This window comes from Pinus tabuliformis, chromosome 7, assembly GCF_031772625.1.
Source record: "Pinus tabuliformis cultivar Carrire ecotype Pingquan chromosome 7, CPIR1, whole genome shotgun sequence".
NCBI classification, from domain to species: domain Eukaryota; kingdom Viridiplantae; phylum Streptophyta; class Pinopsida; order Pinales; family Pinaceae; genus Pinus; species Pinus tabuliformis.
The window spans coordinates 32861781-33003992 of record NC_142293.1 but is presented as its reverse complement, the minus strand read 5'-3'; the positions used below and the strand labels follow the sequence as shown (position 1 = coordinate 33003992).

The 142212-nt window shown below is 45.5% G+C and overlaps 1 non-coding gene and 57 pseudogenes across 1 annotated transcript; all 58 read left to right on the top strand.

Moving 5' to 3' along the window:
* Positions 1-21865: 21865 nt before the first annotated feature.
* Positions 21866-21984, top strand: LOC149245051 (5S ribosomal RNA; annotated as a pseudogene).
* Positions 21985-22196: 212 nt separating this feature from the next.
* On the top strand, positions 22197-22314 carry LOC149245050 (5S ribosomal RNA; annotated as a pseudogene).
* A 209-nt stretch (positions 22315-22523) lies between these two features.
* LOC149245049 (5S ribosomal RNA) lies at positions 22524-22643 on the top strand (annotated as a pseudogene).
* A 584-nt stretch (positions 22644-23227) lies between these two features.
* Positions 23228-23345, top strand: LOC149245048 (5S ribosomal RNA; annotated as a pseudogene).
* Positions 23346-23555: 210 nt separating this feature from the next.
* Positions 23556-23674, top strand: LOC149245047 (5S ribosomal RNA; annotated as a pseudogene).
* A 209-nt stretch (positions 23675-23883) lies between these two features.
* On the top strand, positions 23884-24002 carry LOC149245046 (5S ribosomal RNA; annotated as a pseudogene).
* Positions 24003-24915: 913 nt separating this feature from the next.
* On the top strand, positions 24916-25034 carry LOC149245045 (5S ribosomal RNA; annotated as a pseudogene).
* Positions 25035-25243: 209 nt separating this feature from the next.
* LOC149245044 (5S ribosomal RNA) lies at positions 25244-25362 on the top strand (annotated as a pseudogene).
* Positions 25363-25946: 584 nt separating this feature from the next.
* Positions 25947-26065, top strand: LOC149245043 (5S ribosomal RNA; annotated as a pseudogene).
* A 539-nt stretch (positions 26066-26604) lies between these two features.
* On the top strand, positions 26605-26723 carry LOC149245042 (5S ribosomal RNA; annotated as a pseudogene).
* A 913-nt stretch (positions 26724-27636) lies between these two features.
* LOC149245041 (5S ribosomal RNA) lies at positions 27637-27755 on the top strand (annotated as a pseudogene).
* Positions 27756-27965: 210 nt separating this feature from the next.
* LOC149245040 (5S ribosomal RNA) lies at positions 27966-28084 on the top strand (annotated as a pseudogene).
* Positions 28085-28668: 584 nt separating this feature from the next.
* Positions 28669-28786, top strand: LOC149245039 (5S ribosomal RNA; annotated as a pseudogene).
* A 43140-nt stretch (positions 28787-71926) lies between these two features.
* On the top strand, positions 71927-72045 carry LOC149245038 (5S ribosomal RNA; annotated as a pseudogene).
* Positions 72046-72255: 210 nt separating this feature from the next.
* On the top strand, positions 72256-72374 carry LOC149245037 (5S ribosomal RNA; annotated as a pseudogene).
* Positions 72375-72958: 584 nt separating this feature from the next.
* Positions 72959-73077, top strand: LOC149245036 (5S ribosomal RNA; annotated as a pseudogene).
* A 222-nt stretch (positions 73078-73299) lies between these two features.
* LOC149245035 (5S ribosomal RNA) lies at positions 73300-73418 on the top strand (annotated as a pseudogene).
* Positions 73419-73628: 210 nt separating this feature from the next.
* LOC149245034 (5S ribosomal RNA) lies at positions 73629-73747 on the top strand (annotated as a pseudogene).
* Positions 73748-74328: 581 nt separating this feature from the next.
* Positions 74329-74447, top strand: LOC149245033 (5S ribosomal RNA; annotated as a pseudogene).
* Positions 74448-74970: 523 nt separating this feature from the next.
* LOC149245032 (5S ribosomal RNA) lies at positions 74971-75089 on the top strand (annotated as a pseudogene).
* A 385-nt stretch (positions 75090-75474) lies between these two features.
* On the top strand, positions 75475-75593 carry LOC149245031 (5S ribosomal RNA; annotated as a pseudogene).
* A 158-nt stretch (positions 75594-75751) lies between these two features.
* LOC149245030 (5S ribosomal RNA) lies at positions 75752-75870 on the top strand (annotated as a pseudogene).
* A 1192-nt stretch (positions 75871-77062) lies between these two features.
* LOC149245029 (5S ribosomal RNA) lies at positions 77063-77181 on the top strand (annotated as a pseudogene).
* Positions 77182-77391: 210 nt separating this feature from the next.
* LOC149245028 (5S ribosomal RNA) lies at positions 77392-77510 on the top strand (annotated as a pseudogene).
* Positions 77511-78094: 584 nt separating this feature from the next.
* LOC149245027 (5S ribosomal RNA) lies at positions 78095-78213 on the top strand (annotated as a pseudogene).
* A 212-nt stretch (positions 78214-78425) lies between these two features.
* LOC149245026 (5S ribosomal RNA) lies at positions 78426-78544 on the top strand (annotated as a pseudogene).
* Positions 78545-78754: 210 nt separating this feature from the next.
* On the top strand, positions 78755-78873 carry LOC149245025 (5S ribosomal RNA; annotated as a pseudogene).
* Positions 78874-79436: 563 nt separating this feature from the next.
* Positions 79437-79555, top strand: LOC149245024 (5S ribosomal RNA; annotated as a pseudogene).
* Positions 79556-79767: 212 nt separating this feature from the next.
* LOC149245023 (5S ribosomal RNA) lies at positions 79768-79886 on the top strand (annotated as a pseudogene).
* Positions 79887-80096: 210 nt separating this feature from the next.
* LOC149245022 (5S ribosomal RNA) lies at positions 80097-80215 on the top strand (annotated as a pseudogene).
* Positions 80216-80800: 585 nt separating this feature from the next.
* On the top strand, positions 80801-80919 carry LOC149245021 (5S ribosomal RNA; annotated as a pseudogene).
* A 211-nt stretch (positions 80920-81130) lies between these two features.
* Positions 81131-81249, top strand: LOC149245020 (5S ribosomal RNA; annotated as a pseudogene).
* A 1492-nt stretch (positions 81250-82741) lies between these two features.
* LOC149245019 (5S ribosomal RNA) lies at positions 82742-82860 on the top strand (annotated as a pseudogene).
* Positions 82861-83070: 210 nt separating this feature from the next.
* On the top strand, positions 83071-83189 carry LOC149245018 (5S ribosomal RNA; annotated as a pseudogene).
* A 582-nt stretch (positions 83190-83771) lies between these two features.
* Positions 83772-83890, top strand: LOC149245017 (5S ribosomal RNA; annotated as a pseudogene).
* A 213-nt stretch (positions 83891-84103) lies between these two features.
* Positions 84104-84222, top strand: LOC149245016 (5S ribosomal RNA; annotated as a pseudogene).
* Positions 84223-84432: 210 nt separating this feature from the next.
* LOC149245015 (5S ribosomal RNA) lies at positions 84433-84551 on the top strand (annotated as a pseudogene).
* A 585-nt stretch (positions 84552-85136) lies between these two features.
* LOC149245014 (5S ribosomal RNA) lies at positions 85137-85255 on the top strand (annotated as a pseudogene).
* A 212-nt stretch (positions 85256-85467) lies between these two features.
* Positions 85468-85586, top strand: LOC149245013 (5S ribosomal RNA; annotated as a pseudogene).
* Positions 85587-85779: 193 nt separating this feature from the next.
* Positions 85780-85898, top strand: LOC149245012 (5S ribosomal RNA; annotated as a pseudogene).
* A 492-nt stretch (positions 85899-86390) lies between these two features.
* LOC149245011 (5S ribosomal RNA) lies at positions 86391-86509 on the top strand. Its single transcript, XR_016267523.1, has one exon. It is a non-coding gene; the product is annotated as a 5S ribosomal RNA (ribosomal RNA).
* Positions 86510-86721: 212 nt separating this feature from the next.
* Positions 86722-86840, top strand: LOC149245010 (5S ribosomal RNA; annotated as a pseudogene).
* A 913-nt stretch (positions 86841-87753) lies between these two features.
* LOC149245009 (5S ribosomal RNA) lies at positions 87754-87872 on the top strand (annotated as a pseudogene).
* A 212-nt stretch (positions 87873-88084) lies between these two features.
* LOC149245008 (5S ribosomal RNA) lies at positions 88085-88203 on the top strand (annotated as a pseudogene).
* Positions 88204-89109: 906 nt separating this feature from the next.
* On the top strand, positions 89110-89228 carry LOC149245007 (5S ribosomal RNA; annotated as a pseudogene).
* A 212-nt stretch (positions 89229-89440) lies between these two features.
* LOC149245006 (5S ribosomal RNA) lies at positions 89441-89559 on the top strand (annotated as a pseudogene).
* An 822-nt stretch (positions 89560-90381) lies between these two features.
* LOC149245005 (5S ribosomal RNA) lies at positions 90382-90500 on the top strand (annotated as a pseudogene).
* A 212-nt stretch (positions 90501-90712) lies between these two features.
* On the top strand, positions 90713-90831 carry LOC149245004 (5S ribosomal RNA; annotated as a pseudogene).
* A 160-nt stretch (positions 90832-90991) lies between these two features.
* LOC149245003 (5S ribosomal RNA) lies at positions 90992-91110 on the top strand (annotated as a pseudogene).
* Positions 91111-91694: 584 nt separating this feature from the next.
* On the top strand, positions 91695-91813 carry LOC149245002 (5S ribosomal RNA; annotated as a pseudogene).
* Positions 91814-92354: 541 nt separating this feature from the next.
* On the top strand, positions 92355-92473 carry LOC149245001 (5S ribosomal RNA; annotated as a pseudogene).
* A 2953-nt stretch (positions 92474-95426) lies between these two features.
* LOC149245000 (5S ribosomal RNA) lies at positions 95427-95540 on the top strand (annotated as a pseudogene).
* Positions 95541-96440: 900 nt separating this feature from the next.
* On the top strand, positions 96441-96559 carry LOC149244999 (5S ribosomal RNA; annotated as a pseudogene).
* A 539-nt stretch (positions 96560-97098) lies between these two features.
* LOC149244998 (5S ribosomal RNA) lies at positions 97099-97217 on the top strand (annotated as a pseudogene).
* Positions 97218-97774: 557 nt separating this feature from the next.
* On the top strand, positions 97775-97893 carry LOC149244997 (5S ribosomal RNA; annotated as a pseudogene).
* A 212-nt stretch (positions 97894-98105) lies between these two features.
* Positions 98106-98224, top strand: LOC149244996 (5S ribosomal RNA; annotated as a pseudogene).
* A 210-nt stretch (positions 98225-98434) lies between these two features.
* LOC149244995 (5S ribosomal RNA) lies at positions 98435-98553 on the top strand (annotated as a pseudogene).
* Positions 98554-99137: 584 nt separating this feature from the next.
* LOC149244994 (5S ribosomal RNA) lies at positions 99138-99256 on the top strand (annotated as a pseudogene).
* The last annotated feature ends 42956 nt before the right edge of the window (positions 99257-142212 follow it).

The window sequence follows — 142212 nt, the reverse complement described above, 5'->3', positions numbered from 1 at the left end:
TTCACATGCTTGAACTTGTACTCTATTCAGGTCGATATGGAGCGCAAGACCCTGGATTTTGTCTATTGGAATCCAGGCTGCGATTTGTGGCTTATTATGATCATTAGATGACTCATTCACTGGATGGATGCAACCATGCCTGAGTCTATTTATTGATCCTCACTGGATGGCTGCGCCCATACCTTGGATCTAGATTATTATGTGCTCTGTTATGGATGGCTGCGTCCATACCACATATATCATGTACTTGAGATATCAGTTGTACTCCTTTACGCAGGTTCTCCGGCGGTAGTGTTTTCAGTTACGCATGGTCTTGTAAAGCATTTCACCCCTCTCTCTCTCGGGCCTCATGCTTTAGGGGGCATCTGTTACACAGCAATTTGTCACCATTTGTCACCGTCCTTGTTACCCCTCTCTCGCACACTGGAGGACTCATTTCGGGACCTGTGAGAAGTGACATGACCTGAAACCACTTGCATCATATTCCTCTAAGTATGAGCTTCATATGCCCTGAAGACATCTCCTGTAGAATATCCATGAAAACAGCTCTTTTTGCATTAGCGCGGGTCCACAGTGTACTGCCCATGCCAATGAGGGAAATCCTCTAAAGAGGGCGCGCCATTGGCGCTCTGTCTCAGAGTCGCACTCGCGCCAACCGAATTGAGTAAAGTTTTTAACCAACAAGCTTCCGAAGGTTCTCCTTAAACCATTCACTAACTGAATCTATGTTGAGCTAGGATGGTTTGGCTTCGAATCTCCATAGAAGGGAAGTGGTTTGCCACCTTTCATGGAAGTTTCTAAGTGATAAAGCCAATCCCATGAATAATGTGGTTGATCCTATCTCTTTCCTCTCTATCTATAAAAGCTTGTCTCTATGCCTTGAGCAAGCTAGTTCCAGTTCTAGCATAGTGATAGAGAATACTAGGAGTTCAAGAGTTTGAAGCTGCAAGAGCCTTCTTTGCACCCATAAGGCCAAATCTAAGTAAGGAGATTCTTGTCACCCAAAGAGAGAGAGGCTTGTTTCCTATTCCAACAAGCTTTGCAAGACTTGTGTAGCTGACTACCCAGCCAAAGGAGGATTTGACGTCAGAACAATGGTTGTATTCTTCTTTGTTATTTATTAATAATAGATGACTGTCATCATGGTTCCACTCTCATTGTTCTATGATTGATGTTGAGTTATATCTTTTCTGACTGATATATAATTGCATCTACTAGATTTTATGCTTGTATTCGTGTGGTTCTTTGCATGTGCAGGTGTCCAATCACGGAGATCGTGGGGATCGTGACCGGCCGAGGCAAAGGAACGAGAGTGACGTCTCTTCCATGAACATTAGCGTTGGAATCCAAGTAGGTTCTCACCATCCAATTTTTATTTGCAATTAGGAACTTGCGTGATAGCATTGTGTGATTGTTGCTAGACCTGGTCTGGGCTAGTAGGGATCGTCTCTGTCCGCATAGAGGATTTACCTCCACAACAGACCTTTCCAGATATTTTCAAACTTACCGTGCTTTCCCTTTTCCTCATTCCTTGCATCCCACTTCAGCACCACATCATCAACTGAAATTTGTCTGCCTTTGCTTTCCTGTCATAAATCTTCTTAATTATCTCCTGCAACTTGAACGTGTTTTGAAAAACATCTTCCCGTGTCTGCTGCAAATGGATCATTTGATTTAGTCTTCTCTGCATTGGATCATATTCACTACTAACCTCCTGAAGAAGTTTGACTACCAGAGCTACGAGAGAGGTAGGAAACACTGTATCAACTCCATAAACTAGCTCAAAGGGGGACATACCAATGGATTTCTTTTGACTCACGCGATCTGCCCAAAGTGCATGGACCAACTTCTTATGCCAACTTTTCTTATTTATTTCTAGCAATTTCTTAATGATATTAACCAAAGATTTGTTGGAAGACTCTGCCAATCCATTGCCTTGTGGATGATAGGTGGTTGAGTGCCCTAAAGTAATGTGATATTTACTACAAAACTCAACCATCCTTTTTGACTTGAAAGCTGCTACGTTATCAGTGATTAGCTTATTCGGGCAACCAAAACGAGACAAAATATTATTCTCAAGGAATGAAATTATTACCGCATGCATAGCTTGCCTAGTGGGAATTGCTTCGATCCACTTTGTGAAATAATATGTTGCCGTGAGGATCCATCTATGCTGACCTGAAGAAGTGGGATGAATTTCACCAATGAAATTCAACCCCCACTACTGAAAAGGAGCACTCACCTCAATGGGCTTAAGCGGCAAAGGCTGTAATTTCTGCTTTCCTTCAAAAATTTGACAGTTATGACAGCTCTTGACAGTCTTGAACACATCAACAAACAATTTCGGCCAATAGTATCTGGCCCTCAGAATTTTATTAGTCGTTGTTTTCCAAAAAAGGTGACCGCCACAATCTCCTTTATGGAAATCCTCCATGACCTTCTTCGCTTCTTCTTCCACCAAACAATTTAACAAAACACCACCGGGATCTTTTCAATAAAGTGTAGAATTCAAAATACAAAACTTAGCAGCCTTTAACTTAAGAGTTATAGCTTTGTTTTTAGCCATACCGGGGGGCGAGGACAAATTCTGAAGTACATGTATGATATCTGAATACCATGGAGAAAGAACAAAGATTTCAGCTACTTGAATTGATAGACCTTGCTCATTTTCATCGGACATAGCAGCGATCAGATTTATGTCCAGGACGTGCAGATTTGATTCAGCCATTAACTTTTCCAATCCCTGTTCTTTAACAAGCTTTGTGGGTCTTATCTCCACATCATACTCCAGCAAAGCTGCAATCCAATTGCCTCGTCTACCTTCTGGATCTGTTTGGACCAAAATATCTTTGACAGCAGCGTTAGGAACATAAGCTAAAATATGGGAATGCAGAATGTACACACGGAAATCTTTCAGTGCTTTTACAAGTGCAAGGGCTTGCTTCTCAATAATGTTGTATTTCAAAGCAGCATCTCTTATAGTCCGGCTGAAGAAAGCAATGGGTCTTTCATGCTCATCTTTTTTTTTCTGAATTAATACAACTGCCATAGTATGCTCCGAAGCAAATGAAAACAATATAAAATCCTGAGTATAATCCGGGCTGATTAGAACCGGGGCTGAAGAAAGAGCCAATTTTACTAGATTGAAAGATTTTATAGCCTCTTTGGTCCATTTCACTTGGCTGTCCTTCTTAAGCATTTTTGTAATTTCTCTTAAATGTTCAGCAAGATTAGGCACAAAGCAGCGTAAAAAATTCATCTTACCATTAAAGGACTGAATCTCCTTCTTGTTCCAGGGAAGATCAATTCATTGAATTGCTTCTACACGTGCTGGATCAATATGAATGCCATCTTTTGATATATGATGTGTCCAAGTAATTTGCCTTCATCCATGGTGAACAAACTCTTCTTTGGATTCAAAGACACACCATATTTTCTGCACTTTTGAAAAATAGTTTTCAAATGATACATGTGTTCTTCATCTGAATTAGAAAACACCGTCAGATCATCAAGGTACACCACCAAGAAGACATCCTTCTCATTTGCGAAAGCCATATCCATTGCCCGCTGAAATGTGGCACCTGCGTTCTTCAAACTGAAAGGCATTTTAGCGTAATGAAAAGTCCGCCACGGAGTGGTGAACGCTGTTTTGTCTCAATCATCTTCATGGACTAAAATTTGGTTATATCCAGAATAACCATCGAGTAGTGACATACAAGATGCTCCAACTACTCACTGAAGTATGTGATCCATCTTTGGCAGCGGATAATTATCCTTCAGTGAAACTTTGTTGAGATTCCGAAAATCAATAGACAAACGAATCTCACCTATCTTCTTTCGTACGGGCACCAAATTAGATATCCAATCAGAAAATCAGATGGGAACAATGATTCCTGATTTGTACAACCTATTTACCTCCTTCTCAATTGATGGCAAAAATTTTGGATTAAGCCTTCTTAACTTTTGTCTGAAAGGTTTCTGATTTGGCTTAATAGGAATTGTGTGCTGAATTATATTGGTATCATATGTCTTCAAGTCGGAATAGTCCCAAGCAAACACATCGGCAAAAGATGACAACAAACTGATATATTTGGCTTTTACCTTTGGTGACAATATTTTGGACAGCTTTACCATCTTCGGATGTTCGGCTGTTCCAATATTCACCTCTTCGACTCCCTTCTCTGTTGGCTGCAATGTTGGTTTGCGGGCTACGTCATCATGATCAAAGAGTTCTTCTAAAGGTATCAAGCATTTAGGAATCACATTATCCTTGAGCTGAAACAATTCCATTTGATTGATTTGCACATCATCTTTACCATCATCATGTTCTACATCAATTGAGGTATCTTTGAACTTACCTTTGTTTTGCAGAAAATCATCAATCTCCTCATCATCTTGAAAAGCTTGCCAATATCTCTGATTGTCTGGGACAGTGGGACGGGGTTTCACATGGATTTCAAATTTATTACTTGAGTTCATAGGAATCTTCAAATTACTCGCTACCTTAGCAAGTGCATCAGCAATACTATTTTGAATACGAGGCACACACGTCAAAGTATAATAAGAAAACAACTTCAAAATGTCTAGAATAGCATTCCGGTATGCCCGCATCCGAGGATGCTTTGTTTGATATTCACCTTTAACTTGCTTAATCACCAATTCAGAGTCACCATATACAAAAATCCTCTTAGCATTTAGCTTTCTTAGGATTTTTAGGCCAGCAATCAAAGCCTCATACTCAGCCTCATTGTTTGAGCAATCAAAAGCAAGTTTGTAAGAACATACCCGCACATTACTAGGTACTTTGTTGGGAGCAGAAAAAGGATTGCATACCCAAATACCAATTCCAGCACCATCATTTCCCACTACTCCATCAAAATCCATGGTCCACAGGCCATCTTCCTCTTCTTCTAAGTGCGGAAACTCTGTTTGCTATATTTTTTTTGCTTGTTGTCCATTATCCTTTTCTGATCGCTGAATGGTATTGTCTTGTTCTTGACTTTCTTTATTCAAAACTTCTCTGAAATTATCTGCTGTTTCTAGAATATCATCTGCTGCAACTAACTGACTATCAATCTCATTGAAACTATCTGAATACAAAACAAAAGACTCTAAATCTGTATGTACATAATTAATCGGATGATTAATTGGTTTCTCCTTGCTTGTAATCATGTATTTCATTTTCTGCTCCCGATAAAGTTTTCTCATTTGGCCAAACACATGAATCATTGCATAGGAGAAATTAAGCTACATAGTTCCTTTAATCTTTTCTCCCCAAGATCTGGAAAGAAGCATTCCAAATCTAGGAGGTATATCTGCCACCACCACATCCATCAAAACATTTTTGGCCGGAATCTGATCCAAACTGACCACCAAGTCTTTAATGAGCCCAATACATCTCACCCTACTAGAATCAAATGAATAAAGATCATGGTATTTCCTGGTAATGTCCAAACCCAACTTTTCCATGATAGCCTTCAGCATAAGATTGTGGGAGGCGCCGGAATCAAACATAGCATTATGCAACACAAACTCATGCACTCTCAAACTGATATAAAAAGGAGGTACATCACTATCTGGAGACTCACCATTCAATGCTGGTCCAAAAATTAGCTCAGGTTGATCATCTTCCACACTCACTATATCAAACATTGGATCAAAATTCAAAATTTTGGAAACCTGACCTCTATAACTGCTGTTCCTCATCAGTTCAGTCAAGGGAATGGATACCTTCAATTTAGAAATTTCATTTTCTAAAATAAAATCAGAAGTCTTTTCTACCTCTTTGGTTGGAACCTCCTTCTTCTTAGCTTTATCTTTTGATACAATTGGCTGATTGACTCATTCATTTGCTGATGGAGATTTGCTAGGAGTGGGATCAGCAACTTCTTTTCCTTTATTTGGTGCAACAGGTGGCTCATTCTTTGATGCTGGAACTTCTTTTCTCTTCTGGATTGGATTGATGGGGACATTTCTGTTTCTTAGTGAATACTGACGCTGCTGGGCGGACAAAGCATGCATATAACCTCTTTGATACTCATCCGACTCCTCTTCAAGAGTTGTGTCATTCGCTAAGATAAAATCTGCATCCTGCTGTACAACTGAACTTTCTGCATACTCATCATCTTCAGTGACAAAGGTGGGCATATCATCAGGAGTAAAGAAGTGATTTTCTCCCCCTATTACATGGTCTTCATCATCAGATTCAGGACCAACAAAATTCTGCTGAAGAGGTGTCTTTACTTGCTGTTGTTGTGATGTCGTTTCTTGTGCTCGCTGCTCACATTGTTTGATCCTGAAATTGAGGTTGCTGTTGTCCACGAAAATTAGGATTCCGGATCCGCGGTTCAGGCTTATCAAGTGTTAACCTTTCAATCATCTTTTCTACCTTGCGGAGCACCTGATATGAGGTAGAAGCTTCTTCCTTTATTAAAACTCTCTTCACGGTTTTCAATCTAGCTCTCTTGTCATTTAGATTTGCCTCAACACTAACGGCAATTTTCTGCATTTCTTCTAAGGTAGCTGGATCTCTCTCTCTTAATTGATAAGCCATGTCTGGATCAAAACCATCCGTGAACTTAAGCAAAGCTGACTTTCTATTTGGCCTTAAATAATCAGGAATTGCATTATAAACTGCATTAATCTAATACAATAGTCTTGCACGGACTCACCATCATTCCGCTTGATATTGGTATATTCAGAAGTGATCTGAAGAGGATCTTTCTTGACTTCCCAGCGATCCAAGAATTGTCTTTGAAGCTCTTCTAATGTGGGAATACTTCTAGTCGTCAAAGCTCTGAACCATTTTCTCACCTCACCTGCGAAAGTCTGCACGAATAATCTCATAGTCACGTTTTCTGCATCAATCTCATGAAGTTTGAAGAAATCTGTCATTTTTTCTACATGTTGCTGAGCCGTGGTACTTTGAGGAGTGCCGTCAAACAAAGGAATTTTACTCTGATAATCTGTGGGCATGTCACCCAAAACTTGAGGCAACACGAGAGGTGCAAACCGAGCAACCATTGCTCTTGGTGGATTTGCAATCGGCCTTGGATATGTTGGGGGAGAAGGTGCAGCTGATGTGTGAGGTGTGTGAGGAGGTGTATGCAGAGGTGAAGAAATTTTGGATGTAGAAGGAGTAGATGGAGGTGAATTTACAGTAGACTTTTGATCAGAAATAATAGGCTATGGGGGAGGGGTGCGAATGAAGGGAGGTTTGGTAGGAATTTTGGAAGTGGATGCTGTTATGGAAGATCCAAGGGATGCAGATGAAGCTTCTAGGAAATCAACGATATTTGAAGCGTGAATTTCACTTTGGAGGTGCTTCAAGATAAAATTCTCAATTGATTTATTGTTTCTTTCAACTTCAAAGCTACAGCAAAGTCAGGATTTGGAACTATAGAACCAAGAGCACTTTCGGATTTGGTTTCAAACAATGACAATTCAAACTTTTCATCAAAATCAAGCTCTTCAAGATACTTACAAATTGCAGGACATGAAAGAGATTTAAATGCAGGAGTCACAAAGCTCTCTTGACGAACAATTCTTGAAATCAGATTGGGATTTTCATAGAAAGAGGGAGGATTTGGATCTGGATTAGCTCTGGTATATCTCTTTGAAGCCAATGTGTTATTTTCAAGAAATCAAAGGGACATAAACAACTTGTTCAGCCTTTCAAATTCTAAACTTATCATCCAAAAGCTTATAATTCTCAAATGCACTGGGGCGATTTACAGGTCAAGTGTCACGATTACAAGCTAGACCGGAGATTGACTGAAGCAGTGTTTATCTACTTGCGCTAATGCAAAGAAAAAGCGTTTTGAAGGCTACCTGGCATATCTTCAGGCTCCGTCTGTAGCTTATAAAACAAATGACATCAACAAGCCAACCATTTTCTTCCCCAGTACGGTCGCCACTATGTTAGAGCTTAGATTTGCCTTAGGTTAAAAAGACAAGGTTCTAGGTCCACATCAAACCACGCTCAGCCTCGTAGCTAGCCCTACGAGGACAGGAGAGGGCTCTCTCCGGGTCAATCTCGGCAAAAGATAATCGATGGGGCTCGAGATAACTGTAATAAAATATAATCTTAGGCTAGGTATTAAGTACAATGATTTGTTTTGAGCTTTCGGGGGTTTTGTTAGAAAAATGGGACAGGCAAATTTTGGGTCCGGGGATGAGGGCTAGTTCTTGCAGAGTTCAAGTTGGGGCGAGAAAAGCAATGGTTAGGATGCCTTAAATTGAATGAATGGATAGAAAATATTGTTGAGAAGCTGAAGAGGGCAAGATTATATCAAGGATCCTCTACAAACTGAAGAAAACATATAAAACTAAACAAAAGTCAAAGGCAGAGCATAGCAATTTATGAATTCCACCTTAAGTACTCATCAGTTTATTTTCAGAAGAAAGAGAAGGGAAATGGCATACATAAACATTCATGAACTTACAAATACATGGAGAAAAAAACCATCCAAACACAAAGCCACAAGTATCCCAACAAGTGCTGCAAAACCCTAGTCTTTCCTTTGCTAAAATTGCAGAAATGAAATGTACAATAGAGTGCCAAGCAATTCCAAGTGTCCAATCCTGAAAATGACTTAGAAATTACATAATATAGACAAGAAAAACCTTTTCCCTTGCCTCTAGGGGTCGAGCTCATCATTCTATGAGCTGTTTGAACTAATTCTAAACAAGGAACTGAAATCTAGATAGTCAAACAACTTACCCCTATATGCTAGAAAACTAATTCATTCACTCACATTTCACCTTTTGGTGAATGAATCTTCTAGAAAAAGTAAAAATGTGCCAATATTACATCATGGTTGTCAAATTACATCATAAAAAGTCAAGAATAACTTCAAGAATCAAAACTGGTCAAAACTGGGCGAATTTCTGAGTTGAACAGTGAAAAACAGGCCAAAATTCTCTATGCACCACGCCAAAATCTGTATGCTTTGCGCCACTTTGGAGCTGATTTTTAGGCACTTCATGAAGTCCAAATTGAGCTCAAGTGTTCTTGTTGGAAAGACCTACTTGTATACGTTCCAACCCAAGTGGAATTTCTGAATTTGGTTTCCATTTGCCCCTCCAAAACTTCAATCTCCCAAGACTGCTTCATGTGTGTCAAAATAGGGGTAGTGAGGTCATTTTTTTAGTGTTTTTGACCTCCCGGGGACTCAAAACTTGCCCAAATTTCTTGGCCATGCACCAAAAACCATGATTTTTCATGAAAAATCCAAAAATTTAAACTTTTTTCAATTTGGAGCTCCCTAGCAAAAGCGCGCGCCACGTGGCGCGACACATAGGGAGAAAACCCTGTTTTTTGTGTCAAAATGCCAAAAATGCCCCAAATTTCTTGAAATTTGGGTTGGAGCTTCTTCATTAAGTGTCATGCTAGGATAAAGAGGCTTTGGCCAATATCTGAAGATGATCAAACTCCCTTTGCCTCTTTTTCTTCCTTATTGCCTTTTTTAATTTTGCCTTTAAATTCTTGATTCGTGCCTTGCAGACCTTGTTCCGTGCCATGTAGTGGAAAGCCATGTGTCTCAGCAATGCATGGTCCTTGTCGGCCTTGTCAAAAAGTCTCTCTAAGTAGATGTTGACTCTCTCAGTATTAGACTCCCGATCATCATTAATCTCTTGCTCCAATGAAGTGAGCTCAACCCTTCTCCTTTGTGCAGCTTGGCGATTCTCGCAGATGTTTTGTAACTCCATAATTGCTTGCTGATCTTCAAGCTGTTTGTTCCTCTGCTCCAAGTATTTCATAGTCCAATTAGCTCTCTCCAAGTCAAGGGATAAGGCTTGGATCTCTTTTTGCTGCTCCTGGATGATCTCCCTAAGTTTGGCACTTTGTGGGCCTGTGTCTGTATCATCATCATGAAGGAGAATAAAGTCGGTCTCTTGTTCACCTGAAGGCCCCTCATCTTGCATTGGCCTCTTGCCTTTGTCCTGTACCTGTGGTGCTGATGTCGGAAGTGAGGCCCCTTCCAAACCGGGTGGAGATAACACTCGCTTTGCTGCTGCAAACAAATTTCTAGTGCCCCTCTAATATGTGATGAATACCGGCACACTAGTGGTCTCATGGCACTCATACTGATGAGAAGGTCCACCTGTCTCATGCTTAACCTATGATAATCCCTGTGAAGCTCTGAAGAAGTCACGCGAGATGAAATCATCCCAAGTGATGCCCTGTAATCCAAGCTAGTGAACCACCAAAATCTTAATAAGAGCAAAATGATAAACACTGTTAAGTTGTTGCTGAGGGGTTTTGTGCTGCACAAGGGTGGTCATCCTCTCTATGTTCTGGCAAATGAAATACGGAATGTTCATCATCCGTACCCTGGTGAAATGCATGAGCAACCTGATGTGATAAGCATATAAACGAGAGAACCGTCCCTCACAGCTGAAATACTTCATGATCAATTTCATTAGTGGAGCATATTAAACTTTCAGATATCAGAATGGAAACACTCTCTTGAGTTGCCTCAAGAAACCGGTTTTAATGTATGGCTCATAATGCTGCCGGTCAATATTTTTCCTCTTGGTCCATGGTTCCCCAATGTTTGGTATACTGGTTGCTAGTGAGACAGATTCTGGTGTAAGTGTGAAGGTGACACTGGCTAAGGTAGCTTGATCTCCATGTAAATGTAGCACAAATAGATGAGCCAACTCATGATGAAATTGAACATTAGCCACCTTTTGACAAAACTCATAGCATGACTGATGCTGGAAACAAAACATGGCAAGAGGGCAGGCCTGTAATTCAGTGTGGGTGACTGGTTCTTCTTTGATATGTCTACCTCCTCTATGAGGCCTGAGGAATTCAACAACTGAAAAACTTTTGAAAATTATTACAAAAACGAAATGTTGAATTTTCTTCAAAACAAAGTTTTGAAGAAAAGTCATAATCCATCCATATGATGATGAAAATCTTTGAAATAACAACTTATTAAGAACCTCCCTCATGATTCTGCTGGCATTATTAGACATTGTTGAAGACCACATTGACTAACCCTAGACCTAATGACTGAAATGACTCTTGTGATCTAGAAACTGAAACAGGGCTGTAAGTGACTTTAAAACTTGATTTTGATGAACAGACCTGAGCTAGCATGGATAACGCATGAGAGGTAATGAATGACAAGACCCTTCCGTTAGATTTATGGCATGCTCCTAGCAGAATGCAACTGAGTGAATCAAGCGAGACACCTAAAAGTGAAATACAAAAGGAGAAATGATTTCTTACGGAGGGATGTAAAGACTGACTCTAACAGTCACAACCGAGGATGCAATGACGACACCAACAACAGGGGCTCAAGAAGCCACACAAACAGTTGGAATATTCAGGACTGAGGTGACAGACACATTGTGAATTTGAGGGATAAAAGACTCCGAAGTCGGAGTGACAGTACGAGACAACATGGAACTCGTAAGGGAAGTCCTAGAACCCATAACATCCCTCAAAGCCTTATAGCGTAAAGGTAGCGTGACACCGAGAGGGGTGACATGGAAGGGTGAAGTTTCCATTGGGATAGGAATTTCACCGCTCGTCACAACGGATTCTTCACTTGTGATGAGGGATGTATCATCCATGTCAGAAGAAGACATTGGGACCGAAACACTAGGAGGAGTACTGGGAATATCTACTTCGGAAGGCTCCCAAACGAGGTTCCAATGAATATCGTAAGACTCGTCTTCTGGAGCGCGAGAGTTAATTGTTTGGATACTCGTAATAACAGGGAGAGTATCACTAACAACCGGTATCTCAGGAGCAACAAAAGAGGGACACCCTTGGTCACTTGGAACGGGAGACGGGATCGGTGATTCCGCCAGGATGATTCGATTCAAAAATCCTAGGAAAACTAATGAGAAAGAACCCTACACAAGCTAAAACGCAAATAGGATCTAACAAGGCAAATGTGATCGCAACCGAATAAATTTTAAGACACAGGAATAGAACTTGACCTTTTCATCTTTAAAGAGTCGAGAAAAGAATGAAAAGATGACTCTAGTCACCTTTGAATATTTAATGAGCCTGAAGTGACAAGTGCTCAGATGGACCTTTTTTCTTAGGGAGTCCGAAAAGGAACAAAAGTGACTACTCTAGAGAACTAGGCAAAAGGTTTACCAAACAACCCGTAAAACTGCATATACACCTTGGCAGTCATATGAAAACCAAGGACTTTCCGTATGACAGTCAATCTTCCTGAATGCTGTGTTTGGTGCGTTATGGTTTGCAAGGCGGTAGACACAGCTTCCTAAGGATAAAGGATGATAACCTAGTGGGGTCTCTCAACATATACTCGACGGTAAATGGGAGCACTATTCCGTACTAGACCGCTATTGAGTCACAGAAGGAGGAATCACCCAACCTTGAGTGAAAACAATAGTGACTAGGTTTAACGACGCCGGAGCACGTCTCTAGCCTAGACCTCTAAATAGTGTGCGTTATGTTCCAATGCATTGTTAGGTTTATTCAGTTCATTTTAGAGTTGATCTTGAATTATGTTTCAGTTTTCAGGCCTTACCGTATGTATACAACAAATCCTAGGATGCAGCTAGAATGAGAAAAATATCCTTTTACTTCAATGAACACCTACCTATGAGAGGGTAGAGAGATCATTCCCAAACCAAGAAAACCAAGATAAACAAATACAGTCACTCAATGCATACAGACATCAATTCCTAAAGTGCACATATACTACTAATGAGAGACTTTATCATTTGCTTTCCAATATGCAAACTTGAAATGCAAATTCACTTTCACTTTCGTATGCTAAACGAATGCAATCCTTTTGATTTTGATGTCTTTAAATCTAGAAGAAACAAATAAGCAAATAAACAAGTGTGGAAAAAAACCGGTTGATCCAAACAATCGTGATCTGTGTTCAGTAGTGAAAATAGATCGAATCAATACCAAAGATTGGTTCAATAACAATCACTAAACAATCAACCAAAAACGGGCAATGGGGAAGGCTCAATCAAACCAACAAGAAAGTTGCAAACAAACCTTGAGCAAACCAGCAACCAAGCCAACTGATTCAAGAGACTTGAAATAATGAACTAGGTCACATAGACAAAAAAGCAAGATTCATTCAACGAAGCCAACGAGAGAGTGCCTTAACCATAAATAGTGAAAAACAAGCTACTAAGCAAGCGAGAAAAGCAAGGGACCAGCAGGACTGATGGACTTCGGAGGCAGAATTGAGAAAATCAATTCTACAGGAATCAACGTGGGTAATACACAAGCAACTAGCGCCGATAAAGAACTAACTGCAGCAACAGAGCGATGTCAACGTGGAAGGACATGACTTTTCCGCGATGGACAGATTTACAGGGCCGTCATGACTGTGAGACGTTATTAAGCGATGCACAGGATCTTACAAAAGGGTGAGCGCGATGACAACGCGACTGTTAAACTTTTATCCACGATGATGTTCAAAACAATGACAAGCGAACAAAAACTCCGAAACCAAAACCAATCAATCCTTCAATCAAATAGAGGTATTTCCCAGATTAACCCAGGAAACTCAAAATACTGATAACCAATCCCCAAACTTCAAGAGAGACCAAATCAAAATCAAAACAAGAGCAAACAGGAGAAAAACATAGGCCAAACTCCCCAGCGGAGTCGCCAATTTGTGATGCAAGAAAGTGTTCCCTCTGCGGACAGAGGCAACCCCTCTAGCCCTAGAGTGGGTTTAGTCACAAACAAGGACAGATCAACAATAGCTTTCCTTAAACAGTCATAGTTGGAGGCCTACCTCAACCGGTGGTCGATGGAGTTCCGTTGTGTTGCTCCAGCTTTTGCTTCCTTCTCCTAATGAGTGATCAACCTGAAACAATGCAAAGGAAATACAACAAAGCATGTAACCGGAAAACAACAATGATCTATTTACTCACAAAGTCAAGAAGTCATGAGCTATCAAGTAAATTACATACAAGACATAGGAAAACATCATTGATTTTATTAATAATGAAATAAGAGTAAGCTTACAACCAAAGTCTTGACATCGCAAGCCGTCTCAGAGGAATCCAGCCAACATGTTCCTCAAGCATTCACTCTTTGAAGATGGATCTCCCAACATACAAAGTTCTCTCTCACTCATAAGTTTTACACAAAGTTAAGGGCACTTCACAACCTTCCACAAACTATCAACAATCCCACACTTGTCACACTCACACCAGCTATCTAGCAAACTCACAAACACTAACAACACTGCTCAATCCAAGAATTTACCAACTAGCCAACTATTCAACTATCCAAACTAGCAGTGCATAGCAATGGTGAGAGTTTAAATAGGAGAAGGAGTCTCCATGAAAGGTGGAAGAGTGAGCTTATCCCCAAGGAAGGTAGCACAAATGACAGAACAACCATACCAGAGGAGGGAAGGTGACACAAACTATACCAACAAGCAGGTCTGGAGTCATCCAAAAGGCCGACTGTTGGAAAAAATTCACCCAATCTGGATCATTGCGGGTGCATAACTGAGCTTTAGTGCTGACATCACTAGTGAGCAATGTAGCCAGTCAAATCATCGCTAAAGATAATAAGTAACCTCGCGCTGGAGCATGAAATCAGACCATCGCGGGAATCATATGTACTTCTGCGTTGAAAGCATTGCTGGACTGTTTATGAGCACCGTTCAACACGTGTATTAAAACCATAGTCGCGATGAGGCAGATAGCTTAGGAAAAGTGGGTCATTTGGCAGCTCAAGAGAGCATTTATTCAATATGAGCATGTTTGACTTGGACACGTGACACAGTAGAAGGACTAGAGTGAAGGCAGTGACAAATTACTGTGTAACAGATATTTTTTTCAATGTTGGACAGATTTCGCTCGGAATCTACTATATTTACAGAATTTAATAAAAAATCAACAATTGAAGGGTGATTGAGGTCGTTTGAATAATCTTAATTGTCATCTCGAAGGTGGGAACGATGATTATAGTCTTCCCACGTCATCTCTCCTATCATCATTGATTGGATGATTCCTTCGTCTGTAGAATGTATATGAGACCAAGGATCAGAAGAGGTACCATATTCTAAAGACCTATCTACCCAAACACTTGTTGAGTGCGGACTCGGGTTTGCCGCACAAGCCCAAAAAATTGATTGCTACAAAGATTCGATGGGGCTTGGTGGCAACGCCTCGCGATGATCCTCACTATCAAAATAGTCAAAACTCTTCTTAAACTCAGATGATGTAGAAGAGATCATGTGGTAGGTTTCCACTGTGGCCACTTCCGTGAAACTAGATGGAGATGGGAGGACAAAAGTACCCATTAAGGAAGGGTCTTTTAGGAGACCTACTCCAACATTTTGAAGCGATTTTGAACTTCCATGGATCAATGGAATGCTCCTAGTAGCTTGTGAACTGTTAGCAAAAAAGGCTAGTTGGTCAATGATTGTGATTCCTCCTTGGAAGGGAAATGCAATCTTTCAAAAATATGTAGATTCAATGACAGCCATAACATAACCCCAGGGACTTCCCAGTAAAATATTGTAAGCAATGAGTCCATCAACGACCTCGACTTCAATATCTACTATTTTTCCCCCCAGTTCAACTTGCAATCTACTTAAAATCCCATATGGAGTGTACATTCTTCCATTGAACGCTTTTAGTGTTGTTGGTGATCATGACAAGGGTGGTGAACCAAGAGTTTTCCAGCAATTCATTGACATAATACAGGTAGATACCCCCTCATCAATGATGGTTCGATGAACATTTTTATTGAGGGCTTTTACCTATATAAGGAAAGCGAGTTGGCCCGGTAACTATGGTGTATATCCAAAATGATTAAAGACCACAAGATTGGAATCTGTTGGATTGATCCCACCTATTGCTGATAACAAAGCCTACTTTTGGGAGGGACAATTTTGCAATACCTCAAGTGTTGACATAGCGGATGGCGATTGAGCTAGATCCCGCACTATATTATAATTCTGAGTAGCTCGAGCACGAGGATTAAATGTTGATTTCTGTATGACTCCCTTTGGCGGCTTAATGGTTAATTCAGGAATAATGGGTGGAACAACTTCTAGTGAAGTCGTTGTCGAAGCACTAGGTTGATCAGTACCCCGGTTGTTCGACGACGATGGATTCCCATAATCTTTATCGTCAATAGGAAAACATCATTTTGTTTGTTTGCGATGGATAGTGTAAGCACTTGGGATGTGGAAGCATTATCGGTAGCAACCATATGAGTTTCTGGGTTCAGAAACGGATCAGTCAACACCGTTGAGGTATTCGAAGCTTTCAAAAGTTTTGAAACCTCAGCTCGATGTGGACAATCTCTTGCAAAATGCTCCTCGTTACAGATCAAACATGGATAATGAGGAGGTTTCCTTACCGCAGTAGGGTTTTCAGATGATTTTTCAGGGGTGGAATTCTCCTGTTTCTTCTTGTTATTTTTCCCTTTCTTCTTGCCCCCTGGTTGCTTTAGGTTTTTGCCTTTATCAGATGACACAACATTAATCTCCGAGACAAGAGAATTGTCATTTGCATTTTGACTAGAAACAACAAGAGCTTGAACAGATGGACCTCTTGTGGTTTGCGTGCTCGAGGAACCGATCACACCGTCACCGGCATGAGAGTCCCAACTCGATTTAGGAGGAAGTGAAATGGAAAAAGCTAGTTTAGGAGCGTCAGGAATTTTGTCGTAGAGTGTGCTAGATTGTGTATAGATCAAATCTAAATATTGGGCATGAGCAATGAATTGCTCTTCAGTGACAACTCCTCCTTTCGCCATGTCCTCAGTGATAGATGACAATAAGAACTTAATAAACCACTTAGCTAAAAGTTGATCAGGAACATACGTCTTTACCATTCGACGATGACGCTGCCACTCATGAATATGATCAGATATGTGAGTGGACGTGGTCTATTTAAAATTGGTAAGGAGTTCTGTTCCAGTTTCGTACCTGATGGGTAACTGAAAGTGGGTTAGAAAAGTAGTGGCAAGGATGGTGAAGTTATCAAACGAAGCTCTAGGCAATTCAATATACCATTTCGCTGCTGGACCAGTAAGCGTTCTCTGAAAAAGGTGAAGTCTAATTGAATCATCATTCAGAGTGTTAGATGAGCACCACAAATGAAAAGTCATTACGTGATTCGATGGATCTTCACCTGGATTTCCATTGAACTTAGGAATATCAGAGGGGAGTTTATGAGGAATCGTCGGCTACCAAAAGGCGTATGCAGTTGGATCATTCGTTCGCCAGTTCAAATCTGGTAACTCTAGAGTTGCTACAAAAGACAACTGCTGATTCAGGTTGGGTGGAGCATACCTAGGATAATATGGAATCACCTGAACAGTAGGTATTTGCATACCAGCATAAGGCATCTGTTGCTAGTAACCTTGATAAGGTTGTTGGACATAACTAGTATAGTGTGGTTGTTGATAACCGTTTGAAAATGCGGTTGTCCATAACCTACAAAGCCTTGTTGCCCAGGTCCTCGGTAGGCTTGATATTGACCAAATCCAGTCTGAGCTTGTAAACCAAGTCCAAACTGAGGTTGGGTTTGCTGGAATTGCGGTTGTTGGTATTGTGCCAGCCACGGTTGTTGGACCATTTTCTGTTGCCCAATACCGGAAGATTGACCAAGTTGCAGATTGACAATACCCGTTGGTGCCTGAGTCATTCCAGATAAAGAAGCACTAACTTGAGGTTGCGGTTGAGCCGTAGAGACAAGTGGCTGTTGTATCACAACCTAAGAGACTTGAGTCTTCTACCTCAAAACTTGAGGTTGCGAGGAAGAAGGAGCAGGTTGAGGTTGAAATACAATAGGCTGTGTTTGTGTTTGCGACACAGCCGTAATAGCAGGTGTAGTGGGAATATTCGACATAGGTTGGATCGGTTGTGTTGGATATACAACCCTTGGTTGTTCTGGCAGTATTGGTATCCAACCACTAGATGTAATTCCAGTTTGACCTGAATATTGTTGGAAACTCTCATATGGTTGTTCCCTAAGAGGAAACAGTGAAAAGGCATACTGCTCTCCATATGGCGGCAGTCCAGTGTTTAAAGGATATATCGCTCTTTGAAAACTGGTTTTCCCAAATTGATACTGGTATGCAGGATCAAATTGCTAAGTTTCAACATAAGAAAGACCAAATGGGACTTTGGATGAATAAATAGGAGCAGACCATGGTGCTGAAGCATTCCCTGAGTGGACTCCAGCTAGTGATTGATAACCAGCTGGAACAGATGGTGTGCCGTATAAATATGACTTAGGTGTACCAAAAAACATTGTAGGAGTAGCAGCAGGAGGTTCCGCCACAACTGCATCAGATGAAACATTCCTAGATGTTGATGGTTGCTCAGACATTTTTAGTCTATATAAAAGCTCTCCAAGTGATTCAACAGGAACTTGCGATGAAGGAGGATTAAAAGAACCAAACTCAAGAGTAGAAAGATACAAATGAATCCCAGTTCCAAAATGAAACAGGGTATTATATGAGGGATCCTCTTCTATCTCCTCTATAGCAATTAGACCAGGTGGAAGAGGTAGACTGTCAGGTCCATAAAATATTTCTGGAGCCGAAGAAGGCATAGCTTCTGCAGTGATAGATACTGGAGGGGTGACACCTTCTGAACACTGAAACTCAACGTCCAGATGTTCAGGTAAATGAACTTCAATTTCAGAGTGAGGTTCTTAAAAAAATACTGGTTCAAATGTAGCCTCGATTTGAACTAAGATGGGTTATGGATTAACTATATATGGAGTTGTTTCAGGTACAAAAGTGTCTACCATTACACTAGGATCAGTTCTAATGTCCTCTTGTAACTGCGGAACTTCTTCTCTGAAGGCAGATGTTCTAGAAATAATCGTAGTAACTGGAGTCTCTGACGATGTTGAAACAAAAGTTTCAAATAAACGAGATGAATTGGACTCAGTTAAACGAGATCGCTTTGTCCGGATTAGCTTCGCTTCCGCAGGCAAAGACAATTGACTCGCTCGTCTCTGCGAACGACGGGGTTTTGATTGATTTTCTTGCATGATTGCCGATTATTTGATCAACTCAAAATTAAGGGGAAAATGATGTTATTCCGAATTCAATTAATTTTAATGACGCTTGGACACAACTTTGATTTTTCAGTTTTTAAGAGTCGAGAAAAAGCTAAAGATGACTCTAGTCTCCTTCGATTTTTAATTAGCCTGAAAGGACAAGTGCTTAGATGGACCTTTTTTTTTAAAGAATCGAAAAGGAAGAAAAGTGACTACTGTGGAAAATATAGACAAAGGGATTACCAAACCAATTGCAAAACTGTAATATACACCTTGGTGATAAACTAAAAAGAAATTACCAAGAACTTATGTATGGTAGCCAATTTTCCCAAATGATGTGTTTAGTGCATTGCGATCAATAAGGCGACAGACTCAGTTTCCTATGGATAAAGGATTTAAGCCTATTGTGGTCTCCCAATATATACACGACAATACAGGGAGCACAGTCCGTGCTAGTACTTGTCGTATCAAAGAGGAGGAATCACCCAACCTTCAATGAAAACGGTAGCCACTAGTTTTAACGATGCCGGAATATGTCACTAGCCTAGACCTCTAGATATGTTGCATTAAGTTCTTGTTAGATTTATTGAAATTCATTTTAAAGTTGATCTTGTTTAGAGATTGCCTTTCAATGGTTTACCACGTGATGATGATCTGAAATTTTTAAGATGCAATCTACAATGATAAACAATCTTTGTTTATTTGAGCAATGAAAATCCTAGCTACTAGGGAAAGAAGATAACAATGCTTTTAAGCAAAGAGAAAAGAGCACACACTAGTGCATTTCCCTAAATCATCTTTTCACACGCAAATCAAAAAATGCAAAATGCAAAATGCATGTATTTGTTTTCACTCTCCTTAATGTGAAAGATGCCAAAAGGAAAACTAAATGCAACAAAGATCTGAAATATTTCACTGAAAATGAGATTTTTGACAATTTCTTCTTCAAAAAAGAAAGGAAGACTCAAAAAATGACACTTTCAATTTTGAACAAAAATGCCTTTGACACTTTGAATGTAAAAAAATAAAATCAAATGCATCAAGAAAAGTTCAATCAATTATTAAGGGAAGGAAATTTATGACACTTCTCTTTTCGATAAAAACGACAATTACAACACTTTTTGTACCAAAGCGACAAATCGACTAAAACAAATTTTTGACAAAGGATTGTAAATGAGGAACAAATACATAAAAACATTCGCTAATCCTAATGTAATTGAGGCTGATCTAAGTGATGCAAGTAAGCTTCAGTAAAGAGGCATTGTTCATTTGCAGCAAAAACAACCAAACAAAACTGAAAACAGGTGAAAAACCCTCAATTTCTAGATGGAAAAAGTGTTCAATCAATCATCTCACCTAGGCTTCACAGAAATTGATATGCATCACACTTACTGCATTCGAGAGGTGCTATGCATACTGAGTCACAGTGGAAGACAGTGCAATGGTCTAAGGAGCACAACTGAAATGGGTTTTGGCTCAAATGTGGAGTTGTTTTTAATGAATTAAGCTGGGTTTTGATGAACAATGATGAGCAAAGTATGATGGAATGTCTTGAGAGGTTACTGAGCTACCAAAAGGGCATCTAGATGTGCTTGCAAGTCAAATTTTTAATTCATAAACTAAACCAGAGATTGACTAAAGCAACATTCATCTACTATGCAATTGCAGAGCAAGAGCTGTTTGAAGGCTACTTGGCTGACTTCAGACTCTGTCTATAGTTTATCAAATTGAACATAGAATAAAAAATAACAACAAACAAACATCTATTCATTCCCCAGTGGGTTCTCCAATTTGTTTATGGAAAAACTAGTATTCCTAAAGAATGCTAGCCCTGTAGGTTTGGCAGGTACCCTAGAAAAAATAGTTTAAAGCAATTCAATGATTTTTCCTATGTGTAACAGATAAGAGAAAGATAATGGAACCAACCTGGAACTTCCGCTTAGTCCCTTGCTTGATCTCTCTCTCCTTTGATAGATTCTGCAACTCCTCCTCGTACTTAACACACTTGGAGAGTACCTGTACAAGTATAGCAACAAAGAACCGTCAAAGCATCATGATCTATTACAACATAAACATTACAGAATCAGATATATAATGAACAAATGATAACATTCACAATTGCACAATCATATGGGAGAAAACTTGAAGAGCTTTATTAATAGAAAGGAAAATTACAACCCAGTTGTCTGATCCAGTATCATCCTCCCAGCTTCAATCCTTCTTCACCTCATGAAATAGCAAGATCACACCAACAAGAATACAATGCTCTCTCCTCAATTACAAACTATCAACACTTCCTTGCAATTCACAATATTCCAGCCTTCTGATCTCTTGGATTGGAGATCCATTTATAGATGTTTGCAAGGGTGTGAGTCATCCATGGGGTTTGATTAGTGTCATTCCACTTGTTACAATTGGTTCCACAAGGGAAGGGATTGGAGATGATTTCCTAGATCCCTTATTCATCCTTGGGCAAATTCAGAGAGGCAAGTGGCACAAGAGAAGTTTCTAGAAGATTCCATGAGCAACCCACTGACAAATGTCCCAGACATTTATCCATCCTCGCCCATCACACCTTATAGAAGACCTAAATAGTATGCATCGAACCCTGACAGTGTACCACTTAGTATGCATCGCACTTTGCCAGTGGAGCAGTGAATATGGTTCAATTTAGGCAATTTCTAGATGGTTTCTCATATGGAACTTTTGGGGAATGATGTATTCATTAGACTATGTTCCTTTAGGGTATGAAACAACTATTTTAGGGGTTGATGAGCCCTAATACATCAACATATAACTTTTGGGGTTGATGTGTCCAAATATGTCTATAACAGGGAGGGGGTGAGATCCTTGCAGGTGCGACCATACTAGCATTAATACACTGGATCCCATCAAAACTCCGCAGTTAAGCGCGCTTGGGCTAGAGTAGTACTGGGATGGGTGACCTCCCAGGAAGTCCAAGTTTTGCACCCTCTCCCCCCTTTTCTCGTGCGGTGCCCATTGAACCTCAGGGGGAGGGGGCGCGATCATACCAACATTAAATGCACCGGATCCGATCAGTAGTTAAGCGCTCTCGGGCTAGGGTAGCACTGGGATGGGTGACCTCCCGGGAAGTCCTGGTTCTGCACCCTCCCCCTTTCTCGGCGCGGTGCTCATCGAAGAGAGGGAGGGCGCGAGGTCCTTGTGGGTGCGATCATACTAGCGTTAATGCATCGGACCCCATCAGAACTCCACAGTTAAGCGCACTTGGGCTAGAGTAGTATTGGGATGGGTGGCCTCTAGGAAGTCCTAGTGTTGCACCCTCCCCCCTTTTCTCGTGCGGTGCTCGTTGAACCTCAGGGGAAGGGGGCACGATCATACCAACGTTAAACGCACCAGATCCCATCGGCAGTTAAGCACGCTTGGGCTAGGGTAGCACCGGGATGGGTGAACTCCTGGGAAGTCTTAGTGCTGCACCTTGCCCCTTTTCCTGCGGGTGCTCGTTGAAGAGGGGGAGGGCACGAGATCCTTGTGGGTGCGATCATACCAGCGTGAACGCACCGGATCCCATCAGAACTCGCGCAGTTAAGCGCGCTTGGGCTAGAGTAGCACTAGGATGGGTGACCTCCCGGGAAGTCCCTGTGTTGCACCCTCTCCCCCTTTTCTTCGCGTGGCAAGGCGGTCCACGCGGATTCATCGAAACGTTGATGCCAAAGAGATCGTGTGCGATTAACCCGGAAGTGCCTCTTCTCTGGCCGTGATGAATCACGGAGGTTCAAGTTCATAAACGAGATGCCAATTTATCATCCTAGTTGGGAGTCACAGCGGGGATTCTAAGGGCAACATAGGTGACGTATTGTGAGAGTGGAAGACGAACTAGGGACTATTCATTTCATTGCAGTGAACACGTCATGAGGAAAGTAGGTTAGAGGTTCAAGTCATACGCTCTGTCATTTTATGAATTTGGATTTTGTAAAAGTGCATGGATCAACAACGGAAAGACCGACGAGCTCTACGCAGCATCGTCGGTAATCGAAGAACTTATGCCTTCTTCTTCGCCGTCCAGGTGGTCCTGCAGGGGCCGAGGGCGGTGCCAGGTCGGGGAATGCACTGCGCCGAGGGAAGGGGAGCAAACACTGTGTCGAGCCGCTTCGGATCGAGGGCTGTGGATGGACCGCAAGCACTCCCTGTCGCTTGTGGGTCTCCGTTGAAGAGGGGGAGGGGGGGAGATCCTTGCGGGTGCGATCATATCAATGTTAATGCACCCGATCCCATCAAAACTTCGCAATTAAGCACGCTTGGGCTAGAGTAGTACTGGGATGGGTGACCTCCCGGAAGTCCTAGTGTTGCACCCTCCCCCCTTTTCTCATGCAGTGCCCATTGAACCTCAGGGGGAGGGGGCGCGATCATACCAATGTTAAATGCACTGGATCCCATTAGCGGTTAAGCGCGCTCGGGATAGGGTAGCACTGCGATGGGTGAGCTCGCAGGAAGTCCTAGTTCTGCACCCTCCCCCTTTACCGGTGTGGTGCCCGTTGAGGAGGGGGAGGGCGTGAGGTTCTTGCGGGTGTGATCATACCAGCGTTAATGCACTGGACCCTATCAGAACTCTGTAGTTAAGCGTGCTTGGGCCAGAGTAGTACTGGGATGGGTGACCTCCTTGGAAGTCCTAGTGTTGCACCCTCCCTCCTTTTCTCGTGTGATACCCGTTGAACCTCAGGGGGAGGGGCATGATCATACCAGTGTTAAACGCATCAGATCCCATCGGCAGTTAGGCGCGCTTGGGCTAGGGTAGCACCGGGATGGGTGACCTCCCGAGAAGTCCCAATGCTGCACCCTCTCCCTTTTCCTACGCGGTGCCCGTTGAAGAGGGGGAGGGCGCAAGATCTTTGTTGGTGCGATCATATCAGTGTTAACGCACTGGATCCCATCAGAACTCTACAGTTAAGCGCACTTGGGCTAGAGTAGTACTAGGATGGGTGACCTCCAGGGAAGTCCCATTGTTTCACCCTCCCCCCTTTTCTTTGCGCGGCAAGGCGGTCCACGCAGATTCATTGAAATGTTGACGCCAAAGAGATCGTGTGCGATTAACTCGGAAGAGCCTCTTCTTTGGCTGTGATGAATCACGTAGGTTCGAGTTCAGAAATGAGACACCAGTTTATCATCCTAGTTGGGAGTCACTGCAGGGATTCTAGGGGCAAGAGAGGTGACGTATTGTGAGAGTTGAAGACGAACCGGGGACTATTCATGTCATTGCAACGAACACGTCATGAGGAAAGTATGTTAGAGGTTCAAGTCATACGCTCTCTCTTTTTATGAATTCGGATTTTGGAAAAGTGCATGGATCAACAACGAAAAGCCCGGTGAGCTATACGCATCGTCGTCGGTGCCACGGAACTTATGCCTTCTTCTTCACCGTTCGGGTGACCCTGCAGGGGTTGAGGGCGTTGTCGGGTCGAGGAATGCGCTGTGCTGGGGGAAGGGGAGCAAACACCGTGTCGAGCCGCTTCGGGTCGAGGGCCGTGGATGGGCCACGAGCACTCCCCGTGGCTCGCGGGTTTCTGTTGAAGAGGGGGAGGGGGCGAGATCCTTGTGGGTGCGATCATACCAGAGTTAATGCACTTGACCACATCAGAACTCCGCAGTTAAGCATGCTTGGGATAGAGTATTACTAGGATGGGTGACTTCTCGGGTAGTCCTAGCGTTGCACCCTCCCCCCCCTTTTCTCGTGTGGTGCCCATTGAACCTCAGGGGGAGGGGGCGTGATCCTACCAACATTAAATGTACCAGATCCCATCAGTGGTTAAGCGCACTCGGGCTAGGGTAGCACTGGGATGGGTGACCTCCCAGGAAGTCCTAGTTCTGCACCCTCCCCTTTTCCTGGTGTGGTGCCCATTGAAGAGGGGGAGGGCGCGAGGTCCTTGCGGGTGCGATCATACCAGCGTTAATGCACCAAACCCCATCAGAACTCCGCAGTTTAGCACACTTGGGCTAGAGTAGTAATGGGATGGGTGACCTCCCAAGAAGTCCTAGTGTTGCACCCTCCCCCATTTTCTCGTGCGATGCCTGTTGAACCTCAGGGGGAGGGGGCACGATCATATCAACATTAAATGCACCGGATCCCATCAGCAGTTATGCGTGCTTGGGCTAGGGTAGCCCCCGGATGGGTTACCTCCCGGGAAGTCCTAGTGCTACACCCTCCCCCTTTTCCTGCACGTGCCTGTTGAAGAGGGTGAGAGCACGAGATCCTTGCAGGTGCAATCATACCAGCGTTAACGCACCGGATCCCATTAGAACTCTACAGTTAAGCGCGCTTGGGCTAGAGTAGTACTAGGATGCGTGACCTCCCAGGAAGTCCCAGTGTTGCACCCTACCTCCCTTTTCTTCGCGTAGTGAGGCGGTCCACGTGGATTCATCGAAACGTTGATGCCAAAGATATCGTGTACGATTAACCCAAAAGAGCCTCTTCTTTGGCCGTGATGAATCACGGAGGTTCGAGTTTAGAAATGAGATGCCAATTTATCATCCTAGTTGGGAGTCACTGCGGGGATTCTAGGGGCAACAGAGGTGACGTATTGTGAGAGTGGAAGACGAACCGGGGACTATCCACGTCATTGCAGCGAACACGTCATGAGGAAAGTAGGTTAGAGGTTCAAGTCATACGCTCTATCTTTTTATGAATTTGGATTTTGGAAAAGTGCATGGATCATCAACAGAAAGCTCGACGAGCTCTATGTAGCATCGTTGGTGGCCATAGAACTTATGCCTTCTTCTTCGCCATTCGGGTGGCCCTGCGGGGGCTGAGGGCAATGCCATGTCGGGGAATGCTCTACACCGAGGGAAGGGGAGCAAACACCGTGTCGAGCCGCTTCGGATGGAGGGCTGTGGATGGGCCGCAAGCACTCCCCGTCGCTCGTGGGTCTCCGTTGAAGAGGGGTAAGGGGCGAGATCCTTGCGGGTGAGATCATACCTGCGTTAATGCACCGGATCCCATCAGAACTCTGCAGTTAAGTGCGCTTGGGCTAGAGTAGTACTGGGATGGGTGACCTCCCAGGAAGTCCTAGTGTTGCACCATCTCCCCCCTTTTATCGTGCGGTGCCCGTTGAACCTTAGGTGGAGAGGCGCAATCATACCAGCGTTAAATGCACCAGATCCCTTCAGCGGTTAACCGCGCTCGGGCTAGGGTAGCACTGGGATGGGTGAACTCCCAGGAAGTCCTAGTTCTGCACTATCCCCCTTTCCCGGCGAGGTGCCCATTGAAGAGGGGGAGTGCGCGAGGTCCTTGTGGGTGTGATGATACCAACGTTAATGCAAAAGACCCCATAAGAACTACGCATTTAAACGCTCTTGGCCTAGAGTAGTATTGGGATGGGTGACCTCCCGGGAAGTCCTAGTGCTGCACCCTCCCACCTTTTCTCGTACGGTGCCCATTGAACCTCAGGGGAAAGGGGTGCGATCATACCAGCGTTAAACACACGCGATCCCATTGGCAATTAAGTGTGCTTGGGCTAGGGTGGCACCGAGATGGGTGACCTCCCGGGAAGTCCTAGTGTTGTATCCTCCCCCTTTTCCGTGCAGTGCCCGTTGAAGAGGGGGAGGGCGCGAGATCCTTGCGGGTGCAATCATACTAGCGTTAACACAACGGAGCCCATCAAAAATCCGCAGCTAAGCGCGCTTGGGCTATAGTAGTACTGGGATGGGTGACCTCTCGGGAAGTCCTAGTGTTGCACCGTCCCCCCCTTTTCTTCACGCGGTGAGGCGATCCACGCGGATTCATCGAAACGTTTTTGCCAAAGAGATCGTGTGCGGTTAACCCAGAAGAGCCTCTTCTTTGGCTGTGATGAACCCCAGAGGTTCGAGTTCAGAAACGAGACACTAGTTTATCATCCTAGTTGGAAGTCACAGCGGGGATTCTAGGGGCAACATAGGTGATGTATTGTGAGAGTAGAAGACGAACCAGGGACTATTCACGTCATTGCAGCAAACATGTCATGAGGAAAGTAGGTTAGAGGTTCAATTCATACGCTCTCTCTTTTTATGAATTCGGATTTTGGAAAAGTGCATCGATTATCAACGGAAAGCCCGACGAGCTCTACGTAGCGTCCTCAGTGGTTGCAAAACTTACGCCTTCTTCTCCTCTATCCGGGTGGTCCTGGCGGGGCTTAGGGCGGTGCTGGGTCAGGGAATGCACTGCGCCAGGGGAAGGGGAGCAAACACCATGTCGAGCCGCTTCGGATCGAGGGCTGTGGACAGGCCGCGAGCACTCCTCGTGGCTCGCGAGTCTCCGTTGAAAAGGGGGAGGGGGCAAGATCCTTGCGGGCGTGATCATACTAGCATTAATGCATCAGATCCCATCAGAACTTCGCAATTAAGCTCGCTTGAGCTAGAGTAGTACTGGGATGGGTGACCTCCCGAAAAGTCCTAGTGTTGCACCCTCTCCCCCCTTTTCTCGTGGGGTGCCCGTTGAACCTCAGGGGGAGGGGGCACATTCATACCAGTGTTAAATGCACCGGATCCCATCAGCGGTTAAGTGCGCTCTTGCTTGGGTAGCATTAGGATGGGTGATCTCCTGAGAAGTCCTAGTTCTGCACCCTCCCCCTTTCCCGGCGCGGTGCCTGTTGAAGAGGGGGAGGGTGAGGATCTTGCGGGTGCGATCATACCAGCGTTAATGCACTAGACCCCATCTGAACTGCGCAGTTAAGCGCGCTTGGGCTAGAGTATTATTGGGATGGTTGACCTCCCAGTAATTCCTAGTGTTGCACCCTCCCACCTTTTCTCGTGCAGTACCCGTTGAACCTCAGGGGTAGGGGGCATGATCATACCAGCGTTAAAAGCACCGGATCCCATTGACAGTTAAGCATGCTTGGGCTAGGGTACCACTGGGATGGGTGAACTCCCAAGAAGTCCTAGTGCTGCACCCTCCCCCTTTTCATGCACGGTGCCCGTTGAAGAGGGGGAGGGCGCGAGATCCTTGTGGGTGCGATCGTACCAGCGTTAACGCACTAGATCCCATCAGAACTCCGCAGTTAAGCACACTTGGGCTAGAGTAGTACCGGGATGGGTGACCTCCTGGGAAGTCCCAGTGTTGCACCCTCCCCCCCTTTTCTTCGCTTGGGGAGGCAGTCCACGTGGATTCATCGAAATGTTGACATCAAAGAGATCGTGTGCGATTAACCCGAAAGAACCTCTTCTCTGGCCATGATGAATCACGAAGGTTTGAGTTCAGAAACGAGACACCAGTTTATCATCCTAGTTGGGAGTCATAGCGGGGATTCTAGGGTCAACAGAGGTGACATACTGTGAGAGTTGAAGACGAACCGAGGACTATCCACGTCATTGCAACGAACATGTCATAAGGAAAGTAGGTTAGAGGTTCGAGTCATATGCTCTCTCGTTTTATGAATTCGGATTTTGGAAAAGTGCATGGATCATCAATGGAAAGCCCGACAAGCTCTACGCAGCATCGTCAGTGGCCGTAAAACTTATGCCTTCTTCTCTGCTGTCCGGGTGGCCCTGCGGGGGTCGAGGACAGTGTCGTGTCGAGGAATGCTCTATGCTGGGGGAAGGGGAGCAAACACTGTGTCGAGCCGCTTCGGATCGAGGGTCGTGGATGGGTCGCGAGCACTCCCCGTCGCTCGCGTGTCTCCGTTGAAGAGGGGGAAGGGGCGAGATCCTTGCGGGTGCGATCATACCAGTGTTAATACACCAAATCCCATCATAACTCCTCAATTAAGAGTGCTTGGGCTAGAGTAGTACTGGATGGGTGACCTCCCGGGAAGTCCTAGTGTTGCACCCTCTCCCCCCTTTTCTCATGCGATGCCCGTTGAACATCAGGGGGAGGGGGCGCGATCATACTAGCGTTAAATGCATCAGATCCCTTCAGAGATTAAGCGCACTTGGGCTAGGGTAGCACTGGGATGGGTGACTGTCACACAGAATGAGTTGTTCTTGCGGACAAGATCGACCTCCCTAGTATCTAACGATATCTAGTGACAAGCAAGCCAATCAAACTCTATCTTTCTCTAAATATGCAATTTATAAACAAAGCCAAACAAGTGTTTTAGGCCTACCTTGGGTCCAATGCAAGTTTGTGGAAGCCTCGCTCCTTTGATCCAAATGAGCTCCCTTGTAGCGAATCTGCAAACACAAACAAGCACACAAATTAAATAGCACATGAAAAGCCAATATCATAAAGCATACTTATCATGATGATCAAGGAATTCATGAAACAAATGACATAAGACAATTTGTTGAGAAAAATGAATCTGATTGTATTAATTCAAATCAAAGAAGAACTTTACAACCTATGCCTTGATGCTGTACAAGCTCCTCCCAGGGTCCAACAAGAAGTCTCCTCTACTTTGACAAGTTTCACTCTCTTCCCAATGAAGCCAAAAGGTATGTGATCTCTCCTCTCTAGCTTAACTAGGAAGTCTCAATTCCACAAGCATTTACCCTAAAAAATGTTCAGCTTCTAACCTCTCCAGCAACCAGCCCAATGCCTTAATTTATAGTGCAATGGAGGGAAGTTACTAGGTCCACCTTCAAAGGGATAAAGCCCTCCTTCAAAGGGATAGCTCCTCTCATCAAGGGATTAGCTCCTTTTCTTTTGGGATGCATGAACCACCTAAGAGCGAACCATCCACGTCAAAATTCCTTCTAGAATCATCTAGAATTAACCCAAAGTGAGTGTTTTAGAATAAACTTGCGCCTTTTTGACTTTCACAGGGGTCCGCACCCACTCCTTTAGAGACAGAGCGGGCAGGTCCGCAGGTAATATGAACAGGGGGTGCGGGACCGTAGGCAATAGTGAGAGAAAGTGCAGAACCAGATCTTTAATGATTTTTAAGGTCTTTCTCTCATTTTTAAAGCTTGACATGAAGAGCTGAGGTCTGAGACTTGATTAGGAGGATAGTATGAATGATGATAGACCCATACTGACTGTAAATAGTCATGGTGACAATATTTTGTGTAACAGATTGCCACCTAAAGTGCGAATTCTGTAGTAGATGAGGATTTCATTTATCATCTAGGAAGAGTGAAGTACTTTATCATTTTGAGGATCATCTTGTGGAGAGCCCGGTTGGAACCTATAAAAACATTCAATGCAAAATATATATATGAGATCATATCATCGCTGAGGTAGGCATTCCCATATTCAGATCAAAATTGACTAGAAAACTAACTACTGCTCTGATATAGGAATGATCTTGTAATACATCACAAGTATAGACACATGTAGACACAGTATGGACGCAGCCATCTGTTTATGAATAGTCCACAGTATAATGAATACAAAATTCCTCGCAGCCTGGATGGTGGAAACTAGATCTAGGGTCTTCATTTCTACTTCCCGAAACAGTACAATTCTATCCATGCGAATGAATATGTTGAAGTCGAACATGGTAGAAACCACTTGATTACCAGTCAATGATGTAAACTGTTAACAAGTGTGAGAGAAACCACCAGTAATGTCAATGGATCTCAAAGTACTCAGTACAATCCATGAGATGTGAATGGATGTGTTGATGTCGAACATGTCACGGAATCCTTTGATCGAAGGTCAATGATGCAACCTATCGTCGAAGGCGAGAAACCTGCCATTGAGGCATGCAGATCCCAAGGTACTGACGATTTCTAGATCATCTTTCTAAATAATGAGCTGAAGTATATAGAAAGCGATCCGTCATAGGTAAGCCCACAACACGAAATCATAGATCAAGTTTGAAGAAATTTAGTTGCAAGGACTGACTCAAGGATGGTCAAGATGGATGACAAATATTTTGCAGATGAATGGCTTATTTGCACTGACCTCTTGAACACATAACGACACAACAGATGGTTTGGTGACAATTGACCCAAAGTTAATACCCAGAAACTGGCTGAAGACTTTCAATATGGTTTGATCAACTGTTAGGCAAAGGATTTCCCAACCTAGGTGAATAAAAGTGCCGTGTTCAAGAGTGGTTACAAAGTATGACAAACAAGCTCATTTTTCTCTCTTTTCCCCCACCATTTCTGGCAAGTACCTCTTTATTTTTGACAAGCTTGAGGAGGATAACATTTTCTTGATTATAAGCTCATCCTTCGGATGAGTCCAACTTAGTTTAAATTGGAACCCTAAGAAGGAGTGGCCCGTTCCTGTTTGTAATTGAACAGGTCCTTTACTGTTAAATTTTAACGAGTCCAGTATAGGAGAAACTCGACGTTTTTCAATTTTAGAGAGTCTGAAAAAACTTAAGAAGATTCCATGGTTGACCTTTTTCGTAAATTTGTGTCTCCCAAGCCCGAAAAAGTATAAAATAATACTTGAGAGAACCATTTGATCATTACGACCAAGGAGTACTTTTCGTAATTAGTGCCTCTGATTTGAAAAAGTAAAAAAGCGATCAATGACACGTCGTTTTATAACCAATATCGAATTTGAAACGACAAAAATCTGGCAATCTTTTCATGTTTTTACGGTTAGAAAAAGAGTTGTAAGTGGACCGTCTTTTTAGTTCTGCTTTAACGAGTTTAAAAAGAAAACTCGGCGATCTTTTCATGTTTTAGGAGTCAGAAAAGAGCTTAAAGGTGACTCTAATGTTTTTTCATCGAAAATGATCAATTTCGCCTGAAAAATCCGTTATCCTGAACAAAAACTCAAACATTACTCATACCTGTTTAAAATGGATAAAAATGCTGCAAAAGTTACCTTTCTAAAGTGAAACATAAACAAATTAACAACTCATTTATTCAAAAAACTTATAAAAAGGGCTTTTGTAAATTCATTTTTACCGTTTGAGTGCTGGTGAGAAAATAGAGCTTTTGGTCAGAAACTTTCTGTGAAGATTGTGGAAAATCCATCCGTTGGAATCGAATGCCGTCTCCTCCAGGTAATCCACATCATCCTACTCTTTCAATTCATCCGTTTCAAAGTTCTTTTTAGGTTTTAATTTCATTTTTTAGGAGCTTTTAGGTCAAAAACCCGCGCGCAGGGGACCGCAGGTATAACATAGGGGACCGGCGGACCCTGACTTTTTCGCACAAGGAAAAAAGTCGGGGGTCCGCACCTGCCCTTAAGGCAACGTACAGACCCACGCACTGTCTCTAACAGAGAGGGTGCGTACCCCGCGCAAAGGTTTTTTAAACATAACAAACTCAAATTTCACCCAAAAATTTCAATTTTACATATTCTAATTCGCCTTTTTGTTGAATGTAGAGTATACATCATGCTTGATTGACGAGAACAGGAGCATGAGGATGTAGATCTTGCTGCGATAAATCATCAACCTTCGATTGATGCATTGAAGGCATGCGTCTTATACAGATTCTGGCCCATACCTGGCATGAGGGCCCAAGTGGACTTTCTGCAGTGGCTGGTAGACAGGTGGAGCATACAGGACCAGTGGTTCTTCATTGGTGGTCATCAGCTCGAAATGGAGCTGGAAGACATATACTTTTTGATTGGTTTGCCTAAGAGAGGTGAACACTTGACTCTATTCGGGACTAGGCTAGGTGGCCAGTCTGTCGATAGCCTCCGGCTAGAGTTCTGTAACAACCAGACTAGAGACAAAGGGATAGATATCAAAACCATATCCCTTCCTGAACTCAAGGTAATTGCGTTTACTGTTACCAGGCTCTGCGGGAGCGTAGCACTACATGTAGCCACTGGATCCTAGATGTGGATGGCAGTTGACTGCTTTCGAGGCACTATCTTCAACTGGTGTGATGCTGTGTTGGCTAATATAAAAGGCCAACTGACTAGAGCCAAGAACGGACAACTAAAGACCTTTGGATATGGGGCTTTAGTCATGAGCTTTGGTCTGGAGAGGGTCCCAATGTTGGTCCCACAGCACCTCACTGTTGGAGCTGGACTTCCTTGAGAGCCCAAACTGATGCGATGGGTTGTAGTTATGGCCCGTCATCCCGAGGAGGGGACAGAGGTCGTTCGATTCACTCCTGAGTATTTCCATTGGTTGGAAAACCAGGTTTTTGTTATTCAGGACTTTCCTTAAGCTGGGGTAGATTTTCGTGGTGACCCAGACATGGCTCTTCCACCGGGAGAGCAATGGGATGACTCGGGGAAAATCATTTTCAGCATTGTTCTAATTTTTTTTTTGTTTTTATCTCGTCCCAAAATTGATAGTAAAAGTTTCAAATGTAGATGTGGGTCCACGGCGACCAACTGCTCTTCGTCCCTACGAGAGGAAACAACTAGCTGCAGCGGCACCAGCCCCACAGGACGAATCAACAGAGACCTTGGCCGAATTGGAGAGCCATCTAGAGCGTTTGACAGGAGACATTCCAGATATTGGCATAGATGACATTCCTCTTTGACTACAACGCTATGTGATTGGGGTCCCAGGACCTTTCAGGAGGTTCCTTTGTAAGGTGGCCCATACAGTGGTTTCTTATTGAGATCATCACCAATGATAGGATGATCGTCTATTGTAGACACATATGACATTTTGCTTTTTGTACTATCATTTTTGCCGATCATAAGGTGTTTTTCAACCTATGATTGAGGACGATGTATATTTTGACACACTCCTGTATTATACTATATCACTATTACCGGCTTATATTGTAAAACATGTTATGGAATGTTTTTAAATTTACTTGTATGATTATTGCAAATGTCTACTTAACATTCGAGAAGCAATTGCGTCTGCTAATGTATTTAAATATCTTGGAATATGCTGATATTCAATATAATCAAATTCACGTTCCAAGAGATGAACTCTCAAAAATAATCTCAATAACACTAGATTTCTAATGGCATATACTCTATTAAGCTGTGATACAATGACTTTAGAATCTAACCTCACTATCAAACTCCGAATCCCAAATGAAATAGATTCAGATAATAACTCAATCACTGCACTATACTCTGCAATGTTGTTCATTGTTTGACCGAGGCTTACCCCAGGCATAGATACCAACTCGTCAGAGGGCGAATAAATAACCCAAGCTGCGGAAGAAATGTTCCATGTATTACGACAAGCACCATCAACAAAACCAATGTATGTTTGGAGAGGCGTCGACATGTGCAATATTAGGAGTAGAACCAAGATAAGTAGGAATAATGATGAAAAACACTCTCTAAGCTAAGCACACTTTTAAACTAAAACACACCAGCTAGAAAGAAAACTAACCTAACTAAAAATCTCCACATCCATTTTTTAAGCATAATATCTCTTCAGGTAAAGACCATTTCTGGGTTTACCTAAAGAGACCCCGTCAAAGTCTACCAATTCATAGGCTCCTTTTGCCAGCTTTCGCTTGGCAACATAAGGACCATGCCACATAGGTACGAATTTTCCAGCGCCTAATTTATCATTTGCTTGATCGTACAATAAGACTAGGTCTCCTTCCGAAAGATTTCGAGCGGTAACATTTCAATCATATTGAGCTTTAATACGTTTGGCATGAGTTTCGATCGCCAATGTAGCATCACGTCGATTCTCATCTAGCTGAGCCAAGTATAACAAACTTTTTTCCTCTTCGGAAGTGGTTGGAAGTAACTTGATGGCCATTTGCAATGACGGGGTTTCGCATTCAATGGGTAACACAACTTCCAGACCATAAACTAGTTGGAAAGGAGTGAACCCTGTTGACGTTTTTACTGAGGTTCGATACACCCAAAGCGCTAAAAATAGCATGTTATGCAAATTCAACCTATGAATCCCAATGATTCGTTAGATCATGATGACTAGAACTTTGTTGATGCTTCAACTAGACCATTAGCTTATGGATAATATGGAGTTGAACTATCGTGACGTAAGCCAAGCTGGCTTGTAAGTTCAGTCATCATAATGTTTCGAAAATGACGCCCATGATCAGTGATAATCGCTTGTGGAACACCAAACCTAGCAATTATATGATTGAACAAGAAAATCGGAGCTATTTTGCCGTCTGCCTCAAATGTAGGCATCGCCTCAGCCCACTTGGTAAAATAATCTACCGCAAGGATGATATATGCATGCCCCCCGGCTGAGTGAGGGTTACATGTAATAAAATCGATACCCCATTTCGCAAAAGGACCGACGGAAATTATAGGGTGGAGAGGAGCAGGTGGAGTGCGCATCTTTCGATCAAAAATTTGGCAGTTGTGGCATTTTTGGACCGTGTTAATACAATCTTTAAACAAAGACGGCCAGAAATAGCCAGCGCACAATATCTTTTGGGCTGTGGCAAACCCAGACATATTTCACACGCTCCAGAGTGACAGTCATTAAGAACACTTTCATCTTCCTCATGAGTTAAACAACGTCGAAAAACAGAGTCCACCCCACGACGATAAAGAGTATCTCCAATAATTCTAAATTGTTGGGACTGGAATCGTATTTTTCGACGTTCTGACCTTGAAATTTCTGGCCGAAAGGATTGGGTCTGGAGATAAACGATGATATCCCCATACCATGGATCTAAAGTGCTGATTAGAAACAAGGATTCGTTCGCAATGGGCTCCTCCACCACAGTTTCTGTGTCAGCACACGGGAAGTCACACATTAACTCCGCAAAAACTAAAGATTTCTTCGACTTATACTTTTCAAATTCCAAGTCGAACTCCTGCAAGATCACAATCCATTTGGAGTACTTGCCCCCTAGCAATTGCTTAGTTAAAATATAGGTCATAGGGTTGCAATCAGAAATTACTGTAGTTTTATGTAGTAAAATGTAATGACGAAAACATTGGACAGCTTGAACAGCTGCCAATGCCAATTTCTCCACATGTGATTATTTTAGCTCAGTAGGATTTAAAGTTTGACTAAGGTAATATATCACATTTTCAGTACCGAATTCATCTTCTTGAACTAACACCATTCCAATGGTGGAATGGGAGGCAGCGAGGTACAAGAAGTAGTCCTGGTTGTAGTTGGGAGGATGCAATAACGTTGCATGGGTCAACACGTGTTTTAGTGCATCAAAAGATTTATCAGCTATCTCATCCCAAAAGAATGGAGTATTCTGTTTCAACAACTGGGTAAAACCCTTTGTGATCTCGGCGTAGTTAGGAATGAATTGACGTAAAAAGTTTGCTTTCCCTTGCAAATTTTGGAGTTGGCGAAGACTCGAAGGAGGAGGCAATTTGCAATAGCTTCAACCTTCGAGGGATCGACGCGAATGCCGGCTTTTGAAACAACAAACCCCAGTAACCGACCCATTTCTATACAGAAAACACACTTGTGTGGATTCAACCTAATCCGATAATGCCTACACCTCATAAAGATTGCTCGTAAATGGATGAGATGATCAACTCGATGTAATGAATGAGCAGGTAAATCATCGAGATAGGGTTTCACAATGTGCTTGATGTTATGAAATGCGTAAGACATGGCCCTTTGAAAAGTTGCCCCGACGTTCTTGAGCCCAAAAGGTAATTTTCAGTAAGGAAATGTCCCCCATGGACAAATGAAAGCCGTTTTTGGTTGATCAACAGGTAGAATATTGATTTGATTATATCCGGAAAAACCATCCATGAAGGAAAATATTTCACTGCTAGCACAATCATCAATGATTTGATCGATATAGGGAGTTGGGTAATTTTCTTTTGGACAAGCTCGATTAATATCCCTATAATCGATACATATTCTTATTGTCTCTTGCTTTTTGTTAATAGGAATAATATTCGATACCCAATCCGTTAATGGAATCAGATAAATGAAACCTGCTTTGAGTAATTTTTCAACTTCTGCTTTAATAGCAGCAACTTTTCGCGGGTGGATCTGACGCAAACATTGCCGGACGGGTTTAGCATCCGGGTAAGTTTTGATTTCATGAACAACAATTGCTGGGTCAATTCCTGGCATTTCTTCATATGACCAGGCAAACACGTCGTGAAATTCTTGAAATAGGGCCTTATATGTTTGAATTTCATCTTTCGTACAGGAGGCACCTATATGAATGTTTTCAACAATTCCAGGCTTAACCGAAATATCAATAGGAATAGTTCGAGAAATGTTTCCCAAATTTAACTCTGAATCAGGATTTTTCATTGGATTCTGAGGTGCCTTGTCATATTCAGTCGTAAATATAGATGAAAAATCATTTTCAAAACGATCACTCTCGGGCAAAAATGAAGATCTATGATGAAGATCTTCCCATGGTAAATCATCGACACATAGGATTTCACGAATTTTCTCATCAGTGTGAACAAGTTCGGAGAACGTTGTTGAATCCAAGTTTGATGTTGAAAGTGATTCCTCATGGACCACATTCATTAAGTCAATTTCAGTTGAAGATGGGTCGGAAAACGACTGCACGGTCTGATACGCAATTTCATATGGACTCAAAGGCATAACATCACCAAATGAGTCTATCTCAGATTCGGAAGGTACGATCCAAGGATCATCATAAACAATAGTGTCTGACAAAATCATATGAATGTTTGCAGTAGAAGACGATGCATCGATAGGAGGAAAAGGAAAAGTTCCTAGTAAACCAAAATCTTTAACTAGTCCTACTCCAACATCCTTATACGGGATAGTTGTTTTGCCGACATGCTGAATACTTTCAGAAGAGGATGGGTGGGACGAAAAGTAAGTCAGCTGGTCTATAGTTACGATCTTTCCATTATGAGGGAACTTTATAAGCCGAAAGACCGATGAAACGATAGCTGTCATAGCGTAAGACCAACTATGACCCAAGAGAAGGTTGTAATCTAGAGGGGCATCAACCACCTCCACATCTAGATTAACAGTTTTTCCTTCAACCCCTATAGGTAAATCCTGTAGAATGCCAAAAGGATGAAACCCACGGCCATCAAAGGCCTTTAGAATCGTCAGGGATTGATTTAGTGAACGAGAACCAAGCGATCTCCAACACTGTATCGACATAATACACGTTGAGGCTCCCTCATCAATCACAATCCTATAACAAGGTCTGTTTTTTACTAACTCTGGGATCTGGAAAGCCATTTGATGAGGTAAGCGCGGTGTACTATTTTCTAGATCGAAAATTATAAGGTTCGAGTCCTGAATGTCAACAGCTCCTATAGCCGACAATAGTAATTTACGCTGTGCTGGGCATGATTGCAGCACTTCCAAAGCTGACATTGCTGAAGGTGAAACAACCAAATCTTCAACAATGTTATAGTTATGAGCCACTCTCACATGTGGATTGAAAGCTGACTTTCGAAGTATACCCTTGGCGGGCGGTTTGATTACTAAGTCTGGGTTAGGTTTCTCGATCTGTAGCGGATCGGAACCGGGAGCTGAGGTTGATGGGTTCGAATGAGAAGATTCTGCTTCCTTACCATCAACAGGACTTTTACTTCCATAATCATGTGATCGAGTCACAATCCTAACATGGGACATCATCATTATGGGTTCTTCGGAGGCATTTGAGGAAGAACCTATCATCTTACTGTCTTGACTTGGAAAATGATCTTTCAAAACAGCAGGTGTTTGGGAACCTTTGACAATTTTCGCAACCTCTGCACGATGGGGGTAGTCTCTTGTAAAATTCTCTTCATCGCAAATGAGACAAGGATATCGAGGTTTGCGTTTCTCATCAGTTGATTCCGTTTTTTCTGGTTTCTCTTTCAAATTTTTATCTGTTTTATTTTTCTTCTTCCCTTTCTTCTTACCACCGGATTTTGATTTGGCTATAGATGACTCTACAACATGAACATCGGTGGAAATTTCGGTGGAAGAATCTCCTGTCGGGGAATCTGGTAAAGTTATGATAGGAGAAGAATTCTTGGAAGATTTCTTCTTACTTTTGGTATTAACCGTATCAATCATACCATCAGCGGCATGAGACCCTGAAGGAGTTGCAGCGATTTGATTTTGTTTAGGAAGATCGGGGATATTCTCGTGTAACGTATCTGGCTGCGTATAAACTAAGTCAAGGTACTGAGCTTGAGAAATTACTTACTCCTCAGTAACGACTCCGGCCTTAGCTACATCCTCAGTGATCTTTGGTAACAAAGATTTTACAAACCATTCAGCTAAGATTTGATCCGGAATAAAAACTTTCACTAAACGCCGTCGACGTCTCCATTCATGAATGTGATCTGAAATGTAAGTGGACGTTGACTGATTTAGTGAAGTTAATAATTCCGTGCCATTGTCATATCTGACTGGTAACTGAAAATGAGTTAAAAATGAAGTAGCTAACTGACTAAAGTTATAAAAAGTGGCTCGTGGTAACTCAATGTACTACTTGGCCGCAAGACCAATTAGAGTGTGCTGGAAAAGCCTTAAATGGATTGAATCATCTAAAATGGAATTAGACGCACACCAGAGGTGATAAGTCATCACATGGTTCGACAGGTTCTCTCCTGATTTGCCTTCAAACTTAGGAATATCACTAGGCAACTTATTCGGCATTGGCGGCCAAAACGGAAGATGGTTAATTGGATCATTCGTAAGGCGCGACAAGTCAGGGAAGTCCAAAGTTGCAATAAATGGTAACTGACGATTAGGGTCTATTACACAACAATTTGTCACCAATTGTCACCGTCCCTGTTACCCCTCTCCCGCACACTGGAGGACTCATTCCGGGACCTGTGAGAAGTGACATGACCTGAAACCACTTGCATCATATTCCTCTAAGTATGAGCTTCATATGCCCTGAAGACATCTCCTGCAGAATATCCATGAAAACAACTCTTTTTGCATTAGCGCGGGTCCACAGTGTACTACCCGCGCCAATGAGGGAAATCCTCTAAAGAGGGTGGGCCATTGGCGCTCTGTCTCAGAGTCGCTCTCGCGCCAACCGAATTGAGTAAAGTTTTTAACCAACAAGCTTCCGAAGGTTCTCCTTAACCCATTCACCAACTGAATCTATGTTGAGCTAGGATGGTTTGGCTTCGAATCTCTATAGAAGGGAAGTGGTTTGCCACCTTTCATGGAAGTTTCCAAGTGATAAAGCCAATCCCATGAATAATGTGGTTGATCCTATCTCTTTCCTCTCTATCTATAAAAGCTTGTCTCTATGCCTTGAGCAAGCTAGTTCCAGTTCTAGTATAGTGATAGAGAATTCCAGGAGTTCAAGAGTTTGAAGCTGCAAGAGCCTTCTTTGCACCCATAAGGCCAAATATAAGTGAGGAGATTCTTGTCACCCAAAGAGAGAGAGGCTTGTTTACCATCCGAACAAGCTTTGCAAGACTTGTGTAGCTGACAACCCAGCCAAAGGAGGATTTGACGTCAGAACTATGGTTGTATTCTTCTTTGTTATTTATCAATAATAGATGACTATCATTATGGTTCCACTCTCATTGTTCTATGATTGATGTTGAGTTATATCTTTTCTGACTGATATATAATTGCATCTACTAGATTTTACGCTTGTATTCGTGTTGTTCTTTGCATGTGCAGGTGTCCAATCACGGAGATCGTGGGGATCATGGCCGGCCGAGGCAAAGGAACAAGAGCGACGTCTCTTCTACGAAAATTAGCGTTGGAATCCAAGTAGGTTCTCACCATCCACTTTTTATTTGAAATTAGGAACTTGCGTGATAGCATTGTGTGATTGTTGCTAGACCTGGTCTGGGCTAGTAGGGATCGTCTCTGTCCACAGAGAGGATTTACCTCCACAACAATTTGGCGACTCCGCTGGGGAGTTAACTTGTTGTTTGATTTGTAAACTTTAGACGGAGCCTGAAGTATGGCTAGGTAGCCTTCGAAACGCTATTGCTTTGCATTAGCGAAGTAGATCAATGCCACTTCAGTCAATCTCCGGTTTGGTTTACGAACTAAACAACTTGGAGTTTGTCTTATCTCTTTGGTCTCTCTTGTTTTGATTGCTTAGATAGCTTTGTGGGTTGGATTTCTTGCTGTCTCTTGCTCCCTTGTCTGCCTGGATACTGTTTTCAAGCCCTGGATTGCTTGTTTTTGTTTTTGATTTAGAAAACTTGATTAGCGCGTTTTTTAGCCTAACAGTCGCGCCAGTTTGCGCATGTTGCTCAAAGACAACCCGCGCCAACCCCTTAAAAGTGCGAGCTGCAACCTGACAGTCGCGCCAGGCCTGTCAACTTTTCCAGTTTGCTTGTTTTCAAACCCTCTGAGCTTGGATTTGTATCTTGCCACGTCTTTTTCGATTACTGGAGTGTGTTTGATCCTTGTTTGACTGGTTTTAGACCTCCATCCTTCGGGTGTTTGCCTCTTTCTATCGATTTCACATTTTAGCCCTAGGGCATCTAGTGGCTTTGTGCATCGAGCCTTCCGTAGGAGTCTTGGGTTCTTTGATCGTCCAGTCAACTTTGTGATTACTTTTTGCACTTGCTCAGTAGTTGTCAAAGCCTTTGGTTGATATTCAAGTGATTTGCTTCTTTTCCGCTTGGATTTCGCTTGGCTTCGTTTGAGCTTAGATCACATAGCTCATAGAGGTCTTTGTGTTTTCTTCTTGGTTTGAAGGACTGCCTTGGTGTTTTGGGGATTTGATTGTGTTCTCATTGAGTGAAATTTGTCTTTTTTACTCGGTGTTATTATCTCTCAAAATTTGTTTAGTGCACTTTTCCATTGAAAAGAAAACGAACAATCTCTTTTGCGTTGAATTAGTTAATTGAAATTAGAAGCTTTTCATTGATTAGTGATTTAAAACAAAAAAAAGTTTCATTTATTTCCATTAGCTGCATTAGAGTGGTTCTTGATTGTTTGTGGTCATTTTGTTTGTTTGAAAAATTCTTAACTCTCTCATAGTTAGTATTCATCGAACGAAATGATATTCTTTGGCATATAGCTTGCATTTAGGGAATTGTGAGAGATTACACATGGTAGGACCTGGAAATTGAAACTTAATCAAAGATCAACCATAAAATGAACTGAATGAACTTAAAAACGCATTGGAACATAATGCTCATTGATTAGAGGTCTAGGCTAGAGACGTGCTCCAGCGTCGTTAAACCTAGTCACTGTTGTTTCACATTACGGTTGGGTGATTCCTCCTTTTGTGACTCGATAGTGGTCTAGCACGGACTTGAGCTCCCACGTACCATCGCGTATATAGGGGAGACCCCACTAGGTTATCATCCTTTATCCACAGGAAGCCATGTCTGCCGCCTTACAAGCCGTAACACACCGAACACAGCATTCGGGAAGATTGACTGCCGTACGGGAAGTCCTTGGTTTTCACACGATTGCCAAGGTGTATATGCAGTTTTACGGATTTGTTTGGTAAACCCTTTTGCCTAGTGCTCTAGAGTAGTCACTTTTGATCCTTTTCAGACTCCTTAAAAGAAAAGGCTCACTTGAGCAGTTTGTCACTTCGGGCTCACAAAACATTCGAAGGCGACTAGAGTCACCTTTTTGTCCTTTTCTCGACACTTAAAACATGAAAAGGTCAAGTTGTGTCCTTGCGTCTTAAAATTTATTTGGCCACGATTAACATTGCCTGGTTAGATCTTGTGTGCGTTAGTTTGAGTAGGGTCATTTATCGTTAGATTCCCTTAGGTCTTGTTTGAAGTTTGTCATCCTAGCTAAACCGTCGACTCCTGTTCCAAGTGATCAAGGGTCTTCGTCTTCCGTTGCTCCTGAGGTACCGGTTGTGAGTGATACTCTTCCTGTTATTCCGAGTATCCAACCGATCAACTCTTGTGCCCTGGACGATGAGGATTACGAAATTCATTGGAACCCCATCTGGGAGCCTGAAGAGGACGATATTCCTTTTACCCCCCTGGTGTTTCGTCTCCAATGTCTACCTCTCACATGGATGAGACATCTCCTAGAGTGAGTGAGACACCTGTTTTGTCAAATATCGACACTCCTATCCCGGCTACTTCTCTGGTACCCTCATGCTATAAATCGTTGAGAGATAACATAAGTGCCAGGATCCCTGCTTCGAGTATGTGGGACCCCCATATCACTCCCACTTCGGGATCTTTTGTTTCACGAGTCCACACTACACCTGTCACTTCAGTTCCAATGAATCCAACTGTTTGTGTAGCACATTCAACTCCGGTTGTTAGTGCCATTACAGCGTCTTCAGCTCTGAATACTGGTGCTAGTCCCCCTCACGGTCAAGTGAGTAGCAGCCAGCCAGCACACACACCCAAAGTTATTCACCCTGCACAAAGTGCGCCACCTTCTTCTGGTCCCGTCCCAGGGGGAGGGCCGTATGATGCCTATGGACAAGCTGTTCAGGATCCGAATGCACAGGGTCCATTCTATTATTACGATTCTACTGCTCAATACCTCCAGCCTTCCCGACCCTTGCCTACTCAACCTTTTGTTGAGGTTTTGGTACCATTATCCATTGCTTGGAATGCAACCACTTTCCATGGGGTCCAAGCAAGGCCTGCGCAGCTGCAGGGACCACCTAACCAAGGCCAGCCATCTTATATGCAAACCCCCCAGGGGCAGCAATATTATGGCCAGTCTTACCCAGGACAACCTGGGGGCCTACAAGGACAACCCTATCAGGGACAACCTTCGGCCGCTGGTGGTCCATATTTTACTTATCTGACTCAACCTTTTGGCTATCCAGGGCAACCTGGTACCTAGCAAGGTTACCCGTCTGGACAACCAGTACAACCTTACATCCAACAAGGTCAACCCGGTATCCAGCAAGGTTATCCCTCTGGACAAGCAGGACAAACTTATATTCAACAAGGTCAACCGGCAGTCCAACAGGGGTACCCTTCTGGGCAAGTGGGGCAGCCTTACTGTTGGAGAGGTAAATCCCCTCTACGGATAGAGGCGATCCCTACTAGCCCAGCAAGGGTCTAGCAACAATCAAACAATGCTGCTATGCATGTTCCTAATTACAATTAAACAAGAGGTAAAGAGCACCTACTTGGATTCCAGCGCTGTTGTTTGACGAAGAGATGTTGCCTTCGCTCCTTCGCTTTGGCTGGTCACAATCCTCTGCGATCCCCGCGAATGGATACCTGCACACACGAAGAGGAAACAAACACAAGCGTGAAATCTAGTAAAAGCAACCATACATCGGTCAGAAAAGATGTAATTCACATTTAACCATTGCAAGTACAAATGGGAATGGAACAATAATAGCAGTCATCTATTATTAATCAGAATAGAGAAGAGTACAACCAAATGTTCTGACGTCGGTAACCTTCTCAGGAGGGGCCAGTCAGCATGTATCTCAAGCATTCACCTTTGAGGATGATTCTCCCAAGACAAACAACTCTCTCTCTCACACAAGCAACACAAAACAACCTTCCCTAAGCAATCAATCACTTCCACACCTAGCACACCAAATACCTATAGTAGCAGCAATCTGAGCACTATAAGCTCTATACAATCCAAGCTATGTCTAACTATCCAAAAACTAGCTGCCCATGGTAATGGTGAGAGTTTATATAGGAGAAGGAGTCTCTTATAAGGGTGGGAGGATGAGCTTATCTTCAAGGGACGTTGTTGCAAAGGGTCGAACAGACATGCCATAGAAGGGAGTCGACATTCACAAAGCTAACAACCAAGCCTGGAGTTATCTGGAAGGCTGGTTGTTTGAACAAATTCGCCCAAACTGGATCAGCGCGGATTATGAGGATACTGCCGCGCTGTCGGCGCATCTCAATAACTGGGACAGTCATGTCAGCGCGGAAGCACACGGGAAAGGCGCGCTGTAGGCCATCGCGGAAAAGTGATGTTCTTCCGCGCTAACAGCGCACAGCATACACTACAAGGCGCCTGTCATCGCGGTTATTTTAGGGACAGACGCGCTGATGAACAAAACTTTGGAAAAATGGGTTTTTAACCAGTTCAGGGAGCAAGAACTTAGTGATTGTGGAATCTGGGCACAACAGGGTGACTGACAGGAAGGCAGTGAGAAATTACTGTGTAACAGATGCCCCCTAAAGCATGAAGACCGAGAGAGTGGGAGGGGTGAAATGCTTTACAACACAAGCCGAACTGGAACACCACCAGGAAGGACCGAAATATCTCTGATAATCAAGTACATGCAGTCTAGGCATGGGCGCAGCCATCCATGAAGACATGCGAAAAAGGTCTGTGGAATGGACGCAGCCACCCAGCTAAAAAGACCATAACAATGATAAGGTATGGTCGCAGCCATCCATGAAGACTCAGGTATGGGCGTAGCCATCCATCAATGAGTCACGTAATGATCATCCACAAAATCGCAACCTGGCCCTCAAAGATAGGGATCCAGGGTCTTGCGCTCCGTCCCGATCCGAACAAAGTACAAGTTCAAGCATGTGAATATATGAGTTGAAGTCGAACATGCATGAACATCGCCTGATTACCAGTCAATGATGAAAACTGTTAACAGACGCGAGAGGTACCACCAATAATGACAATGGTCCTCAAGGTACTATAGGTACAATCCGCGGCATGTGAATCAATGAGCTGGTGTCGAACACCCACGGAATCATTCGACCGGAGGCCAATGATGTAAACCTCGCGTCGAACACGAAGAACCTGCCATTGAGGCATGCAGGCTCTAAGGCACCTGAAGGAGTCTCTAAGTCACCTTCCCGGATAATGAGCTGAAGTCGACAGGAAGGGACCTTGATCGATGGTGCGAAGCACTATGTTTCCCACTGTGGGGATTGATACTTTCCCACTTCGCGCTTTCTCAGCCTCCGGACATGCCCGAGCCATCAGATCATCTAGCGTGCCGCCGCTAGGTCGCTGCCCCCCTATGATGGGCCTCGCACCTCGGCGTGACAGCCCGGTCAAAAAGAAGATATCCATGTGGTCAAATTCGATATCCTGGCCCCGGATAGTGAATTTCATATCCACCGGGTTCCATGCCCTGATCAGTAGCTCGAGAAGATCATGCTGAGCTCGTAGGCGAGGTGTGAGGAAAAATTTCATAAACCCGCACGCCCGCATGGCATTGCAGCAATCCACATTTGCCCAAGCGGCAATATCTTCGACATCGTGCACTCTTTCCTGCCATTGGAAAGCCATTATGTCCTGCAGGAACCATGAAAAGAATTTAGAAGTGCTGGAGTTGGATTTTTTACGTTCAAATTAAACTAAAATAATTTTTCCGCGCCAGCGCGGCTGTTTTAAAAACAGACGCGCTGACCATGGCAGCCCTTCGATAATTTTCGAGGTCAGCGCGGAAGAACACGGGTTTTCCGCGCTGACCCGAAGTTGGCCGCGTTGTTTTCCAATTCGGTCAGCGTGGACCTGTGGGGGATATCCGCGCTGACCGAGCGCGCACCCATGCATTAAAAAATCGCCCAATTGGGCAGCATGAACCGTTAAAATCCTACTGAAAACAATCAAAATGCAGGGCAAGGGAACGAGAACCTACCTGGAAGAAGCCGATCGGAAAACGGTGTCTGTACGGGCTGGAAATCGCTCCGTCAATTGTTGGAGAGGTAAATCCCCTCTACGGATAGAGGCGATCCCTACTAGCCCAGCAAGGGTCTAGCAACAATCAAACAATGCTGCTATGCATGTTCCTAATTACAATTAAACAAGAGGTAAAGAGCACCTACTTGGATTCCAGCGCTGTTGTTTGACGAAGAGATGTTGCCTTCGCTCCTTCACTTTGGCTGGTCACAATCCTCCGCGATCCCCACGAATGGATACCTGCACACACGAAGAGGAAACAAACACAAGCGTGAAATCTAGTAAAAGCAACCATACATCGGTCAGAAAAGATGTAATTCACATTTAACCATTGCAAGTACAAATGGGAATGGAACAATAATAGCAGTCATCTATTATTAATCAGAATAGAGAAGAGTACAACCAAATGTTCTGACGTCGGTAACCTTCTCAGGAGGGGCCAATCAGCATGTATCTCAAGCATTCACCTTTGAGGATGATTCTCCCAAGACAAACAACTCTCTCTCTCACACAAGCAACACAAAACAACCTTCCCTAAGCAATCAATCACTTCCACACCTAGCACACCAAATACCTATAGTAGCAGCAATCTGAGCACTATAAGCTCTATACAATCCAAGCTTATGTCTAACTATCCAAAAACTAGCTGCCCATGGTAATGGTGAGAGTTTATATAGGAGAAGGAGTCTCCTATAAGGATGGGAGGATGAGCTTATCTTCAAGGGAAGTTGTTGCAAAGGGTCGAACAGACATGCCATAGAAGGGAGTTGACATTCACAAAGCTAACAACCAAGCCTGGAGTTATCTGGAAGGCTGGTTGTTTGAACAAATTCGCCCAAACTGGATCAGCGCGGATTATGAGGATACTGCCGCGCTGTCGGCGCATCTCAATAATTGGGATAGTCATGTCAGCGCGGAAGCACACGGGAAAGGCGCGCTGTAGGCCATCGCGGAAAAGTGATGTTCTTCCGCGCTGATAGCGCACAACATACACTACAAGGCGCCTGTCATCGCGGTTATTTTAGGGACAGACGCGCTGATGAACAAAACTTTGGAAAAATGGGTTTTTAACCAGTTCAGGGAGCAAGAACTTAGTGATTGTGGAATCTGGGCACAGCAGGGTGACTGACAAGAAGGCAGTGAGAAATTACTGTGTAACACTTACGTACAGCAGGGCCAACCCACTGCCCAGCCTAGTCATCTTTCTAGGCAAGGGGGTCAGCCTTCCGTACAGCAGGTCCAACCCACTGCCCAGCCTAGTCATCCTTCTGGACAAGCTGGCCAACCTCAAGGTCAACCGGCCGTCCAGCCCGCTCAACCATCTGTCCCACAAGGACAACCCTCGGTTGCACAAGGAGAACCTGCTACCCAGCAAGCTCATCCTTCTGGGCAAACGGGTCCGTCCCAAACCCAACCAGGACAACCTTCCAGCCAGATGGTCCAAGCTCAACCTGTTCAAGGACATCCTTCTGGGCCCCAAACTCAAATTGGTTATCCGATGCAAGGTGGGTCACAATCCCAACCTTCTTACCAAGCGCAGCCTTCTTACCAGGCTCAGTATGGAGCCCAGCAACCGTATGGTTACCAGCAACCCCAGGGGCAAACTCAATTTACCCCTTATCAAAATTATCAACAAATGCAGGTCACCCCCTATCAGAATTATCAGCAACAGTATGTTGCACCTGCAAGTCAAGTTGCTAATCCATGGGGTGCTGGGGGGCAGACCCAGGGTCAGCTGTCTGCTTATGGATAGAATCCTTATGGACAGAATCCTTATGGACAGAACCCCTATGGGCAAAATCCCTATGGGCAGAACCCTTAAGGGCCAGGCCCGTCCGGACAAAGTCCATGGGGACAACCACCACCTGGTTGGAACCCTAGTACTACCTCTCTCTCATAGCCACAAATGTCCTTTAATCCTCAGTTGCCTTTCTTAGCGACGTTGGAACTCCCAGATGTGTCCAAGTTGACGAATGATCCCATTCTCCATAATCCATATTGGCCACCAGTTCCGACTAAGATACCCGGTGATTGCCCGAAATTCGATGGCAAAGCTGGTGAGGACCCTCAAGCCCATGTCATGACCTATCACCTTTGGTGCTCATCCAACTCATGGCTTGACTATTCCATCCGGCTCTGCCTCTTCCAAAGGACTCTCACCGGCTCGGCCACTAAGTGGTATATTGAGTTGAATCGCGGAACATTTCAAGATTTTAACTCATTGGCTATGGCATTCCTAACTCATTTTCAGTTACCGATTCGGTATGAGACAGGGACACATCTCCTTACATCTCTCAAACAGGACATGGCCATGCATATATCCGATCATATACATGAATGGAGATGGCGTGGTCACTTGATCAAGTTCTAGATTCCCGATCAGCTCCTAACCGATTGGTTCACAACCTCCTTTGTCCCTGCGATCGCGCGAGACATTGCCATGGGAGCTTGTGTAACTGAAGAGCAAGCTATCGCGCGTGCTCAGTACCTTGACTTAGTGTATTCTCAGTCAGGTACTTTATATGATTACTTGCCAGACGCCCCGAGACCCGGAACATCCAAAGCTCCACCAAAACCATCTGTTGACGGTCTTATTGGCTCTGTAAACGCATCTTCAAAGAAATCATCCGCGAACCCTGGGAAGCAAAAACCGAATGCTTCTAGCGAAAACACTTCTCAGGGTCAATCTAATTCTGGAAACACTTCCGAGGTGAACGTCGTTCAGTCCACCACGGTGGATAAATCCTCGAAAGGGAAAAAGAAAGGGAAAGCCAAGAATAAATCCGAATAGCCCAAACAGGACTCCCCTAAACCTCCACTCGAGGAAGGAGCCAAACGTAAACCTAAGTATCCTTGTCTTATCTGTGATGAGGATCACTACACTAAAGACTGCCCCAGGTTGTCCGAAGTTAGTCGATTGTTGAAAGGTGCTCCTGGGACTCCTGCTATGCTTAAAGAACCTTTCCCTTCATAGCAAACTCAAATGGTGGCAGATCCATCGCAAACCTCTTCTTCATTTGGCTCTCAAGTATTTATGGCTGGGACGATTTCCATCCATGTCACTACTCGAGCAAAAGAATATCCATCTCATGCCGGGAAAGAGCCTGAGGTCTCCCCCAGCGCTCCTTCATCCAGTTCTGGTCCACTCCACATCGAGAGACCTAGCACTGAGACGACCATCCGACCCCCTCCAAAAGGTGTACTTCGGAAGCCTTCTTACAACCCTAATGCTTGTGCTGCCCAGCATTACAACATCGTTGAGGACTTAGCTCAGGCCCCGTCTGCTATGTCCGCTCTAGAAGTGCTCCAGAGCTGCCCCTCCCAGAGGAAGTCCTTGCTATCGGCCATCAGTGGCATAGACCCAGCTGACTCAGATCTGATTTCTTTTGATCTCGAGGGTCATACGCCGAGACTGCCTCACCAAATCACTTTCCTCATACAGGTCATCATCAATAGTAAAACGATTCATCGTATAGTTATTGATGAGGGTGCCTCAACTTGCATCATGTCTGTCGCCTGCTGGAAAGCTATTGGTTCTCCAACGCTGAGCCAGTCTCCTACGACATTGGAAGCCTTTGATGGAAGAGAGTCCCGTCCTTATGGTATCCTCCAACGGTTTCCCATCTCCTTGGAAGGGAAGACAGTAGAAGTAGAGGTCGAAGTTGTCGATGCTAATATTACCTACAACCTCCTCCTCGGACGCAGCTGGACATACGCCATGCAAGTCGTGGCTTCCTCCCTTTTTCGTGTCATCCGTTTCCCTCATCAGGGGAAGATTGTCACGGTGGACCAGCTCTCCTTCTTCGCCTCCTCTTCCGAAGGCAATGTGCCTTTCGTGGAGCATACCTCCAAATCGTTCGAGAGTGTGGGAGCCGGACTCTTTAAGGATCCCACCCTAATGGGTGTCTTTCCCCTTCCACCTCCTAATCTTGCCCCTATTAACATGATTTCCGTGCGCTCTGATCCGTGGGTCCTTCCTCTCGCTAATCAGATAGAATCTTGGGGCGATATGATGCCGTTGAGTCCCGCTGAGCTCAACTACGTCGAAATCATTGCTGCATCGGCTCCCCCTCCCGAACCTGCTCCTTCGAGCAGCATTCCCGACTCGTACGTTCATTCCCCTTGGCTTGGAGATGATGCTACTTCGGATCCATTAAAGGAAATATTTCCTTCCGATGAAGCCATTATAGAGACCATGTCTCTTGAGGAACCCCCTTGGTCCGATCACCACTATCGTTCCTCGTTCCTCCCTGCCCATCAGGAAATGATCGCCTGTCTTGAACAATTTGCTTCGTGTATCCCATCTCCACCCCTTCAAACACCTATTCAAATTTATCAAGTGTCTTCTGAAGGCAATATGGGAAACATTACGTAGACCCAACCCATCGACATCTCTGTGATACCAGGGATTGTCGAGCACATTCATATTGGAGTCACTTGTACTCCAGAGGAAGTTCAACTCTACACCGATCTTTTTTGCGAATTTCGTGATGTCTTCGCTTGGTCCTACGAAGAGATGCCCGGCATCGACCCTAGCATAGTGGTGCATGAGATACCTATGTATCCAGGTGCTAAGCCTGTTCGTCAACACCTACGCCCTGTGCACCCCTGAAAGGCTGCAGCCATTAAAGCGGAAGTCGAAAAGCTTCTCAAGGTTGGTTTCATTTACCCCATTCCACTCACGGATTGGGTTTCTAATATAGTCCCTGTGAACAAAAAGCAAGGTACTATTCGAGTCTGTGTTGATTATCGTGACATTAACCGCACCTGTCCTGAGGATAACTTCCCCACACCTTTCATCGATCAACTTATTGATGAGTGTGCAGGAAGCGAAATCTACTCGTTTATGGATGGTTTTTCTGGGTATAACCAGATCAATATCGCACTCGCTGATCAGCATAAGACGGCCTTTATCTGTCCTTGGGGCACTTTCGCTTATAAGAAGCTCCCTTTCAGTTTAAAGAATGCCGGTGCTACCTTCCAACATGCAATGTCCTATGCTTTTCATGACATCCGTCACATTGTACAGCCATATCTAGATGATCTCCCAGCCCATTCAGTCAAACGTGAGGACCATCCTTCCCATCTTCGTGAAATCTTTCTCCGCTGTCGACACTACTGTATCAGGCTTAATCCTCATAAATGTGTCTTCTGCTTTGAATCAGGCCAACTACTCGGGTTTATCATCTCCCGAGAGGGCATCCGTCTAGATCCCCTCAAAGTCAAGGCTATTCTGAATCTTCCTCCCTCTGCTTCTTTGTAGCAGTTGCAGAGCTTGCAGGGCAAAGCAAATTTCTTAAGACGATTCGTTCCGAACTATGCTGAGGTGGCTAAAGGTTTTACACGGTTATTGAAGCGAGATACACCCTTTCATTGGGATGCTATCGCTTAGGAGTCTTTCGAGCACCTCAAGGGTCTCCTTGTCTCTGCTCCATTATTGAGACCTCCGAATTATCACCGTGATTATACTCTATATCTGGCCGCCGCCGATACCACTATCGGCATGGTTCTTGTGCAAGATGATGATGATGGCAATGAGCACGTCATATATTACCTTAGCTGCAACCTCTTAGATATGGAAACTCGATACGCTTACGTCGAGAAGTTGGCATTGGCCGCTGTTTGTGCCGTCCAACGCTTCCGGCATTATATCTTGTTGCGCACCACGACCGTGATTTTTGATTGCAACCCCATGACATACATTTTGTCACGACAGTTGCTGGGGGGAAAATACTCGAAGTGGATCGTCATCCTCCAAGAGTTTGACTTGGAATTCACTGCTGCCAAGTCTAAGAAGTCATTGGTCTTTGTTGAGTTACTCTGCTCTTTGCCATCTCCTTCTGTACCCTCTCTTTCAGAGGATCATATCCCGGACGAAACTCTTTTTCTGATCAGCACCCTTGATCCCTGGTACGGGGATATTATTGTGTATCTGCAGACGTCCTCTTTCCACCCCGCTGTATCTAAAGATGCTCGACGGCAGATCCGCCATCAGTCTCAACCCTATCGTATCATAGGGGACACCTTGTACCGTCTCGGCGTTGACTCCGTCCTCCGCCGATGTCTAACCCTCGAGGAAGCTGAGAGAGTCCTGAATGACTGCCACTCTGGCGCCTGTGGTGGTCACATGTCCGGATATGCCACAACTCAAAAAATCCTTTGCGCTGGTTATTTCTGGCCCTCCATTTTTAAGGATTGCATTCTTGCCGTCTGCTCATGTCATGCATGCCAGATATACCAGCGGAAGATGCATGTGCCACCAGCTCTGCTGCACCCTGTAGTCACCGTTGGCCCTTTTGCAAAATGGGGCATTGATTATATGACCTATAAGCCTCGCTCGGCCGGGGGGCATGGGCTTATCATCGTTGTCGTCAATTACTTTACAAAATGGGCCGAGGCGATGCCCACATTAACTGAAGACGGTCATACAACGGCACAGTTTTTGTTCAATCATGTTATTATGTGGTTCAGAGTTCCGCAGGCCATCGTCACAGATCACAGAAAGCATTTCCATAATCACATGATGACCGAACTGACAACCCAACTAGGCTTACGACATGATAGTTCAACCTTATACTATCCTCAGTCTAATGGCTAGGTTGAAGCCGTTAACAAGATTTTGGTTACGATGCTTCAACGTACTGTTGACATGCACAAGTCTAATTGGCATCTGATGTTGTTTCCCGCCTTGTGGGCCTACCAAACTTCTGTGAAGGATGCCACCAGTTTCACCCCATTTCAACTCGTTTAGGGACTGGAGGCTACCCTTCCTATAGAATGTGAAATTCCTTCGTTGAAAATAGCCGTCGAGTTGCTTCCTAACACTACTCCGGTAGAGGAACGACTTCTTTACCTAGAACGGTTGGACGAAACCCGTCGCCTAGCCTCTCTAGCTATCGAAGCTCAAAAGAAGAGAGTCAAAACTCATTTTGACCATACCATTCATCCTCGTTCCTTTGTTGAGGGAGATCTAGTCCTGTTATACGACCAAGCAAATGACAAGCTGGGGGCAGGCAAACTCGAGCCCATGTGGCTAGGCCCTTACATTGTAAAGAAAGTGTTGCAAAAAGGGGCATATGAGCTAGTTGACTACGAAGGTAATCCTCTTGATAAGCCCCGCAATGGGCTGTACTTGAAAAAGTACTATGCATGATTCATGCACTTCGATTTATATATGCGTGTGTGTGTGTGTGTGTGTGTGTGTGTGTTTTCATGTTTTCGGCTTGGTGTGAAAGCGTGATTTCCCCTTATTGTGTTTTTGCTCCTTGTGCAGATGTTGGGTGCACCTTATGTTGGTTTCGCTAATGGTGCCTGCCGCAGCACTCACGATTTGTCCTCTGCGGCGTGGGTGATCTACGATCCTCACGGTGAGTTGATAGATCTTCAAGGTGTGTGTTTAGGCTGTACTACAAACAATGTTGCTGAATATAGCGCTGTTATTGAATTATTAGCCGAGGCAATTAATCTCGGTATTCGTACATTGGTTGTTAACCTAGACTCTCAACTTGTTGTCCATCAGCTCAATGGGCGATATTCCGTCAGAGACCGTCACATTTTAAGGCTGTACTTACGTGTTAAATTGTTAGAAAGGAATTTCGACTTTATCACATATCAGCATATTCCACGACGATTAAACACATTATCTGATGCGTTGGCTAATCATGTATTAGATAGACATTTGCGTAATTTATAATCAAAACATCATACAAGCAAGCACATAAAAGCACAATAATAAACCATAGGCATATGTATATATATATGTGTGTCGCAATGTTTGCACCACGTGCATTACATAGTTCAAAAAATAATACATGTTTATCCTGATACATCCTGGGACGACATGTCCCTCAAAATATATGCATGAAAGAAGTGTAGAAGTCTAGTCGCGGTGGTGCTCATGATAGCATGTCACTGCGCGCACCAAGCGTCTCAACAGACGATGGATGTGAGTCGGCACCCCCACTGTGTGCCTCCGGTATGCAAAAGGCACGTCCGCCAATCTAGTGTAACCCAGAATCCCTTGGGTGAGTCCCTCGAGATTCTGCACCAGCTCTTCTCCCACAGCACCCCTTGCCTGGGGGTCAGCTGTGGGTTGGCCCCTCCGCGCTATAGGAGACAAGCCGGCTGGTCGCTTTGGGCCAACATCTGCATATACATACAACTGTCATCAGAACATGCATGTATTAACAAACAAAAAAATGAAAATACATAAAACATTAAAAAACGAAGAGATCATACCTAACTCCTCGTCCCATTCCTCTTCCTCTGGCAGTGGGAGGTCTGGATCCCCCATGAAATTGGTCCCTGCGTATGGCCAATCCTCTACCACGATCAGCTGACGGCGGAGCCATATGAAGAATTCGGGCCGCCAAGACATCTGCTGGCCCCCTCCTCCTCTAGGGGCATCAATGCTGCCCAGCGAGCCATCCTAGGCTCTCGTGGCAATGGATCAGCCACTACAGCTCCCTGAATCTGAAAGAGGGGTAATCGTTCTAAGAAGAACGACACCACAATCGAGCCATACCCGAACTGTTTCACTTCTCCGCGCTTACACTTTGTAAGCTGCCTTTTGATATTGGTAGTCATCGCTGTAGCCCAGTCAAAGATGGTGGGGCTGAGGCATTCTGTCGCTAGTAACAGATGATTTTTGCTTGCCTCATCGGGCGCCTGTACCCTAGCTGCACACGTGATGGTGAACAGTATCACCTTTAGAACCAAGTCCTAGATGGTGGCGATATCCACCTTAGCACTGTTTCTCCCAAATTGTGCCTCCGGACACACTCTGGCCTTCACTTCACCTATCTTCTCTGCGGAAGGTCTGCTTCTGGTAAAAATAGGACTCGCCCCTCTCCGTGACAGTCCAGTAATAAAATACACATCCGATACATCCAGCTCTAAGGTTTGGTCCCGTAAGCGAAATACTTGGTCATCAACATCCCAAGCATCAACTATGAACTGTAATAACTCAGGTTGAGCTCGTAGATAAGATGTGAGGAAGAACTTCTTGAGACCACAGTCTCTTAAAGCATTCATACATCCCTCATCCTCTATGGCCAAGGCATCTACGGCATCATGCTCCCGTTCTTTCCATTCCACCACCATTTTTGCTTGTTTCCTGCACCCACAAGGATAAATGAATCATTATTAGAACACTGGTAAGCTTACAAACCGGATGAATTTCAAAAATAATGAGAAAATTCAAAGGAAAAAATAGGTCACGCGGTTGGCGCGGCACCTTTGGGCAAATCACCCCATTGGCGCGGATTCGTGCCGGATACCCACGCCAATGGGGCGCGGCCCTAAATTTTAAAATCCTCCTTGCAGAGGCTCAATCAGGGAATAAAATGCATAAAAAGGGTATGAAAATGGAGCTAAGGGAAGCGCCTCTTCCTTGGAACTGGCGAAATCTCGAATGGTTGCACAGATTGGCTGTAATCACTGTCCAAAGTTCGCTCCCCAAACGGACCACTGCTACTATGCAAGAGGTAAAAAGTAAAAGTAATTCCATTTTTTACATTTTCACCATATTTATAAGCTTTTTGACTTGTACTTAGGGTTAAAAAGTTGTTTTTTGAATATTTTAATATATTTTTGGTCGAAAATGGATTTTACGCTTATTTCTTGTGCAGCGACAGGTCTTTTACGCTACTTCGATGGTGAAACGAGTTGTATTTTATACTTTTTCGGACTTGGTAAACACACGAAAAAGTCACTGTGGAGTCATCTTTCAACTCTTTTCTGACTCGCTAAACATGAAAAGATTGCCGAGTCATCCCTCTTGACTCGTTAAACGTAAATAAGAGGCGGTTGTCTTTAAACTCTTTTTCGACCGTGTAAAAACGAAAAGGTCGTTGGACCCTTGTTGTTTTAGGTTCGTTAATGGTTACGAAACGACGTGTCATCAATCACTTTTTTACTTTTTCAGGTCGATGTCACTACATATGAAAAGTACTCCTCGATTGTAATGGTCGGGCGGTTCTTTCCAGCATTGTTTTATACTTTTTCGGGCTCGAGAGACACAACTTTACGAAAAAGGATCCCCCTGGAGTTTTCTTTTCTGTTGTCTTTTCAGATTCTCTAAACAGGAAAAGACGCTAAGTTCTTCCTTTGTCAGGCTCGTTAAAACTTAATGACATCAGATTCTGTCATAATGACGCCCTACAAGCATATGCTATCCCTGTCAAGCTTGTTAAAAATAACTGGGGTACTCGCCAGAAATGGCGGGAAAAAAGGACCCATAATTATTGTCGTGTCGGTAGTATGTCGCTCTTGAACATGGCACTTGTCTGCATTCGTGTCTGGGTGGGAACATCTCATCTTGTTTTTACACTAGCCTTCGTGGGTTTGGGTGATCCTATTTGACCTCTCACCTACTCATTGCCTTGTCACCATGACCTCTGCTCCTTTGATGTCAAATACTGCCAAGTCCACTATCGTGCCGCCAATATGTTCAAGAAAAGTTGACCTCTGCAGAATTACAACCTCCCTCTGATACCTCACATAATTCTGGTTCACCACAACATTCTTCCTCTGTCTCGTGTCGATGATGTGGGAAACACTATGGCCCACCTTTGATCAAGGTCACTTCCTGTCGACTCTAGCTCATTATCCAGGAAGCTGATCTAGAGACTCCCTTCCGATGCCTTGGAGCCTGCATGCCTCAATGGCAGGTTCTTCGTGTTCGACGAGAGGTTTTCATCATTGGCCTCCGATCGAATGATTTTACGGGTGTTCGACGCCAGCTCATTGATTCACACGCCGTAGATTGTACCTGTAGTACATTGAGGACCATTGTCATTATTGGTGGTACCTCTCGCGTCTGTTAACAGTTTTCACTCTTGACTGGTAATCAGGCGATGTTCATGCATGTTCGACTTCAACCCATGTATTCACATGCTTGGACTTGTACTCCGTTCGGGTCGAGATGGAGTGCAAGACCTTGGATTTTGTCTATTGGAATCCAGGCTGCGATTTGTGGCTTATTATGATTATTACATGACTCATTCACTGGATGGTTGTGACCATGCCTGAGTCTATTTATCGATCCTCGCTGGATGGTTGTGCCCATACCTTGGATCTAGATTCTTGTGTGCTCTGTTATGGATGGCTGCGCCCATACCACATATATCATGTACTTGAGATATCAGTTGTACTCCTTTACGCAGGTTCTTCGGTGGTAGTGTTTTTAGTTACACATGGTCTTGTAAAGCATTTCACCCCTCTCTCTCTCGGGCCTCATGCTTTAGGGGGCATCTGTTACACAGCAATTTGTCACCATTTGTCACCGTCCCTGTTACCCCTCTCCCGCACACTGGAGGACTCATTCCGGGACCTGTGAGAAGTGACATGACCTGAAACCACTTGCATCATATTCCTCTAAGTATGAGCTTCATATGCCCTGAAGACATCTCCTGCATAATATCCATGAAAACAACTCTTTTTGCATTAGCGCGGGTCCACAGTGTACTGCCTGCGCCAATGAGGGAAATCCTCTAAAGAGGGCGCGCCATTGGCGCTCTGTCTCAGAGTCGCACTCGCGCCAACCGAATTGAGTAAAGTTTTTAACCAACAAGCTTCCGAAGGTTCTCCTTAACCCATTCACCAACTGAATCTATGTTGAGCTAGGATGGTTTGGCTTCGAATCTCTATAGAAGGGAAGTGGTTTGCCACCTTTTATGGAAGTTTTCAAGTGATAAAGCCAATCCCATGAATAATGTGGTTGATCCTATCTCTTTCCTCTCTATCTATAAAAGCTTGTCTCTATGCCTTGAGTAAGCTAGTTCCAGTTCTAGTATAGTGATAGAGAATTCCAGGAGTTCAAGAGTTTGAAGCTACAAGAGCCTTCTTTGCACCCATAAGGCCAAATCTAAGTGAGGAGATTCTTGTCACCCAAAGAGAGAGAGGCTTGTTTCCCATCCCAACAAGCTTTGCAAGACTTGTGTAGCTGACAACCCAGCCAAAGGAGGATTTTACGTCAGAACTATGGTTGTATTCTTCTTTGTTATTTATCAATGATAGATGACTATCATTATGGTTCCACTCTCATTGTTCTATGATTGATGTTGAGTTATATCTTTTCTGACTAATATATAATTGCATCTACTAGATTTTACGCTTGTATTCGTGTTGTTCTTTGCATGTGTAAGTGTCCAATCACGGAGATCGTGGGGATCGTGGCCGGCCGAGGCAAATGAACGAGAGCGATGTCTCTTCTACGAACATTAGCGTTGGAATCCAAGTAGGTTCTCACCATCCACTTTTTATTTGCAATTAGGAACTTGCGTGATAGCATTGTGTGATTGTTGCTAGACCCGGTCTGGGCTAGTAGGGATCGTCTTTGTCCGCAGAGAGGATTTACCTCCACAACAGGGTCCCTACAACTCTGGGTCATGAGACCAGCCCCAGGAGGAGGATATCCAGGATAACTAGGAATTGGAATTGCATTTGGGATATTATATCCTCCCGGAAAACCAGGATTAACGGACCATACTAGGGTTGTTGAGGTTGTTGATATGTATACCCAGGGTATGGTTGATACTGATAGACTGGCTACTGCACAGCAGGACCGAATTGGTACTGTCCCTGGTACGGTTGATAAGTAAATTGAGGTTGACTTGTGACAACCGTACTTGGACCAGGTTGTCCTACAGGCATTTGAACCGAAGTCTGAATTCTGGATCCAGACTGAGGTAAAGATGTCTGAGGAGTTGATACAAGAACAGTAGAAACCGGAGCTGTCGATACTCCAGAAGTAGGTGGGGAAGATTGAACAGATGTTGCAGCAGTCGTTTGAGGCGGAGTACGAGGTGTACTAGGCCCAGGCTGAGAAACTACAGAAGGTGCAGAAGTTTGAATAGTAGACTAGACATGTTGCTGGGGTGAACCAGAAACCAAGGGTTGTCCAGTTTGAGATGACAATTGTACATTCGGTTGCAAGACCTGTTGAGTTTGAGATGGATCCCACACTAAGTTCATTCCGGGGTACGGACCCATAACAGGTTGAGAATATTGAGGACCATAACCGGGTTGAGGGTAGGGTTGATAATTCAAAGGTACATTTCCAGCTCCTTGGACATATGATTGAATGGAAGGTGGTTGGTAACCTTGGGTTGGGTACTGACCTTGAGGTTGATAACCTTGAGGCACGTACTGATACTGGGGTTGACCTTGAGGTACATATTGATACTGGGGTTTACCTTGAGGTACATATTGAGTCTGGGGTTGACCTTGAGGAACGTACTATCCCGTAGGTATGTACTGTCCTTGAGGTTGCCCCCCAGGCGCAAATTGGGTACCTTGAGGTTGCCCCCAAGGCGATAATTGAGGGCTTTGAGGCTGCCCCCGAGGCGGTAACTGGCCACCTTGAGGCTGAGGATTAGGAATAGTACCTGACTTCATGAGAATATATTCTACACTCAACGGCTTAGTTCCATTATTTCCAGTTAATAACCCTTGTTCAATAGGTTGAGGATATGCTCCCGAAAAAGTACTAGTAAGTGACTGATACCCAAAGGGAACAGAAGGACCGTCGTATAAAAAGGTTTCTGGAGATTGAGAAAACATGGACGACTGTCTTGACATATTTAACGGAGGATAGTAACCTCTAGGTGTTGGGTGAAAAGGAATACGAGGTGGTGAAAAACTTAGTCCCAGGTTTTCCAAAAAATTGGTCAATGAAAGATACCAAGCACTACTCCTAGGTGGACTGTAAAAGATTGATTCATGCTCCCTAAGTTCTATAACAGGTTGATTTTCAAGGATAGGGATACCTTCTTCTTCCGGAGTAGCAAGTTCTTCAATAGCTATAAGTCCAAAAGGAAGATTTTGGGTAATTATTCTTTCTACCCTTGGTGAACTAGGACCACTAGAAGTTGGAGAGGTAAATCCCGATGTTGGAGTAGCAACAAATTCAGTTTCAGGTTCAGATATTTCAGGTTCCTCACCTAAATCACTAGTAGATGAAAAACTACCAGTAACTTCAGAAACAGAAACAGATTGTGGATTATAATCTGCTACTAAAGCTTGATAATCAGGATGTACCACTAAAGAAGATTCTCCTTCTTCAAGTGACCCAACTCTACTGTCTCTAGGAGTTACAAGGGCTCGTAACCCTTCAGGCTAGCTTGGTGAAAAATCAGGAGGTTGGCCCCGAAGTTTACAGGACTTCCTCGGTAATTCAGAGACAATTGAATATTTTAACTACTTCACATGCAAACAAAGAAAAATCTCAATGAAAACCACCTAAAGCCTCTAAAGAACCAAACAAATTGAATCACATGCCTAGAGAATCTAGGAGATCAAACCACACACAAACAGTAACTTTCCGTACTGAAAACACTAGTTGGTGATGAAATCCAACGTCGCAGATTTCAATACAGAAATGGCGGTCGGAACAGTTACCCCGGCAACTTGCTTAATGAATAGACTGGCACAAGTTTCTCCACTAAACCGTTTCGAGTGAAGAGAACCACCCAAAAAATCCAAGTGAGTCTAGCCGACGTCTACTCCAGGTACAGTGGGATCTTCCCTCCACCATCACCTTAGGAAAGAATCCTATAGAATATGGTCACTATGATTACCAACGGAAACAGCCATACCTGGGGGAACAGTCTACAATCCGATACGCATGCAAAGGCAGAGTGACAAGCTCAATCCCCTTGAAGGCTCCTTGACATAATCCAAGGTTTACCAACAAGTGACCCCAGGCTCCTCGACAATGGTTAATCCGAGGTTTACCGTTTTTAATACGTGAATATCTGGCGTCGTTCCCAATGAGGAAGGATTGATTCCCACACTGGTTCGGACACGATCTCGTGCTTCTCCTTTAAGAGGAGCTTTCCCAGAGCATAGATGTAACAATTGGATTTTTCTCCTACCGCAAGATATAACCACTTGTTTGTTTTACTATTGTTGGAGAGGTAAATCCCCTCTACGGATAGAGGCGATCCCTACTAGCCCAGCAAGGGTCTAGCAACAATCAAACAATGCTGCTATGCATGTTCCTAATTACAATTAAACAAGAGGTAAAGAGCACCTACTTGGATTCCAGCGCTGTTGTTTGACGAAGAGATGCTGTCTTCGCTCCTTCGCTTTGGCTGGTCACAATCCTCCGCGATCCCCGCGAATAGATACCTGCACACACGAAGAGGGAACAAACACAAGCGTAAAATCTGATAAAAGCAACTATACATCGGTCAGAAAAGATGTAATTCACATTTAACCATTGCATGTACAAATGAGAATGGAACAATAATAGCAGTCATCTATTATTAATCAAACCGAGAAGAGTACAACCAAATGTTCTGACGTCGGTAACCTTCTCAGGAGGGGCCAGTCAGCAAGCGTCTCAAGCATTCACCTTTGGAAATGATTCTCCCAAGACAAGAAACTCTCTCTCACACAAGCAACACAAAGCAACCTTCCCTAAGCTATCAATCACTTCCACACCTAGCACACCAAATACCTATAGTAGCAGCAATCTGAGCATTATAAGCCCTATACAATCCAAGCTATTCCAAACTAGCTGCTCATGGTAATGGTGGAAGTTTATATAGGAGAAGGAGCCTCCTAAAAGGGTGGAAGGATGAGCTTATCTTTGAGGGAAATGGTTACAAAGGGTCGAACAGACATGCCATAGAAGGGAGTCGATACTCACAAAGCCAACAACCACACCTGGAGTTATCTGGAAGGCTGGCTGTTGGAACAAATTCGCCCAAACAGGATTAGCGCGGATTATAAGGAGACTGACGCGCTGACGTCGCGCCTCAATAACTGAGAAAGTCATGTCAGCGCGACCCAATACAAAGGAGAGGTGCGCTGGCTCATAAAATGCGACCAGCGCGGAAAAGTGATGTGCTTCCGCGCTGGCAGCGCACTGAATACACTGAGAGCTGCCAGTCAGCGCGGATATTTTAGAAACATACGCGTTGATGAGGAAAACTTTGGAAAAGTGGGTTTTGGGTCAGTTCAGAAGGCATGAACTTGATTATTGTGAATTCTTGACACAGTAGGGTGACTGACAGGGAGACAGTGACAAATTACTGTGTAACAGATGCCCCCTAAAGCATGAAGACCGAGAGAGTGGGAGGGGTGAAATGCTTTACAACGCTTTGCCGAACTGGAACACCACCAAGAAGGACCGAATATCTCTGATAATCAAGTACATGCAGTCTAGGCATGGGCGCAGCCATCCAAAAGACATGCGAAAAGGTCTGTGGAATGGATGCAGCCATCCAGCTAAAGAGACCAAAATAATGATAAGGTATGGTCGCAGCCATCCATGAAGACTCAGGTATGGGCGCAGCCATCCATCAATGAGTCATGTAATGATCATCCACAAAATCGCAGCCTGGACCATAATAGACAAGGATCCAGGGTCTTGCGCTCCATCCCGATCCGAACAAAGTACAAGTTCAAGCATGTGAATACATGAGTTGAAGTCGAACATGCATGAACATCGTCTGATTACCAGTCAATGATGAGAACTGTTAACAGACGCGAGAGGTACCACCAATAATGACAATGGCCCTCAAGGTACTATAGGTACAATCCGCGGCATGTGAATCAATGAGCTGGTGTCGAACACCCACGGAATCATTCGATCGGAGGCCAATGATGTAAACCTCACGTCGAACACGAAGAACCTGCCATTAGGGCATGCAGGCTCTAAGGCACCTGAAGGGAGTCTCTAAGTCAGCTTCCTGGATAATGAGCTGAAGTCGACAGGAAGGGACCTTGATCGAAGGTGGGCCATAATGATTCCCACATCATCGACACGAGACAGAGGACAAACTGATTTGTGTGAGACAGCAGATGAGGTTGTACTATTGCAGAGGTCAACTTCTCTTGAACATATCGGCGGCACCATAACGGATTTGGCAGTATTTGACATCGAATGAGCAAAGGGTATGGTGATGATGGCAACGAGCAGACGAGAGGCCAAATAGGATAACCCAAACCCACGGAGGCCAGTGAAAAACAAGATGAGATGGGCCCACCCAGACACGAAGCAGAAGAGTGCCATGTTCAAGAGCGACATACTGCCGACGCAACTACGATTACGGTTCCATTTTCCCCACCATTTCTGGCAGGTACCCCGGTTATTTTTGGATGACAAGCTTGACGGGGATAGCATATGCTTGAAGAGTGTCATTTCGACGATGCCCGATGTCATCAAGTGTTTAACGAGCCTGACAAAGGAAAAACTCGGCGTCTTTTCTTGTTTAGAGAGTCTGAAAAGACAGCGGAAAAGGAAACTCCAGGGGGGTCCTTTTTCGTAAAGTTGTGTCTCTCGAGCCCGAAAAAGTATAAAACAATGCTCGAAAGAACCGCCTGACCATTACGATCGAGGAGTAATTTTCATAAGTAGTGACTTCGACCCGAAAAAGTAGAAAAGCAGTCAGAAGTACGTCATTTTGGAGCCAATAACGAGTTTGAAACGACAAAAACCCGGCAATCTTTTTGAGTTTAAACGGTCGAAAAAAGAGCTTTAAAGGCGACCACCTCTCATTTTTTTAACAAGTCGAGAGGGGGACTCGGCAATCTTTTCACATTTTACGAGTCAGAAAAGAGCTTAAAGAAGACTCGTCCTAGAGGAACGAGTGGTATAAAGGGTAGCAACTGGTTCCGGTAATGGTGGAACTGTTCAAAACATGTAATGGTTAAGAGGCTGGCTAATAAAACCACTCATCGCTGCGGTTCCTCAGGAAAGGATAAACAACCAAGTGAGAGCATATGATCGGCCTAAGAGATGGTAGCAATGGAATGAAACAACCAAGGCTCATCTAGCAAAATTCAGCGGATAAAAATGGCAATCACAAGATGTAAATCGGGTATGGGTTCATTTTTACACAAGCTTGAACCGTGGGGAACTTTGCTTGGATTTGGTTTCAGGTTTACTCAAGCTTGAAACGAAAAACCATGCTTGTTATAAGTTCGCATGCCCCCAGCGTAATAATGCAAATCGAGGTACATGCCCCCCAAGCTTCATTGCATTCAACAAAGTGGATGGAATGAAGGTTCACTCTCGAGATCTATGAAAGACTCGACTTGTATTTTACGAGATCTTAATCAAAGACTCGATCTGAAAGGGGAGTTGTTTCATTTTTTAATGAGGTTGACACAGTAAAAGAACTATCCTCATAACCCTTGTTGCGTTTTTTAATGAGGTCGTCATAAGATCAAAACTATCCTCGGACCAAGCCTAGTTTCATGTTTTAAGGAGCTTGACACCGGAAAGGAACTATGCTCCAACCAGACCTAATTTCATTTTTTTAGGGAGCTTGACATAGGAAAGTGAACTATGCTCCACCCGAACTTCATCATAATGAACAGGAAGTCGGGGTTTCCAAGAGTGGCGCTCCCGGTGGGAGGTCAATATCTCAGAAGTCAGGACCCAATGCCCCTAGGACACTATGCACGATGTCGACATTGCTGGATATAGGCACGGGGGAGGTGGCCACGTAGTTGATCTGGGGTGAGACAGATGCAACAGGTGGATGGAAACCAGGAGGGGAGGACAATTGTGCCGGAGGGGCTTGTGGACGAATGAACGATAATTGATCGATCGTCACTATTCTTCCATCGTGTGGAAAGCAAACCACACGGAAAAGTGAAGAAACAAGGGCTCCCATGGCATACACATAGTCACGACCAAGGAGAAGACTGAAGTCTAAAGAACCTTGGGTAACCGAGACGTCTATATAGATGGTCTTGCCTCCCAAAGTAATAGGAAACTGCGGAAGGATCCCTAATGGTTGACTTGTTCCTCCGTCAAAGGTGGTGAGATGCGGTGCGACAGGTACAAGCGATGGGGAACCCAAAGCTCGCCAAGTAGTAACGGGCATGAGACTAACCGATGCTCCTTCGTCTAACACAGTGCCGGGTAGTGCCTTAGTGCAAGCATAGGCGGTGACCTAGAAAGGCACATGGGACGGAAGGGGAGGGGCAGTCAAACGACTCCAATCAAAGGAGATGACCGAACTACTTGGTGGGGGAACCATATGGTTGCCCCCTTGCTCGGAAAGAACCAAATCTAAATTCTCCGGAGAGGTTTCAGGAGAACCTTTATCAAGCTCAGGAGAATCTGAGGAGACGAGAAGAACATGGGAATTTTGTTCGTCCGAAACATAGTGCTTGAGAGGAGGGGAACTCGAATCAACACTCTTTCCAACCAACGGCGGGTCTGGAATAGGCTGGGGACAGCCAGGTTCGGGAAGAGGAGCCTGGACAAGAGAGGAATCTAAAGCAATCTCTTTGTCAACAGGGACACGATCTACAGCTGTAGAAAGACGTTGGTAACCAGCGGGAAATGGATTCGGAGGAGCAGCAAGACTTTCCAACACAGCGGAGGCTTTATCCATGAGCGAACAAAGGTGAAGGGAATGACTACCTTCGCAAAGTCGACAGGGGAATCGAAGCTTCCCTTTCCCCTTACCATTCCCAACTGATGAGGTAGCATCGCCATGAGCATCAGTGGATGATGAAGGGCGGGCCGGATCGTGAGACCAAACTTCTAATACCCTGGGGATGCCAGGACAATCACGAAGCAGATGGTCCTCCTTGCATAATCGACAAGGAAACTTAACCTTCCGCGGAGGAGCAGAAGGTGACCCAACTTCAGGTGTACTGGAGTGGATAGTTGGACTTGAGAGGGGGATTGTGTGTGTAGGCTCTCCCTTAGGGGACTTCTTCTTCTTGGTCTTTCTCTTCTTCTTCTTAGCCACCTGGTTACTTACATCGGGAATTTCACCAGGCGAAGCACAAGAGGAGGATGTAGAAGTAGGCGTCGAAGGGGAGAGGTCCACCTTAGGATCAACATGGTGTTGTTCAGGTGGAGGGACTAATGAACTAACAGCCGATACGGTAGGGACCAAAGAGGTTGAAAACAACCACACAGGCAACCCGACAGTTAACCCTGGGAGGGACAACGTCGCCATATACGGAGCACCAACATTCCCAAGAGGAGGGAATTGTCCTGGATCCCCACCAGAGGGGGAACCTGGGTTAGTGAACCCCGGAAAAGTTGCCATAGGAAACGAAAATGAAACCTACTCAAGCTAACGCACACAAGATCTAACCAGGTGGTGTTATCGTGGCCGAATAAACTTTAAGACACAAGAACCAAACCTGACCTTTTCATGTTTCAAGAGTCGAGAAAAGGACGAAAAGATGACTCCAGTCTCCTTCAAATGTTTAATGAGCACGAAGTGACAAGACGCTCATAGGCACCTTTTCATTTAGGGAGTCCGAAAAGGATCAAAAGTGACTGCTCTGGAGACTCTAGGTATAGGGTTCACCAAGCGACCCGTAAAACTGCTTATACACCTCAGCAATCGTATGAGAGCCAGGGACTTTCCGTACTGCAGTCAATCTTCCCGAATGTTGTGTTCGGTGCGTTACGGTTCACAAGGTGGCAGACTCGGCTTCCTATGGATAAAGGATAAAAGCCTAGTGGGGTCTCCCTATATACGCGACGGTACGTGGGAGCGCAGTCCGTGTTAGACCACTATCGAGTCACAGAAGGAGGAATCACCCAACCTAATGTGAAACAACAGTGACTATGTTTAAAGACGCCGGAACACGTCTCTACCCTAGACCTCTAGATGTTTGCGTTTAGTTCCAATGCGTTTTTAGATTCATTCGGTTCATTTTATAGTTGATCTTGAAATTAAGTTTCGATTTCAGGCTCTGTCGTATGTTCTCTCACAATTACCTAGATGCAAACTAGATGCCAAAGAATTTCATTTTGTTCGATGAACTCTAGCTATGAGAAGGTAAAGAAATTCGATCAAACAAAACGAATACAAGCAAACCAACAACCTAATGCAACTAAAAGCAAGGAAAGGAAACTTTTTCTTTTGAAAATGCAAATCAACGAAATGTTCTTTTCCTTTTCAATTTCCAAAAGCAAAGCTACTAGTTTGATTTTTTTTTAATGACACAAAGCATCTAAATGAATTTGGAGGAACCGGAACACCAAGCAAATCACTTAATGAAAGCACACAAAGTTCCCAAAACATCCAACAAAGATTCCCAAGTCAAAAGGAAAACTAAGTTGTGCACGAGCTATGTGATCTAAGCTCGGCAAGACAAGCAAGGATTGCAATCAAGGAGGAAGCGAAAATCACTCGGAAACACAACCCAAAACACTTCAACAATCACTGAACAAGTGCAAACACAAATCTGAAGTTGGCCGGTCGAACAAGCAAACAAGATCCCTACGGAAGGCTTGACACACACACGGCCACTAGATGCCCTAGGGCTAGAGTGCGAAATCAATGGAGAAAAGCAAACACCCGAAGGATGAGAGTTACAACCAGTCAATTAGAGACTCAACACAATTCAGCAACTGTGAAAGTGATGGCGAAAACACAAACCAAGCAGCGAAAGCAAAGAGGAAGGTATCGAAAAATGAGCAAAATGAAACCCTGTGGAACAAGACTTCGCAAGCAAGCAGCTCAGAGTTCAGATAGTGAAAAACAAGTCACAAACCAAGTGGAGAGAAGAGGGGAAAGCTACAGCAACAGGTTCAGGAGGCTGATCTGGACAAAATCAAGTTTTACAGGATCAGCGCGGGTGACCTTCAGCAACTAGGTGCCGACAGGGGGTGTCCCGTAGCAACTTTGCGACGTCAGCGCGGAAATACACAGATAAAGCGTGCTGTCTCAGAAAAAACGAGGTCAGCGCGACTATTAATCACACAGACGCGATGACAGGGAGGACAAAGAAGCAAGTGTGCGACGTCAGCGCGGAAGCACATGGATAAAGCGCGCTGTCTCTGAAAACGAGGTCAGCGCGACTATTGATGGTACAGGCGCGATGACAAGGACAACACAAAAGAAGGGACGCGACGTCAGCGCGTCTGTTTTGAATTAAAGCGCGCTGAGGGTAAAACAAGTGAAGCCAAAGCAAAAAACTTCCCAAACCAAAGGTAAAGACCTTTTAACAGTACTTCCCAGATGCACCCAGAAAGTTTATAAGCAAAGAAGCAATCCCAAAGTCTCGAAAAGAGAGAACAATCAAATTCAGACACAAAAGTGGACTCAAGAGACAAAAAAGGCTAATCCCCAGTGGAGTCGCCAAATTGTTGGAGAGGTAAATCCCCTCTACGAATAGAGGCGATCCCTACTAGCCCAGCAAGGGTCTAGCAACAATCAAACAATGCTGCTATGCATGTTCCTAATTACAATTAAACAAGAGGTAAAGAGCACCTACTTGGATTCCAGCGCTGTTGTTTGACGAAGAGATGTTGTCTTCACTCCTTCGCTTTGGCTGGTCACAATCCTCCGCGATCCCCGCGAATAGATACCTGCACACACGAAGAGGGAACAAACACAAGCGTAAAATCTGATAAAAGCAACTATACATCGGTCAGAAAAGATGTAATTCACATTTAACCATTGCATGTACAAATGAGAATGGAACAATAATAGCAGTCATCTATTATTAATCAAACCGAGAAGAGTACAACCAAATGTTCTGACGTCGGTAACCTTCTCAGGAGGGGCCAGTCAGCAAGCGTCTCAAGCATTCACCTTTGGAAATGATTCTCCCAAGACAAGAAACTCTCTCTCACACAAGCAACACAAAGCAACCTTCCCTAAGCTATCAATCACTTCCACACCTAGCACACCAAATACCTATAGTAGCAGTAATCTGAGCATTATAAGCCCTATACAATCCAAGCTATTCCAAACTAGCTGCTCATGGTAATGGTGGAAGTTTATATAGGAGAAGGAGCCTCCTAAAAGGGTGGAAGGATGAGCTTATCTTTGAGGGAAATGGTTACAAAGGGTCGAACAGACATGCCATAGAAGGGAGTCGATACTCACAAAGCCAACAACCACACCTGGAGTTATCTGGAAGGCTGGCTGTTGGAACAAATTCGCCCAAACAGGATCAGCGCGGATTATAAGGAGACTGACGCGCTGACGTCGCGCCTCAATAACTGAGAAAGTCATGTCAGCGCGACCCAATACAAAGGAGAGGTGCGCTGGCTCATAAAATGCGACCAGCGCGGAAAAGTGATGTGCTTCCGCGCTGGCAGCGCACTGAATACACTGAGAGCCGCCAGTCAGCGCGGATATTTTAGAAACAGACGCGCTGATGAGGAAAACTTTGGAAAAGTGGGTTTTGGGCCAGTTCAGAAGGCATGAACTTGATTATTGTGAATTCTTGACACAGTAGGGTGACTGACAGGGAGACAGTGACAAATTACTGTGTAACAACTATCTTGGAGAGTTAATTACTCCCTACTCCAAGATACTAGCCTAAGCTATGTTGGTGTAATAGAGCCCTAGAAATAAAAAAAGTTACTAGATAGATTTTACTTTAAGCGTTATTTTTATTGGTTTTTCTTTAAGTCAAGAGGTGCGGAGATGAAACTTATGGTGTGAAGACTCAACTCGAAATCACTAAAAAAAATGCACTTAAGATGATAAGCAATCTTTTCCCTTCAATGAATTTCTAGCTAGGAAAGAGTTGAGAATGCAAATGCGTGTAAAAACAAATCTTTTCCTTAACAAACAAATCAAAAGAAGAGCTTTTTGTGTCTTTTCCAATGCACTCAAAACGAGACAACTAGTTATGTTCACAAAAATTTCCCTTTTCTTTCGAACACTCAAATACTACAAAAACAACTTTTTCCAAAAGAGATTTTTTATTTTATTTTTATAAAACACTTAAAACTATGGAAAAATTTAATCTTGAGATCTATAAATTCTAAGAACTATTTGAAGTAAAAGCTTACAAGATTTATTTTCAAGGATGTTTTACTTAGCTATAAGCAAACTAAGGACTAATTTGTCCAGAATCACAAATCAGTGAAAAAACAACCAATTTTTGTTTTCTTTTCTAAAAATGAAATCAAAACTTTTAAAACAAGTCTTTTCGAAGTTTTGCAAAGAGAAAACACAAGATAGATTCCTCAAGAAAGGTATATTTTGCAAATGGTCAGACTCATAAGAAGGCCAGTAAAAACCAAGGCGATTTGAGGCTTCTAAGGCTTCTAAGCTTTGAGCTACTACAAGACCAAAATGAAAATCAAGCCCGGCAACCAAAACTTCTAGGAATTTCACCTAAAACCCTAACACCAATGGAATTAACCTAAGAAAAGTTCCTGACAAGTCACATGCAGGTCTAGGCAGGGGATAACAACATCTAAACAAAAACTAAGCTGACTAAAAGAGAAAATCTTAAGTTTTCCAAAATTTTGACAAGGTCAGCAAGTCCACAGACCACACAGGTGCGGTACCTCTCTGTGTGTAAAGCAAAAGTGCGGACAGGTCTGCACTGTGTTACAAGCAGAGGGTGCGGTCCTCTCCCAAAAGTATGAAAAACAAAAAATAATCCAAGATCTACTAAATCTACCCAATTCCACACACAACAAGCCAAAAACAGAAACAAAAACACAGTTTCTCAAGTCAAAGTAAAGCAAATCAAGAAATCAAGTCCCCAGTGGAGTCGCCATTTTGTCACACGAAATGAGTCGTTCTTGCGGACAAGATCGACCTCCCTAGTATTTGACGATATCTAGTGACAAGCAAGCCAATCAAACTCTATCTTTCTCTAAATATGCAATTTATAAACAAAGGCAAATAAGTGTTTTAGGCCTACCTTGGGTCCAATGCAAGTTTTTGGAAGCCTCGCTCCTTTGATCCAAATGAGCTCCCTTGTAGCGAATCTGCAAACACAAACAAGCACACAAATTAAATAGCACCTGAAAAGCCAATATCATAAAGCATACTTATCATGATGATCAAGGAATTCATGAAACAAATGACATAAGACAATTTGTTGAGAAAAATGAATCTGATTGTATTAATTCAAATCAAAGAAGAACTTTAAAACCTGTGCCTTGATGCTATACAAGCTCCTCCCAGGGTCCAACAAGAAGTCTCCTCTACTTTGACAAGTTTCACTCTCTTCCCAATGAAGCCAAAAGGTATGTGATCTCTCCTCTCAAGCTTAACTAGGAAGTCTCAATTCCACCAGCATTTACCCTAAAAAATGTTCAGCTTTTAACCTCTCCAGCAACCAGCCCAATGCCTTAATTTATAGTGCAATGGAGGGAAGTTACTAGGTCCACCTTCAAAGGGATAACACCTTCCTTCAAAGGGATAGCTCCTCTCATCAAGAGATTAGCTCCTTCTCTTTTGGGATGCATGAACCACCTAAGAGCGAACCATCCACGTCAAAATTCCTTCTAGAATCATCTAGAATTAACACAAAGTGATTTTTTTAGAATAAACTTGCGCCTTTTTTACTTTCACAGGGGTTCGCACCCACTCCTTTAGAGACAGAGCGGGCAAGTCCGCAGGTAATATGAACAGGGGGTGCGGGACCGCAGGCAATAGTGAGAGAAAGTGCAGAACCAGAGCTTTAATGATTTTTAAGGTCTTTCTCTCATTTTTAAAGCTTGACATGAAGAGCTGAGGTCTGAGACTTGATTAGGAGGACAATATGAATGATGATAGACCCATACTGACTGCAAATAGTCATGGTGACAATATTTTGTGTAATGGTGACCTGCTGGGAAGTCCTAGTTCTGCATCCTCCCCCTTTCCCAGCGTTAAATGCATCGGATCCCTTCAGCGGTTAAGCGTGCTCTAGCTAGGGTAGCACCAGGATGGGTGACCTCTCAAGAAGTCCTAGTTCTGCACCCTCTCCCTTTCCCGGTGAAGTGCCCGTTGAAGAAGGGGAGGGTGCGAGGTCCTTGCGGGTGTGATCATACCAGTGTTAATGCACCGGACACCATCAGAACTCCGCAGTTAAGCACGCTTGGGCTAGAGTAGTAATGGGATGGGTGACCTCCTAGGGAGTCTTAGTGTTGCACCCTCCCCCCTTTTCTCGTGTGGTGCCTGTTGAACCTCAGAGGGAGGGGGCGTGATCATACCAGCGTTAAACGCATCGGATCCCATCGGCAGTTAAGCATGCTTGGGCTAGAGTAGCACTAGGATGGGTGACCTCTCGGGGAGTCCTAGTGCTGCACCCTCCCCATTTTCTTGCGCGATGCCTGTTGAACAGGGCGAGAGCACGAGATCCATGCGGGTGCGATCATACCAGCTTTAACGCACAGAATCCCATCAGAACTCCGCAGTTAAGCACGCTTGGGTTAGAGTAAGACTGGGATGGGTGACCTCCCGAGAAGTCCCAGTGTTGCACCCTCCCCCCCTTTTTTTCACGCAGCGAGGCGGTCCATGCAGATTCATCGAAACGCTAACACTAAAGAGATCGTGTGCGATTAACCCGGAAGAGCCTCTTCTCTAGCTGTGATGAATCACGAAGTTTCAAGTTCAAAAACGAGACGCCAGTTTATCATATTAGTTGGGAGTCACAATGGGGATTCTAGAGGCAACAGAGGTGGCGTATAGTGAGAGTGGAAGACGAACTGGGGACTATTCATGTCATTGCAGTGAACATGTCATGAGGAAAGTACGTTATAGGTTCAAGTCACACGCTCTCTCTTTTAATGAATTCAGATTTTGGAAAAGTGCATGGATCATCAACGGAGAGCTAGACGGGCTCTACACAGCATCGTCGGTGGCCGCAAAACTTACGCCTTTTTCTCCACCGTCCAAGTGGCCCTACGGGAGTTGAGGGCAGTGCTGGTTCAGGGAATGCGTTGCGCCAAGGGAAGGGGAGCAAACACTGTGTCGAGCTGCTTCGGATCGAGGGCCGTGGATGGGCTGCGAGCACTCCCCGTCGCTCGCGGGTTTCCGTTGAAGAGAGGGAGGGGGCGAGATCCTTGCGGGTGCGATCATACCAGTGTTAATGCACCGGATCCCATCATAACTCCGCAATTAAGTGCGATTGGGCTAGAGTAGTACTAGGATTGGTGACCTCCTGGGAAGTTCAAGTGTTGCACCCTCTCCCACCTTCTCTCGTGCGGTGCCTATTGGGGGGGGGGGGGGGGGGGGGGGGGGGGTGTGATCATACCAGCGTTAAATGCACCGGATCCCATCAGCGGTTTTAGAGCGCTTGGGTTAGGGTAGCACTCAAATGGGTGACCTCCTAGGAAGTCCTAGTTTTGCACCCTGCCCCTTTTTCGGCGTGGTGCTCGTTGAAGAAGGGGAGGTTGCGAGGTCCTTGAGGGTGCGATCATGCCTGCATTAATGTACCAGACCCCATCAGAACTGCGTAGTTAAGCATGCTTGGGCTAGAGTAGGACTGGGATGGGTGACCTCCCGGGAAGTCCTAGTGTTGCACCGACCCCCCTTTTCTTGTGCGGTACCTGTTGGACCTCAAGGGGAGGGGGCGCGATCATACTAGCGTTAAACGCACTGGATCCTATCGGCAGTTAAGCACGCTTGGGGTAGGGTAGCACCGGGATGGGTGACCTCCCGGGAAGTCCTAGTGCTGCACCCTCACCGTTTTCCTGCGCATTGCTTGTTGAAGAAGGTGAGGGCGCGAGATGCTTGCGGGTGCGATCATACTAGCGTTAACACACTGGATCCCCTCAAAACTCCGTAGTTAAGCGCACTTAGGCTAGAGTAGTACTAGGATGGGTGACCTCCCAGGAAGTTCGAGTGTTTCACCCTTTCCTCCCTCTTCGCGCAGCGAGGCGGTCCACGCAGATTCATCGAAACGTTAACACCAAAGAGATTGTGTGTGATTAACCTGGAAGAGCCTCTTCTCAGGCCGTGATGAATCACGGAGGTTCGAGTTTAGAAACGAGATGCCAGCTTATCAACCTAGTTGGGAGTCACAACAGGGATTCTAGGGGCAACAGAGGTGACGTATTGTGAGAGTGGAAGAAGAACTAGGGAGTATTCACGTCATTGCAGCGAACACGTCATGAGGAAAGTAGGTTAGAGGTTCAAGTCATACACCCTCTCTTTCTCTGAATTCAAATTTCAGAAAAGTGCATGGATCATCAACAGAAAGCGCTGCGAGCTCTATGCAGCGTCGTCGGTGGTCGCAGAACTTCCGCCTTATTCTCTGCCGTCCGGGTGGCCCTACGGGGGCCAAGGACGGTGTTGGGTTGGGGAATGCGCTGCGTCGGGGGAAGGGGAGCAAACACTGTGTCGAGCACTTTGGATCAAGGGCCGTGGATGGGCCGCGAGCACTCCCCGTGGCTTGCAGGTCTGCGTTGAAGAGGGGGAGGGGGCGAGATCCTTGTAGGTGTGATCATACCAATGTTAATGCACCAGATCCCATCAAAACTCCACAGTGAAATGCGCTTGGGCTAGAGTAGCACTGGGATGGGTGACCACCCGGGAAGTCCTAGTGTTGCACCCTCTCCCCCCTTTTCTCATGTGGTGCACGTTGAACCTCAGTGGGAGGAGGCGTGATCATACCAGCGTTAAATGCATTGGATCCCATCAGCGGTTAACCGTGCTCGGGCTAGGGTAGCACTGGGATGGGTGACCTCCCAGGAAGTCCTAGTTCTACACCCTCCCCCTTTCCCGGTGCGGTACCCATTGAAGAGGGAGAGGGCGCGAGGTCCTTGCTTGTGTGTTCATACTAGCGTTAATGCACCAGACCCCATAAGAACTCCACATTTAACTGTGCTTTGCCTAGAGCAGTACTAGGATGGGTGACCTCCTGGGAAGTCCTAATGTTGCACCCTCCCCCCTTTTCTTGTGCGGTGCTCGTTGAACCTCAGGGGAGGGCACGCCATCATACCAGCATTAAATGCACCGGATCCCATCTGCAGTTAAGCGCGCTTGGGCTAGGGTAGCACCGGGATGGGTGACCTCCCAGGAAGTCCTAGTGCTGCAACCTCACCCTTTTCCTGCGCGATGCTCGTTTAAGAGGGGGAGGGCGTGATCATACCAGCGTTAATACACCAGATCCCATCAAAACTTCGCAGTTAAGCACGCTTGGGCTAGAGCAGCACTGGGATGGGTGACCTCCCGGGAAGTCCCAGTGTTGCACCCTCCCCACTTTTCTTCGCGCGGTGAGGCGGTCCACGCAAATTCATCAAAATGTTGACGCCAAAGAGATCGTGTGCAATTAACACAGAAGAGCCTCTTCTTTGGCCGTGATGAATCACGGAGGTTCGAGTTCAGAAATGAGATACCAGTTTAACATCCTAGTTGCGAGTCACAACGGGGATTCTAGGGGCAACAAAAGGTGACGTATTGTGAGAGAGGAAGATGAACCGGGGACTATTCACGTCATTGCAGCGAACACGTCATGAGGAAAGTAGGTTAGAGGTTCAAGTCATACGCTCTCTCTTTTTATGAATTCGGATTTTGGAAAAGTGCATGGATCATCAACGGAAAGCCTGACGAGCTCTACGTAGCGTCGTCAGTGGCCCTGCGGGTGCGATCATACCAGCGTTAACCCACCGGATCCCATCAGAACTTCGAAGTTAAGCGTGTTTAGGATAGAGCAGTACTGGGATGGGTGACCTCCCGGGAAGTCCTAGTGTTGCACCCTCTCCAACCAACGTTAAATGAACTGGATCGCATCAGCGGTAGCATCCTCGGGCTAGGGTAGCACTGGGATGGGTGACCTCCCAGGAAGTCCTAGTTCTTCACCCTCCACCTTTCCTAGCACGGTGCCCGTTGAAGAGGGGGAGAGTGCGAAGTCCTTGTGGGTGCGATCATACCAGCTTTAATGAACTGGACCCCATTAGAACTCCGCAGTGAAGCACACTTGGGCTAGAGTAGCACTGGGATGGGTGACCTCCCGGGAAGTCTTGGTGTTGCACCCACCCCCCTTTTCTTGTGCGGTCCCTATTGAATCTCAGGGGGAGGGGGCGTGATCATACTACTATTAAACGCACTGGATCCCATTGGCAGTTAAGTGCACTTGGGCTAGGGTAGCACCGGGATGGATGACCTCCTAGGAATTCCTAGTGTTGCACCCTCCACCTTTTCCTGCGCGGTGCCTGTTGAAGAGGGGGAGGGCGCGAGATCCTTGCGGGTGCGATCATACTAGCGTTAATGCTTTGGATCCCATCAAAACTCCACAGTTAAGCGTGCTTGGGCTAGAGTAGCACTGGGATGGGGTGACCTCCCGGGAAGTCCCAATGCTGCATGCTCCCCACCTTTTATTCGCGCAGCGAGGTAGTGCACGTGGATTCATCGAAATATTGACGCCAAAGAGATCCTGTGCGATTAACCTGGAAGAGCCTCTTCTATGGCCGCGATGAATCATGGAGGTTCGAGTTCAGAAATGAGAAGCCATTATATCAACCTAGTTGGGAGTCACAGCGGGGATTTTAAGGGCAACAGAGGTGGTCTATTGTGAGAGTGGAAGATGAACCGGGAACTATTCATGTCATTGTAGTGAACATGTCATGAGGAAAGTAGGTTAGAGGTTCAAGTCATACACTCTCTCTTTTTATGAATTCGGATTTTGGAAAAGTGCATGGATCATCAACAGAAAGCCAGACGAGCTCTATGCAGCATCGTTAGTGTTCACGAAACTTACGCCTTCTTCTCCGTCGTCCGGGTGGCCCTGCGGGAGTTGAGGGCGGTGTCGGATCGGGGAATGCACTGCATCGGGGGAAGGGGAGCAAACACCGTGTCGAGCTGCTTCGGATCGAGGGCCGTGGATTGGCTGCGAGCACTCCCCATGGCTCGCGGGTCTCCGTTGAAGAGGGGGGGGGCGAGATCCTTGTAGGTGCGATCATACCAGCGTTAATGCACTGGATCCCATCAGAACTCCGCAGTCCTAGTGTTGTTCCCTCTCCCCCCTTTTCTCGTGCGGTGCTCGTTGAACCTCAGGGGGAGGGGGTGAGATAATTCCAGTGTTAAATGCACTGGATCCCATCAGCGGTTAAGCACATTCTGGCTAGGGTAGCACTGGGATGGGTGACCTCCCTGGAAGTCCTAGTTCTGCACCCTCCCACTTTCCTGGTGTGGTGCTCGTTGAAGAGGGGGAGGGCGCGAGGTCCTTGCGGGTGTGATCATACCTGCGTTAATGCACCGAACCCCATCAGAACTCTGCAATTAAGCATGTGTGGGCTAGAGTAGTATTGGGATGGGTGATCTCCTGGGGAGTCCTAGTGTTGCACCCTCCCCCCTTTTCTCGTGCAGTGCCTATTGAGCCTCAGGGGGTGGGGGCGCGATCATACTAGCATTAAACGCACCAGATCTCATCGACAGTTAAGCGCGCCTGGGCTAGGGTAGCACCGGGATGGGTGACCTCCACGGAAGTCCTAGTCCTCCTCCCTCCTCCTTTTCCTGCATGGTGCCCGTTGAAGAGGGGGAGGGCGCAAGATCCTTGCGGGTGCGACTGTACTAGCATTAACGCACCGGATCCCATCAGAACTCCATAGTTAAGCATGCTTTGGCTAGAGTAGTACTGGGATGGGTGACCTCCCAAGATGTCCTAGTGTTGCACCCTCACCCACTTTTGTTCGTGCGGCGAGGCGGTCCATGCGGATTCATCGAAACGTTGAAGTCAAAGAGATCATGTGCAATTAACCCGGAAGAGCCTCTTCTCTGGTCATGATGAATCACGGAGGTTCGATGTTAGAAATGAGACGCTAGTTTATCATCCTAGTTGGGAGTCATAGCAAGGATTCTAGGGGCAATAGAGGTGACATATTGTGAGAGTGGAAGATGCACCGGGGACTATTCACGTCATTGCAGCGAACACGTAATGAGGAATGTAGGTTAGAGGTTCAAGTCATACGCTCTCTCTTTTTATGAATTTGGATTTCGGAAAAGTGCATGGATCATCAACGAAAAGCCCGACGAGCTCTACGCAGCGTCGTCGGTGGCTATGGAAGTTATGCCTTCCTCTCCGTCGTTCGGGTGGCCCTGTTGGGGCCAAGGGCGGTGCTGGGTCGGGGAATGTGCTGCGCCAGGGGAAGGGGAGAAAACAACATGTCGAGCCGCTTTGGATCGAGGGCCGTGGATGGGTTGCGAGCACTCCCTGTGGCTTGCGGGTCTCCGTTGAAGAGGGGGAGGGGGTGAGATCCTTGCGGGTGCGATCATACTAGCGTGAATGCACCAGATCCCATCAGAACTTCGCAATTGAGTGCACTTGGGCTAGAGTAGTAGTAGGATGGGTGACCTCCTGGGAAGTCCTAATGTTGCACCCTCTCCCCCCTTTTCTCTTGCGGTGCTTGTTGAACCTCAGGGGGAGCGAGCGTGATCATACCAGCGTTAAATGCATCGGATCCCTTCAACGGTTAAGCGCGCTCGGGATAGGGTAGCACTGGGATGGGTGATCTCCTGGGAAGTCCTAGTTTTGCACCCTCCCTGTTTCCTGGTGCGGTGCTCGTTGAAGAGGGGGAGGGCGCGAGGTCCTTGCGGGTGCCATTATACCAGCGTTAATGCACTTGAACCCATTAGAACTCCATAGTTAAGCGCGCTTGGGCTAGAGTAGTAATGGGATGGGTGACCTCCAGGGAAGTCCTAGTGTTCCACCCTACCCCCTTTTGTCATGCGGTGCCTATTGAACTTCAGGAGGAGGGGGCGCGATCATACCAGTGTTAAACGCACTGGATCCCATCGGCAGTTAAGCACGCTTGGGCTAGGGTAGCACCGGGATGGGTGACCTCTCGGAAAGTCCTAGCTTTGCACCCTCTCCCTTTTCCTACGAGGTGCTTGTTGAAGAGGGGGAGGGCGCAAGATCCTTGCGGATGCGATAATACTAGCGTTAATGCACCGGATCCCATCAGAACTCCACAGTTAAGTGCGCTTGGGCTAGAGTAGTACTAGGATGGGTGACCTCCTAAGAAGTCCCAGCGTTGCACCCTCCCCCCCTTTTCTTGGTGCGGCGAGGTGGTCCATGCGGATTCATCGAAACAATTATGCCGAAGAGATCGTGTGCGATTAACCCAGAAGAGCCTCTTCTCTGACCGTGATGAATCATAGATGTTCGAGTTCAGAAACGAGATGTCAGTTTATAATCCTAGTTGGGAGTCACAGCGGGGATTCTAGGGGCAATAGAGGTGACGTATTGTGAGAGTGGAAGATGAACTGGAGACTATTCACGTCATTGCAGCGAACACGTCATGAGGAAAGTAGGTTAGAGGTTCAAGTCATACGCTCTCTCTTTTTATGAATTCGGATTTCGGAAAAGTACATGGATCATCAACGAAAGCATTGTCGGTGGCTGCAGAACTTATGGCTTCTTCTCCGCCATCCGGTGGCCCTGCGGGGGCTGAGGGCGGCGCTAGGTCGTGGAATACGCTGTTCCAGGGGAAGGGGAGCAAACAGCGTGTCGAGCCGCTTCAAATCGAGGGTCGTGGATGGGCCGCGAGCACTCCCCGTGGCTTGCGGGTCTCCGTTGAATGGGGGGATGGGGCGAGATCCTTGCGGGTGCTATCATACCAATGTTAATGCACCGGATCCCATCAGAACTTCGCAGTTAAGAACGCTTGGGCTAGAGTAGTACTAGGATGGGTGACCTCCCGGGAATTCCTAGAGTTGCACCCTTTCCTCCCTTTTCTCATGCAGTGCTCGTTGAACCTCAGTGGGAGGGAGCGCGATCATACCAACGTTAAATGCACTAGATCCCATTAGCGGTTAAGCGTGCTCGGGCTAGGGTAGCACTGGGATGGGTGACCTCCCGGGAAGTCCTAGTTTTGCACCCTCCCCGTTTCCCCGGGCGGTGCCTGTTGAAGAGGTGGAGGGCGCGAGGTCTTTGCGGGTGCCATAATACCAATGTTAATGCACAGGAACCCATAAGAACTCCGCAGTTAAGTGCGCTTGTGCTAGAGTAGTACTGGGATGGGTGACCTCTCGGGAAGTCCTAGTGTTGCACCTTGCCCCCTTTTGTCGTGCGGTGCTCGTAGAAGCTCAGTGGGAGGGGGTGCGATCATACTAGCGTTAAACGCACTGGATCCCATCGGCAGTTAAGCGCGCTTGGGCTAGGGTACCTCCGAGATGGGTGACCTCTCGGGAATTCTTAGTGTTGCACCCTCCCCCTCTTCCTGCGCGGTGCCCGTTGAAGAGGGGGAGGGCGCGAGATCCTTGCGGGTGCGATCATACCAGCGTTAACGCACCGGATCCCATCAGAACTTGGCAGTTAAGCACGCTTGGGCTAGAGTAGTACTGGGATGGATGACCTCCCTGGAAGTCCCAGTGTTGCACTCTCCCGCCCTTTTCTTCGCGCGGCGAGGCGGTCCACGCCGATTCATCGAAATGTTGACGCCAAAGAGATCGTGTGCAATTAACACGGAAGAGCCTCTTCTCTGGTTGTGATGAATCAAACAGGTTCGAGTTCAGAAACAAGACACTGGTTTATCATCCTCGTTGGGAGTGACATCGGGGATTCTAGGGGCAACAGAGGTGACGTATTATGAGAGTGGAAGATGAACTGGGGACTATTCACGTCATTGCAGCGAACATGTCATGAGGAATGCAGGTTAGAGGTTGAAGTCATATGCTCTCTATTTTTATGAATTTGGATTTTGAAAAAGTGCATGGATCATCAACGGAAAGCTCGACGAGCTCTACGCAACATCGTCAGTGGCAGCGAAACTTATGCCTTCTTCTCCGCCGCCCAAGTGGCCCTGCGGGGGCCGAGGGCGGTGCCGGTTCGGGGAATGCGCTGCACTGGGGGAAGGGGAGCAAACACCGTGTCGAGCCACTTCGGATCGAGTGGCCGTGGATGGGCCGCAGGCAGTACCCGTGCCTCGTGGGTTTTCGTTGAAGAGGGGAAGGGGGCAAGATCCTTGCGGGTGCGATCATACCAACGTTAATGCATCGGATCCTATCAGAACTTAGCAGTTAAATGCGCTTGGGCTAGAGTAGCACTGGGATGGGTGACCTCCCTGGAAGTCTTAGTGTTGCACCCCCTCCCCCCTTTCCTCGTGCAGTGCCCGTTGAACCTTAGGGGAGGGGGTGCGATCATACTAGCGTTAAATGCACTGGATCCCATTAGCGGTTAAGTGCACTCGGGCTAGGGTAGCCCTAGGATGGGTGACCTCCCAGGAAGTCCAAGTTCTCCATCCTCCCCCTTTCTCGGTGCGGTGCTCGTTGAAGAGGGGGAGGACGCGAGGTCCTTGCGGGTGCGTTCATACCAGCATTGATGCACCAGACCCCATCATAACTAAGCAGTTAAGCGCGCTTGGGCTAGAGTAGTACTGAGATGGGTGACCTCCCAAGAAGTCCTAGTGTTGCACCCTACCCCTTTTCTTGCGCAGTGCCTGTTGTAGAGGGGGAGGGGGCAAGATCCTTGCTAGTGTGATTAAACAAGCGTTAATGCACCGATCGCATCAGAGCTTCGTAGTTAAGCGTGCTTGGGCTAGAGTAGCACTGGGAAGTCCCAGTGTTGCACCTTCCCCCCCTTTTCTTCACGCGACAATGCAGTCCACGCAGATTCATCTAAATGTTGACGCCAAAGAGATCATGTGCGATTAACCCGAAAGAGCCTCTTCTCTGGCCGTGATGAATGACGAAGGTTTGAGTTCAGAAACGAGACGCCAGTTTATCATCCTAGTTGGGAGTCACAGCAGGGATTCTAGGGGCAACAGAGGTGACGTATTGTGAGAGTGGAAGATGAACCAGGGACTATTCACGTCATTGCAGTGAACACATCATGAGGAAAGTAGGTTAGAGGTTCAAGTCATACGCTCTCTCTTTTTATGAATTCGGATTTCGGAAAAGTGCATGGATCGTCAATGGAAAGCCCGGCGAGCTCTATGCACTGTCATCGGTGGCCACGGAACTTCCGATCCCAGTCGCCCTGCGGGGGTTGAGGTCGGTGCTCAGTCGGGGAATGTGCTGTGCTGGGGGAAGGGGAGGAAACATTGTGTTGAGCTGCCTTGGATTGAGGGCCATGGATGGGCCGCGAGCACTCCCCGTGGCTCGCGGGTCTCCGTTGAAGGGGGGGGGGGAGAGATCCTTGCAAGCGTGATCATACCAACGTTAATGTACCAGATCCCATCAGAACTCTGCAGTTAAGTGCACTTGGGCTATAGTAGAACTAGGATGGGTGACCTCACGGGAAGTCCTAGTGTTGCACCCTCTCCCCCCTTTTCTCGTGTGGTGCCCGTTGAACCTCAGGGGGAGGGGGTGCGATCATACTAGCGTTAAATGCACCAGATCCCTTCAGCGATTAAGCGTGCTCGGGCTAGGGTAGCACTCGGATGGGTGACCTCCCGGGAAGTCCTAGTTCTGCACCCTCTCCCTTTCCCAGTGTTAAATGCACTAGATCCCTTCAGCAGTTAAATGCATTCATATTAGGGTAGCACTAGGATGGGTGACCTCCCGGGAAGTCCTAGTGCTGCACCCTCCCCGTTTCTCGGTGTGGTGCCCATTGAAGAGGGGGAGGGCACGAGGTCCTTGTGGGTGCGATCATACCAGCATTAATGCACTGGACATCATCAGAACTCTGCAGTTAATCGCGCTTGCGCTAGAGTAGTAATGGGATGGGTGACCTCCCAGGAAGTCATAGTGTTGCACCGTCCCCCCTTTTCACGTGTGGTGCCCGTTGAACCTCAGGGGGAGGGGGCATGATCATACCAGCGTTACACGCACCAGATCCCATCGGCAGTTAAGCGTGCTTGGGCTAGGGTAGCACTGTGATGGGTGACCTCCCGGAAAGTCCTAGTGTTGCACCCTCCCCCTTTCTCGGTGCGGTGCCCGTTGAAGAGGGGGAGGGCGCGATGTCCTTGCGGGTGCGATCATACCAGCATTAATGCACCGGACACCATTAGAACTCCGCAGTTAAGTGCTCTTGTGCTAGAGTAGTAATGGGATGGGTGACCTCCCAGGAAGTCCTAGTGTTGCACCCTCCCCCCTTTTCTCGTGCAGTGCCCGTTGAACCTCAGGGGGAGGAGGCGCGATCATACCAGCGTTAAACACACTGGATCCCATCGGCAGTTAAGCGTGCTTGGGCTAGAGTAGCAATGGGATGGGTGACCTCTCGGGAAGTCCTAGTGCTGCACCCTCCCCCTTTTCCTGTGCGGTGCCCGTTGAAGAGGGCGAGAGTGCGAGATCCATGTGGGTGCGATCATACCAACTTTAACGAACAGAATCCCATCAGAACTCTACAGTTAAACGTGATTGGGCTAGAGTAGTACTGGGATGGGTGACCTCCCGGGAAGTCCCAGTGTTTCACCCTCCCACCCTTTTTTTCTTGTGGCGAGGCGGTCCACGCGGATTGATCGAAATGCTAACACCAAAGAGATCGTGTGCGATTAACCCGGAAGAGCCTCTTCTCTGGCCGTGATGAATCATGGAGGTTCGAGTTCAGAAACGAGATGCTAGTTTATCATATTAGTTGGGAGTCACAGCGGGGATTCTAGGCGCAACAGAGGTGACGTATTATGCGAGTGGAAGACGAACCGGGGACTATATGTCATTGCAGCGAACACATCTTGAGGAAAGTAGGTTAGAGGTTCAAGTCATACGTTCTCTCTTTTAATGAATTCAGATTTTGGAAAAGTGCATGGATCATCAACGAAAAGCCAGATGAGCTCTACACAGCATCGTCGGTCGCTGCAAAATTTACTCCTTGTTCTCCGCCGTCTGGGTGGCCCTGCGGGAGCTGAGGACAGTGCCGGGTCAGGGAATGCGCTACATTGGGGGAAGGGGAGCAAACACAGTGTCAAGCTGCTTCGGATCGAGGGCCGTGGATGGGCCGCGAGAACTTCCCATCACTCGCGGGTCTTCGTTGAAGAGTGGGAGGGGGCGAGATCCTTGCGGGTGTGATCATACCAACGTTAATGCACCAGATCCCATCAGAACTCCATAACTAAGCGCGCTTGGGCTAGAGTAGTACTAGCATTTGTGACCTCCCGGGAAGTCCTAGTGTTGCACCCTCTCCCACCTTCTCTCGTGCGGTGCCTGTTGAACCTCACGGGGAGGGGGCGCGATCATACTAGCGTTAAATGAACTGGATCCCATAAACGGTTTTAGCGCGCTCGGGCTAGGGTAGCATTCGGATGGGTGACCTCTCGAGAAGTCCTAGTTTTGCACCCTCCCCCTTTCCCGGCGTGGTGCCTGTTGAAGAGGGGGAGGGTGCGAGGTCCTTGCAGATGCGATCATACTTGCGGTAATGTACCGGACCCCATCAGAACTCCGTAGTTAAGCGTGCTTGGGCAAGAGTAGCACTGGGATGGGTGACCTCTTGGGAAGTCCTAATGTTGCACCCACCCCCCTTTTCTCGTGCGGTGCCCGTTGAACCTCAGGGGGAAGGGGCATGATCATACCAGTGTTAAATGCACCGGATCCCATCGATAGTTAAGCACGCTTGGGCTAGGGTAGCAACGGGATGGGTGACCTCCCGGGAATTCCTAATGGTGCACCCTCATTGTTTTCCTGTGCGGTGCCTGTTGAAGAAGGTGAGGGCGCGAGATGCTTGTGGGTGCGACCATACCAGCGTTAACGCACTTCATCCCATCAGAACTCCGTAGTTAAGCGCGCTTGGGCTAGAGTAGTACTGGCATGGGTGACCTCAAGGGAAGTCCTAGTGTTGCACCCTCCCCTCCCTTTTCTTTGCGCAACGAGGTGGTCCACGTGGATTCATTGAAACATTGATGCCAAAGAGATCATGTGCGATTAACCGGGAAGAGCCTCTTCTCAGGGCGTGATGAATCATAGAGGTTCGAGTTCAGAAACGAGACGCTAGTTTATCAACCTAGTTGGGAGTCACAACGGGGATTCTAGGGGCAACAGAGGTGACGTATTGTGAGAGTGGAAAATGAACCGGGGAGTATTCACGTCATTGCAGCGAACATGTCATGAGGAAAGTAGGTTAGAGGTTCAATTCATACGCTCTCTCTTTTTCTGAATTCAGATTTCGTAAAAGTGCATGGATCATCAACGGAAAGCCCTGTGAGCTCTATGCAGCGTTGTCGGTGGCCACGGAACTTCTCCCTTCTTCTCCGCTGTTTGGGTGGCCTTGTGGGGGCCAAGGGCGGTGCCTAGTTGGGGAATGTGCTGCGTTGGGGGAAGGGGAGCAAACACTGTGTCGAGCCGCTTCGAATCAAGGGCTGTGGATGGGCCGCGAGCGCTCCTCATGGCTCGCGGGTCTCTGTTGAAGAGGGGGAGGGGGCGAGATCCTTGTAGGTGTGATCATACCAACATTAATGCACCGGATCCCATCAGAACTCTGAAGTTAAGCGCGTTTGGGCTAGAGTAGTACTGGGATGGATGACCACCTGGGAAGTCCTAGAGTTGCACCCTCTCGCCCCTTTTCTCGTGCGGTGCACGTTGAACCTCAGTGGGAGGGGGCGCGATCATACCAATGTTAAATGCACTGGATCCCTTCAGCGGTTAAGCGTGCTTGGGCTAGGGTAGCACTGTGATGGGTGGCCTCCTGGGAAGTCCTAGTTCTGCACCCTCCCCCTTTCCGTGCACGGTACCCGTTGAAGAGGGCGAGGGCGTGAGGTCGTTGCTGGTGCGATCATACCAGTGTTAATGCATTGGACCCCATCAAAACTCCACAGTTAAGCGCGCTTTGGCTAGAGTAGTACTGGGATGGGTGACCTCCCGGGAAGTCCTATTGTTGCACCCTCCCCCCTTTTCTCATGTGGTGCCCGTTGAACCTCACTGGGAGGGGGCACGATCATACCAACGTTAAACACACCGGATACCATCGGTAGTTAAGCGCGCTTGGGCTAGGGTGGCACCGGGATGGGTGACCTCCCGGGAAGTTCTAGTGTTGCACCCTCCCCCTTTTCTTGTGTGATGCCTATTGAAGAGGGGGAGGGCACAATCATAACAACGTTAATGCACAAGATCCCATCAGAACTCTGCAGTTAAGCGCGCTTGGGCTAGAGTAGTACTGGGATGGGTGACCTCCCGAGAAGTCCCATTGTTGCACCCTCCCCCTTTTTCTTCGAATGGCGAGGCGGTCCACGCGGATTCATCGAAACGTTGACGCCAAAGAGATCTTGTGGGATTAACCCAGAAGAGCCTCTTCTTTGGCCGTGATGAATCACGGAGGTTCGAGTTGAGAAATGAGACGCCAGTTTATCATCCTAGTTGGGAGTCACAGCGGGGATTCTAGGGGCAACTGAGGTGACGTATTGTGAGAGAGGAAGATGAACTGGGGACTATTCACGTCATTGCAGCGAACACATCATGAGGAAAGTAGGTTAGAGGTTCAAGTCATACACTCTCTCTTTTTATGAATTCAGATTTTGGAAAAGTGCATGGATCATCAACAGAAAACCCGACGAGCTCTACGCAGCGTCATCGGTGGCCGCGGAACTTACTCCTTGTCCGCCGAGGTGCCCTGCGGGAGCCGAGCGCAGTGGCGAGTCGGGGAATGCACTGTGTCAGGGGAAGGGGAGCAAGCACCGTCTCGAGCCGTTTCGGGTGCGATCATACCAGCGTTAACCCACCGGATCCCATCGGAACTCCGCAGTTAAGCGCGTTTGGGCTAGAGTAGTACTGGGATGGGTGACCTCCTGGGAAGTCCTAATGTTGCACCCTCTCCACCCTTTTCTCGTGTGGTGCCCATAGAACCTTAGGGGAGGGGGCGCAATCATACCAGCGTTAAATGCATTGGATCCCATCAGCGGTTTCAGCGCGCTCGGGTTAGGGTAGCATTAGGATGGGTGACCTCCCGGGAAGTCCTAGTTCTGTAGCCTCCGCCTTTCCCAGCACGATGTTCGTTGAAGAGGGGGAGGGTGCAAGGTCCTTGCGGGTGCGATCATACCAGCTTTAATGCATCGGACCCCATTAGAACTCCGTAGTTAAGCGCGCTTGGGCTAGAGTAACACTGGGATGGGTGACCTCTCGAGAAATCCTAGTGTTGCACCCACCCCCCTTTTCTTGTGCGGTGCCCGTTGAACCTCAGGGGGAGGGGGCGTGATCATACCAGCGTTAAACGCACTGGATCCCATCAGCAGTTAAGCGTGCTTGGGCTAGGGTAGCACCAGGATGGGTGACCTACCAGGAAGTCCTAGTGCTATACCCTCCCCCTTTTCCTGCGCGGTCCCTGTTGAAGAGGGGGAGGGTGCGAGATCCTTGTGTGTGCGATCATACTAGCGTTAATCCTCCGAATCCAATCAAAACTCTGCAGTTAAGCGCACTTGGGCTAGAGTAGCACTGGGATGGGTGACTTCTCGGGAAGTCACAGTGCTGCATGCTCCCCTCCTTTTATTCGCATGGCGAAGCAGTCCACGCGGATTCATCGAAACATTGACACCAAAGAGATCGTGTGTGATTTAACCCGGAAGTGCCTCTTCTCTGGCTGTGATGAATCACGGAGGTTTGAGTTCAAAAACGAGATGCTAGTATATCAACCTAGTTGGGAGTCACAACGAGGATTTTAAGGGAAATAGAGGTGGTCTATTGTGAGAGTGGAAGACGAATCGGGGACTATTCATGTCATTGCAGCGAACACGTCATGAGGAAAGTAGGTTAGAGGTTCAAGTCATATGCTCTCTCTTTTTATGAATTTGGATTTTGGAAATTGCATGGATCATCAACGGAAAGCTAGACAAACTCTACGCAGCATCGTCGGTGGCTGCAAAACTTACGCATTCTTCTCCGCTGTCCGGGTGGCCCTGAGGGAGCCGAGGGCGGTGCCGGGTCGGGGAAAGCGCTGCGCCGGGGGAAGGGGACCAAACACCGTGTCAAGCCGCTTCAGATCGAGGTCCATGGATGGGCCGCGAGCACTCCCCATGGCTCGCGGGTCTCTGTTGAAGAGGGGGAGGGGGCGAGATCCTTGCGGGTGCGATCATACCATCGTTAATGCACTGGATCCCATCGGAACTCTGCAGTTAAGCACGCTTGCGCTAGAGTAATACTGGGATAGGTGACCTCCTGGGAAGTCCTAGTGTTGCACCCTCTCCCCCCTTTTATCGTGCGGTGCCCGTTGAACCTCAGGGGGAGGGGGCGCGATCATACCAGCATTAAATGCACCGGATCCAATCAGCGGTTAAGCGCGTTCGGGCTAGGGTAGCACTGGGATGGGTGACCTCCCAGGAAGTCCTAGTTCTGCACCCTCCCCCTTTCCTGGCGCGGTGCCCGTTGAAGAGGGGGAGGGCGCGAGCTCCTTGCGGGTGTGATCATACTTGTGTTAATGCACCAGACCCCATCAAAACTCCGCAATTAAGCGCGCTTGGGCTAGAGTAGTATTGGGATGGGTGACCTCCCAGGAAGTCCTAGTGTTGCACCCTACCCACTTTTCTCGTGCGGTGCCAGTTGAGCCTCAAAGGGTGGGGGTGCGATCATACTAGCGTTAAACGCACCAGATCTCATCGATAGTTAAGTTCGCTTGGGCTAGGGTAGCATTGGGATGGGTGACCTCCATGGAAGTCCTAGTCATGCACCCTACTCCTTTTCCTACACGGTGCCTGTTGAAGAGGAGGAGGGCATGAGATCCTTGCAGTTGTGACCATACCAGTGTTAACGCAACGGATCCCATCAGCAGTTAAGCGCGCTTGGGCTAGAGTAGTATTGGGATGGGTGACCTCCCGGGATGTCCCAGTGTTGCACCCTCCCCCACATTTCTTCATGCGGCGAGGCAGTCCGTGCAGATTCATCGAAACGTCGACGCGAAAGAGATCGTGTGCGATTAACCTGGAAGATCCTCTTCTCTGGCCGTGATGAATCACAGAGGTTCGAGGTCCGAAACGAGAGGCCAGTTTATCATCCTAGTTGGGAGTCACAACAAGGATTCTAGGGGCAACAGAGGTGATGTATTGTGAGAGTGGAAGATGCACCAGTCACTATTCACGTCATTGTAGCGAACACGTCATGAGGAAAGTAGGTTATAGGTTCAAGTCATATGCTCTCTCTTTTTATGAATTCGGATTTCGGAAAAGTGCATGGATCATTAATGGAAAGCCTAGCAAGCTCTATGTAGCATCGTCAGTGGCCATGAAACTTACGCCTTCTTCTCCGCCGTCAAGGTGGCCCTGCGGGGGCCGAGGGCTGTGCCAGGTCAGGGAATGCATTGTGCCGGGGGAAGGGAAGCAAACACTGTGTCGAGCCGCTTCGGATCGAGGGCCATGGATGGGCCGCGCGCACTCCCTGTGGCTCTCGGGTCTCCGTTGAAGAGGACGAGGGGGCAAGATCCTTACTAGTGCGATCATACCAGCATTAATGTACCAGATCCCATCAGAACTCTGCAGTTAAGCGCACTTGGGCTAGAGTAGTACTAGGATGGGTGATCTTTCGGGAACTCCTAGTGTTGCACTCTCTCCCCCCTTTTCTCATGCAGTGCCCGTTGAACCTTAGGGGGAGGGGGCGCTATCATACCAGCGTTAAATGCACCGGATCCCATCAGCGGTTAAGTGCGCTCGGGCTAGGGTAGCACTGGGATGGGTGACCTCTCGAGAAGTCCTAGTTCTTCACCCTCCCCCTTTCCCGGTGTGGTCCTTGTTGAAGAGGGCGAGGGCGCGAGGTGCTTGTGGGTGCGATCATACCAGCGTTAATGCACTAAACCCCATCAGAACTTTGTAGTTAAGTGCACTTTGGCTAGAGTAGTACTGGGATGGGTGACGTCCCGGGATGTCCTAGTGTTGCACCCTTCCCCCTTTTCTCGTGCAGTGCCCGTTGAACCTCAGGGCGAGGGGGCGCGATCATACCAGTGTTAAACACACTAGATCCCATCATCAATTAAGCCCACTTGGGCTAGGGTAGCACCGGGATGGGTGACCTCCCGGGATGTCATAGTGCTGCACCCTCCCCCTTTTCCTGCGTGGTGCTCGTTGAAGATGGGGAGGGCGTGAGATCCTTGCGGGTGCAATCATATCAGCGTTAATGCAGCACATCATCCCATTAGAACTTCGCAATTAAGCGCGCTTGGGCTAGAGTAGTGCTGGGATGGGTGACCTCCCGGGAAGTCCCAGTGTTGCACACTCCACCCCTTTTCTTCATGCGGCGAGAAGGTCCACGTGGATACATCGAAACGTTGATGCCAAAGAGATCATGTGCGATTAACCCGGAAGAGCCTCTTCTCTGGGCATGATGAATGACGGAGGTTCGAGTTTAGAAATGAGACGCAAGTTTATCATCGTAGTTGGGAGTCACAGCGGGGATTCTAGGGGCAATAGAGGTGACGTATTGTGAGAGTGGAAGATGAACCGGGGACTATTCACATCATTGCAATGAACACGTCATGAGGAAAGTAGGTTAGAGGTTCAAGTCATACGCTCTCTCCTTTTATGAATTCAGATTTCGTAAAAGTGCTGGGGCCAAGGGCGGTGCCGGGTGGGGGAATGCGCTGTGCCGGGGGAAAGGGAGAAAACACTCTGTCAAGCCGCTTCGGATCGAGGGTCGTGGATGGGCCGCGAGCACGCCCTGTGGCTTGTGGGTCTCCATTGAAGAGGGGGAGGGGGCGAGATCCTTGCGGGTGTGATCATACTAGCGTGAATGCATTGGATCCCATCAGAACTTCACAATTAAGTGCACTTGGGCTAGAGTAGTACTAGGATGGGTGACCTCTCAGGAAGTCCTATTGTTGCACCCTCTCCCCCATTTTCTCATGTAGTGCCTGTTGAACCTCAGGGGGAGTGAGCGTGATCATACCAACGTTAAATGCACCGGATCCCTTCAGGGGTTAAGCGCGCTCGGGATAGGGTAGCACTGGGATGGGTGATCTCCTGGGAAGTCCTAGTTTTGCACCCTCCCAGTTTCCCCGCGCGGTGCTCGTTGAAGAGGGGGAGGGCACGAGGTCTTTGCGGGTGCCATTATACCAGCGTTACTGCACCGGAACCCATTATAACTCCGTAGTTAAGCACGCTTGGGCTAGAATAGTACTCGGATGGGTGACCTCCTGGGAAGTCCTAGTGTTGCACCCTGCCCCCTTTTGTTGTGCGGTGCCTATTGAACTTCAGGAGGAGGGAGCGCGATCATACCAGCGTGAAACATGATAGTTAAGCGTGCTTGGGCTAGGGTAGCACCGGGATGGGTGACCTCCCAGGGTGCTCGTTGAGGAGGGGGAGGGCGCGAGATCCTTGCAGGTGTGATCATACTAGCGTTAATGCACCGGATCCCATCAGAACTCCACAGTTAAGCATGCTTGGGCCTGAGTACTATTGGGATGGGTGACCTCCTAAGAAGTCCCAGTGTTGCACCCTCCCCCCCTTTTCTTCACACGACGAGGCAATCCATGTAGATTCATCGAAACGTTTATGCCAAAGAGATCATGTGCGATTAACCCAGAAGAGCCTCTTCTCTGGCCATGATGAATCAAAGACGTTTGAGTTCAGAAACGAGACGACAATTTATAACCCTAGTTGGGAGTCACAGCGGGGATTCTAGGGGCAATAGAGGTGACGTATTGTGAGAGTGGAAGATGAACCGAGGACTATTCACGTCATTGCAGCGAACACGTCATGAGGAAAGTAGGTTAGAGGTTCAAGTCATACACTCTCTCTTTTTCTGAATTCAGATTTCGGAAAAGTGCATGGATCATCAATGGAAAGCCCGATGACCTCTAAGTAGCATCGTTAGCAGTCGTGGAGCTTATGCCTTCTTCTCCGCAGTACAAGTGGCCCTGCGATGGCCGAGGGCTATGCCGGGTCAGGGAATGCGCTGCGCCGGGGGAAGGGGAGCAAACAGCGTGTCGAGCCGCTTCGAGTCGAGGTCCGTGGATGGGCCGCGAATACTCCCTGTGGCTTGCGGGTCTCAGTTGAAGAGGGGGAGGGGGAAAAATCCTTGCGGGTGCTATCATATCAACGTTAATGCATCAGATCCCATCAGAACTCCGCAGTTAAGCGCACTTGGGCTAGAGTAGTACTAGGATGGGTGACCTCTCAGGAATTCCTAGAGTTGCACCCTCTCCTCCCTTTTCTCGTGCGGTGCCCGTTAAACCTCAGGGGGAGGGAGCGCGATCATACTAGCGTTAAATGCACTGGATCCCATCAGCGGTTAAGCATGCTTGGGCTAGGGTAGAACTGGGATGGGTGACCTCCCAAGAAGTCCTAGTTTTGCACCCTCCCCATTTCCCGGTGCGGTGCCCGTTGAAGAGATGGAGGGCACGAGGTCCTTGCGGGTGCCATCATACCAGTGTTAATGCACAGGAACCCATCAGAACTCCGTAGTTAAGCGCGCTTGTGCTAGAGTAGAACTAGAATGGGTGAACTCTCGGGAAGTCCTAGTGTTGCACCCTACTCCCTTTTGTCGTGCGGTGCACGTTGAAGCTCAGTGGGAGGGGGCGCGATCATACCAGCGTTAAACGCACTGGATCCCATCGGCAGCTAAGCGTGCTTGGGCTAGGGTACCACCGGGATGGGTGACCTCCTGGGAAGTCTTAGTGCTGCACCCTCCCCCTCTTCTTGCACGGTGCCCATTGAAGAGGGGGAGGGCGCGAGATCCTTGCGGGTGCAATCATACCAGCGTTAACGCACCAGACCCCATCAGAACTCTGCAGTTAAGCGCACTTGGGCTAGAGTAGTAATAGGATGGGTGACCTCGCAGGAAGTCCCTGTGTTGCACCCCCCCCCCCATTTCTTCGGTCCACGTGGATTCATCGAAACATTGACGCCAAAGAGATCATGTGCGATTAACACGGAAGAGCCTCTTCTCTGGCTGTGATGAATCACAAAGGTTCGAGTTCAGAAGTGAGACGCTGGTTTATCATCCTAGTTTGGAGTCACAATGGGGATTCTAGGGGCAACATAGGTGACGTATTATGAGAGTGGAAGATGAACTGGGGTGTGATGCAGGAAAGTGTTCCCTTTGCGGACAAAGGCAACCCCTCTAGCCCTAGAGTGGGTCTAGTCACAAACGAGGACAGATCAACAATAGCTTTCCTTAAACAGTCATAGTTGGAGGCCTACCTCAATCGGTGGTCGATGGAGTTTCGTTGTGTTGTTAGGTTTATTTAGTTCATTTTAGAGTTGATCTTGGATTATGTTTCAGTTTTCAGGCCTTACCGTATGTATATAACAAAACCTAGGATGCTGCTAGAATGAATGAAATATCCTTTTTCTTCGATGAACACCTACCTACGGGAGGGTAGAGAGATCATTCCCAAACCAAGAAAACCAAGACAACAAAGGCAGTCACTCAAGGCAAGCAGACATCAATTCCTAAAGTGCATGGATACTACTATTGAGAGATTTAAACTTTCGCTTTCCAATATGCAAACTTGAAATGCAAATTCACTTTCACTTTCGTATACTAAATGAATGCAATCCTTTTGATTTTGATGTCTTTAAATCTATAAAAAAAAAAAAGCAACAAGCAAGCGTGGAAAAACAACGGGTTGACCCAAAAAATTGTAATCTATGTTCGGTAGTGAAGAGAAATCGAATCAATGCCAAATATTGGTTCAATATCAATCACTAAAAATCAACCAGCAAGAAAACAAGCATCGAAAAAGCCTCAAGCAAATCAACAAGACGGTTGTGGATGAACCTTGAACAAACAAGTAACCCAAGCAAACAGTTTCTCAACGAAACTTCTAAAGGGCTAGGTCACATAGTCTAAAGACACAAGACTCACTCAATGAAATCAAAGAGACAGTACCCTGACCAAAAGCAATTAAAACAAGCTAATAAGAGACAAGAAACAACAGGGGATAAGAAAGATTGATGAATTCAGGAGGTAAATTTACAAAAACAACTTTTCAGGAATCATCGCAAGTGTTACACTGACAACTAGATCATCGCGGGTAAAAAGCTATAAAGTGGCGATGAAGTCGCGACTATTAGGCTTTTTTCCGCGATGATGCAAAAAACAATGGCAAACGAGCCAAAAACTCCCAACCAAAACCAGCCAAGCTAACAGACAGTAGAGGGACCTCCCAGATCAATCCAGGTGATTCAAGAAACTGATAATCAATCCCCAAAAGCAAAGAGAGACCAAATTCAAAATCAAGACAAGAGTAAACAAGAAAAGAACAAAGGCCAAAGCTCCCCAGCGGAGTCACCAATTTGTGATGCAGGAAAGTGTTCCCTCTGCGGACAGAGGCAACCCCTCTAGCCCTAGAGTGGGTCTAGTCACAAACAAGGACAGATAAACAATAGCTTTCCTTAAACAGTCATAGTTGGAGGCCTACCTCAACGGTGGTCGATGGAGTTCTATTGCGCTGCTCCAGCTTCTGCTTCCTTCTCCTAATGAGTGATCAACCTGAAACAATGCAAAGGAAATACAACAAGCACGTAACCGGGACAACAATGATCTATTTACTCACAAAGTCAAGAAGTCATGAGCTATCAAGTATATTACATACAAGACATAGGAAAAAATCATTGATTATATTAATAATGAAATAAAAGCAAGCTTACAACCAAAGTCTTGATGTCACAAGCCTTCTCAGAGGGATCCCGCCAGCTTGTTCTTCAAGCATTCACTTTTTGAAGATGAATCTCCCAACATACAAGTCTCTTTCACTCATAAGTTTTACACAAGATTAAGGGCACTTCACAACCTCCCACAAGCTATCAACAATCCCGCACTTGTCACACTCACACCAGCTATCTAGCAAACTCACAAACACTAATAGCACTGCTCAACTAGCCAACTATCAAAAACTCTCCAAAAACTAGCAATGCATAGCAATGGTGAGAGTTTAAATAGGAGAGGGAGTCTCCATCAAAGTTGGAAGAATGAGCTTATCTCAAAGGAAGGTAGCACAAATGACGGAACAACCACGCCAGAGAAAGGAGGGCCATACAAACTATGCCAACAACTAGGTCTGCAGTCATCTGGAACGCCGATTGTTGGAAAAAATTCGTCCAATCTGGATCGTCGGGGGGGCATAACCGATCTTTAGCGCTGACATTGCTATTGAATAACGTAGCTAGTCAGGGCATCGCTAAAGATTACAAGCAACCTTGTGCTGGCACATAAAATTGGACCATCGCGGGAATCAGGTGTACTTCCGCGATGACAATGCTTCCAGACTGTTTGGGAGCGCTCTTCAGTGCGTTTATTTAGCCAACAGACGCGATGAGGCAGATAACTTAGGAGAAGTGAGTCATTTGGCAACATCAAAGAGCATTTGTCTAATATGAGCATGTTTGACTTGGACACATGACACAGTAGGAAGACTGGAGTGAAGACAGTGACAAATTACTATGTAACATGGGGACTATTCATGTCATTGCAGCGAACACGTCATCAGGAAAGTAGGTTAGAGGTTCAAGTCATATGCTCTCTATTTTTATGAATTCAGATTTCGGAAAAGTGCATGGATCATCAACGGAAAGCTCGGCGAGCTCTATGCAGCGTCGTCGAGGCGGCGAAACTTATGCCTTCTTCTCCGTCATCCAGGTGGCCCTGCGGGGGTCGAGGGTGGTGCCGGGTCAGGGAATGCGCTGCACCGGGGGAAGGGGAGCAAACACCGTGTCAAGCCGCTTTGGATCGAGGGGCTGTGGATGGGCCGTGAGCACTACGCGTGGCTCACGAGTCTTCATTGAAGAGGGTGCAGGGGTGAGATCCTTGCGGGTGCGATCATACCAGCGTTCATGCACCGGATCCAATCAGAACTCCGCAGTTAAACGCGGCTAGAGTAGTACTGGGATGGGTGACCTCCCTGGAAGTCCTAGTGTTGCACCCTCTCCCCCCTTTTCTCCTGCGGTACCCGTTGAACCTTAGAGGGAGGGGGCGCGATCATACCAGCGTTAAATGCACCGAATCCCATCAGCGGTTAAGCGCACTCGGCCTAGGGTAGCACTGGGATGGGTGACCTCCCAGGAAGTCCTAGTTCTCCACCCTCCCCCTTTCCCAGCGCAGTGCTCGTTGAAGAGGGGGAGGGAGCGAGGTCCTTGCGGGTGCGATCATACCAGTGTTAATGAATCGGACCCTGTCAAAACCCCACAGTTAAGGGCGCTTGCGCTAGAGTAGTACTGGGATGGGTGACCTCCCGGGAAGTCACAGTGTTGCACCCTCCCCCCCTTTTCTTCGCACGACGATGCGGTCCATGCAGCTTCATCGAAACGTTTACGCCAAAGAGATTGTGTGCGATTAACCTAGAAGAGTCTCTTCTCTGGCTGTGATGAATCACGGAGGTTCAAGTTCAGAAATGAGACGCCAATTTATCATCCTAGTTGGGAGTCACAGCGAGGATTTTAGGGGCAACAAAGGTGATGTATTGTGAGAGTGGAAGATGAACCAGGTACTATTCACGTCATTGCATTGAAAACGTCATGAGGAAAGTAGGTTAGAGGTTCAAGTCATACGCTCTCTCTTTTTATGAATTCGGAATTCGGAAACGTGCATGGATCATCAACGGAAAGCCCGGCGAGCTCTACACAGCGTCGTCGGTGGCCGCGGAACTTACGCCTTCTTCTTCGTTGTCCAGGTGGCCCTGTGGGGGCCGAGGTCGGTGTTGGGTCGGGGAATGCATTGCGCTGGGGGAAGGGGAGCAAACACTGTGTCGAGCCGCTTCGAATCGATGGCCGTGGATGGGCCGGCTCGCGGGTCTCCGTTGAAGAGGGAGGGGGGGCGAGATCCTTGCGGGTGTGATCATACCAATGTTAATGCACTGGATCCCATCAGAACTCTTTAGTTAAGCGCACTTGGGCTAGAGTAGTACTAGGATGGGTGACCTCCCAGGATGTCCTAGTGTTGCACCCTCTCCCCCCTTTTTTCGTGCAGTGCCCGTTGAACCTCAGGGGAGGGGGCGCGATCATACTAGCATTAAATGCGCCAGATCCCATTAGCGGTTAAGCGCACTCGGGTTAGGGTAGCACTGGGATGGGTGACCTCCCAGGAAGTCCTAGTTCTGCACTTTCCCCCTTTCCTGGTGCGGTGCCCGTTGAAGAGGGGGAGGGCACGAGGTCCTTGTGGGTGCGATCATACCAGCATTAATGCACGGACCTTATCAGAACTCCGCAGTTAAGCACGTTTGGGCTAGAGTAATATTGGGATGGGTGACCTCCCAGGAAGTCCTAGTGTTGCACCTTCCAGCGTTTTCTCGTGCGGTGCCTGTTGAATATCAGGGGAAGGGGGCGCAATCATACTAGCGTTATATTAACCGGATCTCATCAGCGGTTAAGCGCGCTCGGTCTAGGGTAGCACTGATATGGGTGACCTCCCAAGAAGTCCTAATTTTGCACCCTCCCCCTTTCCCGGCGCGGTGGCCTTTGAAGAGGGGGAGGGCGCGAGGTCCTTGCAGGTGCGATCATACCAGCATTAATGCACAAGACCCCATCAGAACTCCGCAGTTAAGCGCGCTTGGGCTAGAGTAGTACTATGATGGGTGACCTCCTGGGAAGTTCTAGTATTGCACCCTCCCCCCTTTTCTTGTGCAGTGCTTGTTGAGCCTCAGGGAGAGGGGGCACAATCATACCACCGTTAAACGCACCAGATCTCATCGGTAGTTTAGCGCGCTTGGGATAGGGTAGCACTGGGATGGGTGACCTCCCGGGAAGTCCTGGTGCTGTACCTTTCCCCTCTTCCTGCGCGATGCCCGTTGAAGAGGGGGAGGGCATGAGATCCTTACGAGTGTGATCATACCAGGGGACTAGTCACGTCATTGCAGCGAACACGTCATGAGGAAAGTAGGTTATAGGTTCAAGTCATACGCCCTCTCGTTTTATGAATTCAGATTTCGGAAAAGTGCATGGATCATCATCGGAAAACCCGATGAGCTTTATGCAATGTCATCGGTGGTCGCGGAATTTCCGATCTGGGTTGCCCTGCGGGGGCAATCGAGGAATGTGCTATGACGGGGGAAGGGAAGCAAACACCATGTTGAGTCGCTTCGGATTGAGGGCCGTGGATGGACCACAAGCACTCCCCGTGGCTCGCGGGTCTCTGTTGAAGAGGGGGAGGGGGTGAGATCATTATAGGTGTGATCATACCAACATTAATGCACTGGATCCCATCGAAACTTTGTAGTTAAGCACACTTGGGCTAGAGTAGTACTGGGATGGGTGACCACCCAGGAAGTCCTAGTGTTGCACCCTCTCCCCCCTTTTCTTGTGCAGTGCACATTGAACCTCAGTGGGAGGGGGCATGATCATACCAGCGTTAAATGCACCGGATCCCATCAGCAGTTAAGCGCGCTCGGGATAGGGTGGCACTGGGATGGGTGACCACCCAGGAAGTCCTAGTTCTGCACTTTTCCCCTTTCCTGGCGCGGTGGCCGTTGAAGAGGGGGAGGGCGCGAGGTCCTTGCGGGTGCGATCATACCAGCGTTAATGCACCCGACCCCATTAGAACTCCGTAGTTAAGAGCGATTGGGCTAGAGTAGTACTGGGATGGATGACCTCCCGGGAAGTCCTATTGTTGCACCCTCCACCCTTTTCTCGTGCGCTGCCTATTGAACCTCAGGGGGAGGGGGCGCGATCATGCCATCGTTACACGCGCCGGATGCCATTGGCAGTTAAGCACACTTGGGCTAGGGTAGCACTGGGATGGGTGACCTCCCGGGAAGTCCTAGTGTTGTACCCTCCCCATTTTCCTAAGCGATGCCCGTTGAAGAGGGGGAGGGCACGAGATCCTTGTGGGTGCAATCATACTAGCGTTAACGCACCGAATCCCATTAGAACTCTGCAGTTAAGCGCGCTTGGGCTAGAGTAGTGTTGGGAAGGGTGACCTCCTGGGAAGTCCCAGTGTTGCACCCTCCCCCACCTTTTCTTCGCACGGCGAGGAGGTCCATGCGGATTCATCGAAATGTTGACACCAAAGAGATCATGTGTAATTAACCCGGAAGAGCCTCTTCTCTGGCCGTGATGAATCACGAAGGTTCGAGTTCAAAAACGAGACGCCAGTTTATCATCCTAGTTGGGAGTCACAGCGGGGATTCTAGGGGCAACAGAGGTGACGTATTGTGAGAGTGGAAGATGAACCGGGGACTATTCACGTCATTGCAGTGAACACGTCATGAGGAAAGTAGGTTAGAGGTTCAAGTCATACGCTATCTCTTTTTATGAATTCGAATTTTGGAAAAGTGCATGGATCATCAAGAGAAAGCCCGACGAGATCTACGCAGTGTCGTCAGTGGCCGCGGAACTTACGCCTTCTTCTCCACCGTCCGGATGGCCCTGCGGGGGCTGAGGACAATGCTAGGTTGGGGAATGCACTGTGCCAGGGGAAGGGGAGCAACACTGTGTCGAGCCGCTTCGAATCGAGGGCCATGGATGGGCCACGAGGACTCCCCGTGGCTCGCGAGTCTCCATTGAAGAGGGGGAGGGGGTGAGATCCTTACGGGTGCGATGATACCAGCATCAATCCACCGGATCCCATCAGAACTTCACAGTTAAATGCGCCTGGGCTAGAGTAGTACTGGGATGGGTGACCTCCCGGGAAGTCCTATTGTTACACCCTCTCCCCCCTTTTCTCGTGCGGTTCCTGTTGAACCTCAGGGGGAGGGGGCGCGATCATACCAGCGTTAAATGCACTAGATCTCATCAGCAGTTAAGCACACTCGGGCTAGGGTAGGACTGGGATGGGTGACCTCCCGGGAAGTCCTAGTTCTGCACCCTCCTGCTTTCCTAGTGTGATGCAGGCAAGTGTTCCCTCTGCGGATAGAGGGAACCCCTCTAGCCCTAGAGTGGGTCTAGTCACAAACAAGGACATATCAACAATAGCTTTCCTTAAACAGTCATAGTTGGAGGCCTACCTCAACCGGTGGTTGATGGAGTTCCATTGCACTGCTCTAGCTTCCGCTTCCTTCTCCTAATGAGTAATCAACCTGAAACAATGCAAAGGAAATACAACAAAGCACGTGACCGGAACAACAATGATCTATTTACTCACAAAGTCAAGAAGTCATGAGCTGCCAAGTACATTACATACAAGACATAAGAAAACATCATTGATTGCATTAATTATAAAATAAGAGTAAGCTTACAACCAAAGTCTTGACGTCACAAGCCTTCTCAGAGGGATCTTACCAGCATGTTCCTTAAGCATTCACTCTTGAAGATGGATCTCCCACCATACAAGTCTCTCTCACACACAAGTTTTACACAATATTAAAGGCACTTCACAACCTTCCTCAAGCTATCAACAATCCCAAACTTGTCACACTCACACCAGCTATCTAGCAAACTCACAAACACTAACAGTACTATCAGCAACCACTCCAAAGACTAAGAACTCAAAAACTAAGAACTCCAAACTAGCAGCACATAGCAATGGTGAGGATTTAAATAGGAGAAGGAGGCTCCATGAAAGGTGGAAGAGTGAGCTTATCTCCAAGGAAGGTAGCACAAATGACGGAACAACCACGCCAGAGAAAGGAGGGCGACACAAACTATGCCAACAACCAGGTTTGGAGTCATCTGGAAGGCCGACTGTTGGAAAAAATTTGCCCAATCTGGATCATCGCGGGCACATAACTGGTCTTCCGCGCTGACATCGCTATTGAATAACGTAGCTAGTCAGGTCATCGCTGAAGATTACAAGCTATAGTCGCGCTGGCACATAAAATCAGACCATCGCGGGAATCAGGTGTGCTTCCCCGATGGCAGTGCTTCCAGACTATTTTGGAGCACCCTTCAGTGCATTTATTAAGCCAACAGACGTGATGAGGCAGAAACCTTTGGAAAAGTGGGTCATTTGGCAACATGAGAGAGCATTTGTCTATTATGAGCATGTATGACTTGGACACATGACACAGTAGGAAGATTGGGATGAAGACAGTGACAAATTACTGTGTAACAGATGCCCCCTAAAGTATGAAGCCCTAGAGAGAGGGAGGGGTGAAATGCTTTACGAAACTGATTGAACTGGAACACCATTCGGAAGAACCTGCACGCAAGTAAAACTGGTATCTCTGATGATGAATTACATGTAGTCTAGGCATGGGTACAACCATCCGAAAGACATACGAAATAGGTCTGTGGTATGGATGCAGCCATCCAGCTAATGAGACCATGATGATAATAAAGGTATGGTCGCAGCCATCCATGAAGACTCAGGTATGGTCGCAGCCATCCATCAATGAGTCATGTAATCATAAAACAATCCACATAGCCCGAACACGTGTAATCTGAGTTCAGGGTCTTGAACCCATCCGATCATAGTACAAATTCTAACATGCGAATAGATGTGCTGAGGTTGAACATGATAGAAATTCGCTTGATTACCGGTCAATGATGGAAACCATTAACAAGCATGAGAGAAACCACCAATAATGCCAATGGCTCTCAAGGTACTGTCTAGCACAATCCATAAAGTGTGAAAAGGGAGCTGAAGTAGAACACTCGTGGAATCACCCAATCGACAACCAATGATGAGAGTCGACCGTCAGGTGCAAAGAACTTGCCATTGAGGCATGCAAGCTCTAAGGTACCAAAGGGGATCTCTAGATCAATCTCCTAGATAATGAGCTGATGTCAATAGGAGATGACCCGTCGCAGGAGGGCCATAATGGTTCCCCCATCAACGACACGAGATAAGGAACAAGTGGTAGATGGCGAAATAGAGTACCAAAGGAGAAGACGAGGGTGTAAATTGCAGAAGGATTATACTCTTGAACATGTCAGCGACACGACTCCGGAGGGTGGCAACATTCAGGCACCAAGGGATCAGAGGCTCGATGGAGACGGCATGAATCAGATGGAATGAGGCTAGAATGATAACCCAAACCTGCGGAAGGCCAAATGACCATGTATGGATGTCCCAACCTGACAAGAAGCAAAAGTGTCGATGTTCAAGAGTGACTAGCTGCCATAGACAATCAATGACAAACCTATTATTGAGTCCAACCTAGTAATAGTTTAACGAGCCCTAGGAAGGAGAAACTCGAGTCTCGTCATGCTGACGAGTCTAATGTCGTCAGGGTTTAACGAGTCCGACATAGGTGAAAATCGGAGTCTTTTTCATGTTTAGAGAGTTTGAAAAAGACACGGAAAAGAAAACCCTAGGGGGGTCATTTTTCGTAGATTTGTGTCTCTCGAGCCCGAAAAAGTATAAAATGATACTCGAAAGAACCGCCTGACCATTACGATCGAGGAGTACTTTTCGTAACTAGTGACTTCGACCCGAAAAAGTAGAAAAGCGGTCGAAATCACGTCATTTCGTAACCAATAACGAGCTTGAAACGACAAAGGCCAGGTAATCTTTTCGTGTTTAGACGATCGGAAAAGAGCTTAAAGGCGACCACATCTTATTCCATTTAACAAGTTAGGAGGGAAAACTCGGCAATCTTTTCGTCTTTAAACAGTCGGAAAAGAGCTGAAAGTAGACCTCCATTTTTATTTTCTTTAACGAGTCAAAAAGGGAAAGAATACTCGACAATCTTTTCATATTTTACGAGTCACAAAAGGGCTTAAAGGTGACTCGTGCTAGAGGAACGAGTGGTATAAAGGGTAGCAATTGGTTCCGGAAATGGTGGAACTGCGCAAAACATGTAATGGTCAAGAGGCTAGCTAATAAAACCACTCATCGCTGCAGTTCCTTAGGAAAGGATAAATAGTCAAGTGAAAGCATATGATCAGCCAAAGAGATGGTGGCGATGGAATGAAAAAACCAATGCTCATCTAGCAGAATTTAGCAGATAAATGGCAATCACGAGATGTAAATCGGGTATGGGTTCATTTTTACACAAGCTTGAACCATGGAGAACTCTGCTTGGATTCGGTTTCATGTTTACACAAGCTTGAAATGAAAAAACTATGCTTGTTATAAGCTCGCATGCCCCTAGCATAATGACGCAAATAGAGGTACATGCCCCCCAATTTTCATTGCATTCAACGAGGTGGATGGAATGAAGGTTCACATTCGAGATCTTGGAAGGACTCGACTTGGATTTTACGAGATCTTAATCAAAGACTCGATTTGGAAAAGGAGGAGTTGTTTCATTTTTTAATGAGGTTGACACAGTGAAAGAACTATCCTCATAACCCTTGTTTCATTTTTTAATGACCTTGACACAAGACAAGGAACTGTGCTCCAACACCCCTTGTTTCATTTTTTAACGAGGTTGACACGATCAAAACTATCCTTGGACACCTTGTTTCATTTTTTAACAAGCTTGACACAAGACAAGGAATTATGCTCGTAACACCTGGTTTCATTTTTTAACGAGGTTGAGACAGGAACAAACTATCCTTGTGACTCCTGGTCATGGGCCACACGAGAACATGGCTCCCAAGAGGTCTTCGTGAGATGGAAGAGGCACACTCTGGGAGGAATACATGTCATGATGCACCAATGACAGATCGGGTTCCAATGCCCCCAGTACATGATGTACCAGCCCATCTGCATGATCATCAGCAGAGGCGGAGACAGAACGGGTAGCCACATAATTGACCCGTGGCAAGGAAGGCACTGCTTGCAAGCAAGAACCGAGAGGGGATGATGGCTGCACAGGAGGCACTGGGGGACTAAAGAATGATAATTGATCTATGGTCACCACTCTTCTGTCGTGTGGAAAACAAACCAAATGGAAAAGTGAAGACGAGGGCCCCCATGGCATAAACATAGTCACGGCCAAGGAGAAGACTAAAATCTAAAGCACCTTGGACAACCATAACGTCTATATAGACGGTTTTGTCCCCCAAAGTAAAAGGAAGCTTCGAGAGGATCCCTAAAGGTTGACTGGTCCCTCCATCAAACGTTAACAGATGCTGTGCAACCAGCACACGCTGTGGGAAGCCCAAAGCTTGCCAAGTAGTGGAAGGCATAAGACTGACAGATGCACCCTCATCCAAGAGAGTGCCAGGTACTGCCTTATCGTAGGCATGTACTGTAATCTGGAAAGGCACATGGGATGGAAGGCGGAATGTAGTCAAATGACTCCAATCGAAGGAAACGACTGAACTACTTGGTGGGGGAATCGTATGATTGCCCCCCTGCTCTACAGGAACCAAAAAAGGACTCTCTTGATCAGCGGGGATAGGAGGGTCATTCTCAGACTCAGGAGAATTTGACGAGATGAGAAGAACATGAGCATGACACTTTTTCGAAATAGAGTGATCAACATGTGGTGAACCTAAGTTGACACTCTCCCCAACCAATGGTTGGTCTAGAACAGGCTTAGCACAGCTAGGTTCGGAAAGAGGAGGATGGACAAGAGAAGAATCTAAGTCAATCTCTTTGTCAACAAGGAGAGGGTCTGAAGAGAGCCTCTGATTACCAACAGGAAGTTGGGGTGAAGAAGCTATAAGACTTTCCAAAACGATGAAAGCTTTATCCATGAGCGGACAAAGGTGAAGGGGATGGTTGCCTTCACATAGCCTACAGGGGAATCGAATCTTCCCTTTCTTCTTACCGTTTCCAGTTGATAGGGTAGCATCGCCATGAGCTTCAGAGGATGATGAGGGATGAGCCGGATCATGAGACCATGCTTCGAGGATCCTAGGAACGCCAGGACAATCACGAAGAAGATGGTCACCCTTGCACAATTTACAAGGAAACTTAACCTTCCACGGAGAAGCAAAAGGTGGTTCGACCTGAGATGTACTCGGAGCAATAACTGCACATGTGGCCTTGCATTTGTTGGACTTCTTCTTCTTCTTCTTCTTCTTAGTCTCTTAGTTATTAGATGTGAAACTTTCACCAGGTGAAGGAGGAGAGGAAGAGGAAGAAATAGGGGAAGAAGGCGTAGGCTCAACCTTGGAATCAACATGTCGTGGTTCAGCGAAGGAGACGGTGGAACAGGAGTCATGACGCTCAGGATCACCGAGGTTGAAAACAACCATATGGGCAAACCGATGGTTAACCCAGGCAAGGACAGTGTTGCCACATACGGAGCAACAACATTTCCAAAAGAAGGAAATGGACTAGGATTTCCATTTGGGGGAAAACCTTGGCCGGTAGACTCAGGGAATGTTGCCATCGAGAATGAGCCTGAAAAAACTCTTATCACAACTAAGAACGCAAAATTTTACCAGGAATATTTCATGGGCAGTAAATTTTATGACACGGGAACAAAACTTGACCTTTTCATGTTTCAAGAGTCGAGAAAAGGACGAAAAGGTGACTCTATCTCTTTCGAGGTTTAATGAGCCTGAAAGGACAAGTGCTCAGATGGTATTTTTCTTTTAGGGAGTCCGAAAGGGAATGAAAGTGACTACTCTGGAGAACTAGGCAAAAGGTTTACCAAACAACCCGTAAAACTGCATATACACCTTGGCAGTCATATGAAAACCAAGGACTTTCCGTACGGCAGTCAATCTTCCCAAATGCTGTGTTCGGTGCATTACGATTTGTAAGGCGGCAAACATGGCTTCCTAAGGATAAAGGATGATAACCTAGTGGGGTCTCCCAACATATACTCAATGTTACATGGGAGCACAATTCCGTGCTAGACCACTATTGAGTCACAGAAGGAGGAATCACCCAACCTTGTGTTGAAACAAAAGTGACCAGGTTTAACGACGCCAGAGCACGTCTCTAGCCTAGACCTCTAAATGTGTGCATTATGTTCCAATGCGTTGTTAGATTTATTCAGTTCATTTTAGAGTTGATCTTGGATTATGTTTCAGTTTTCAGGGCCTACTGCATGTATTCAATAAATCCTAGGTGTTGTGGAGGTAAATCCCCTCTGCAGACAGAGGCGATCCCTACTAGTCCAAACAAGGTCTAGCAACAATCAAACAACACTAACACGCAGGTTCCTAATTACAAATAAAAGACCAATGATGAAGGCCTACCTGGATTCCAACGCTAGTACTTGTAGAAGAGTTGATGCTCCCGTTCCTTTGCCTCGGCTGGTCACAATCCTCACAATCCTCGTGCACGGACACCTGCACATGCAAAGAACGATACAAACACAAGCATAAAATCCAGTAGATGTAACTATATATCAGTCAGAAAGGATATAACTCAAATACCATCATAAAGACAATAAGAGTGGAACCATAATGATAGTCGTCTATTATTAATAAACAAAGAAGAATACAACCATAGTTCTGACGTCAAATCCTTCTCAAGAGGGTCCAGCCAGCAAGTCTCTCAAGCATTCACCCTTGAAGGTAGATCTCCCAAGGAAAAATCTCTCTCTCACACAAGTTTACACAAGAAAGAAACACTTCACAACCTTCCTTAAGCTCTCTAGCAATCCCACACTTGTCACACCAGCTACCTATCAAGCTCACACACTAGCAGCAACACTCCAAGCACTATGAATTCCAAACTAGCAGCTCATGGCAATGGTGGAGGCTTAAATAGGAGAAGGAGTCTCCATGAATGGTGGGAGGATGAGCTTATCCCCAAGGAAGGTGGCTCAAATGACGAAACAGAGATGCCAGAGAAGGGAGGGTGACATTTACAAGGCCAACAACTAGGTCTGGAGTCATCTAGAAGGCCGGCTATTAGAACAAACTCGCCCATACTGGATCATCGTGGGTGAATAACTGCACTGGAGCGTTGACATCGCTGCTGAATAACAAAGAAAGTCATATCAACACGATCAGATATAAATAACAGACGCGCTGTCTCATGAAATTTGACTAGCGCGGGAATCACGTGTACTTCCGTGCTGGCAGCGCATTTGGTCTGTTTTGGAGCATTCATTAGCGCGTTTATTTTTACAACAGTCGCGATGATAGCAAAACTTTGGCAAAGTGGGTCATTTGGCAACATTAGAGAGCATGAGCATGGATGATTTGGACTCATGACACAGTAGGAAGACTGGTAGGAAGACAGTGACAAATTACTGTGTAACAGATGCTCCCTAAAGCATGAAGCCCGAGAGAGTGGGAGGGGTGAAATGCTTTATGAAACTGACTGAACTGGAATACCACCAAGAAAAACCTGCACGGATGTACAACTGATATCTCTGATAATCAATTACATGTAGTCTAGGCATGGGCGCAACCATCCAAAAAACATACGAAGGAGGTCTGTGGTATGGACGCAGCCACCCAGCTAATGAGACCATGATGATAATAAAGGTATGGTCGAAGCCATCCATGAAGACTCAGGTATGGGCATAGCCATCCATCAATGAGTCATGTAATGATCATGATAATCCACAAAATTGCAACCTGGACCTCAAGAGACAAAATCCAGGGTCTTGCGCTCCATCTCGACCCAAACAAAGTACAAGTTCAAGCATGTGAATATGGGAGTTGAAGTCGAACATGCAAGAACATCGTCTGATTACCAGTCAATGATGAAAACTGTTAACAGATGCGAGAGGTACCACAAATAATGACAATGGTCCTCAAGGTACTATAGGTACAATCTACGGCATGTGAATCAATGAGCTGGTGTCGAGCACCCGCAAAATCATTCGATCGGAGGCCAATGATGAAAACCTCGCGTCGAACACGAAGAACTTGCCATTGAGGCATGCAAGCTCCAAGGCACCTGAAGGGAGTCTCTAGGTCAACTTCCTGGATAATGAGCTGAAGTCGACAGGAAGTGACCTTGATCGAAGGTGGGCCATAATTTTTTCCACATCATCGACACGAGACAAAGAAGGATAAGATATTTTGCGTGAGGTATCAGAGGGAGGTTGAGTATTCTTGCAGAGGTCAACTTCTCCTGAACATATCAGCGGCACGACAATGGACTTGGCAGTATTTGACATTAAATGATCAAGGGTCATGGCGACAAGGCAATGAGAAGATGAGATGTCAAATAGGATAACCCAAACCCATGGAGGCCAGTGTAAAAACAAGATGAGAGGTTCCCACCCAGACACGAATGCAGACAAGTGCCATGTTCAAGAGCGACATACTGCCGACACGACAATGATTATGATTCCATTTTCCCCACCATTTCTGGTGAGTACCCCGATTATTTTTTTATGACAAGCTTGACGGGGATAGCATATGCTTGGAAGGCGTCGTTTCGACAGAATCCGATGTCATTAAGTTTTAACGAGTCTGACAAAGAAAGAACTCGGCGTCATTTCCTGTTTAGAGAGTCTGAAAAGACAGCAGAAAAGTGAACTCCAGGGGGGTCCTTTTTCGTAAAGTTGTGTCTCTCGAGCCCGAAAAAGTATAAAATGATGCTCGAAAGAACCACCCGACCAGTATGATCGAGGAGTACTTTTCATAAGTAGTGACTTCGACCTGAAAAAGTAGAAAAGCGGCAGAAGCACGTCGTTTTGTAGCCAATAACGAGTTCGAAATGACAAAAACCCGGTGATCTTTTTAAGTTTTAAACGGTCGAAAAAAGAGCTTAAAAGCGACCGCGTCTTGCTTGCTTAATGAGTCGAGAGGGAGACTCGGCTATCTTTTCTTATTTCACTTCGAAAAAGAGCTTAAAGACAACGTTTCGGGACCAAGTGTGTATAGAACTGTCGTAATTCCACCAGCATGAGAATCTGCACAAAGAACACCGCACGCGTAAACCTGTTCGAAATAATATGGACAACATGCATAAAAACATAGTAAAACTATATTGGAACCAAGCATATGGTAAAAACCATCATAAAAAACCCACATTTATGAAAAATAATATTTAATTTTCAAAATTTACCATAAATAGGGGGGTAAACAAATTTTTTTACCATTGTTACCATTTGGAGCTTTGGAGAACGACTTGGAGCTATGAGGTTGACGAGCCAAATTCCACCTCGTACACACATCAACCATCCTACAGTCTGTTCCAGGTAGGTTCATCTTCCTTTACGCTCCATTTTGAAGTTTTTTTGTTGCATTTTAACTGTGGGAAGTGGCGGTTTGGGCGGATTTTTTGAAACTCATTCCGCTCTCGGTCAGCACGGATTTCCCTATCGGGTCCACGCTGATCGAAAAAAACTTCCACAGGCCACTCCCGGATCAGCGTGGAAGAGTGATGTACTTCCGCGCTGACCCAGAAAAAATATCAAAGGGCGCCATGATCAGCACAACTGTTTTAAAAATAGTCGCGCTGACGCCACGCAACAAGTTTTTTGACAAATTTAATGTATGAAACTTTATGGACAGGGCCCTAATGAATTTTTTTGATCATGCAAGATAAAATGGCGTTCGTTTGGCAGGAGCGAGCTCATGATAATGAGGACATAGCGGCATTTGCTGATGCTGGGTGCCGAAATGCGTTGTGGGCGTGCGGGTTGTTCAAATTCTTCCTAACTCCGCTCCTGCGAGCACAGCCTGACCTTCTTGAATTCTTGATCAGAGCCTGGAATCCCACTGATGGGAAGTTTGTGATCCGAGGCCAAGACATTGAGTTTGAATACACAGATATCTATTTTTTGACTGGGTTATCACGTCGAGGTGAGATGCCTATTTTGGAGGGGCAGCGACCTGGTGGTGATACTCTAGACATGCTGATGGCCCAGGTGTGCCCACGGGCACGCAAGACGTGGAGCGGGAAGGTAGCAATTCCTACGGTGAAGGACATCATCCTTCGGACTATACTCTTCATGGTGACTCGGGCAGCGGGCTCCTTGGTCAATCACGATGCCTCGAAGGCCCATCTTCTATTGGCTCTCGAATGCTTGAATCCTACCATATTCAACTAGGCAGCGGCAGTAACGACAAGTATGAAGAGACAGCTGACCAACTGCCGTCGTGGTGAGTCGAAGTAGTTTGGCTACGGGTCGATTTTAGTCCCGCTCATGCTGGAGCGGGTACCGGCATTGCAGCTGTAGGATATGGTCATGGACCCACCTAGAGACGATGGGGCCACATCATGCCACGAGGAGGTGGCGGTCGACCAGTGGCATGGGGAGTATACTTCCGAGAGTGGTTGGAGAGGCAGACTATTTTTGTGGAGGACTGGCCATATGCTGGCCTAGACTTCCGTGGAGACCCAGACATGCCGTTGCCTGCTAGAAAGCAGTGGGATGATGGTGGTAAGACACTTGATCTCATTTTTTGAATTTTTTATTTTTGTGATGTTTTTGATTTTTTCATGTACATGTCTTAACGATGAATGCTATGGTATGCAGATGTAGGACCGATGAGACCCCTTGGCCTGGCCCCAGAGGTGCGGAGGGATGCACAAGGTATTGGAGCTCTGGCCCTGGCTCCTCCGGGAGACGATACGATGGAGACCGTGATACGGAACCTCGAGGGCTTGCTGTCAGGGATTCCAGATTACCAGGGGATAGAGGAGGTCCCCATAGCATCTCAGATCCATACAGTGGGAGTAGAACCTAGGATGCACCGCCTTTTGAGGCGGGTGGCACGAGCGGCTGCGGATTATAGGGAGCACAACCCACCACAGTAGATATCTAGGTCTTTATTTCCTACTGGTGGTTTTTTTGAGAGACATGTGTCTCAGATGTATCGAGAACACAGGCCTTATCTAAACATGTACACTTATTTTTGAGCACCTTAGTGCGCCACACGATATATATATATATACATATTCCTATGGTTTATTATTGTGCTTTTATGTGCTTGCTTGTATGATGTTTTGATTATAAATTATGCAAATGTCTATCTAATACATGATTAGCCAATGCATCAGATAATGTGTTTAATCGTCGTGGAATATGCTGATATGTGATAAAATCAAAATTCCTTTCCAACAATTTAACACGTAAATATAACCTTAAAATGTGATGGTCTCTGACAGAATAACGCCCATTGAGCTAATGGACGACAAGTCGAGAGTCCAGGTTAACAACCAATGTAAAAATATTGAGATTAATTGCCTCGGCTAATAATTCAATCACAGCACTATATTCAGCGACATTATTTGTAGTACAGCCTAAAAACACACCTTGAAGATCTATCAACTCACCGTGAGGATCGTAGATCACCCACGCCACAGAGGACAAATTGCGAGTGCTGCGGCAAGCACCATCAGCGAAACCAACATAAGGTGCACCTGACATCTGCACAAGAAGAAAAAACACAATAAGGGGCAATCACGCCTTCACACCAAGCCAAAAACATGAAAACACTCACACACAACACACTTGCTAAAACACACGCATGTATAAATCGAAGTGCATGGAATCATGCATAGTACTTTTTCAAGTACAGCCCATTGCAGGGCTTATCAAGAGGATTACCTTCGTAGTCAACTAGCTCATATGCCCCTTTCTGCAAAACTTTCTTTACAATATAAGGGCCTAGCCACATGGGCTCGAGTTTGCCTGCCCCCAGCTTGTCATTTGCTTGGTCGTATAGGAGGAACAGATCTCCCTCAACAAAGGAACGAGGATGGATGGTATGGTCGAAGTGAGTTTTAACTCTCTTCTTTTGTGCTTCGATAGCTAGAGAGGCTAGGCAACGGGTCTCGTCCAGCCATTCTAGGTAAAGAAGCCGTTCCTCTACTGGAGTAGTGTTGGGAAGCAACTCGATGGCTATTTTTAACAAAGGGATTTGGCATTCTATAGGAAGGGTAGCCTCCAGTCCATAAACTAGTTGAAATGGAGTGAAACCGGTGGCATCCTTCACAGAGGTTCGGTAGGCCCACAAGGCGGGAAACAACATCAGATGCCAATTAGACTTATGCATGTCAATAGTACGTTGAAGCATCGTAACCAAAATCTTGTTAACGGCTTCAACCTGGCCATTGGACTGAGGATAGTACGGGGTTGAACTATCATGTCGTAAGCCTAGTTGGGTTGTCAGTTCGGTCATCATGTGATTACGGAAATGCTTCCCGTGATCTGTGACGATGGCTTGAGGAACTCCAAACCGCGTAATAACATGGTTGAACAAAAACTGCGCCGCTGTGTGACCGTCTTCAGTTAATGTGGGCATCACCTTGGCCCATTTTGTAAAGTAATCGACGACAACGATAATAAATCCATGCCCCTCGGCCGAGCAAGGCTTACAGGTCATATAATCAATGCCCCATTTTGCAAAAGGGCCAACGGTGACAACAGGGTGCAGCGGAGCTGGTGGCGCATGCATTTTCCACTGGTATATCTGGCATGCATGACACGAACGGACGGCAAGGATGCAATCCTTAAAAATGGAGGGCTAGAAATAACCGGCGCGGAGGATATTTTGAGCTGTGGCATATCCGGACATGTGACCACCACAGGCACTAGAGTGGCAGTCATTCAGGACTTTCTCAGCTTCCTCGAGAGTTAGACATCGGCGGAGGATGGAGTCAACGCCGAGACGGTACAGGGTGTCCCCGATAATACGGTAGGGTTGAGACTGATGACGGATCCGTCGCCGAGCATCCTTGGATATGGCGGGACGGAAAGAGGACGTCTGTAAATATACAATAATATCCCCGTACCAGGGATTGATGGTGCTGATCAGAAAAAGGGTTTCGTCCGGGATATGATCCTCTGAGTGAGAGGGTGCAGAAGGAGATGGCAAAGAGCAAAGTAACTCAGCAAAGACCAGGGACTTCTTAGACTTGGCAGTAGTGAATTCCAAGTCAAACTCTTGGAGGATGACGATCCACATTGAGTATTTACCTCCCAGCAACTGATGTGACAAAATGTACGTCATCGAGTTGCAATCCGAAATCACGGTCGTGGTGCGCAACAAGATATAATGCCGGAAACATTGGACGGCACAAACAGCGGCCAATGCCAACTTCTCGACGTAAGCGTATCGAGTCTTCGTGTCTAAGAGGTTGCGGCTGAGGTAATATATGACATGCTTAGTGTCATCATCGTCGTCTTGCACGAGAACCATGCCGATAGTGGTATCGTTGGCGGCCAGATACAGAGTATAATCGCGATGGTAATTCGGAGGTCGCAATAATGGAGCAGAAACAAGGAGGCCCTTGAGATGCTCGAAAGACTCCTGAGCGATAGCATCCCAATGAAAGGGAGTATCTCGCTTCAATAACCGTGTAAAGCCTTTAGCCACCTCAGCATAGTTCGGAACGAATCGTCTTAGGAAATTTGCTTTGCCCTGCAAGCTCTGCAACTGCTGCAAAGAAGCAGGGGGAGGAAGATTCAGAATAGCTTCGACTTTGAGGGGATCCAGACGGATGCCCTCTCGGGAGACGATAAACCTGAGTAGTCGGCCTGATTCAACGCAGAAGACACATTTATGAGGATTGAGCTTGATGCGGTAGTGTCGACAGCGGAGAAAGATTTCACGAAGATGGGAAGGATGGTCCTGGCGTTTGACTGAATGAGCTGGAAGATCATCCAGATACAGTTGTACAATGTGACGGATGTCATGAAAAGCATAGGACATTGCACGTTGGAAGGTAGCACCAGCATTCTTCAAACCGAAAGGGAGCTTCTTGTAAGCAAAAGTGCCCCAAGGATAGATAAAAGCAGTCTTATGCTGATCAGCGGGCGCAATATTGATCTGGTTATACCCATAAAAACCGTCCATAAATGAATAGATTTCGCTTCCTGCACACTCATCAATAAGCTGATCGATGAAGGGTGTGGGGAAGTTATCCTTAGGACAGGCGTGGTTGATGTCACAGTAATCAACAAAGACTTGAATGGTACCCTGCTTTTTGTTCATAGGGACAATATTAGAAACCCAATCTGTAAGTGGAATGGGGTAAATGAAACCAGCCTTGAGAAGCTTTTCAACTTCTGCTTTAATGGCTGCAGCTTTTCGGGGGTGCACAGGGCGTAGACGTTGATGAACAGGCTTAGCACCCAGATACGTAGGTATCTCATGCACCACTATGCTAGGGTCAATGCCGGGCATTTCTTCATAGGACCAAGCGAAGACATCACGAAATTCGCGAAAAAGATCGCTGTAGAGCTGAATTTCCTCCGGAGTACAAGTGACTTCAATGTGAATATGCTCGACAATCCCTGATTTCGCAGAGATGTCGATGGGTTGGGTCTGCGTGATGTTTCCCATATTGCCTTCAGAGGACACTTGATAAACTTGAATAGGTGTTTGAAGGGGCTGAAATGGGATACAAGAAGCAAACCGTTCAAGACAGGTGATCATTTCCTGATGGGCAGGGAGAAACGAGTAACGGTGGTGATGATCAGACCAGGGAGGTTCCTCGAGAGACATGGTCTCTATAATGGCTTCATCGGAAGGAAATATTTCCTTTAATGGATCCGAAGTAGCGTCATCTCCAAGCCAAGGGGAATGAACATACGAGTCGGGAATGTTGCTCGAAGGAGCAGGTTCGGGAGGGGGAGCCAATGCAGCAACGATTTCAACGTAGTTGAGCTCGGCAGGACTCAACAGCATCATATCGCCCCAAGATTCTATCTGATTAGTGGGAGGAAGGCCCCACAGATCAGAGCGCACGGAGATCATGTTAATAGGAGCGAGATTAGGAGGTGGGAGGGAAAAGACACCCATCAGGGCGTGATCTTTAAATAGTCTGGCTCCCACACTCTCACATGATTTGGAGGTATGCTCCACGAAAGGCACATTGCCTTCGGAAGAGGAGGCAAAGAAAGAGAGCTGGTCCACAGTGACAATCTTCCCTTGATGAGGGAAATGAATGACACGGAAAAGAGAGGAAGCCACGGATTACATGGCGTATGTCCAGCTACGTTCGAGGAGGAGGTTGTAGGTAAGATTAGCATCGACAACTTCGACCTCCACTTCGACTGTCTTCCCTTCCAAAGAGATGGGCAATCGTTGGAGGATACCATAAGGACGGGACTCTCTTCCGTCAAAGGCTTCCAATGTTGTAGGATACTGGCTCAGCGTCGGAGAACCAATAGCTTCCCAACAGGCAATAGACATGATGCAAGTCGAAGCACCTTCATCAATGACTGTATGATGAATCGTTTTAGTATTGATAATGACCTGTATGAGGAAAGCGATTTGGTGAGGCAGTCTCGGCGTATGGCCCTCAAGGTCAAAATAAATCAGATTCGAGTCAGCTGGGTCTATGCCACCGATGGCCGATAGCAAGGACTTCCTCTGGGAGGGGCAGTTCTGGAGCACTTCTAAGGCGGTCATAGCAGACAGAGCTTGAGCTAAGTCCTCAACGATGCTGTAGTGCTGGGCAGCACGAGCATTAGAGTTGTAAGAAGACTTCCGGAGGACACCTTTTGGAGGGGGTTGGATAGGCGTCTCAGTGCTAGGTCTCTCGATATGGAGTGGACCAGAACTAGATGAAGGAGCACTGGAGGAGACCTCAGGCTCTTTCCGGCATGCGACGAATATTCTTTTACTCGAGTAGTGATGTGGACGGGGACCGTCCCAGCCATAAATACTTGAGAGCCAAATGAAGAAGAGGGTTGTGATGGATCTGCCACCATTGGAGTTTGCTGTGAAGGGAAAGGTTCTTTAAGCACAGCAGGAGTCCCAGGAGCACCTTTCAACAATCGACTAACTTCGGACCGCCTGGGGCAGTCTTTAGTATAGTGATCCTCGTCACAGATAAGACAAGGATACTTAGGTTTACATTTGGCTCCTTCCTCGGGTGGAGGTTTAGGGGAGTCCTGTCTGGGTTGTTCGGATTTATTCTTGGCTTTCCCTTTCTTCTTTCCTTTTGAGGATTTATTCGCCGTGGTGGACTAGATGGCATTAACCTCGGAAGTGTTTCCAGAATTAGATTGACCCTGAGGAGTGTTTTCGCTAGGAGCATTCGGTTTTTGCTTCCCAGGGTTCACGGATGATTTCTTTGAAGATGCATTTACAGAACCAATAACACCGTCAACAGATGGCTTTGGCAGAGCTTTGGATGTTCCGGGTCTCCGGGCGTCTGGAAAATAATCATATAAGGTACCTGACTGAGAATAAACTAAGTCGAGGTACTGAGCACGCGCGATAGCTTGCTCTTCAGTTACACAAGCTCCCATAGCAATGTCTCGCGCGATCACAGGGACAAAGGAGGTTGTAAACCAATCGGTTAGGAGCTGATCAGGAACCCAGAACTTGATCAAACGACGATGCCGTCTCCATTCATGTATATGATTGGATATATGCGTGGTTGTGTCATGTTTGAGAGATGTAAGGAGATGCGTCCCTGTCTCATACCGAATGGGCAACTGAAAGTGAGTTAGGAATGCCATTGCCAACGAATTGAAATCTTGAAAGGATCCGCGATTCAACTCAATATACCACTTAGCGGCTGAGCCAGTGAGAGTCCTTTGGAAGAGGCGGAGCTGGATGGAATCATCAAGCCACGAGTTTGATGAGCACCAAAGGTGATAGGTCATGACATGGGCTTGAGGGTCCTCGCCAGCTTTGCCATCGAATTTCAGGAAATCACCGGGTATCTTGGTTGGAACTGGTGGCCAATATGGATTATGAAGAATGGGATCATTAGTCAATTTAGACAATCTGGCAGTTCCAATGTCGCTAAGAAAGGTAACTGAGGATTGAAGGACATCTGTGGCCATGGAAAAGAGGTAGTACCAGAGTTCAAACCAGGTGGCGGTTGCCCCCATGGACTTTGTCCAGACGGGCTTGGCCCATAAGGGTTTTGCCCATAGGGATTCTGTCCATAGGGGTTCTGTCCATAAGCAGACAGTTGACTCTAGATCTTCCCCGCAGCACCCCAAGGATTAGCAACTTGAGCTGCAGGAGCAACATACTGTTGCTGATAATCCTGATAAGGGGTGACCTGCATTTGTTGATAATTTTGATAAGGGGCTAACTAAGTTTGCCCCTGGGGTTGCTGGTAACCATACGGTTGCTGAGCTCCATACTGAGCCTGGTAACCAGGCTGCGCTTGGTAAGAAGGTTGGGATTGCAACCCACCTTGCATTTGAAGACCAGTTTGAGTCTGGGGCCCAGAAGGATGTTCTTGAATAGGTTGAGTTTAGACCATCTGGCCGGAAGGTTGTCCTGGTTGGGTTTGGGACAGACTCGTTTGCCTAAAAGGACGAGCTTGCTAGGTATTAGGTTGTCCTTTTGTAACCGAGGGTTGCCCTTGCGTAACAGATGGTTGAGTGGGCTGGATGACCGGTTGACCTTGAGGTTGACCAGCTTGTCTAGAAGGATGACTAAGCTGGGTAGCGGGTTGGCCCTGCTGTACGTAAGGCTGACCGCCCTGCCCAGAAGGGTACCCCTGCTGGACTGCTGGTTGTCCTTGTTGAATATAAGTTTGTCCTGCTTGTCCAGAGGGATAACCTTGCTGGACACCAGGTTGACCTTGTTGGATGTAAGGTTGTCCTGGTTGTCCAGACGGGTAACCTTGTTGGATACCAGGTTGCCCTGGATTACTAGAAGGTTAAATCAGATAAGTGAAAGATGGACCACCAGCGGCCTAAGGTTGTCCCTGATAGGGTTGTCCTTGTGGGCCCCCAGGTTGCCCTGGGTAAGACTGGCCGTAATATTGCTGCCCTTGGGGGGTTTGCGCGTAAGACGACTGGCCTTGGTTAGGCGGTCCCTGAAGCTGTGCAGGCATTGCTTGGCCCCCATGGTAAGTGGTGGTGCCCCAAGCAACGGATAATGGTACCAAGACCTCAACAACAGGTTGAGTAGGCAAGGGTCTGGAAAGATAAAGGAACTGACCAGTAGAATCGTAGTAATAAAATGGACCTTGTGCGTTCGGATCCTGGACAGCTTGCATATACTGATCATATGGCCCCCCTCCTGGAACGGGACCAGAAGAGGGTGGTGCACTTTGTGCAGGATGAACAACTTTGGGTGTATGTGCTGGCTGGCCACTACTCACTTGGCTGTGAGGCGGACCAGCACCAGCAGTCACAGCTGAAGATGCCGTAACGACACTAACAACCGGAGTTGAATGTGCTACACAAATAGTCGGATTCGTTGGAACTGAAGTGACGGGTGTACTGTGAACTTGTGAAACAAAAGATCCTGTAGTGGGAGTGATGCGGAGGTGCCACATGGTATTGGAAGCAGGGATCCTAGTACCTGCATTATCCCTCAATGACTTATAGCGTGAGGGTACCGGAGATATAGCCGGGAAGGAGTTTCGATACTCGACAAAACAGGTGTCTCACTCACTCTAGGAGATGTCTCCTCCATGTGTGAGGTAGACATTGGGGTCGAAACACCAGGAGGGGTAAAAGGAATATCATCTTCGTCAGGCTCCCAAATGGGGTTCCAGTGAATTTCGTAATCCTCGTCGTCTGGGGCACGAGAGTTTATCGGTTGGATACTCAGGATGACAGGGAGAGTATCACTCACAACCGGTACCTCAGGAGCAACAGAAGATGGAGACCCTTGATCACTTGGAATGGGAGACAGGATCGATGATTCAGCCAGGATGACAAACTTCAAAACAAAACCTAAGGGAATCTAACGAGAAAGGACCCTACTCAAACTAACGCACACAAGATCTAACCGGGTAATGTTAATCGCGGCCGAATAAATTTTAAGACGCAAGGACACAACTTGACCTTTTCATTTTTTAAGAGTCAAGAAAAGGACAAAAAGATGACTCTAGTCTCCTTCGAATGTTTAATGAGCCCGAAGTGACAAATGCTCAGATGAGCCTTTTCGTTTAAGGAGTCTGAAAAGGATCAAAAGTGACTACTCTGGAGAGCTAGGCAAAAAGGTTTACCAAACAAATCTGTAAAACTGCATATACACCTTGGCAGTCATATGAAAACCAAGAACTTCCCGTACGGCAGTCAATCTTCTCGAATGTTGTGTTTGGTGCGTTACGGCTTGTAAGGCGGCAGACACAGCTTCCTGTGGATAAAGGATGATAACCTAGTGGGGTCTCCACATATACTCGACGGTACGTGGGAGCTCAAGTCCGTGCTAGACCACTTGTTGCGTCACGGAAGGAGGAATCACCCAACCTTAAGTGAAACAAAAGTGACTAGGTTTAGCGACGCTGGAGCACGTCTCTAGCCTAGACCTCTAAACAGTGGGCGTTATGTTCCAATGCGTTTTTAAGTTCATTCAGTTCATTTTACGGTTGATCTTGAATTAGGTTTCGGTTTTCAGGCCTTACCGTATGAAATCTCTCAAAAAATGCCTAAATGCAAACTATATGCCAAAATATGTCATTCCATTCGATGAATGCTAATTACGAGAGAGTTAGAAGGCTTTCACACAAACGAAAAGATCACAAAACAACAAATAGCTTCTCTAATGCAGCTAATGGAAATTCACAAATTTTTCTTTGAGATCACTAATCATTAATCAAAACGAGAAGTTTCTAATTCTCATTAACTAATCCAAAGCAAAAGAGATTTTTCTTTTTGTTGATGGCAAAGTGCATTAAACAAACTTTTGAGAAATAATAACGAGCAAATGTGAAAGAACCGTTTGACCCCAAACAACTGTGATCCGTGTCCAGGTAGTGAGAGGAAATCGAAACAATGTGAAGACTGGTTCAATAACAATCACTTAAACAACCAAGCAAAAATAAGCAAAGAGGAAGGTTTCACCAAACCAAAAGCAAGCAGCAAACGAACCTTTCCAAACAAGTAACCAAGCACAACTGATCCAACCAAATTGGAATGATAAAACTAGGTCACAAGACACAAAAGAAAGATTCGCTCAACAAGACTCACAAGAAAGTGTTTCAATCTTCAGAGAATGAAAATCAAGTCATAAACCAAGTGAAAACAGCAGGGGATAGCAAGACCAACAGGCTCAGGAGGCAGAATTGAAGAAATTCAATTCTACAGGAATCAACACGGGTGATACACAGCAACAATGCGCTGATAAGAAAGCACGCGTAGAAACAAATCGATGTCAGCGCGGAAGTACATGAATTACCCGCGATGGTCCGATTTTCAGAACCATCGTGACTGTTCAGTGTATTAACGCGATGATCAAGAAGTCACAGAAAAGGCTATGCGATGGTAGCGCGACTGTTTTATTATAAACTGCGATGAAGCTAAAAAATGGCCACAATCAAGCCAAAAACTCCCAAACCAAGACAATCAGTCTTTAAACAATCAAGGCACCTCCCAGACCGAACCAGGAAACCCAAAAACAGAGAACTAATTTCCAATCCTTGAAAAGAGAGCAAAAATCGAACTCAAGGAGAAATGAACAAAAAGGACAAAAGCCAGCTCCAAGCTGTTCAGTTCGTAAACCAAACAGGAGATTGACTGAAGTGGTGTTGATCTACTTCACTAATGCAGAGCAATAGCGTTTCTAAGGCTATCTGGACGTGCTTCAGGCTCTGTCTAAAGTTTACAAATCAAACAACAAGGTAAAAAATTCCCCAGCGGAGTCGCCAAATTGTTGTGGAGGTAAATCCCCTCTGTGGACAGAGGCGATCCCTACTAGTCCAAACAAGGTCTAGCAACAATCAAACAATGCTAACACGCAGGTTCCTAATTACAAATGAAAGACCAATGATGAAGGCCTACCTGGATTCCAACACTAGTACTTGTAGAAGAGTTGATGCTCCCGTTCCTTTGCCCCGGCTGGTCACAATCCTCACAATCCTCGTGCACGGACACCTGCACATGCAAAGAACGATAGAAACACAAGCATAAAATCCAGTAGATGTAACTATATATCAGTCAGAAAGGATATAACTCAAATACCATCATAAAGACAATAAGAGTGGAACCATAATGATAGTCGTCTATTATTAATAAACAAATAAGAATACAACCATAGTTCTGACATCAAATCCTTCTCAAGAGGGTCCAGCCAGCAAGTCTCTCAAGCATTCACCCTTGAAGGTAGATCTCCCAAGACAAAAGCTCTCTCTCACACAAGTTTACACAAGAAAGAAACACTTCACAACCTTCCTTAAGCTCTCTAGCAATCCCACACTTGTCACACCAGCTACCTATCAAGCTCACACACTATCAGCAACACTCCAAGCACTATGAATTCCAAACTAGCAGCTCATGGCAATGGTGGAGGCTTAAATAGGAGAAGGAGTCTCCATGAATGGTGGGAGGATGAGCTTATCTCCAAGGAAGGTGGCTCAAATGATGAAACAGAGATGCAAGAGAAGGGAGGGCGACATTTACAAGGCCAACAACCAAGTCTGGAGTCATCTGGAAGGCCGGCTGTTAGAACAAACTCTTCTAGACTGGATCATCGCGGGTGCATAACTGCACTGGAGTGCTGACATCACTGCTGAATAACAAAGAAAGTCATATCAGCGCGATCAGATATAAATAACAGACGCGCTGTCTCATGAAATTCGACCAGCGCGGGAATCACGTGTACTTCCGCGCTGGCAGCGCATTTGGTCTGTTTTGGAGCGCTCATCAGCGCATTTATTTTTACAACAGTCGCGATGATAGCAAAACTTTGGCAAAGTGGGTCATTTGGCAACATTAGAGAGCATGAGCATGGATGATTTGGACTCATGACACAGTAGGAAGACTGGTAGGAAGACAGTGACAAATTACTGTGTAACACTAGGATGCAACTAAAATGGATAAAACATATTTTTACTTCAATGAACACCTACCTACAAAAGGGTAGAGAGATCATTCCCAAACCAAGACAAGCGAGTGCAAACATTAAGAAATACAATGCATCAATACACTAATCTCACGATGCATCAATACTACTAATGAAAGATTTAAAATTTTCTTTCCAATTTCTCAAACATGAAAATTCATAAGGAAAATGTACTTTCACTTTCGTATGCTAAATGAATGCAAACTTTTAATTTTTTTTTTTTTTTTGTGAATTCTAAGAGACAAACAAGCAAGTGTGAACTAATCGATCCAAACAATTGTGATCTATGCTTGGTAGTGAAGAAATCAAATTAACATTAAAAATTGGTTCAATAATTGACACTAAAAATCAACCAGAAACAAGTAGTGAAAAAGCCTCAAGCAAATCAATAAGAGGGTTGTGGATGAACCTTGAACAGACAAGTAACCCAAGCAAATGGTTTCTCGACGAAACTTCTAAAGGGCTAGGTCACATGGTCTAAAAACAGAAGACTCACTCAATAAAATCAAAGAGACAGTGCCCCTAACAAAAAGCAATTAAAACAAGCTAATGAGAGACAAGAAACAACAGGGGATAAGAAAGATTGATGAATTCAGGAGGTAAAGTTATAAAAACAAATTTTCAGGAATCATCACAAGTTGTACACTAACAACTAGAGATGTCATCGCCAGTTTAGATACCATCGCCAGTGATGGACAGACAACTAGAGATTTCAGCGCAAATTTTACACAGACAACTCGAGATGATCGTGAAAAAACACCTATTTTTTGTGATGATGCAATTTCAAGAGTCGTCGCGGGAATTAAACTAGCAACCCAAGATCACTGCGGGTAAAAAGCTACAAAGTGACACTGTTAGGCTTTTTTCCATGATGATGCAAAAAACAATGACAAATGCACAAAAAATCTTGAACCAAAACTAGTCAACCCTTCAATCAAATAGAGGTATTTCCCAGATCAACCCAGGAAACTCACAAGACTAATAATTAATCCCCAAACTTCAAAAGAGACCAAAAAAAAAATCAAGACAAGAGTAAACAAGAAAAGAACGAAGGCTAAACTCCCCAGTGGAGTCACCAATTTGTGATGCAGGCAAGTGTTCCCTTTACCGATAGAGGGAACCCCTCTAGCCCTAGAGTGGGTCTAGTCACAAACAAGGAGAGATCAACAATAGCTTTCCTTAAGCAGTCATAGTTGGAGGCCTACCTCAACCGGTGGTCGATGGAGTTCCATTGCGCTGCTCCAACTTCCACTTCCTTCTCCTAATGAGTAATCAACCTAAAACAATGCAAAGGAAACACAACAAAGCACGTGATCGGAACAACAATGATCTATTTACTCACAAAGTCAAGAAGTCATGAGTTGCCAAGTACATTACATACAAGACATAGGAAAACATCATTGATTGCATTAGTTATGAAATAAGAGTAAGCTTACAACCAAATTCTTGACGTCACAAGTCTTCTCAGAGGGATCCAACCATCATGTTCCTTAAGCATTCACTCTTGAAGATGGATCTCCCACCATAAAAGTCTCTCTCACTCACAAGTTTTACACAAGATTAAAGGCACTTCACAACCTTCCTCAAGCTATCAACAATCCCACACTTGTCACACTCACACCAACTATCTAGCAAACTCACAAACACTAATAGTACTATCAGCAACCACTCCAAAGACTAAGAACTCCAAAACTAAGAACTCCAAACTAGCAGCATATAGCAATGGTGAGGGTTTAAATAGGAGAAGGAGTCTCCATGAAAGGTTGAAGAGTGAGCTTATCTCCAAGGAAGGTAGTACAAATGATGGAACAACCACACCAGAGAAAGGAGGGTGACACAAACTATGCCAACAACCAGGTCTGGAGTCATATGGAAGGCCGACTGTTGGAACAAATTCGACCAATCTGGATCATCGTGGGCACATAACTGGTCTGTTGCGCTGACATCGCTATTGAATAACGTAGCTAGTCAGGTCATCACTGAAGATTACAAGCGACAATCGCGCTGGCACATAAAATCGGACCATCGCGGGAATCAGGTGTACTTCAGCGATGGCAGCGCTTCTGGACTGTTTTGGAGCGCCCTTCAGCGCGTTTATTAAGCCAACAGACGCGATGAGGCGGAAAATTTTGGAAAAGTGGGTCATTTGGCAACATCAGAGAGCATTTGTCTATTATGAGCATGTATGACTTGGACACATGACACAATAGGAAGACTGGGATGAAAACAGTGACAAATTACTGTGTAACACCTAGCACGGTTCCTGTTGAAGAGGGGGAGGGTGCGAGGTCCTTGCGGGTGCGATCATCCCTGCATTAATGCACCAAACTCCATCAGCATTCTGTTATCACTCAGGTTGTTCCCTTTGACTCCTAAGGGAATACGGCCGAGGTAACCACAGACCAATCTTTGGATCACAGGTTCTAGCCTAGCTGCAATCAGAGAGGGCTCTCTCTTTAGAATTTAGCTTTGTTTTAGTAATGTTTTTAGGCTAGTTATGATGCACTGAATTTTGTTTAAAGTTTTGGTTGAATGATATCTTCTAACAGCTAAAATGTAATCTTCAGGGGTTTCAGTCCATTGGGCATTGGAGTCTATGATTATGTGTTGTTTGAGGTATTGATTGAGGATGATGATACTGCAGGGCCATATGGGTACTCATGAAACAATCTTCAAATTGTGGAATATGGACTACTTCCAACTAGTGGGAGGCAACTAAGAATCTTTCACTACACTGGTGATATGGAGAAATGAAAATATTACTCAGGAGCAGATCAGAATTCCTGAACAGTATTTACTATGAAATATTCAGCGTAAATGTGGGCAATTAAGAATTTCACATTCATAACTAATTCTGAAGAAGACATTCATAACAGCAGAGATTGAGTTTAGGGTTTTCAATGAACAAATCCTGAACTATTCTTTTTCTCTAATGCTAAGCCTATGAAACATACAGCATAAGTGCATTATGAAAGAGCGGAATACATAATAACATGGTTCAGAGAACTTATTGTGACATGAAATAGCGCAGGAATCCTGTAGTAGCAAGCAAGCCCATCACAATACTTGAAACAACTCAAAACTTCAGAAATTCCATTAGCTTCTTGTATTAAAGTCTGAAATTACAATATAGCTCTTCAGAAGAAAAATCAACAACCACAATAAGTTTATGCGTGGGGATATATATACAATCATTTTACAAAATATCCTAACGATGAGTCATTTGTCCAATAACTGTCTTTACCAACTTTCAAGAATAGCAGATGTAATAGTTATTGCTACTTTAAATGAACAATGAATGACTGTTCGCTTCTGTCAGAAATCCTTTGACTTTTGGGGCAACTGGGTCTGTCGGGTGCTTTGCATTGATTCTGATAAATATGCCCTTTACTGCCTTGTCGTGGTGCGGCTATCTCAGCCCCGTCATCTGCATCTGTCGGTCCTGCCTTTGTGGCCAAATTTGATTGCTGAGTTGGCCTTTTCCACTCCTTTCCCAGTCAGAGCAAATGTATTAATTTTCTGAAAATGCTGACTTGTGATCGATACACAAAAATTTGGTGAAGAACCTGTTTCCTCATAGCAGTGTTTGTATCATGCCCATCCACCATTCCTGTGTAGGCAATTGGTGTCTTAGGATTTTGCCTAAAGTCTCATCTGGCTTAGTGTATTTGTAATAGTTTGGAGGCACTTCAAAAAGATGTCTAATCTCATTCACAATAAAGAATAAATTCTCCAGTTTGTCACATAGACTTTGCCCAAATGGAGGCCCTGTTTCCTCTGGGGCACTTGCTGATGTAGTGATCTGGTTTGTGGCATATGTATTGACCCTCTTGGCATAGTTTTCATGAGATAGTAACCTTCCTGCACTGGTTACCAAGCTGGGAAGACCTCTGTTATGTAATGCTGTAATTTTCTCAATGAATTTGTTCACATCTGCCTGCATTTCTTGTCACCTTTTGTCCAATGTCTGTACATGATTTCTCAAGGAAAGCACCCTCTTTACCAGTAAAATGGTATCAGTTCTGCTGGTGATACCCATCGCTGCTAGCTGGGGGCCAGTGCGATTGTTAAGGACATTGATCATCCTATTGGCTACTTCAGGCATATTGCCTAGAGATGCTCTTGCTCTTTGATTTTCTAGTTGGGCACTGCCTATGAGATCCATATGCTCATGGATAGTTTCAATATATTGCCACTGGTCTGTAATAGATTGACCAATGTTGGCCCACAGGATTTTCTTGATTTCAACTACAACCTTATCAAGAGAGAGCTCTTTTTCTAGTTCCTTTATTCTCTTCTCAAGAGCTCTTACCTCTCTTGTTTTTCAGCTATGCTCTGCTTTGATTTATCATACTTTTCTTCAATGGCAGCCAATTTATCCTTGGTATCTTGCAGTTCAGCCATCTGTGCTTCTAAAGCTTCAAGCTCCTTCATCATGTTCTGCATGCTGAGGCTGGGTCCCTGATCTGGTGTTGTTGCTGGCGCTGATACTCCTGTAGCTGGTGCTGATGTTGAAGGGCCTGCCTCTGATGTTTTTCCGGTGGGAGGAGCTGCTGCAGATGTCTGTGCTGGCTGCATTGGTAATTCAGCTTGTCTTGTTTTCAATGCTACCTCCAATGCACTCTCTGTTTCCATCAATCTATTGTATAGACTCAGGAGTAAGCAACCACATCCTGATCCTTCTTTTGCTCTGCCACCTCTCCAGTCTGAGGGTGAAGGGTAGCTGGCAGCTTGATATGCTTTCTCATAGCTGCTATGTCTTCATCTCTTTTCTTTAATAGTGCCTGCACACCCTTAGGGTCCTTTGGATCATGATCCAACTCTATAATGATCTCTTCCAAGGACTTGATTTTGTTGTCCTTGGCTTGAGATGATGCCTTTTCTAATTCAAGTTGGGCAGCAGTATTGTGTAAAGAATTTTGTAATTGGTGTGCCAGTAGGGTCTTATTAGCTAATGTGGAATAGATCATCTCCCCGGTTTGCCTGTGTAGCTCAATCTGATCCATGGGGTGGATGTCTTTGGCAAAAATTTCCAAATTAGTTCTGATATAATTGACAGCTGTTTGAGGTTGCTGCATAGTAGGCCTAAAATGACTAAGAGTCATTTTTTGTTCTTGAATGTCATAAGCAGACATTAATCTCTGCTGATTAGTTGGTGCCATTTTCAAGAGTTGGTTGTAGATTTGGTATTTGAGGGGCTTATTCCTTTTCTTGATATCTATGAACTGCAGCTTGATGCTAGAGTCCGCCTTAGATCGCTGCCTTGAAGAGCTCACCTCTGCCCCATGTGGGATGTCCTATCCTTGCTGTAAGGAGCTGGTCGATGTTTCAATGTTAGGGGGGGGCATAGTATCAACTAGTCTCTCTGGTAATTCCTCCTTTGAAAAGGGATTTAGCCTCTGTCTTTTTTCGCCTTGCTGGTCCGTTGAAGTAGTAAGAGGAGTGTACTCTTGCCTATCCCTTTTCCTTGTTCTTTCCTCATTAGCAGGTGTTTGTAAAACTGAGGATTCAACTGTTACCTCCTGCCTTGGAGGGATTTGCTCTTGGGTTTGTTGTTCTGTGGAGGCAGGTTCCTTGGATGTACCTTCCTGATGCTCTACTTGTTGTTCCACATTAGGAGGTGACTCCTCTTGTTGTACTGATTTGCCTCTGGCCATGTTTGCTGCTTGATCAGTTGTTTTGGCAGGCTGCTGGGGAACGGTGGATGAAGAGGCAACTTCTCCAAGATGCTGAGGGGCTGAAGACCAAACCTGTCCAAAATATTCCAAGTCAATTGCCTTTTCTAAAGTTTTAATGGCTCTTTCTGCTAATTCTTCTTCAGAATAATCCTCCACTAAGGTGCCTTCCCTCCATTCTAGTTGGTTAGCATGTTTTTCAATTTCTGGAATGCTAAAATGATCATAGGTGGCAAGCCTATATTTGATTCTTCTGAGGCTTATGAAATGGTTAGGGTCATAGGGTGCCCAATAGAAGCTTGTCTTGAGGAGGAGGCCCTTTAGCATTTTGTCTGCTTCTTCCCAAGCTTCTTCCCTCTTATTAAAGATGAATGGACCCAATTGATGCTTAATTTTCAGTTGTGCCTTCTTGTTTCTGCTATGGAAGTGAATTATATCTGCATTGCCGAACTGCCTGAAGTATTCTAGTGCAAAGAGTCTCATGGGAACATACTTTGGTAGCCTGTATGGTGCTAACTCACAGCCATATATTCTGATCACTGTGTGGTCTTGGTAAAAGTACCAATCTCCAATGCTATAGTTCTTAGAAAGCTGGAGGATTTTCTGCATATCATCAGTGAGTCTAGGAGGAGGGGAACTCTGCAGCAGTGACAAGGCTGGGTGAATGAAGAGGTCAATAAACTCACAGTAATTGTATGGTGAGTAATGAATATGATGGCAGACTGATGTCCAGAACATTACAGATCTTCTGTTTCCCTTTGCATCTAGTTTCTTGAGGAAAAGAGGAAAGCCATCAGGCTGATTGTACAATAGCAGATGATATATATAGGAGGTGTACTTGAATACCCTCTCTCTCTCCAAGTTCATGAACTGTTCATGAATTTTGTTGGCTATAAATGTAGCATAGTCATACTGGACAGCAGGGGGCTGTCCTGGGGTAAAAATGGATAGCACCACCAATGTTGTCTCATCCACAAACTCACTGGTTTTGAACCCTAGGATGGAGGATATCATGTCTACTAGCAGTCTCCCTATGTCATTGAACCAGACATGCAGATAAGGGGGAGGCTGTCGGGGCTGGTAATATGGAAGCATAAATAATTGGCCAATTCTTGTAATCTGTGAGTTGGAGAGCTTGGCACCCTGCTCTAGTAAAAGTTGCATAGTAAGAGGAACCAGTGGCTTTGTAGGTTGAAACTATAGCATTTGGTTGATGGCTTCAGGAGTGATATGGAATAAGACAGAGCCTGAAGGACTCAGAATAGCCCTTTGATTGGGGTCATAGTTTGTGCAGCACTGGTGAATAAGTCAGGGAACTCATTGACCTCAGGGAGATAGTAGATTGGCAAATGGGATTTCCAGATTCCCAGGAGGTCTGTACCATCTCTGTGTTTCTTCCTTAACTCACAAACTGTTTCTATGTGGTATTTGTTACACAGCTCTACAATTTCTCTCATCTGATAATCTCTGTCTGCAAGGGCCAACCATTCCAGGTCCTTATGTGGGGCATTCAATGGTGCAATGTTTAATGCCACAGGGGTCTCCATTGTTAACTGATACTTGGAATTGTATTTGAACTTGATTTTCTGGGAAAAAGAAATATAGAGCGGTGAATTTCAATGAGCAGGGCAATTTGCAGAGGGAACAAGGTAAATTAGGGTGAAACTGAGATGAAATTCTCCTGGGAGAGATTTAAAGAGCAAATGTTGGGGCTGAGAATTGCTTTTTCAGTGGATTTGTCTGGCAATGGTTTAGTTTCGCAAATGCACAATAAGCTATGAATTTGTAATAATTTTGCACAATGGGGACTTCTGTAGGTGAATTTGGGATTACTTTGGGGAAATGAAGCTCCAGTTACTGAGGATTCCTAGCAATTCTTATGTTCTCCCTCTTTTCTTGTTTGCTTTAGTGAATTATGCAAGGACCAAGGCATGCAGAGGGAATCTGATAAATACCTGGGCACAGTATGACGATGGTGTTGAAAGTCAGGTGGAGACATGGCGCCAGCAGCGAGGGAGAAAGCTTCAAAGTTGGCAGACAAGCAACGTAAACAGTCATGCAGGAATACAGTGTGTATTTCGGCGAAAAAAGGGGAAAAAATGATTTTTTTCGCACTTATATAAAAATTTGGTATTTGGCGCCTTTTAGTGGATGACGTCATCATGATGTCATTGGACCGGTAGGGTACGGAGGAGTGACGTGGATGGGCGATGTGGTGGACAGGTCTGAGGAATGGTGGGGAGTGAGGTGAAGTAGACCTGATGTGGAGATGACGTAGGGCGGGAGCGGGACAGTGGTAACAAAAGCGGTTAGTGGTATTTATCGGACCGCTAAGAGTACGGGCCTGGTAATGGTCAGAGGTCGCCCACTCCAGTAACAGGCGGGCACGCGTCCCTGGCCCTACGTCACCCTCTGACAAATTTCGGGCGGTAAAGGACGGATGTAAGGGGTGGTCCGAAATCGTTGTGGGCCGTCGGATGGGAGGGCCCGGATCCGACGGACGACGAGCTGCGGATGTGCGAAGGCGATACGGTGGGATTCGGCAGGGATTTTTTAATATTTTTTGGTTTTTTGGTGGGGCGCGCCGAAATACAGACTTTGGAAAAGCGGAAAAAAGTGGGTTTTTTACAAAATTTATACAATGGCGGGGATAATGCAATGTTGTGGGTTCGCAAAGTGGATAAGGGTAGGTAAGGGTTATTAAACTAACCAAGTGTTAGTTTAATCCCCATCTATAGAATGGACCAAGTACAAGAAACCTTTGATTCTGTAACATTCTCCAAACTTTGAAAATATGGCTATAATGCCCAAAGGGGGGGGGGGGGTATTTACATATTTTTTGGGCTTTTTTCACAATAGTGCTATAGTAGTAGGGGAAAAGGGGCACTTAGGGAGTTAGATAATAGGGTTAGAAGTCAATGTGAATTGGGGATATGAAAGATTGGAAGTGAGGAATAAAAAACTAAGTTTAGTGAGTAAACCTAGATTTTAGAAGTAGATGGGGAATGATTTTACACAAGAAATGTGGCTTCTTTTTGGAGAAGAAGGTGAAAACTTGTCATGCATTTTTCCAAGAAGAAATACAAGGAGGACTATTTTAGGGAGGTCCTAAAGTCCTCTAGGGGATGTTAGAAAGAGAGTCTTTAGGGGAAAGCAGGGGGAGTTAGACATGCTTCTATATTTTGCCTTCAAAATGCTGCATAGATACCTTTGCAACTGCTAACATGTGCCTTCTTGATCAAGGCCAAAACTGAATAGGATCAGGATTCTGCAACTTCTGGCTACCTACCCAACTTAGAACCTAGCATTTTTTGTTACTTCAGGGAGGGTGCACTTAGACTTGCAAACCCTCATATGCTCTTTTTTTTTGGCTGCCCTCCTATCTAAATCTACCCTTATATCTTCCAAGGGCCCATATTAAGCTGGTGGGCTCCTTCCTTTCTCTATCCAGCTAGTCATCTATCAAGCTTGAACTGTTTGAACAGGTACTCATTCCCTACTCTAAAACAGGCAATTTAAAACATGGCTTGGCCCAGTTTGAACTGTTGAGCCATCCATCAAGATAGCAGTGGCATTTTGATTGGCCACTTTCCTGGTCCTTCTTTGGGGTTCATTTCAATTATTTTTTCTTTTGACCAATTCATTTTCTTGCCTTTTGATTATTCTTTTAAGGCATACCCTCTTTACATGTTTTAACTTTTTGATTTGTTCACAAAAAATGGAACCTTTGTATCACCAAAGATGAACATTTTTGAGCACTTCCACTGTCAATCATGAAATATGAAACCCTATTGGTATAGGAGGCTAACAGTGGCTCCGCTTGGGGATGACTTTTCCAGATGAAAAGTCAAGATCAGCAGGTCAGATTGCCTTCTTTTTCACCCTTTTTTCAGTTTAACCTTTCCATTTGTTAAAGACTGTACATCTGAATCCATGAAACTTGCATGAAATACTCATTAAGCTGATATGCTGTGAAATTACAGCACTGTTCTTACCCTGTTTGTCTGAGTGCTTTTCATCTCCTAGATAGTTTCCAAGTACCTTCTCTTATTTTCCCATGACAAAATGAGTAATATACATCAGGAAGAATGTAGCACCTTAGTCTTTCTCAAAATTTTACTTCATTTGGACCCTCATCTATCCGTTGTAAACATACATACTGAAAATACAAATATTTATGTACAATATTCATTTGAGTAGTGCTTGATCAGAGGGGGTCAAAATAATGCTTAAGCATCCTCCCATTGACTGGGCCTTCCTCAGTGTTCGAGCCATCCAAGCTCTTTAGAAAATAGGTGTTATTACCTTGTACAGCATAAATTACATAAGGTCCCTTCCATAAGAAGTCAAATTTACCATGTTTTCCTTTGTCTTCCCTCCTGGAATCCCATCTCAGCACTTTGTTTCCTATAAAGAAGTCTTCAGCTTTGGTTCTTTTGTCAAATATTCTTTTGAGCTTTTCTTGCAGTACTTGGGTTCTTTCATAGACTTCCTCTCTTGTTTGCTGTAGGTGAATTGTCTGATTGATCCTTCTTTGAATGTCATTTGGCTCAGCTTGTATTTCTTGCAGCAACTTGATTACAGGAACACCTAAAGATGAAGGGAACCTTGCTTCGATTCCATAAACTAGTTCATATGGACTTGTACCAATGGATCTCTTGGTGGTCAATCTATATGCCCACAGTGCATTCACCAATTTTTTATGCCAATTCTTTTTGTTTTCCTCCAAAACTTTCTTGATGATGTTGATGAGGCTTTTATTAAAAGACTTAGCTATGCCATTACCTTGAGGATAGTAAGCAGTGGAATGACCTAGGGTCATATGATACTTGTGACAGAAATTGATCATTTTTTTGGACTTGAAAGCGGCAGCATTGTCTGTGATAATTTTATCAGGACAGCCAAACCTGGACATGATGTTGGTTTCTAGAAATTGTATGATAATGGAGTCATTGGCCTGCCTACAAGGGACAACCTCTATCCATTTGGTGAAATAGTCTGTAGCAGTCAGAATCCACCTATGCTGGCCAGAGGATGGGGGATGAATTTCACCAATAAAGTCTAAACCCCATTGCTGGAATGGTCTCTCAGTTGAAACAGGTTTGAGTGGTAAAGGCAGCAGCTTTCTCTTGCCTTCAAAAATTTGACATTTGTGACAAGACATTACAAATTTCTTTACATCAGTAAACAAGGAAGGCCAATAAAATCCAGCCCTTAGGATTTTATCAGCTATGGATTTCCAGTATAAGTGTCCTCCACAGTCACCTGCATGAAATTATTTGAGGACATTGTCAGTTTCATCCAATGTTAAGAAATTAAGTAAGATCCCTTCATGATTTCTCCAAAACAAAACGTTGTCTATAATACAAAATTTTGATGCTTTCATTTTCAAGAACCTTTTCTTAGTTTTGGACAACCCTGGAGGAGCTTGCAGGTTTAACAATACAAAACATATATCAGTATACCAAGGGGATTGCATAAAGGCTTGGTTGATCTGTGGAGTCACCATCTCCTGATCGTTGTCCAGTTCATTAATGTCAAGGGCTTGGAAATTGGTTTGAGCCATCAGCTTGGCTAGACCTTGTCCTTTTATCAGTTTGGTAGGCTTGATTTCCATGTCATACTCTAAGATTTTGGCAATCCATTTGCCCCTCCTACCTTCAATTCCTTCTTGGGTCAAAATGTCCTTCACCACTGCATTTGGGACATAGGAAATGATGTGGGAGTACAGGATATAGATTCTAAAGTCTTTGTTTGCTTTTACCAATGCATAGGCTTGTTTTTCCATAATCCGATATTTCAAGGGGGCATCCCTAAGGGCTCTGCTAAAAAATGCAATAGGTTTTTCATAGCCTTGGTCATCTTTTTGTAACAGAACAATAGCAATTGTATGCTCAGATGCAAAAGAAAAAATGATGAAATCTTTATCAAATCTAGGGCTTGTTAGGACTGGTGTGTTTGTCAATGCTCTTTTAATATCCTCAAAGGCTTGTCTAGCTTCCATGGTCCATTTGATCTTGGAGTCCTTTTTCAGCATATTGTTTAACAGTCTTGTGAGCTCAGCCAAATTAGGAATGAATCTTTTCAAGAAGTTGATTTTTCCTAGAAAGCTTTGTAGTTTTTTGATGTTTCTTGGATGTGGTACTTGTAGGATAGCTTGAATTCTGTCTGGGTCGATCCTAATACCATCTTTTGAGATTATATGTCCTAGGAGTTTACCTTCCTCCAGAACAAACAGTGATTTCTTTGGGTTCAAAGATATGCCATATCTTCTACAAATTGTGAAAACCTGCCTCAAGTGTTCTAAGTGTTCTTGGTCTGATTTTGAGAAGGTAGTAAGATCATCCAAGTAGACCACTAGAAAATCATGAATTTCCTTAGCGAAGGCTATATCCATTGCTCTTTGGAAGGTGGCCCCTGCATTCTTAAGCCCAAAAGGCATTTTGACATATTTGAAAGTTCCCCAAGGTGTTGTGAAGGCAGTTTTGTCTTGATCATCCGGGTGTACTAGAATCTGATTGAATCCTGAGAAACCATCTAATAATGAGATCCTAGAGGCTCCCACTACCCTTTGCAGGATATGATCCATTTTTGGTAAGGGGTAATGGTCTTTGAGAGAGACTTTGTTCAAATTTCTTAGGTCAACACACAGTCTGATTTCTCCTGTCTTTTTCCTAGTAGGCACTAGGTTTGAAATCCATTCTGAGAACCTGATTGGAGCAATGATTCCTGCTTGATACATACGTTTCACCTCTTTTTCAATGAGGGGAAGGAGTACCGGGTTCACTCTTCTAAGTTTTTGTTTGAAAGGCTTTTGGTTTTCTTTTAAAGGTATAGTGTGCTGGATGACTGAGGTATCATATGATTTGAGGTCCTCATAGCTCCAGGCAAAGACATCTTGGAACTCTTTAAACAACTCAATGTATTTAAATTTTTGATCAGGTGGTAATGCTTTAGCTAATTTTATCATTTTGGGATTTTCTGTAGTCCCAATGTTAGAATCTTCAATTTCAGCATTCAGCGGTTGCATTTTTGGTTTTCTTGAGATATCAATTGAATCAAACAGATCCTCCAAAGGGGTTAAACCTGTGGGCAGAAAATTATCCTTTAGCTCAATTACCTCTGCTTCTGTTTCAGCCAGTTCATCTCCATTTATTTGCTTCAACTTTTGTATAGTTTCGTTGTTAAAGGTGGTAGGATGCAAAACTAGATTAGTTGTTTCAGCTGATATATTCTGTGTAATTGTGTGTGCCTGTTGTTGATCATCTCCAGTGGTTGAGTCAATGTTAATGCCAGAGAATTCCTCTTTTAGAATGAGGAAGTTGTTTATCTGAGTGTCACTCTCAAAGACTTGCCAATTCTTAATGTTGTCCGGAACTGCAGGTCTATGTTTGATTTCAGCAGTAAAAGTATGATTGGGTTTGAAGGGCAGCTTGCAAGTGCTGGCAAAGGTTGCCAAGCTATGAGCATGTAGATTGAGTTCTCTAGAAATTTTAGTCAATTGTGATTGTGAAAAGGTATCAAGTACCTGGATAGCTGCTCCATTATATGCTCTCAGCCTTAGATTATTTGTGGTAAAGTTTCCTTTCATTTGTTGTATGATCAGATCTGAATCTCCTAAGATTGAGACTTTGGTTGCACCCAAATTTTTTATGAGTTTCAGACCTAACAACAGGGCCTCATATTCAGCCATATTGTTTGTGCACCGAAAGTTTAACCTGTATGCATGACCCTCAGCCTGGTCATTGTGCATATTGTGGATCCAGACTCCTGCCCCAGCTCCTAACTTGTTTACAGAACCATCAAATTCTAAGTACCATAAGGTTTCATGATCAAGATTTGGATTGAGGTCTTTAGAAAATTGTATCATGGGCAGATTGTTTTCTTGCAAGTTGCTTGATACATCATACTCCTTCTTTATATCAGTTATGCCTAAAGTGTTTAGGTGTTGGGGGGCAATTTGTTCATTTAATTCCTCTGTCTCTGCTGCCATTACTAGTTCAGAATAAACTTTGTTGCAGATGTCATCATTATAGAGAATAAATGAATCCATGTCAGAGTGTATTGAATAGATTGGGAAGTTTTGGGGCTTCTCTTGACTGCTTACCACATATTTCATCAATGTTTCGCGGTATAATCTCTTTGGCTGCCCAAATACTGAAATGGTAGCATAGGACATGTCTAATTGCAAAGATCCTTGGAGTTTGGCCCCCCAGGATCTGGACAAGAGCATACCATACTTAGGAGGTATGTCAGCCACCACTACATCCATCAAAATTGTCTTAGTTGGGTATTGGACCAGGGAGACACATAAGTCTTTAATCAATCCCAGGCACCTGACTTGGATTGAATCAAATGAGAATAGATCTTTATAAGGTCTAGTGATATCTAAGTCGAGTTTTTCCATTACAGATTTGGGCATTAAGTTGTGTGAGGCCCCGGAATCAAACATTGCATTGTGTAGAACCTTATCATGAATGTTTAAACTGACATAGAAGGGTGGAACCCCTCCGTTTTCTGTTTTTCCATTAACCTCAGGGCCAAATAGTAACTCTGGTTGATCGTCTAGGACATTCACAGCATCTTTATTGTCTGATACTTGGAGTGATTTGTTAATCTGCTGTCTGTATACTTGGTGCTTGGCTAATTCAGAAAGAGGGACTGATATCTTCAGCTTACTTATTTCTGTTTCCAAGTTAAAAGGCTTTTCTATTTGAATCTTGGCATTAAGTGCAGCAGGTTTTTCTTTTTCAGCTGGGTTGTCAGTGGTCTTTTGTTCATAGTTGGCATGATTTTGAATGAAACTGGTACCATGTTTGTTTCCCGGGGTGGTATCTGCCCTTGCCTTTGCGGGATGGAGTGGGGCTGGCTAGTTTTCAGGGGTCTGTTGTTCTGAGATATCCTCCACAGTGACTTCTGTGGTGTGTGGGTTTGAATTGCCAGCTGATTGTGGAAGAGCAGTCTTGTCATTGGTCTTTTTTGGCTGCTTACTGTCCCTTGGTTTAAGAGGTTCAGGTACATCTATCGTTCTAGTCCTTAGTTTATACTGTTTGTGTACCTCATAAACAGCTGCATCATAACCTTCTCTGAAATCAAATGATTCTCCTGACTTAGTGTGGAATTGATTGTTATTATAAATGTCTTAATCTTCTTGTGTTAAAAAGACCTGATGTTCACTATCCAAACCCATTAGATTGATGTGAGGTTCCTCAGTTGGTTCATTAGATGTTGAAGCCTCAGCATAATTTTCTTGGAAAGGAGGTCTGATATGCTGGTCTGGATCAGTCCTTCCAACATTAGGATTTTGATTCTTTCTAAAGTTTGGGTTTCTAACATTGCCTGGTTGACCTTCCCATGATGATTTTCTTTCTATGGTTTCCACCCTGTCCCCAAGTCTGTCCATACCTTTGATGATTGCATCTAGCTTTTGCTCGAATGATGAGGGTTCTTCCTTAAAAGTGGTTCTTCTTTCAGCTCTTGCCCGGTTTCTTTTAGCAATTAGATTTGCCTCTACACTTACAGCTATGTTTTGCATGTCTGCCAGGGTTGCAGGGGCTCTTTCCCTTAATTGATATGCCATATCAGCATCAAACCCATCCGGAAATTTGATTAAAGCTAGATCAGGTGGAGGTCTAAGATTTTGAGGAATGGCATTATAGACAGTGTTGAATCTAGTGCAATAGTCCAAGACAGTTTCTTGTGGGCCTCTCCTTATGGTGTCATATTCAGATAGAATGTGTAGAGGATCCTTTTTCTTTTCCCATCTGTTCAGGAAGGACTGATAAAGAGCGCCTGAGTCAGGTATAGAATTTGCAGCAAGTGCTCTGAACCAAGTTCTTACTTCACCTGTTAAACTTTGTACAAAAATTTTCATTCTCACATCATCATCATCTATCTCATAATTTTCAAAGTAATATTGCATTTTCTTGGTATGCTGTAAGGCAGTGTATGTATTGGTTCCATCAAAATAAGTAATCTTACTTTGGTAGTCCTGAGGCATAGCCCCAGGGTTACCAGGTAGCTGAAGAGGAGCATAACGATTAGCCATATTTGCAGGGATAAATGGGGCAATAGGTAGAAGGCGAACAACTGGAATGATAGGGATAACAATAGCAGTTTGTGTATTAGGTGGGGGTGTGAATAGTATGTTTTGGGAAGTGGATGAGGAAGAGGGGGAAGAATGGGTTATATGAAGATGAACTGATGGTTTGGCAGGGGTTGGGATATAACTTTGCTGAACTGCCTCAGGGCTGGACTCAGCAGATTCTTCTGGTTCCTTTTGGTTCCTCAGAGTCCTGGGAATCAAATTAGGGTTATCGAAAATAGGTGGAGGATTTGACCTGGTATGCCTAGTTCTCTTTTTTGGAGCCAGCTTCTGAACTTGTTTTTGGTATTTTTGAGAATATTTTTAGAATGATCAAGGGATTGCTTAAATTCTGAAACCACTATCTAAAGCAGATAGCAGTTTGAAACATTTGTTCTATCCCCAGTGGAGTCGCCAGTTATGTTATCACTCAGGTTGTTCCCTTTGACTCCTAAGGGAATACGGCCGAGGTAACCACAGACCAATCTTTGGATCACAGGTTCTAGCCTACCTGCAATCAGAGAGGGCTCTCTCTTTAGAATTTAGCTTTGTTTTAGTAATGTTTTTAGGCTAGTTATGATGCACTGAATTTTGTTTAAAGTTTTGGTTGAATGATATCTTCTAACAGCTAAAATGTAATCTTCAGGGGTTTCAATCCATTGAGCATTGGAGTCTGTGATTATGTGTTGTTTGAGGTATTGATTGAGGATGATGATACTGCAGGGCCATATGGGTACTCATGAAACAATCTTCAAATTGTGGAATATGGACTACTTCCAGCTAGTGGGAGGCAACTAAGAATCTTTCACTACGCTGGTGATATGGAGAAATGAAAATATTACTCAGGAGCAGATCAGAATTCCTGAACAGTATTTACTATGAAAGATTCAGCGTAAATGTGGGCAATTAAGAATTTCACATTCATAACTAATTCTGAAGAAGACATTCATAACAGCAGAGATTGAGTTTAGGGTGTTCAATGAACAAATCTTGAACTATTCTTTTTCTCTAATGCTAAGCCTATGAAACATACAGCATAAGTGGATTATGAAAGAGCGGAATACATAATAACATGGTACAGAAAACTTATTGTGATATGAAATAGCGCAGGAATCCTGTAGTAGCAAGCAAGCCCATCACAATACTTCAAACAACTCAAAACTTCAGAAATTCCATTAGCTTCTTGTATTAAAGTCTGAAATTACAGTATAGCTCTTTAGAAGAAAAGTCAACAACCACAATAAGTTTATGCGTGGGGATATATATACAATCGTTTTACAAAATATCTTAACGATGAGTCATTTGCTCAATAACTGTCTTTACCAACTTTCAAGAATAGCAGATGCAATAGTTATTGCTACTTTAAATGAACAATGAATGACTGTTCGCTTCTGTCATAAATCCTTTGACTTTTGGGGCAATTGGGTCTGTCGGGTGCTTTGCATTGATTCTGAGAAATATGCCCTTTACTGCCTTGTCATGGTGCGGCTATCTCAGCCCCGTCATCTGCATCTGTCGGTCCTGCCTTGGTGGCCAAATTTGATTGCTGAGTTGGCCTTTTCCACTCCTCTCCCAGTCAGAGCAAATGTATTAATTTTCTAAAAATGCTGACTTGTGATCGATACACAAAAATTTGGCGAAGAACCTGTTTCCTCACAGCAGTGTTTGTATCATGCCCATCCACCATTCCTGTGTAGGCAATTGGTGTCGTAGGATTTTGCCTAAAGTCTCATCTGCCTCAGTGTATTTGTAATAGTTTGGAGGCACTTCAAAAAGATGTCTAATCTCATTCACAATAAAGAATAAATTCTCCAGTTTGTCATATAGACTTTGCCCAGATGGAGGCCCTGTTTCCTCTGGGGCACTTGCTGATGTAGTGATCTGGTTTGTGGCATATGTATTGACCCTCTTGGCATAGTTTTCATGAGATAGTAACCTTCCTGCACTGGTTACCAAGCTGGGAAGACCTCTGTTATGTAATGCTGTAATTTTCTCAATGAATTTGTTCACATCTGCCTGCATTTCTTGGCACCTTCTGTCCAATGTCTGTACATGATTTCTCAAGGTAAGCACCCTCTTTACCAGTAAAATGGTATCAGTTCTGCTGGTGATACCCATTGCTGCCAGCTGGGGGCCAGTGCGATTGTTAAGGACATTGATCATCCTATTGGCTATTTCAGGCATATTGCCTAGAGATGCTCTTGCTCTTTGATTTTCTAGTTGGGCCCTGCCTATGAGATCCATATGCTCATGGATAGTTTCAATATATTGCCACTGGTCTGTAATAGATTGACCAATGTTGGCCCACAGGATTTTCTTGATTTCAACTACAACCTTATCAAGAGAGAGCTCTTTTTCCAGTTCCTTTATTCTCTTCTCAAGAGCTCTTACCTCTCTTGTTTTTTCAGCTATGCTCTGCTTTGATTTATCATACTTTTCTTCAATGGCAGCCAATTTATCCTTGGTCTCTTGTAGTTCAGCCATCTGTGCTTCTAAAGCTTCAAGCTCCTTCATCATGTTCTGCATGCTAAGGCTGGGTCCCTGATCTGGTGTTGTTGTTGGCACTGATACTCCTGTAGCTGGTGCTGATGTTGAAGGGCCTGCCTCTGATGTTTTTCCGGTGGGAGGAGCTGTTGCAGATGTCTGTGCTGGCTGCATTGGTAATTCAGCTTGTCTTGTTTTCAATGCTACCTCCAATGCACTCTCTGTTTCCATCAATCTTTTGTATAGACTCAGGAGTAAAGCAACCACATCCTGATCCTTCTTTTGCTCTGCCACCTCTCCAGTCTGAGGGTGAAGGGTAGCTGGCAGCTTGATATGCTTTCTCATAGCTGCTATGTCTTCATCTCTTTTCTTTAATAGTGCCTGCACACCCTTAGGGTCCTTTGGATCATGACCCAACTCTATAATGATCTCTTCCAAGGACTTGATTTTGTTGTCCTTGGCTTGAGATGATGCCTTTTCTAATTCAAGTTGGGCAGCAGTATTGTGTAAAGAATTTTGTAATTGGTGTGCCAGTAGGGTCTTATCAGCTAATGTGGAATAGAGCATCTCCCCGGTTTGCCTGTGTAGCTCAATCTGATCCATGGGGTGGATGTCTTTGGAAAAAATTTCCAAATTAGTTCTGATATAATCGGCAGCTGTTTGAGGTTGCTGCATAGTAGGCCTGAAATGACTAAGAGTCATTTTTTGTTCTTGAATGTCATAAGCAGACATTAATCTCTGCTGATTAGTTGGTGCCATTTTCAAGAGTTGGTTGTAGATTTGGTATTTGAGGGGCTCATTCCTTTTCTTGATATCTATGAACTGCTGCTTGATGCTAGAGTCCGCCTTAGATCGCTGCCTTGAAGAGCTCACCTCTGCCCCATGTGGAATGTCCTGTCCTTGCTGTATGTAGCTGGCCGATGTTTCAATGCTAGGGGGGGGCATAGTATCAACTGGTCTCTCTGGTAATTCCTCCTCTGAAAAGGGATTTAGCTTCTGTCCTTTTTCGCCTTGCTGGTCCGTTGAAGTAGTAAGAGGAGTGTCCTCTTGCCTATCCCTTTTCCTTGTTCTTTCCTCATTAGCAGGTGTTTGTAAAACTGAGGATTCAACTGTTACCTCCTGCCTTGGAGGGATTTGCTTTTGGGTTTGTTGTTCTGTGGAGGCAGGTTCCTTGGCTATACCTTCCTTCTGCTCTACTTGTTGTTCCACATTAGGAGGTGACTCCTCTTGTTGTACTGCTTTGCCTCTGGCCATGTTTGCTACTTGATCAGTTGTTTTGGCAGGCTGCTGGGGAATGGTGGATGAAGAGGCAGCTTCTCCAATATGCTGAGGGGCTGAAGACCAAACCTGTCCAAAATATTCCAAGTCAACTGCCTTTTCTAAAGTTTTAATGGCTCTTTCTGCTAATTCTTCTTCAGAATAATCCTCCACTAAGGTTCCTTCCCTCCATTCTAGTTGGTTAGCATGTTTTTCAATTTCTGGAATGCTAAAATGATCATAGGTGGCAAGCCTATATTTGATTCTTCTGAGGCTTATGAAATGGTTAGGGTCATAGGGTGCCCAATAGAAGCTTGTCTTGAGGAGGAGGCCCTTTAGCATTTTGTCTGCTTCTTCCCAAGCTTCTTCCCTCTTATTAAAGATGAATGGACCCAATTGATGCTTAATTTTCAACTGTGCCTTCTTGTTTCTGCTATGGAAGTGAATCGTATCTGCATTGCTGAACTGCCTGAAGTATTCTAGTGCAAAGAGTCTCATGGGAACATACTTTGGTAGCCTGTATGGTGCTAACTCACAGCCATATATTCTGATCACTGTGTGGTCTTGGTAAAAGTACCAATCTCCAATGCTATAGTTCTTAGAAAGCTGGAGGATTTTCTACATATCATCAGTGAGTCTAGGAGGAGGGGAACTCTGCAGTAGTGACAAGGCTGGGTGAATGAAGAGGTCAATAAACTCAAAGTAATTGTATGGTGAGTAATGAATATGATGGCAGACTGATGTCTAGAACATTACAGATCTTCTGTTTCCCTTTGCATCTAGTTTCTTGAGGAAAAGAGGAAAGCTATCAGGCTGATTGTACAATAGAGGATGATATATATAGGAGGTGTACTTGAATACCCTCTCTCTCTCCAAGTTCATGAACTGTTCATGAATTTTGTTGGCTATAAATGTAGCATAGTCATACTGGATAGCAGGGGGCTGTCCTGGGGTAAAAATGGATAGCACCACCAATGTTGTCTCATCCACAAACTCACTGGTTTTGAACCCTAGGATGGAGGATATCATGTCTACTAGTAGTCTCCCTATGTCATTGAACCAGACATGCAGATAAGGGGGAGGTTGTCGGGGCTGGTAATCTGGAAGCATAAATAATTGGCCAATTCTTGTAATCTGTGAGTTGGAGAGCTTGGCACCCTGCTCTAGTAAAAGCTGCATAGTAAGAGGAACCAGTGGCTTTGTAAGTTGAAACTGTAGCATTTGGTTGATGGCTTCAGGAGTGATATGGAATAAGACAGAGCCTGAAGGACTCAGAACAGCCCTTTGATTGGGGTCATAGTTTGTGCAGCACTGGTGAATCAAGTCAGGGAACTCATTGACCTGAGGGAGATAGTAGATTGGCAAATGGGATTTCCAGATCCCCAGGAGGTCTGTACCATCTCTGTGTTTCTTCCTTAACTCAAAAACTATTTCTATGTGGTATTTGTTACACAGCTCTACAGTTTCTCTCATCTGATAATCTCTGTCTGCAAGGGCCAACCATTCCAGGTCCTTATGTGGGGCATTCAATGGTGCAATGTTTAATGCCACAAGGGTCTCCATTGTTAACTAATACTTGGAATTGTATTTGAACTTGATTTTCTGGGAAAAAGCAATATAGAGCGGTGAATTTCAATGAGCGGGGCAATTTGCAGAGGGAACAAGGTAAATTGGGGTGAAACTGAGATGAAATGCTCCTGGGAGAGATTTAAAGAGCAAATGCTGGGACTGAGAATTGCT